General features: G+C 39.2%; 2 protein-coding genes and 1 long non-coding RNA gene across 9 annotated transcripts; 2 read left to right on the forward strand and 1 right to left on the reverse strand.

Moving 5' to 3' along the window:
* The first annotated feature begins 12,680 nt into the window (after positions 1–12,680).
* On the forward strand, positions 12,681–18,650 carry LOC128784423 (uncharacterized). The gene is made up of 3 exons (XR_008429479.1): positions 12,681–13,256; positions 16,874–16,990; positions 18,536–18,650. It is a non-coding gene; the product is annotated as an uncharacterized LOC128784423 (long non-coding RNA).
* On the reverse strand, positions 15,539–67,683 carry CRYL1 (crystallin lambda 1). Of its 2 annotated transcripts, XM_053936004.1 has the most exons (8): positions 67,508–67,683; positions 64,706–64,813; positions 56,951–57,077; positions 44,811–44,972; positions 40,638–40,832; positions 31,842–31,947; positions 19,553–19,659; positions 15,539–17,787 (listed from the first exon to the last, which is right to left on the reverse strand). In XM_053936004.1, the coding sequence occupies exons 1-8, from the start codon at positions 67,537–67,539 to the stop codon at positions 17,674–17,676; spliced, it is 951 nt and encodes a 316-aa protein (XP_053791979.1). In that variant the 5' UTR covers positions 67,540–67,683; the 3' UTR covers positions 15,539–17,673. The 2 variants fall into 2 exon arrangements, with proteins under 2 accessions (XP_053791979.1, XP_053791980.1); XM_053936005.1 differs by lacking the exon at positions 40,638–40,832.
* Positions 67,684–73,231: 5,548 nt separating this feature from the next.
* Positions 73,232–117,589, forward strand: IFT88 (intraflagellar transport 88). 6 transcript variants are annotated; one of them, XM_053935343.1, is made up of 26 exons: positions 73,232–73,567; positions 74,090–74,183; positions 75,153–75,215; positions 75,340–75,396; positions 76,241–76,294; positions 76,652–76,715; positions 76,792–76,861; positions 77,852–77,942; positions 79,012–79,116; positions 80,216–80,318; positions 80,975–81,089; positions 81,188–81,419; positions 82,957–83,027; positions 83,696–83,782; positions 87,035–87,134; positions 91,825–91,911; positions 92,508–92,694; positions 93,284–93,392; positions 94,823–94,973; positions 96,099–96,214; positions 99,064–99,116; positions 99,633–99,698; positions 101,408–101,514; positions 107,168–107,222; positions 115,841–115,936; positions 116,594–117,589. In XM_053935343.1, exons 2-26 carry the CDS (start codon positions 74,094–74,096, stop codon positions 116,713–116,715), a joined length of 2,451 nt encoding a protein of 816 aa, XP_053791318.1. In that variant the 5' UTR covers positions 73,232–73,567; positions 74,090–74,093; the 3' UTR covers positions 116,716–117,589. The 6 variants fall into 6 exon arrangements, with proteins under 6 accessions (XP_053791318.1, XP_053791322.1, XP_053791321.1 ...); XM_053935347.1 differs by lacking the exon at positions 116,594–117,589 and adding an exon at positions 110,205–110,267 and having other exon boundaries at positions 115,841–115,925; XM_053935346.1 differs by lacking the exons at positions 115,841–115,936; positions 116,594–117,589 and adding exons at positions 110,205–110,267; positions 110,846–111,211.
* The last annotated feature ends 4,981 nt before the right edge of the window (positions 117,590–122,570 follow it).

The raw sequence follows: 122,570 nt of genomic DNA on the forward strand, positions 1-122,570 counted from the left end.
AAGATCGGGATGCAGAAAACAAGCTCTTTTCTGGGCTGTTTCCCTGTGCCACAGGGCTGATGCATTGCTCTGAAGTGTTCAGGGTATGAGGGGGAAGCAGGGTGCCTATGAAGCCTTTTAACTCTTCACAAGCATAAACATTTCTGTTTACCTTCCAGAACCCCTCTTCCCTCAGGGGAAACTGCTGCTTGTTTCTCTTTTTCCATGTGAGAGCAGGCCTGTTATTACTGGCACTCCCTTCCCGTGGATGCATTTTTCTTGGTTTAAGAGATTCTGAATTTTTAAAAGGGAAACATGAGACTTTTTTGTTAAACCTTCTGTATTTTATGTGAGCAGAGGAGTTTTCTGCGTACATTTTATATCATCAGGGCCTTGAACATGAGTGACTTCTTCTTTACTCACTACTTCATATACAACTCTACTCTTTCTTCAGCCATGAAATAACCACACCAATGACAAAATAAAAGTCATTGCCTGCTATAAAACTAATAGTAAATTTGCAAAACCAGAGTACAAGGCAGAGCTAAATAGCTGCTCTTTCCTCATGAGAGATGAGTCTTGCACATAAAACCCACATCCCAACTGTAAGCAGGAAGGAGAGCTGCAATGCACAAACATCCAGAGGATTTGGGATTGTAAGGTGCTTCTGTGATGTTTCCCAGTGTGGCCCATACCCTACCAGGACAATCCTTATCCAGCAGCCCAAGACCTAGCTGCTGCAAGTGCTTGAGAGTCTCACCTCCAGGAGAGACTGCCTTCTTCTGGGGCGCAGAGCCATGGCTGACACAGGCAGTTGCTGGGTCAGCAAAAGAACTGAAATTTGTGTCTCCAAAACCTGTGCCATGGACCTTGCCACAAGCTACACAGGAGTAGAAAATACTTTCTCATCTTGATGCTTGTCAAATAGTGCCAAGACCCAGACTTTCCACTTCTGCTATTCCCTCAAGGAGCCTATTTTATTTTCCCTTTCTTCCATTAAATTAAAAAAAAAAAAAAAAAAAAAAAAAAAAAAAAAAGTCCTGAAAAAAGCCTTACTGAAGTGGATACAATCCAACTAAAGCCCAGGCTCTGAAACATCAGGATTTCCCCCTGTAGGAGGAGGGGTTGGGGAAGGCAGAGCTTCGTGCTGAGTGGCTACAAGCCCCCATGGTTCGGCATCCCCCCATCTTTGAGGGCATTCAGGTCCTCCTTATGCTAAGCACTGGGGCTCTGAGTCCATCTCATCAGCATGTAATAGAGCCCAGAGAGGGAATCGGACCAGCTTTTGTTTCACATGCCTCTGTGGCTTTGTTGTGACACAGATCACCTTCCATGTATTGAACCATTGGGAATGCAGGGGTCTTCCAAACCCTTTTGGGAAATCACACATCCACTTGGGCTTCCCTGCTCAGTTTCCCAGCCTAACCCCAGAGAACGAGTGTTTCCTGGGACTTTTCCTTGGGGGACCCTGTGGCATGAGGCAGGAAGGAGTTTTGAGAAAGAAAACTACATGAGCTACTAACGTGTGACCTTGATCTGTCCTCTTTCCCCTTTCCAAAGTCAGGGTGGTACTTCAACTTTGGCATTGGCTGGCTGGGGGCTAGTGGTGCCACTCAGCTTGTAGCTACAGGCTTCCAGACTGCTCCAGAGAACTCAGAGTTCTCATCCATAGTTCTTTTCCTGCAGGTCACAATCTACCAAGGTAAACCTTGGCACAGAGCAACCTGATCCCTGTGGGCCTGGTGGAAAGTTTGCACTAATTGAAAGAATAATGGCACACATCAGACATACACATAGTGAGGAGGGAGCAAAGGAACTTACTGAAGCAAACAAATCCTAACAAGTATGGGATACTAATTTTAAGTAGTAATTCACACATTACGTAGTGCTTAAGGGCAAAATTCATGCTGCCCAAGATACTTTCCTAAGTTTGCAATGCATGGCATTTGCAACAGAGTAAATTTTAACACATTTTAACACTTCATGTCCACAAAGATGTCTCTCTATCCCATACCACATCAGACATTCATAAGGCAACAGCATGATATGGGAATACATTTTAGTGTTGTAAAGAAGATTCCAGAGGAGATCCATTCCTCCTCTCCCTCCCAGAGGGGTCCAGGCTGCCATTAGAACCACATTGAGCAAGAAGCAGGTGGAGATGTCTATTAACCCCTTAATTAAGTGTTGAGATGGCAGTCACAAGTCAGGGTGTGTCCAGAACAGCCAGATGAACAACTGCAAAGAGCAGGAACCCCATTTGAACCCCACAGGGCTGTGGACGGTACCTGTGGTAACAGCACTGAGTTTAGATGCAGCTTTCCATTTCTGGAACTTAAAGAAGCTGATGGTGATTAACCAGCTAAATCTGCCATCAGGAGGCAGGAATTTCTGTTTTGGAGCATGGAGGAGTCAACCTGAATGCCCTGACATCAAGCAGCTGTCAGCACAGGACAAGGAGACAGACTAAGGGCACCTTTGCCACAAGACCACTCTGGTTTTATCACAATTCCTTTTCTTCGTTTCCCAGTTACAAGCAAAATGTAACTATAAATTCTGCCACTGTCTGTCCTGCCAGAGCTGTGTGCTGCAGGAGACCACAGTGGGTAGTAAACCCCACCTGATTTCCTTGCCAATGCTCACACGCAGAGATGGCAATAGATGGTGATGGTCAACGAAGCTGTTGTTTTTAGCATCTTCTCCATAGCCTCCCACCAGGACACCAGGGGACTGATGACATTGCCAGCCATCCCCAAAGAGTTTGGTAGAAGAACACAAGGTCACTGAGCTGCTCTGCCCAGTCATGGGCAGGAGTAGTCAAGGTTGCTCTCTCATACAAGGACTGAAGGGTTCCTTGGCCCAATGGGTTGCTTTGGCAGGTGAATGGTACTTGGGTTGCAGGTGCTGCAACAACACCTCAGCTCATCAATCTGTACCCAGATCTCAGCCATCCCCTGTTGATCATAGCCAAAACAGCATCCCATAAGAAGAAACTCTGGGGAAAAATTAATGGTGTACAGAAGAACAGTAGAAATGTAGAAACATTATCTAGAATGGGACTTTCAACATCTCTGGCTCATCACAATCCAAGTTTTCTTGAGATCCTCACCAACAACCTCTCTCAGCATTAGCAGGAGCTAAATGTGTGGGAAAGTATAAAGCAAAGTATCTCAAGAATCAAATTGCCATGCCAACTAGAAGGCAAAGAATATATGTCATGAGATAAATCTCCTTGCATAGAACAATGTGCAAAAGTGAAAACAATTCATTTTCTAACAAAATCAGTGCAAACTTCAAACAACACTGAGTTTTCACCTTTAGTTCTTTTCTCCTCCTTTTATTCTTTCTTTCCCATTTTCCCATCTTAATTTCATTTTGGTAAATATTTCTCCCTGTTGCTCAGATAACCGTATCTGATTGCAGAGACTTGAAGCGTAACCGATGATGAAAGATGACCTGAGGGATATCAGGGTGCACATACCACAGGGGTGTGGACATAAACTCCTGAAATATCCTGGCAGTATGACCAGAGTCGTTCTACCTGTAGGTTAAGTCAAGATAAGAACTTGCCTGATGGTTGCACACACAGGATTAGACAAAACCAATCCTTCATGCTTGTTAAAAATCCACCAGGACTGTTGGCTTGAGATGGAGCTGAGCCTGCAGATTGAGGAGCAAAGGGGAGTCTCATGTCTTTTGACTCAAAATTTGATGGTGACCCTCTATTCCAATGGTGCACTCCCAGCTGGGAGAGTGGGAACAGAGTGTTAGCCCTACCAGCCAGGACCAAGGGTTTTGCCCCAGGTGGGTCTTTCAACTCAGGGCTGGCACTGTTGTAGCAGGTCCTCCTGCACCGGGCTCATGGGCACCTCTGCCTCTTCATGGCAGGCTTCAGTGTCACCTGCAGCTCAAGGTCGCTGTTGGGCGCTGGTGGAGTGGGGGTGGTGGCTGCCCCCGGCAGCAGCCAGCCCTCTAGGGGGTTACATAAAGGCAGTGGAACACGACTGCTCCGCGCACAGGCAGTGAGGCATGCGGTGAGTGGATGACTAATTCCCCCACACTGGCCTACTTAGAGCCGGGACGGCTTTGCTACCTGCTGCTCTGGTGGGTCCCCACAGCACCAATGGGCAGGGGAGAAGGACGACCTCTTCCTGGAGTGGAGAGCAAGTAAAAAGGCCACCCCTTAGTCAAAGATGCTGAGCAGGATTTGCCCATTCATATGTGAGGAGGGCTTAGGTTTCACAAGAAAAAGATAATCATAAAATACTGTTGCAGCATGCAATCCAACACTTCTTGCACTTCTTCCTCAACACCTTCATACAGAACCTTCTTAGAAATTATTTACAAATACCAAGCAAAATTGAAGGCACAGCCATGCAATGCTGATCATCAGTTTGCAGGATTTTATGAGTGCTGACTGATGATAGATACCCTCTTTGAAAAGTCAAGACTGCTTGTGTCACCTGGTGAGTGCAAAGATCTCTTCAAACAGCAAAGGCAAGCAGAAGAGGTCAAATCAAAACCAGCTCCCACAGTGTACTATTAATCCTGCAGTTTGTGTATAGTGGAAATAAAGTCATCTTAAAGTAGCCAAATGCTCTAATATGAAGAACTAATTAAAAAACCCTCCCAAACTATTAACAACAAATAGAAAGTGTTCTTGACAATGAAAGCTTGCATGGTTTTACCCCAGACCTCTGAGTCGCAGATGCTGGCAGTACGGGAACAGTGCCAGGTGTGTGTACCTGCTTTTCCGTCACATGGCTCCTCCAGCCTAGCCCAGGCAGGGTATGTCCTGCCCCACCAGAGCTGGAGTGTGGACAGGCCCTGATGGAGAGCATCTCTGCATGGGTATCTTGTGAGTTTGAGAGGCTCAGGTGTCAAAGGAACTCTCAGTGGAAAGCTATGGCCATAGACATGCTATTTTTAATAGTTGAAGGCTATTTAATGTTTAACCCTCAATTCACCTCTCCCTTCAGGTCTGTATCTCTAGCATTAATGCAGCTATTGTTCAAGTGTTTAAACTTTCCTTATTATCAATCAGCTCAGGAACTGAAAACACTCACATTGTGGATCCATAATATCTCGCTCTCTATCAGGTGTTAAGATGTCCTGGAACAACTGCTGGATTTTTGCAGACTTTTGGACCCATTTTAATGCTGAAATTCTTTATGGTGAGGCCATTGATTGGGCTGTGCCGCAGGACAGCAGCAGGTATCTGCTGTCAGCAGTGACACAGAGGAGTGCAGGCCTCATCCATCAGAGCAAAGGGAAGGAAGTGCTGCTCTAAATGAGGCCATCTTTGTGCCACAGCAGCAGATATGCACAGGGAGGGAAGATTTTTTCCTTACAAGCATGGGGCCAGGGCCTTGGCGATAGCTTGCAGCTGTCAGGGAGCAAGCAACTCCTGGCTTAGGAGGAGAGCAGGGAATGGAGGATGACTCACAGCCCAGCCCAGTCCTTCCTCCCTGCCAGCCACAAGTGCTGGGCAGCAGATTTCAGAGAGGAAGAAAAGGACAAAGCCACTCATCATCCACTCCTGTTTCTCTGCTGATTCACTCTTTGCTCATCTAGACAGGGCTGAAAATAACAGCATGCAAAAGGAAGGGCAAGAGGTGCAGGCAGCCCAGGTGGGAGGTCTGAGCTGTGCCAGAGTTTGGCTGGGATCACCACTGAGCTTAGTGTGGGCTGCTCTGGCATAGCAGCAAATCAGTCTGAGGGCTGAGAAAAGACATGCATTATCTTCACTTCTCTTAAAACAGAAGTGAGCACTTCTTGATATGGTGTGATTTAATAGAGGCTAAAGATGTTTGCATGAATTAACTGGAGTGTGGGGTCCTGGTCTGGACACAGTACTTGCAGACCTGGACAAAGTGAGAAGCATTCAAGGAGCACAAGAATCAAGAGAATTATACACCAAGGAATTCAAAATGAAAAACATAGCTCCTTTAGTCAAGGAAAGAATATTAAGAACAGAGATGGAAACAATCCTCTAACACATACAGCTTTCTTGAGAAAATTATTGTTTTATATTACCTGTAGACAAAGACATGAAGAAATCAATTTTCCTTCTGCAACAAAGAGTCCTTTGACAACTCACTAGGGAACATTTCCAAGATGTACAAGGCGTGGAGTGTGGGGAGAGGCTGGAGAATCCCTTTCCAGAAAGATTTTTCAGGAGTCCTTAGACAAACCTGGGTGTGATGTTTTGCTGCACTGAGTGCCTGTGGCAGGGGTCCGGTGTCTCAATGCAGAGAGGGAACCCAGCAATCCTGCCAGGTCTCCTCCTGGTTTACATTTCATCGCCTCAAACGTGGCATTAAGTATTCTTGGCAAGAGCTGTGATTTGGCTTGAACAAGCATTTGATAAGATCCATAAAGCTAAACACAGATTACTGCTCCATAAGAAAGTGTTGAACAGCAAATATGCCCCACTTTCTATGATCTAAACCATGTTAATTCTCTAAGCACAATTCATAACACATCTGGAGCCAACTATTTCCATCTACTTATAGACAGTGTTAAGTGAGCTACTGTTTTAATTTTGCTGAGCCAGACAAAGATAATACCCCCAGGAAAGAGTTTAAGTCTGTAAAAAGTAAAAATGACAGTGTAGGTTGCTAAGTGATAATGATTTGCAAAACATAAATACTTACACAAAGGAATTGATTAATTCAGGACATTCTTTATCTATCACTACTATAATCTTTTCAGCTGCAGCCCATTATGTACCCTTATCTCACAGCATACTCACTTTGTTTTACAACCAGTCCTTTTAATCTGCCCATTTTTTTCAAATTTACATCTTTTATTTACCCAGCGTTTTGCCTGCTGTAGCCATCCTCACTCCATGGAATGACACCCATGGACCCATCACACACAGGATTGGATACATTTGCACTTGGACACCAAAGAGAGGTTCAAACAATGGTTCCAGTACCAGTGTACTGTCCAACATGGGTGGCTGAGCAAATCTCCATTTGTCATCATCCAAGGAGGAGTTAGTGGTGCAGAGTCCATCTGCAAACATAGCACCTGTTATTTATTAATTCCTGCACAACAACATTCTGCCCTTTGCCTTAGATGAAGACACTGGAGATGAGAGGCTGTATATCTAAGGTGAAAGGACTGACGTTTGCAGGACAATGGAGAGTTGTTGTCACTAATTTAAATATGTCTGCTATTTATACTGTCTTACAGGCACTGACCAAGGAATAGCATTCAGATCTTCCATGGGAATAGCTCTCCCAGCCCCTAAATGCCAAATTGCTGCTCATGGAAATGAGAAGCACAGGAGCTTCACAACTCTTTGGCCCCATTAGTACTTACAATGGCAATTGCCTGAAGGTTTGCTAATTCTTGAAAAACTGCAATCTTGTCGAAACCTTAATTTTGTTTTATGACAGTCTTGCCATTTTAGTGTCTGCATGATATTGTTTACCCTGTAAAATGCTGCCTTCTGAAGCAGATGCCTCCTGCAAGGAATGAGCATGACCAGCCCATGGCATCCCCTGCCCCATTGTTGAGGTTGACTGGCTTCTTCTTGCTCACTGCTGCCTTTAAAGTGATGTGAATCCACTGACAGCAACTTTTACCAAGGCTGCTTCCAATGCTGACTCCCATTGTATCTCTAAGGAAGCATTGAGGTGATCTTCCATAAAATCAGGGAAGGGCAGAAAAACCTACTAGTCGGTACCTATTTACACTTTCCTGGTTTTGCAGATTTTTTCTGATGTTTTAGCAGCTTTTCCCCACTGGTTTCACATCCATTTCCTGTTTCCCTCTTCAGTCTCTCATCTGTCATAGCCTCAGTGTTGACAGTGATTCGTCCTTCCCTGGTTATTTTAACATGTCTGTGTCTCCCTATTTCCTTCACAGCTTCCCCTTTCTAAAGGTTCTGAGTATCTGCTCTTGTGATTTCTTCATTAGTTTGTGCAATGGGGATGTCCCAGCAGCCCTGGCTTACTCATACCCTTCTGGAAATTATCATAGTATGTACTGTGTACATACTATGTACTAAAGATACTGTGTATCTTTTCCATGTATCTTGTGCATGTTTCCAAAATGCCCACCAACCACTCTGTCTTAGATTGCTTCCTTGAATATTTGTCTTGTTGTTTACAATAAGTTTGGGTTTGGATTTTCTTGCGTGTTTTTTTTTTTTTTTTTTTTTTTTTTTTTTTTTTTTTTTTTTTTTTTGCTTTGCACAATGACCTAAAATGTTCCCAAAATATCCCTTTGGAAACCACCTTCTCAGAGCTAGACTTTACTTATTGTGATCAAGTGTCATCCCACCTTTTTCTTCATCTTCCTCTTGGTCTCTTTAGATAAACTAATTTGTGGCTGCATGAGCATTGGGTGTATGCTTATATTAAGCGTTAGGCCATGTTGTATATTTTAATTGTTTCTAATTTGCATGTTAATAGGGATCAATGATCTTTGATTTGTACTAACGATATCTGCATAATCTCCAAGAGGTGCGTATCAATCCTTTCCTAAAAGAACTCAAAGACCTCTGCAACTGCTCTAAATAACTTGTTCAGTTGCTTAACTTACACTTAGGAAGACTTTTTAAAAAAATCTAAGCTGTGGATCAAACTCTCTTGATACTTGTATTTGCAGCTAAGACAAGCTTCATACAACCTTGTAAAACCTTGAAAATATTATTTAATCTATTTCATAAACAGTGAGCCCAAGAGTGCAGATAAGTATGTGAAGATGGTCTCCATGCCCACAAAAAGGAACAAATCTCAAGACCAAGCAAATGGTTAAAATAAGTGTCAGCCAAAATCATGGGCATCAGAAGGAGGAGATGTGGGAGGCTGAGCAGCAGGTGATAAACCTGCTTAGTCTTGGGCTGACAGGGGATCGGATCCCAGTCAAGATTTTTTAACCTGCCATGCTCAGGGCTGAGACCATGGCTTGAGTAAGTGACCTCTGCTGAAGTGCCACCCTCAGACCAGGCTCCTGTGTAGCTCTTGCAGCTATTGCTTCTGCCATCTCCAATCCTCTTCCCCTGGGAGGGTGCATGACCCAGAGCACTGCCGGCCTCCACCAAGGGAAAAATGGGAATATAATGATGCAGTTGGCAAAGTAGGAAACTGAAAAATGAGGGAGACTGTAAAGGACATCCCAACAGGCATGGATTAACAAAATTAGAAATATGGGGTAGTAGGGCAGGAACTGTATAAAGGTACAAATGCCAAAAAAAAAAAAAAAAAAAAAAAAAAAAAAGGCTGCTAGTAGAAGGCACAAAGCAAAAAGAAACTGAGTGGGCCAGGACCATTGCCTGTCTTCCTGGGCAGTGAAGGGAGATGCTGACACAGACCTAAGGATCCTGCAGTGCAGCCTCCCTCAGTCTGGGCTGTGCTCAGGGTGTGGTCTGTCGTGCTGTATATGAGATTATTGCCAGAGGTGAAAATATACTCTCATAAAATTCTCCCCTAATAAATTTCCCTTCATTAAGTCAGCTTGCATTTTAATTGTGGAGACTATACTTTCTCCACCCAGTTACTGCAGTTTTCCCAGGTATGTAAACCAGGGATTTTAGCCAAGGGTGGAATTGTGTGAACTGTAGCTGGCTCCATTCCAAACCTTCACAAAAGTTGAAGGAATCAGGTATTTCATCATTTCCTCAAAAAAGGAATAAAAAATAAAGGAAGAGCTGTCACAGATTTGCCATAAGAGCTTTCTCCAGGTAAAATTGTTGGATATACCACTAAAAAACACGTGAAAATAATAGTTCAAGTAACAAAAATAGAAAGGTCTCCTTGAGAAAACCACAACTAGAACAACAGTATTTGCCAAACAGCAAAAAATGGAAACAAGCAAAAATGTATCCCATTGCTGGGCAATAGAAAGAAAGAATATGAAGTGAGAGCTGGAGGAAATGAGGGCTCAGGAAAGCTACATCAATGAGCACTGGTACATCCAACACACATCACCTGTGTGGGGTCTCTGCTTCTCAGGGAGGATGCAAGGAGTTGAAAAAGCATCAGGCAGGAGCCAGGGATTGGGAGAGCTGCCCTGTGAGGCTAAAAAAGGAATATAATGTCTCATATTAAAGGGACTGTGCTGACCACAAGGGTCCTGCTTCTACTGCCCTGTGCCTTCCAAATCCAAACATAAAATCCCTGTGGTCTAAAAAGGCCTTCTGCCAGTAACTTTGTTTTAAGGCTTACAGAGCAGTTGATCACCAATGATCTCAGCAAGCATCAAGCTGACAGATAAATACTGAGTCAGACATAAAATAAGGAGCAGCTTCATCTTGGAACCTATCATGAGATTAAATTGGAGAAGTCAAACATTGCTGTCAACAGAGAGGATTAAGAAAAGGCTGCATTTGGCACTCCTGCACCTGCAGCACACAGCAGTGTCCTGGGAGGAATGTGAGTCAGAGGAGTTTCTGCCAATGGGCTGCTGGGCTGTGGCTGGGGAACTGCAATGGGAAGGACCAAAACACACTCTTAAGACACCAGCCATGATGAAACAGGGTACAGATGGCCAGATCCAGAGTTTGGATCCAATCTAATGAGTGAAAATAATCAGTATTCACCACAAAGAGTTTGCTTGTAGAGGCTGGAGTGGGAAGTTGGTACAACATCTGGGTAGCAGTTAATCCCCAATGTGTAGCTTTGAAATTAAAGATGATCCTCTCAGCAGCTGAGAAACATCAGTAATGAAGGGTCACCACAAGAAACTAATCTGGAAAGAGAGGTAGATGGTGAATGGACAATTCAAAGGAAAGCTTAAAAAAAGGAAAAAGAATAAATACAACAAAGTATAGAATATACTGATATGGCTACATGAGCTTTGAAATCATGCAAAGGATTTTTAAAGTTTTAAAAATGGATTTTTAAAAGAATTTTAAAAAAATGCTGCTAAATAAAAGGTTTTGCTTCCCTCAGAGAAACTCCTTGAGGAAATGCACACTAAAAGGATGAGAAGCAACCAGAATAACACTGTTTCAGTGCCACTATTGAAAACAAGCTTACTGAGTGTTGCCAAAAGTATGAGACAGCTGTGGTGTTAATGCTAAACAAACCAGTCTTCCCATGGTAGCTGGGTTTTATTCAGTTCTGGTCTCTGTGCTTTCCTGCTATAAACAAGGTGATTGTGTGTAGTTCTAGAAGTGTCTCAACATTGCTTTAATTAGGCAGCTTACAAATTATCTGGTTTTAAAATTACTCATAAATCACGAGCATGGTCATGTTAAAGCTCTCCTTTAACATGTGTAGTAACCCAAATCAGCGAAAATCAGAAAAGCTGCAGCAGGGATCACAGAAAAGAGCTTGGACCAGCACAGCACCAGGGCAGATGGATATCAGCTATCACAAGTAAACTATCTTGGAAGGAAAAAATTGATTTTATAGGTGAATAGTCCAAGTTTGTTAGCCTGGAAAATGGGGTAAATAAGGATGGATATAAGCTATCACAGGTAAACTATCTTGGAAGAAAAAAAATTATTTTATAGGTGAATAGTCCAAGTTTGTTAGCCTGGAAAGTGGATAAATGAGCATTGCCAGCTCTGCAACAGGCTGTGGCTGGCTTCCCAGGAGCTGGGCAGACTGGCCTATACAGGCAGTACAGCCAAAAGCCCTTTGCTACAGGAACAGGGCAGCAAGCCATGCTGGAGGCCAGCGCAGAGTGACCTGGCCTAAGAAACAGAACAAACCCCAGGACTGTGGGCAAGGCTGCCCATATCGCCTGGTTACTGACCTGCACCAGCATGGCCAGCAGCAGCGTGCCGGAGCAAAGTCCTTTTGGCGACAGACAAGAAACTCACCTGCAGCTCACAGGAGAGGTGGCAGCTGGAAGTTACACTTTGTTTTGCTCTTCATAGGCATGAGGACAGGACTGCCAACAGGGTAAACATGGTAGTAACTACCCGAGGCTACAGTCAGCGGCCACTGTCTGGACAGTTGTTACAGCACGTTTTATGGCAGCACACTCCAGAGAAGTCTAGACTGTAGTTTTTTAAGAAGAGACTTGAAACCAAAAGCTATATTCAGATGTAGTAAGCAATGTTTACATTGTGCAACAAATATGCACCTACCTCCTTTTTACTGATAATTAAATATGTTTGTATTAATCCCCACTTACTGGTTTTCCCTTATAATAAACTATTAGGACACTAAGATCAGATTAAATCTGATTTGTCATAATAAAAATAATACCTGCATCTTCCTAAGAAAAATTGTATTCTCTATTTTTCTCTGCAGTCATATCTTTAATAATTTTTTTTTTGTAAATAACACACTGGAGTAGTATGAGATGTCTCAGCAACGGAAGCTATATTCAGACTTCTGTAATCACCCTTTACTGATACAGATACTGATAGAGGGAAGATATGTTTGTAGTTAACTTTTCTTTCTAAAGAAGGAAAAGCAAAAGCAAATGGAAACATTTCTGGTTTGTAGAAGTACCAAATGTGACTTCATGCTACTCCATAAAATTCAGTACAACATGGACAATAGGCATGCTCATTTCATGAAATCACCTGGCTATGCAATTTGCTGTCTTCAGTAGTCTGTGTGTTTGAAATGGCAGAATTATATCTTTCCATTACTGCACTGAAATGGCATTGCTGAGTAATATCAGAAAATCTGGTTTTGTGGTTGCAAGGTGCTCTGGAATCTGGAATACTGTGACTGCTGCCTTTGTACCTGGCAATTCCAGAAATATGTTTTTAACTGCACAGAAATACTTTCTATATTACTACTAAGGACTTAGTATGCAGATTTCACCCCATTAAGTAGGGTTTGTAAAAAACACCAAACAACAAGCTCCACATCAACACAGCTTGAAGTAAAGCTGACTCAAAAACAACAACCTCATTTTTTCAGTAATATCAGAGTCACAGTGAGAATTTTCCAGCCTCATCACTTTCTTGTTGGGCTGCCAAAAAATGCCTTCATTGTATTCCTTAGGAGCATTACCTGTTTAAGCAACCAAAGAACAAGCAACTGTGGCTTGATGTGGAAAGTAGGTACCATTATGGTATTGGAAAAATTACTGCAAGACCTGATGTTAAAGTTTAAACAAATCGCAAATGGAAAGAAGGGTTTTCACAGTGCTTTAAATTACAGAGCCTTTTTAATGCTTTCTATTGGAAAACCTATCCATTGTGATGACACAGAGGTGTTGGACCCTTGTAGAGGCCTTGAGCAGTCTGTTAAAACTACAACAGTGTCATCACCTAGGCTTAAGCTAAACAGATCAACTGTTCAATTTAGGGCAAATTTACCGTTCTTATTGTATAGAATCTTCTAAAAAAAGTAAGTTCAGCATAAAGCTTTCCTGTATCCACATGAAACTATGGACTCTTAAGTTAACTTTTTCCATGTTAGACTATATTCCACCCATAGATAAAAGGAAACAAGTTTCTGAATTATTCTGCATCTTACACATCTCTGCTTCTTGTGAAAACAGGTGTGAAATGCAAGTAGCTGGAAGGAGTGTACCAAGCCACATGTTAAAATCTCCATTTCACACCCACATTCAAAAAGAAATCTCATGCACACTGAGTGTTCTTTTATTCCAAGCATCTCTCCATTTAAATGTCTGGTGAAGAGCAACCCATCCTTGCAACCCCATGGAGCATTTCTTTGAGTATGTTAAGAAAGTAAGTTGTGCTGCTCCATAGAAAACTAGAATACTGCCAGTTTCTTATGATCTCCCATTTATAACAGAACCAAGAGGTTTGTGTAGCCTTTCTAGAGAAGAAAAATGAAACTATAAACAAAAATGAACTATAACAGATACCAGTCCATAGGTAACTTCCTCTAAGTGATGTGTTCTAAGCTGCACCCCTGCTTAGCTCTGAATAGCATTCTGAAGGAAGGAACTCCTTTCTCTTTTTGAAATCACAGAAAAGAACAGAAATAAATCCTTGGCTGTTGGCTTGGTACATACAAGTCCTTACCAAATCGAATGTGAGTTTTCCCCTGGGGTCAGTTTTTGTCTTTCCACTCTGCAATAGCACCCATATGTGCATGTACACACACACATACTCACACTGAAGCTTGAGGGAACAGAGCAGATGAGCAGGCAGATAGAGCAAACATATTCATTTACACTTGTTTGCTCTAACTAGATCCAAATTAATTTGTGAAACACACCCTTTGGGCCTGGTAGGATGCTGAAAGTAGAAGACCATTTGGTTTTCCTCCCGATACTTCAAGTAATTGTAAGGTTCACATCTGCTGGGCTCTTCTTCTCATGGAGAGCTCCTGTCCTCCATATCTCCATCCCTGCAACGGCACCACAGTTACAGATTCTCAAACCCCTTTTTGTAACTCCATACTATGGCAATGCAATCCTGATATGGAACTATACAGGCACTGGCAGCAGATCTCATCTTTCAAGAAATTGAGACTGACAGTGATATCACTTTGTCTCAAAATTATTTTTTTCTGTTTTTATACAAGTACCACAAACACTTCTCCTGCTTCCCTAATGAAGTACAGTTCACTCTTTGCCTAAAAGATGGTATAGATAGGATAACACAGTTTAATACCATTCCAATTAGATAATGGTGCAATCAGAAAAATGGTCATATTTTAACTTTCAAACTTATCATGGCTTAACAGAAAAATAGGGATACAACTACAGGATAGGGAAAGTAAATTAATATAGTTGCTTTGCAAGCTACTCCATTACACTCAGAGATTTAGGAAACCAGAGGTATTGCAGACTTCCCTCAGTGAAGCAATTAGTTCCCTGCATCTGTCTTTTCTTCCTATCTCACACATCATAGATGGTTTCTTTTTAATGGCATTAAATCAAAGGCTTTGGTATGAACATATTGGACACTGCTTCCAATATGCAGCAGTAACTTACAGTAAAATAGATGCAATAAGGAAAACAATAAATATCAAATTGGTGAAACACAGAAAAACACAGTGCAACAAAGATGGCCTTAGAAAATTCTAGAGGTGTAACCTGAATTTAAAAAATACAGGATTTTAAAATATGCAATTGTGTAAAAAAGAAAACACAAGATAAATTATTCCAAAATATCTTATAGTTTACCATAAAATAGTTACTTGACCATTTAACTACTGCTCACTCTGTTAACAATCAAACAACACAAGTACTTCACTGGAGCAACATTTCTAATGCAAAATTATCCAGAATCAAATAAAACTTGAAATCAGGAAATGCAAACCAGGAGGAAGCTTAGGAAATCTCTGCTGTAACCTCCTGCTCACAGCAAGTCAGGTTTGAGGTCAGACCAGGCTGCTCAGGGCTTCATCCAGTCAGGACTTGAAAACCTGCAAGTTGGAAGACTATACCACCTCTGTGGACACCCTGTGCCCCTGCCTGACTAAGCCTCATGGGGTAAAAAAGTATATCCTGGAGGCTGGAACTCCTATGCAAATGTCAGTTAAAATACACTTTTTGTCAAGCACTTTCCCCTATCTCAACTTATACCTGTACACCTGTGTGGGAGCTGATGCTCCAAGGTGAGATCTGCTGCAACCCTGTGGAGCAGCTGCTCACTCTACGGAAGTGCTCTGTCTCTCAGGCACCAATCACACTGGAGCACACAGGTTAATACCTTCCTCATTAAAATATTTTATTAATAAGCAAATAATAAAGCCAGCAGCAAATATTTCATTACATGATCAAGTTTTTAAAAATCTCAGAGTAAACAGAAGCACTGCAAGCTAATTAGTTATGACAATGTCATATGCCCACAAGAAAAGCAGGTCAAATCTTGAAAGTAATCAGAACCATCTTCAGCCTTGTCTGAAATGGAAAACCATACACAAAATGAGGAAATCAACCTCATAATTAATTTACTATTGCTTAGTAAGGCCTCAGGAGTGAGGACTGACTTCTCAAATATCTAAATGCAGGTTGAGCCAGTCACTGTGGCAATAAAAAACAAGAGAAGAAACATTTTAAGTCTGTATTGGGATAAAGTAATAATTTGAGCTTACAAATTTCCTGTTGACTCCACTGATTATAAAGAAATACAGGACAACCTCTGCACTATGCCTCCCATCCTGTGTTTTACATCCAGAGATGTGTTCTTGGCCCACCACTTGTGTCCAGCAATACAAATTATCTTACGTCTCTTTTACTGTGTCCTAAACACAAATAAGTGGGTTTGGTATGTTCATGCAGTCATTTCTGCTAAGCATAAAACGGTAACTAGCAAAGTTACCTTTAATAAGAACAGCTTGTGTACTGCATCCTCTATAAAAAACACAGGAGAATTAGCAGAATGACAGGTTAAAGCTTCTGCATCTGTACTGTGAAGTTACATGACAAGCTAGCACAAATTCATAACTGCATAACTCAAGCAGAGCGGGTGCAATGCATTGTTTCAAGTTATTCCTGCTATCTGCATTAACAGTAATGCCCCAAGGTTCCATCTAAGATCAAAGTCCAACTATATTACAGAGTACAGATGTTCATAATAATACCTTGCAGTGGACCAAAACATGCCACTGCAGCACCTGAGGTTGATCCTACTTCCAGGTGTATGCTGTGTTTTTCTATGTGGAGATGTTGTACCTCCTGAGGAAAGGGCAGCAGTAAAGCATAAATGCTACATCTAAGCCACTGGATCTTTCCCTCTGCAGGGGACCAGAAGAGCAGATAATAGAATCATCAAATGGCTTGGGTTGGAAGGGACCTTAAAGATCATCTAGTTCCAACTCAGATATCTGGGTTCCCTCAGCTACAGCTGTTACATTCACTACAGCTGGGTCCTAAAGAAGCAGATCTTGCTTCAACCAATGTATAAAACAGATGTGGCAGCAGAGAGGTGAACTGGTTTCCCAAAATCATCTGGAAGGTCATGGAGAAAGCCCAGACAGATGCACTACACCACACTGTCTCCCAAACCAGCTACTAAATCCAGATCTCTTATTTCTTTCAGACAACTCATAAAATCAAGCACATACTTATGCAGCAATGCCAACAGCCAGCATCAAACATTGGCGAGCAAAGCCATGGGTTCTCAAGTGCACTGTCTTGAAGACAAAGTAGGTCTCTGGTAAGTCTTACAGAACCAAGGGGAAGGGATGAAGGGGGAATTCTGCGGTATTTACTCACATTTAGATCACCATACAGGTACAGAAGTGCCAAGAGGAGGGAAAGGAGGAGCAGTTCTTTTCCCTACATTGTGAAATAGTAATAGATACAAACTGAAGTGACCCTTAACTGCTGCTGAGGTCTCAGCTCACCGTCCAGTGAATCCACTTTGCTCAATACAACCTTCTCCTATCTGCAGTCACTGCTTTACAAATTAACCTCACTGTCACAGCGACTGGCAGGGGAGGGCTTATTTTCTCCAGTGACAAACAGCTGATGTTTGCCTGTTTCAGATCCATGCGTTAGCAAATATGGTTCAAGTGCTGAGTTCCTAAGCAAGTTGAAAAATGCATTATTTAAAATGTGATTGTGTTCCTGCATTGCACAATATTAATGTTGCTAAAGCTACTTAACACTTACACATCTAATGCATTTGCATAGCAATTTGATAAATTTTAACTGAACTTTGTAATAACTGTTTCTAGTCATTCATGAATTTGGCAAATTTGGACCAAATGTTTCATTGGTCTCCATGTGCATATATCATTGGTTGCCCATTCAGCCTCCTCTTCTGCATGACTAAAAATTTCTGCTTTTTTGAAGATCTGCTCTTCATTTGGTCTCTCCTGTTAGACAAGGTGCATCTCAGTCAGATTTCATTTGTGTTTTCAGTTTGGCAAGACCGGTGAGACATTCATCTCTCCACTTTCTCCTGGCATCCAGGACTTTTGGAACAACTGGAATTTTTTCAGACAGTGCCTGGAAGAGAAAATTTAAGATAACTAAATTTCACATTCTGAGTGAAAAGTTTTTCACCAGAATTTTTTTCCTGCTTTCCCCGTGTCAGACCAAGTCATCATCCACACAAATTATCATTTAGGTTATCACAAGAAATAGGTCACTAATTCTTTCCATGAGTGACTGGAAAGGAACCAAACTGTATGGGAATAAAAATGCTCTCTCTTGGATAAGGTTATCCTTAATGTGGCAATGTAGATGACTACAGAAACAACAAAGCATCAGCCTCTTCCCTTATTTTGCTCCACAGTCACTGTCTAGTCTCTTTGATGATAATCTTTTATTAAGTAGAAAGGAGACAACCTGGACATTTATGTTGCTGAAAATGTGTTCTGAACCAGATTCCTGTGAATGGTTCCCTATAAATGCAGTGAGAGATATCATGTTTATATAAACATTTTGTCTTAAGAATACCAGTCATTATAAAAATGACAGGGGAAGACAGGGAAAAAAATATTTCTGAGTGTACAGTCAAAGTTGTCTTAGAAGTGACAAGGAAAAAAAGTTGTTTTGAGAGTGCAGATAGAGACCATAGGTCATCTTTGCCAAACTAGGACCTGAGGTCTTAGGCTTAAAAGGCAAGCATTGAGAAACTGGGTAAAACGTGGACCTGCTACCAGTGACTAGCAAGCTGCAGTCACTCTAGGAAAAAATCAGAGGGAGGGACAGAGGAGAAAGGTAAGAAATGCTTAATGATTTTCTCTAACAGAGGATCCTTGCAAGCTCATCTTAAGACACAGAAGCAGATGTTGAAGTGGAATCCAGCCTTCTATAAAGAAAGCCAAACTGTTTCATACCAGTTAAAAGCTTCTGATTGTGAATGACTCCAAAATTATTATTGATTGTTACTATGTGCAGTCTATGTTATTTAAGCATAAAAGAATATCTTTCCTCAAAATTCATTAACATAAATAGGAACACAAAATACTATCTTCCAGACAGGTCGCCTCCATATTTGGAATTAATCTCTGACAGCTGATCATAAATTATTCAACCCCTACACATGTTCTTAGCGAATCATTAAAAAAGGTGCCTTTTGAAAAGGCAGAGTTAGGAAATGACAATACTTCAGCTGATTCCTATGGTTGTTCAAAATGACTACATAGTCACTATAAACACATTGTGGGCTTAGAAATGTTATTACATTTCTAATACAAACTAGATTCCAATCCAGAACAGCACTTAAACACATTTTATCTTTAAACATAAAAGTAACCTTACCAGACTGTTCACATGCTTCTCTTAAACATGTATTTGCACACATGACAAAATGGAACTCTGGTTTGTAAAGTATAAAAAGAACACCCAGAAGAAAAAAAGCTACAGGTTTATGCAGGAAGATAGAGTAGGAGGAAGACACAGGATGAATATTCATGTAGGAAAGGAGGCTGAGACTAATGTGATAAGAGGAGGGAAGTGGTAAGGAATGGCATGGAGGATTAAATGCCAATAACCCACAGCTATTAGCAGCTGACTCCTCTGTCTAGTAATAATGCTACTGGTAATAATGTGACTGCTAGGTCACTTTCCCATGATGTATTGTCCAAGTGCTTTCAAAAGGGACTCACATGCATGCTGTACTGATCTTTTCCCTTGAAGTACACATTCACACAATAAATACAGAGTACAGATACCTCCAGCAGTAAAGTGAAATAGCACAGATGTTAAAATAAAAACTAATGTTCTTTGTTCTGAATGTTGGTGTTTTTATCACCTCCATATTTACCTGATTGACTTTCTGCACAGTTTCACCTGAAAATTCTGGAACTGGCCCAAAGGTGTTCAGAACAAGTTTCATTCCTTCAGCATATCTTTCACAATAACTTGAAACACCTGAAAATAAGAGTGAAAAGTTGCATTTCAACAGAAATTCCTAGTTAAAGTCAGTAAGGCTGCCTGTGCATTTAAGCATTTTAAGCATTGTGTTAAATCAGAGACCCCAAAAATGGACTGCTCTTATGATTAAGACACCTAATTGTCATCTAGGAAAAATGGATTTTATCCACTGTATTTCCATTAAGGTTCATGGAAAAATTATTTAGGACACAGCTGCATTGCAAAACCAATGAATGTCACATACCAGCAGAAAATGCTGTGTGAGGGTGTAGTGCACAATCATGAATATACCTGTGCTTTGTTACTTGTGACCAGAAAACTTCCCTGACCAGGGACCATGAGGAGAGTGCTCTCACCTCTCCTCCTGGTCAGTGTGTGTCCTATCTTGAAGCATTCCTGTCATTACTTCTATTTATTAACCTGGACTGTATCAAGGACAACATGGCTCAGGGGGAAAGCGTCAAAGGCATGGAGACACAAGTGGCCTCCAGTGAAAGAAAAATGCTAAAGGAGGAACAGATGGATCTTGCAGATCAGAATCTTGCAACCCCTAACTGGGGTTAGAGACAGGGATTTGGCTTTTTTAACCCTCTCTGATGGTTGAGGACTTCTAGGGGGAGACAGGATTCACCTGACAAAGTGGAGAAAAGGCATATTTGCCAAAACCCTGGCCCATCTGGTGAGAAAAACCTTGTATCAGGGGCAACTGAGGTGTGTGGGGATGGCTCACACAACGGGAGAGATACACACTGCAGGAAAGACAAGGAGGGGGTGTGCTATCTCTGTAATGGAGCAGCTCAGATGTGTGGAGCTATTCCATGGGAAGGGTAACTGGCTGAGTGAGAGCCTGTGGACAGGCCAGTAAAGCACAGCATCCTCCAAGGGCAGGAACAATCCATCCTGATATTCAGGATGACAAGTACATGTATCAAGAGGCTTGCTTGGATGAGCTCCAGTGCAAAAAGGTGTCATACAGCAAGTGGAAGCAGGGACAGGCTGTAAAGAAGAAATTAAAAAACACCATCTACTCATATAGGAATGGTGTCAGGAAAGCCAAAGATCATCTCCAGCTGAAACTTGCAAGGATGTCAAGGGCAACAAGATGGACTTCTACTGTTAGTAATAGCCCGTATTGTTACTAGCATGCCCTTGCAAGTCTGCTTTCTACCATACTTTAAACATTAAGTCAGTCAATGCACCAATGTTATCATGAGATCTTCAGACGACTAAAGGCAAATATTGCACCCATCTTCAAAAAAGGTACAAAAAAAATCACAGGCCAATCAATCTCTCTTCTGTCCCTAAGAAAATCAAGGAGCAAGTCCTCTTGAAAGAAATTCCTGGACACAAGAATGAGAGTGTGATTGTGACAATCAGGATGTAGTCTCCAATGGTGTAAATCATGTCTAACTAACCTCGTTGCCTTCTGTGATTAAATAATTGTTTGTGAAAAATAGGAAAGTAGTGGGTATAATTTACCTCAACTTTAGAAAGGTGTTTGACATGGTCTTTCATTATATTCTTGTATCAAAGTTAGGACATTAGGGTCTGTCTGTTTGGACAACTAGATGAGCAAAAAATGGGTTGGACATGTAGGCTCAGAGGTAGTGGTCAATGGATTGCACTCCACCTGCAGGCCAGCAAAAATGGAGTATTGCAGGAACCTGTCCTGAGACCTGTACTGCTTAACAAAACATGCTCATAAGGTTTGTGAATAGTATCAAACTGGGTAGGAGTGAAGCTAGAGGGGTATGGACAAGCTGATACACTGAAGAGTAGGACAGCCCTTAGAAAGGCTGGAGGAATGAGCCAATATAAAACTTTAACAAGGACATATGCAAGATCCTGCACCTCAGAAGGAAGACCTCCTTGCAACAACACAGGCTTGTGAACTCCAAGAACTCCTGGTAGTGGCAGGTAGCAAGCTGCACAGGAACCAACAGCATGCCCTGGCAGTAAAGAGGGCCAACAGCCTGGGCTGTGTTAGCAGATTGAAGTTAATTAACAGTAGACTGAGGGAAGCGATTAACACCCTTTACTCAGCACTCATTAGACTGCATCCAGAATACTGCATTCAGTTTGGGACTCCCCAGTACAAAAAAAACAACACTGACAAAACAGAGCAACTTCAGCAGAAGCCACTAAAAAGGTGGGGCCTGGAGCACTTGTCCTGTGAGGAGAGGCTGGGGCATCTGGGTTTGTTCAGCCTGCAGGAGAGATGGCTTTAGGGGAACCTACCAGCAGCTTGCAATGCTGCAGCAGAGCCTGTGGGGAGGTCAGTGAGCACACAGAGCCAGGCTCTTTATGTTTGTTGTACAGCAGAAAGACAAGGGATGACAGGCACAATTTGATATGAGGGGTTTAGACTGGACACGCAAGCACTGGCACAGGCTGCACACAGAGGTTGTGCAGTCTCCATCTCTGGGGTTTTTCAATACTGTATGAAACCCTGAGAGTTTGGTCTGACCTCAGGACCTTCACACAGGATCTGTGAAGCTCTTAAAACACATGGTCAGAGAACTTGAGAACCAGCTAACTGGTCATAACAGATAAAATGGCAGCCAAGCAGACCTTGGCTGATTTACAGAAAGACCCAGCTTCCATCAGCTCCAGCAGGAATCTCTAAACAATTATTGTTGAGGCACTAGAGAGTACGAAATCATACATGCACCAAAAAGAGAAATCAGTCACTTAGCCAGACATACGTATCTAGTAGACTTTTTAGTGTTATTAACTACCCATGATCAAGAAAGGATAAGGATAAGCCTTTCCCAATCAGGATGTCAGGAACTGCATCACAACAGTAAATGAGCACTGCTTGTCTGGCAGTAAGCTAGCTGATACTGATGAAATCACAGAATCAACTAAGTTGGAAAAGACTTTGAGATCATTCACTCCAACCTACCACACCTATGTGGATTATCCTGATGATCAGATCACCCCAGATCTGAGAAGTTCTGGACATCTACTAAAGGCTTCTGAGAACCATAGAGACTGAAGACTTTGCATACTTAATTATATTTTAATTAGCTAGTTATAAACATGCAAAAGACAAAGGCAAGTAGTTACAGTTACCAACTCTTCCATGAAGACTCAGGACATTGTGCAGACTGAGAAGCATGAACAAAAACTGCTTATGGTCTTACCAAACCACAAAAAGCAGGAAATATAAGTGGCCAGGCCTCACTATCACACTAAAGAATGCAAATCAGGTCATAAATCATTAAGTGATCTCTTTCCTCAATGGTTCCCTGGAATACACTACTGTATGAAATCAATACTTTAGAAGTCACACTTGTCTAACCCTAAAATGGCTGAGGTTGGAATGAATGAATGGAAACCTCTGACTACTGCCAACTATGTATCATAAACTACACCACTTAGACTGCTCAACATGCCTGAAGTCGCTGAAGTACAGGGTTTCTGAAAGGCCTCTGAGGTCAGTAGGAGGATGGAGAACACTCTTTTTTCTGGGCCAAAAAAGAACTTTCAAAGGACAAAGCCTCAAGGAAGTACTAAATTTCCTTCAGCACTCTGAAGTCACGATGAGCATAAGCTAAACAACTGAAAGCACAAAACAGAAGAATATGTCCATTGCATAAGAGCAACATAGAGAGATTTGAGAGTATTCCACTCTTTTAAAAATGGACTAGAAACATTCTCCAGTATCTGAAGGAAGGAGAAGGCTCTGAGAAAAACCACAGCCTTGTTAAATAGCTTGAACCTATATTTGGTGCCAAGAGTGTGACAATCAGCATTCAGTTACTCTGATTCCTTGTGTTACCTACCCATGGAGCGTATGCATTCCTAGAATACAATCTGGCACGTTCCAGCTTTCCCCAACACAAGAAGGAATGCCAGCTAGTCATGCAGGTATATTGGTTTTCTACTTATACAGAAAATTTGTATTTTGCGCAATTTTCTTGATTGACACACAGCCAGAAACCTCCAGACTGCCTAGTGGGCTTCAAAACATCCCTGGCAGGAAGTAAGGTTCAGGAAGAGAAGCATTACTGTGGGATGTGGAACAGGCTGCGATATCATCCTATCTCTTCACTGGGGGAAGAAGCAGAGACCATCATCCACTTCCATCCACTGGTTATCAGGGTTTTCTGACCATACCCTGCCATTAACTTAAGTGTTTGCTTATTACATTTTAATAGCTGTGCTCACAGACTTCAGCATCTGAAGCCAACCCAGACTGACCTACCGGGGGTATGCTATCCACATGAGCAATCCTGGGAACCCAAAACAATGCTTTGCAAGACTCATGCACCAGCCACAAGACAAAGATAGTTACATGCAACTTGCTCATGTGAGCTTTGTCCTCTAACAGTGAGGAGTCTGAGCAAAAATGTTCCCACATCATGCAACATCACAGAATGTTCCCAGATGCAGAAGTAGAAATGACTGAGGCAGAAGAGTGTAGATTTATTCTGCCAGCAGCTGTTGCTAGCTGGACAATGACAAAATAAAGGCAACTCAGTTGAATACAGCAATTCAAGCTAATCTCCACGAGCAACTGGCAACAGAAGGAATGGTAAACTGAGTAGTGTCAGTTATTATGGTTATTAGCTATTATAGTGTCAGTCAGCAGTCATTGTGGTGTTTACCCAATTGACACAGGTCTATGACACTTGGACTGAATAGTTTAGATTTGGTACTTTTCCAAAAGTCAACGGGAACCTTCCAAACATCTGGTAAGCTTGTGCAATAATATTATAGACCTGAGTAGTTTTGATTGTGGTCGTAATTAGAAGGTAGACTAGAAGAATGTGCACCAGAAATCTTTTCCACAAGCCTAAAGTGCATTAGTATCTTGGGAAAGCTGAATGCTTGGATATGGCTGAACCATTTACCTGCTGAGTATGAATTCCTGAGGTGGACATGGCCTTTAAAGCTCACTCAGCCAGCTAGACCTGGAAATCAAGCACCTACTGGCAGTTCACCTACTGCTTGAATGAATCAGAACAATTTCTGGGTGGGTGTAGCTCATCAATGCAGCAGAGACGTGCCAAACGCAGGCTGGGTAGCACAATTCACCCACTGCATGTAATGTACAAATGAAAAGAAGCCTTACGCAACATCAGCAAAAGAGGAAAAAGTGAGAAAAAAAGTTAGGGGTCTAGAGAAGAGCAGCAGCATTAGTACAGCTGCTATCAACATTGTGGCTGGCATGGTAACATGCAGGCACATATGCTGCATGCCAAGCAGAAGGTGGGCACTGCAAAATCTTTCAAATCTCAAGTGAAGTCAGTAGACCGAAAGTTAGAATACACACACAATCTCACTCAAGGATTAAAAAAATCAGTAGTTCAAATTAATAACTCAAGATAGTTTTCCCAGCCTGAAATGGAACTTTAATTTGATTCCAGTAATCAGTATCAACTCATTGAATGCCTTCTTGAAGCTGGCACTTGAGCAATGAGGAATATTTCTGAAAAAAATCACTTTGCTTTTCAACTGCAAATTCATAGCAAATATTTGACTCCAGGCCTTTAGACTTAGGAGTCCTTTGGTTCAAGGGTCAGGGCTATTGCAAAGGTGGATAAGAAGAGCCCTTGGCTGGAGCATAGGAACAAGAAGGAGAACAAATATGACAGAATCTCTTTAATCCTTGTTGATACTACCCAGGGAGCAGCTTAAGCTGGAAGAATTAGCTTTGGCAAACAGTGTGAAACAGACAAAAGCACTTGGAAGATGGAAAAATAGCAAGATGGTAAATGGGGTTGATAAAAACAACCATCTCTCCTTGCGGGCCACTGCTGTGCCCATGCTGTGCCTCATTATCTCCAACTGGAGAACAAGAATGACACAAGATGCATCTGGGACAGAGGAAAAGGATGATAACTTCCTCTTGTCTGTGTGGTTTGCTGGCTCCCTATCTAAACCTTCCCCTTTCTTACATACGCTCACCTCGTCAATGTTGAAGGAAAGAGGCCATGGGAGGAGGCAGATGTTGCAGCAGGCAACTGAGAACTATGGACACAAAACAGAAACACCCCCAGGGAAGGTAGGAGTTTCCTGAATCTTCCTTCCACCACTTAGTCACAGCTATGGCAGGGGGTGAAAGAAGACGAATGAGTTACAAAAAGTTCTAAGGGGGCAGTATATGCAGGATTATAGAGATGGAAAGGGGAATACTCTATCTTCCTTGAAAATCCCAAACTCTCTCAGCATTTCTGACTTCTGCAATCTAGTTACAAGACTGTGTTACCACAAGGTAGACAAAGGCATTGATTCAAGGCTCTTCAGCTTCCCATATGTATCTAGGACACACAAGGCTCCAATAATGGAATAAGCTGCTGCTTATTCAGTTTCGATGAGAGTCCAGACAGTTTCCAAAATGGCTGATGAACTGTCCCACAAGAATTTGCTCTAATAACCACACTTAACATTTGCAGATCCTTACCTGAGAACTTGCACTGGTGTGGTGTAAATATGGTTACTGCCACAATGCCTCTAGTTGCATCACCAAGATGAACACAGTATTGATGAGGAAAAGGAACTCAGGACAGATATTTAGCTCAGAAACATGCATTAAGTGCTTCACTGCCCTGAGAGAAGACACAAGTGAAGTTCATAAAGAGGACAATGAGTGTAGCAGTAGGAAAAGAGAAGTGAAAACATAACTGTATAAAACGTAGTATATTCATGCATTATAGTTTGTAAGCACCTTAAAGTATCTGCTTCTTGTATGTTTTCTCATCCCTTTCTCTTCACAAGAAAGGCAACAGGCATGAGAGCTGAAGGATACAAGCAAGCAAACTTGGTAAACCAGCCTAGCAAGCACTGAGACACTTGTGAGAGAGAATGAGAGTCAGGAGCAAGTCTCACTGGCATGGACAGGGAACATGCCAAAGAGAGGGTGCTCCACCATACTGAGTATTAACTTGATGACTTTCAACCTGATGAGCAGCATATTAAGATACTGTAATGACTCAAAGAGAGGAGGCATGATGGTCAAGCCACTGATGCAATAGCATCAACAATTTGATAAGACTGGGGTGGGGTTGACTTTAGCACATAAAATCGAAGAAGAGGCTGCAGTGAAAGATGAGTATGGATGGTTACAGAAAAAAAGGCATATTTTAACAGAAAAAAGGGAACATAATGGAGGAATCTGACATGGCTATATTATGTTCAGAGAAACAAAAGTCCCAAACTTTTTTAATTATAGAGAGATTACATTTCTAAACATTACAGCTCCAAGGGCAACTTTCTAAATGTAATCCTATCTTCATCAAGGGTGTGTCTGAAAACAGATGCATGCTCTGAGTTAGGGTGTGAATTCACAGGACATTTTGTACACTACATTAATTGCCATATGAGTTCACTTATGGCTCTAGTCGCACAAATACTTGGACCTACACTAAAAATTGGTAGGACCAAAGAAAGTTTTATTCTCATTGTGCCAGTGTTAGCATCTCAACAACAATGCACAAGCATTTCTGCAGGCCTGTTGTGAGCTGGATCAAGGAATTAAACTGAGTCACTATGAACTGCTTATTTTCTTACATCAGTTTCAAACTTGGGATGAATTCCTCAGTCTGAGCCACTTGGTAATCTCTCACACTCTTTCATTAATGGATCAAGACACGTTCTTTGGGAGCCATCTATAATAACTTGAGGAATAAAGCAGAAAGAATTTCTGTGCAAAGTCATGTGTTCCTTTCAGAAAGCAGAGAGAACTACTTTACACCTAAGAGCCCATAGAAGGAAACTGGTGCACAGCAGCCAGTATCCTGAAAAATTCACATCTTGACTTACTGCATATAAACTCTTTCATACAGAAAAGCCCTGTAGCTCCACAGAGGCAAACAGCAGTTCTAGAAGGGCTACAAACTGCTTTCTTGAGCCTACTGGGAAGGGAATTGAATGCATGTAAACACGTATTAAATATATGGTGGGTTTATGAAAATTAAAATGGTTTGTATGATTATATACCACTGTGATACTCCATATCAGTAGTACCCTCTTACAAGTATCCTGAATTGGGTTGAGATATTTTATTATCCTAACACATAACACATATACTAAACAGAAAAGAAGGCAGTCTTCCTTTTCTTAGATGTTACTACCTTAGACATTCTCACACCTGCTTACCAGCTTGCAGTACAAAAGCTGCTGAACTGGGTTAAAGCTTGTTTTGCTCCCTGTACAGCAGCATTGAAGTAGTGGTCATAGCAATGGAAATAATCTCTGCTCTTGAACCAGCCAGCATATCTGTTTAGAACAATTCTTAGAAACCACACTTAGCTATGTCTTGCCCAAAAAAACAAGTAAAATTTCCTCCCTTTGAACTATGACTTATGATTCTCCACTCTTTCCTTTCCATATTTTGTGCTTTTCACACAGCACAATCATTCCACTCCTATCACCCAAAACCAATTCACCTGGCAGGTGCTTCTAAGATGAGCAAGTATTCCCACTTTCTGTAAAAGAAAGACAATTTTGATCATGAAGACTCATTTCTAGCTTACTGGATATTTGTACTTTCTTTATGGGCACTATACATCAGACCCAATTTCCACATAATTCCTGTAGCCACCTGTATGAATACCTCAGTGAGTGACAGGTAGAATATAATCCTGGAGTAGTGTCTATATAAATGCAGGAGAGAAAACAGCAACAAAGATTCTTCAACTTCCCCCAGTCCAGCTCTTCTGCTAATATTGGCAGTTTAGATCAAGTTCCAATTATAGCTCACTGAATAACCTACTAATACAATAACTGATCTAAGCCAATTGTGAAATACATATGAAGAGAACTTTTGTTGCAAACCTGTAAAACACTGGATATTATAGTCTAGCCTCTGCTTCTACAGATGATTGCTTGCAAGGGCTTAAAAAAAAAAAAGAGAGAAGAAGAACAAGAAGAAGAAACCAGATTTCTCAAGAAACAAGAGATTAGGAGATATAATCTCACTGAGGCTGGACCATCTTCACTATATTCACAGATTGCCCAGTACACGTACAGGTGGGATGTTGTGTCTGCTAACATAATCCCACAACAGTCAACAGGCAAACTGACTTTAGTGAAGTTTACTGATCTTCCTTGTAAAAGACTTAACAGCATTTGTTGTGATGCTGGCATGTGAAATCATAAGACGACAACTCAAAATCTGAAACAGATATCAACATTAATTTTATTTGATGCAATCAACAATCAACTTTATATTATTATGCAGTTTGGGTATGCTTTTTTCCTCCCCAAAGCAGTTTCCTTCCTGTCTGTTGCAATTCAGTCCTCAAACTGTTGTTGCTGTCCCTGCTTCTTTTAATGACTTGACGCTGTCAATTTATTCCATGTTCAAGGCTGTTGGCTCACTGCCATATAATCAGCATTCCTAATAGTCATGCATTGATTAAATGATAACCTAAAGTGGCCTAGATAATAGTTTTGATAGGATCATTTATGAATATGGAGGAAAGGATGTAAGAACTAACAGAGGCAAAAAGTGACATTAGCCCACAGGAAGTTCAGGGGAGGATCTTGATGTATGCATCCCACAGGGAAAGAAGAAACACTGATCTCAGAGAAAATAATTGGAATAAATTTATTCAAATCCAAACAACAATGTCACATCACCATAACAAAACAAAACAAAAAAAGAGGGACTCTCCCTCTACAAATAACACCGTTTTCTGTCACATGCTTCCTTCATCCTTCCTCATTGATTAACAGAGTTTAAGACTGTGGGCAACTAATATGTTATAGCTGTAAAAAAAGGCAACTGCTGTGAAGCTGGTGAAGCTGACAGGCTAATGAAAAGGATAGAGGCAGTTTCTTGTATCTACCTCCACTTCCTTCCACTAATAAAAAAAAGACAGCGTTAGTACAATGCGTCAGAGAAGGCTGTCCTAGAATCATAAAGTTGTTTAGGTTGGAAAAGGCTTCTAAGAACAAGTCCAACTGTTAACCCAGCACAGCCAAGTTCACCAGCAAACCATGACCCTGACTACCACATCTACATGTCTCTTCAATACCTCCAGGGATGGTGACACAACCACTTCCCTGGGCAGCCTGTTCCAATGCTTAACAACCCCTACCATGAAGAATTTTTCCCTAATATCCAATCTAAACCTTCCCTGATGCAACTTTAAGCCATTTCCTCTTGTCCTATCACTTGCTACCTGGAAGAACAGACTGATCTCCACCAGGCTGCACCCTCCTTTCAGGCAGTTGCAGAGAGTGATGAGGTCCCCCTGAGCCTCCTTTTCTCCAGGCTGAACAGCCCCAGCTCCCTCAGCTGCTCCTCACAGGACTTGTGCTCCAGACCCTTCCCAGCTCCGCTGCCCTTCTCTGGACACGCTCCAGCCCCTCAATGTCTTTCTTCCAGTGAGGGGCCCAGAACTGAACACAGGATTGGAGCTGTGGCCTCACCAGTGCTGAGTGCAGGGGGACGGTCACTGCCCTGCTCCTGCTGGCCACACCAGTGCTGATCCAGGCCAGGATGCCATCGGCCTTCTTGGCCACCTGGGCACACCCTGGCTCATGCTCAGCTGCTGTTGACCAGCACCCCCAGGTCCTTTTCCACCAGGCAGCTTTCCAGCCACTGCCCCCAGCCTGCAGCGCTGCCTGGGCTTGTTGTGACCCCAGTGCAGAACCTGGCACTTGGCCTTGTTGAACCTCATACAATTGGTTTTGACATCCAGCATGTCCAGATCACTTTGCAGGGCCTTCCTCCCATCCAGCAAATCAACACTCCAACCCAACTTGGTATAAATTTGTGCAAATTTACTAACAGCATACTAAGGGCACACTTGGTCCCTTCATCTAGATCATCAGTGAAGATATTAAACAGGAGTGGGCCCAGCACTGTACTCTGGGGAACACCACTTTGTGACCAGCCCCCAGTTGAATGTAATTCCATTCCTCATCACTCTCTAGGCCCAGCCCAGTCTTTTACCCAGTGAGCAGCCAGTTTCTCCAGGAGAATGCTGTGGAAAATGGTGTCATAGGCTTTACTAAAATCCAGATAGACAGTATCTTTCTCCTCATTCACTAAGCAGATCATCTTGCTTTAGAAGGAGATCAGATTAATCAAGCAAACCCTTGGCAATGAAGAGGAGGTCCATATTATTCCACATTATGTGAAGCAATAATGGGCAACCATAGAGAAGTTGGCACTGAATTATGAACATAAGCCATCACATATCCTGGCATCAGCAATTTTGATTTAAACTGATGAGAGCAAGAGCCTGAGTCACTCTGTGAGCACATAAACAGGAGCAGCTCTAGACTCAGAGACAATGTATCTGGAAGTGCAGGAGTGAAGCAATACTTCTCATAACCCAAGTTACTGAGCCAGCAGACAAGGTGCTGTTGTGGAAATGGTTCCGTGCACAAGTGTAGTGCAGCATTGCCTAGAAGATCCAGCAGCAGAGCAGGAGCCTACCATGTCAGGGACCATACAAAAGCAAAATAAAGACACAGCCCATAATATAAAGAGCTAGTATTTAGTTGATCTTAACTTTTTGAAGTTTTTGTGTTTTGTTAAAGTCTTTGATCAAACCCTTGTGATGCTGATCCATAATTTTTATTTCATTTTATGCAATTCACTTTTTATTTACCTGGGATTCACATATACTATTCAAAAAACATCTAAAAGTATTAATTATGCAAGACAGATGTCAAACTGTTACTTGACTGTTTTATCAAGTCAGCTTTGTATGCACAGGACTTCGCTGACAAAAGTAATTTTATTTCACTCAGGAAAAAAGCTTGAAGAACAGCAGCTCCAGGGATATTTACAAATTCAGCTTTGCTACAAATACAGCAGCAGGGGGGTATTCATCTATGGAAAGTCATTTTCTGTTGACACTGGATTATCAGCTAAACTTTTTCAATAATTTTTTTTACCTGACACTCAGACAGTTCTGAACTATGGCCACAGCAATGTTATCAAAGTATGATGGGATGAATCTTGGAAAAAAATTATTACACAGCTAGTGTTTTAATAGGTTGTCATCTTTCATCTGATCATTTGTAACAGGATAATCAATATCCATTTCCTTCCACTGACTTCACACTTTGAATAAGTCTTCTTTACCATTACATTAAAAAAAGAGACAAGTTATAGTTGCAGCAATCCTAACCTGGTTTGTTACATAACATTTCCAGTCTTGTGCAAAGCAAGCTTTCCCTTCATATTCATAACATTTTACACTACCTACCTTCTGCATTAAGATGCATAGTTTCCAGAGGTCCAATAAATGCGTATCGCATTCCCAATCCATCAGACATCACAAGGTCTAGATCAGTAGGAGATATTACTCCTTCCTAAGCAGCAAAAGTACAACAGGAAGGAAGACTGGTCAATGTTTGCTTTTAACACAAAGTTTCCCATTTTTTGTATATAATTAAAAAATTAGGGAAGTAATAAAAACTAAGGCTAGAAATAGCAGTTAAGATTTCAAAGAGAAAAACACAACTGTTTGCCAGAAATGTCCATCTACTATGCAAGCCTTCCTATGGTTCAGCATAAGCATTCATTCATATCTCTAGGACTGTACTTCGTAGTCCCAGAAACTGAGAATCGGAGAAGAAAGCAAGCATGACACTCTTAATAGCACATGGCCAAAAGAGTTTATATCAAATACAAGTACTATACCAACCCTTTTCAATACAGGAATTTTGGCTAAATGCTACACCTCCCTTCATATTCTCTTAGTTCTGGATTTTTGGGCAGAGTCCCAATTGTCAGAATGGTGGTGCACCAGTGGGTACTGCTCCTGAGGCCACCAGCAAAAAAGGCTGGGTCCAAACATGCAGGCAATGCAGTTGCCACTCCCTTCCACAAAATTCACCCAACATTCAATCTACTCAGCCTCAACCTGCCCAGGGTTCTCGAGTTCATTGACGGCCTCACATCTCAAGAGCTGGGAGGACATGGAGCAAGCAAAATGAAGCACTTCTCATGATAAAAGTTGAGCATTGCTATTCCACCCACATGCAGCACTTACAAGAAAACCAATGCCTCCAACAGGTTGGGGCAAGCACAGAAAGGCTTGTAAAAAGTGATTTACAGTTCTGTACCTGAACAGATTTACTTGAGAAGAATACTATTTATTATATGAGGTTGTTTTCCACCTACTAGAAAGTTATGATTTAATGAAGACTTGTTCTAACCACTTTCATCAGGTTTTGAGAACTTGTCCTCTTTTATTCCCAGAGACATGAAAACATTTTTATGTTTTCATAAAAACATAAAATTCCACCTTCCTTCTTGGTAGGAAGGTGGAAGAGATGCTGAATTGCTTCTAATTTATCTTTTTACCCTACTTTGAGGTGCTCAGCCTACTCAGTGCCTCTTCCTTAACGAGCCCCTTTAAGCTTCAGAATACTCATACTCATTTACTCATCTGCTTGGACAAAACCACATAATTTTTGGTTAAATTTCTCCTTTGCAAGGCCCTGTCTGAATGCCCCTTTGTATCACACAGTCATGGGCTAGAGTTACGGGCATGCAGGACAGCTCTTCTGATCTGTAGTAGACATTGACATCTGAGCTAGACATCTAGACTCTCTTTATAATCACCAGGGAGTAAAAGGAAATCAGCATCCTAAAGCAGGCATCTAGAGTAGGTAAGATGAGTTGTGTCCTAAAAGGCCCTAATTCTCCTCACCAACTGAAAGATGAGTAAGAAGCTTAGATATCACTGTCTACATTTTCAAGATCCCATCTTAAATGAGTTGAATCTCACCCACAGTGTCTTCCTGTGTCTGTGATTTACATAATCTACTGCTACTTTAAAAGAAACTTAAAAGCCACAAATCAACATAACTTCTATAGCTGGCCACAGACATCAAGTTTCATCATCTCAGGCTTAAACTGAGACTTCTTTAAGACAACCTCAAGACTCAACCTATTAGTAGGCATTGTTCCTATCAACCAAGCTGGTCTGAATCCCTGTTGCAGAACTCTACTTTGAAAAGGAAACACTGACGTAATTATTAAGATCTATGTACCATATATGGAACACACAGTTCTCCTAACAATTAGCCATAAAATGGCAAGGATAAGAAAGCATTATTTTCTTCAAATTAAAGGTAAGGTAAGACCATGTTTCATCGACATGGTAAGGTAACTCATCTAGAGGCAGATAGAAAGGTCTGCATAAAGACAAGACTAAACAAAAACCTCAGAGAGAATTCAGATTACAGACCAGCATCAGGGTAACTAACACAGGCACCATACATTCTGTGAAAGCTTTTTCCCCTGACATGGCAATGCAACTTCTCTGAACAACATCAGCAAAGTCAACAAAAGTGTTCTTCTGTTGGGAGTGCCTCATCCAAACAATGAGTTGTGCTGGTAAAGCTGTGCTTGATGAGTGGTTCCCCCCTGCCCCCCCTTCCCCGGCTGACATGGATTTGTGGACAAAAGACTAACCACAAATTCCAGACAAGCATTTGAACCACAGCAGCAGTTAAAAACTGTAAACATAATGTTAAAAGAGTTAACAGGCTCCTGAAGTACTTTGGAATCATTGCAAATTAATTTCCAAATGAATAACTTACTTTCTTTGGATACCATAGTCCTCATATATTTGAAGACCAGGTGTCCTCAGAATCATGAGTGCTTTGCTCTTGGCCTTTTGACTATAGCTGCAATTTGATGTTTGCAGCTGCTAAAAGGCACAAAAATTGTTGCTACCAGAAGGAAACCATGACAGTTCCCTTCAGTTGAGGCATACAGTGTTCCATAAAAATGAGCTCAGCTTCTTCTTGTCCAGAAGACCCTTCTTAAGAAAAGTTTTTTACTTTTCTTCATAAATTAAGAACATGTAAATGATAAACAAGTTAGACCTTCCTACCCTAGGCACTAACCCTACTCCCATTTATGGTAAGGAGATCATCAGTTGGTGGAATGATTCACCAGGCTGCAAGGTCAGCAAGGTGTCTTCCACAGGGATTGATGTTTATGCTAAGAACTATAAAAGAAAGAGTTCCTGTCCAGTTTCACTAAGTGTAGGTGGGAATTAATCTTTCCAAGGGGATTTTTCATCCTGGATTACCTTCTGGTAAGCCTCTGCCTCCAGCATTTGTCAGAGGGAAGAGGAAGTATAGTAGGAGTTCACTAGAAGCTCTTACAGCTACAGAATTAAGATTAAAATAAATTCCACCAAAATCCTCAGTGATCCCAATGGCCAGTCAAATTTCAAAATCTAGACTATCTCAGAATCCTCCACACTTCTTACAACAACATTTATATACCACAATCTCATTTTCCTAGAGATTCTAACCTCCGGTCATACCACAGGATTATCCTAATGAACCTTTGGTACTTTATTAGTGCTTCTTCCTATGCAGCGACACTTTTCACCTTTCCAGAAACCTGTGGTGGTTCTGCAGTCTCCAGCATTAGGCTCTGACCCAACCTGCTTGGTTTTAATCAGCAATCTTTCTTTTCATCTCTGAGTCACACCCACATCACAACTTCTGTCATGGACTTGGTTTGTAATCACACCAAATGTAATGGCCAAAAAACATCACAATCTTACTTTTTCTGATTCTACCAATTCATCATGTTCTCCTACTGACTCCAGGACTTCACTGCCTCCTGGACCACATACTTTCTGTTTCCAAATCTGCCACTTCATCCTCTCCATTTCCCAAATTCAGTATTCTTTTTTTTTTTCCTCTAATTGCCACTAATACATGCATTCTTTCTCAGCAGTACTTGTTACACCCTTCTCTTCACTATCACTTCAATCAAGTCCCTTCCTCCTCTCCCTGATGAGATCTTCTTCCAGTCCTGTCATTTTGAGCAGATGACTTTTCTCCTATATCCCTCTACATCTTTCCATTTCATAATGTTTAAGAAACTTGTTGTCCTATACACTTCACACCTCCTTGCTTTGCTGGCCTCTAGCTTCCTTCTTCCACAGCACCCTCACTCACCTCACCTCACCCTGTAAGAAACAGTATCAACACTATTTCTCTTCCTGTCCCTTTAAACTTCCTTTTTATGATATTCCCCTTTTATGAAGCACGGTAACTAAATGTTTAATCTTACACCTTATCTTCAATCTTTTGGAAAAAGTGTCTGAATAACACTGTAGTATAATTAATAGTAAGGAATTTGGACTTTGAAAGTCTTGCCAGCATTTAAAGTCTGCTAAGCTAGTCACTTGAGAAAAGAGAAGTACATAAATTAATGATTGAAGCCAATGCACCTGATTGCCACAAAAACAAACTAAAATGGACACATAGCCAAACCATGATTTTATTTTCCAAAAGATTAACAAAAATTGAACAGCTGCCCGCTCTTCTCATGTTTTACAATGACTGTAACATAAAAGAAAATCCACTTTAAAGAAAAAAAAATACATTAAGACAGTATTAAAATCTTATGCAGAGATAAGTAGAGTACTTATACAATCCATCCTGTAACAGTTTTAACACTTCCTAAAAGCAGCTGAAACTCCTAAATTATATCAAGGTTAAAAAACTGTCATGCTCCACCTGCTATCTCTGCTGCTGTATTTTATGACCTCCTTGCAAATTGCAGGTGATACTTAGGAAAATATTTCAAAATATTTCACTCAGTGATCCACAGTTAAATGACAATCATAGCTACTCACAGTAAGGCTTGAGACTCCTGAACTGAAGTGTTGGTGAAACTGGTTGTTATTTTCTGGATTATGCTAACCAAAATTTTACCTTCAGAACAAGATAAAGTCAAGCTATTTAATTAATAGCCCTTGCAACATAATCCTAAACTACTCTAAAATGTACTGGTAAAAGTACAAAAGTAACAATGTCTATAGTGCACAGTGTGCTTCCCAGGCAAATAAAGGCACTAAGCTTCTGCTCCAAGAGTTATGAACAAAATCAGACACACCAGTGACCACTGTCAATGGAGATGTGAGAAAGCAAATAAATGGTACCAGAGAATAACAGAGAAAGCAGTTTGAGGTATTTTTCCTGTTTCTGGCTAAAGATTATTCTAATGGTTCCAAACTGGTAATATAAAAATTTAGGGTTGATTAGAGAGGAATAAGGATCTTCAACCTCAACATCTCACAGAACTTCTTTTACTCTCCTCTTTATCAGCTTTGCAACATTTCTACCAGAGCCCTAACAACTGAATAGATGAATAAGAAACCTACATGAATGCCAGTCTCAGATACACTATGAGGTCCTACAAAAAGTTCTCAGATACATGACCTTAAAGAGACGGAAGGGAGTGCTCTCCCTATCTGCTTTATCATGGAATAAATGTGGAGCATGAGGAGACAGAGATAACTGATACAAGAATTTCCTGCCACAAACACCTACACTGCCCAAACGCTTGTGACTTGCAAGTCAAAGCAATCTTTGAAAAGATATCTTGTTACTAAAAGACTAACTCAGACTCAAAATGAAACATCTCTTTGTAGCACTCTTGCTTCAAAGAGAAGCACTTGTTTGAATTACATCTTCTAGACCCATAAATGAATCCATGGTCTTTGCTTCTAAGTTCTTATAAAGTCAAACTTCTGCATTCTGTAATCTACATTCCTAATTATCCACATAAACAAAGTTCTCAGCATTCAACAGTACATCTCCAAATGAGTTTTCTTTCTCTTACTTTCCAACAAATCGGATCTCAACTTTCAAGCCTATTAATTTTTTACCACCACACTTCCCAATCCCACATTCAGTCCAGTCCTATATTCAAAGCACTCGTTTTGTGCCCAGCTGTAAAATCCCAGACTCCCTGTGTGTACAGCTGGGAACCCCAGCACCTTCAGCAAAGACAAACTGCATCCCAATACTCAGGTTTCTCATTGCTACTTTAATCTGTTTGCCCTGAATTATGCTCCTCTCTGTGCTCCAGCATCCATGCAATTGCCACATGCAATTTGAACACCATGTGGAGTCTTGAGCCTGCACCCAGATTTCTATGCTGGCAGAGCCTTACCTCAGATTTCTGGCTGTGTTAAAAGTGTGCCCTACTCTTGGACCCACATGGCAGAAGTCAGTGAGTCCCACATAACATTCAGCAAGCAGATATCTTTACAGCATTTCTTTCTACACAGCCACATCTTTACTTCCATGCTCCATATCAGAGCCTTTCTCCCATAACATGATTCCTTGCCCATGTCTCATCCACCCCAACACAGCACTGCTAAAGAAAAGAGAAAGACTGGCAGGGTGTCAGTTTCCCAGACATATTTGGGAACCAAAACATATTCTGCAAGCTAATCAGCCTATTTATTATAACATTTTCAAGACAAATGTTTTAAGTACAGCTGTACTGCATGTCTGTCCTACCACCAATGACTTTAACAGGACATTAGTGGTTCTACTGGAGAAATTTCCACTAAGTTCAACTGACGCAAAAAAAACCAAAAAATACCCCAGCCTGTGGCAGCAGCTCTCTGGCCACAGAGAGCAGGCACAGACTTTCCCAAGCATTTTCCTGGGGAAGGCTGTGAGAAGATCAGAGAGAAGAATGAGAAACAATTCTTATCTCCACTTGTACCTGCTGTTGTACACATGTGGAATGTGTCACAGAGATTTGTTTACCAAAGGGTGATTTCTTAATTGGACACTGGATAGTGTTTAGATTGATGACCAATTAGGTCAAAGCTGTATTGGACGGATTGTAAAGGTTACTAAGTCTCTTAATAAGTATAGTATAATATAGTATAGGAAGATATAATAAAGCAATTGATCAGCCTTCTACAATCATGGAGTCAATGCTAATTATTACCTGGCTGAGGGCCTGCAGCAACACCAACCAACCAACAAAAAACCCCAACAAAACAACACAACAATCCCCCAGTGCTTCTCAGAGTAATGAAAACATTTGTTTGAGATGCAACCAATGTGAGTAAAACTTGATTTTTAGGAGTCTCTCAAAGACAGAGTTGGGGAGATTGATATTTTCAACAGTAAGAACTGGAAAGTGACTCCACAATCAGAAGTAAGAATTATGTTACCCCATTTGGAAAGTGGAATACACCAAAAGAATGTGACTTGCAATAAAAATTACAAAGTTGGCAGCACAACAGTAGAAACACACAAACTGGCCCAGGCCTGCAGTTCTCACCTATCTGTAGTGATTCTCCTCCCATCAAAGGCACTGTGCAGCCTGAAGTCACACAGCTGAAACTATACACCTTTGACAGCTGCTATTGTTCAGGCTTCTGGAATGGAAATACGACCACCAAAGTTGTTACTGTTTAAATGTGTATTTGGCTGAAACGCAATAAAATTATACAAGAACAGAACAACTCTGAAACTTTGATTTACAACAAAAGCAACCTTCTATATCTGTCAGTCCTTCAAGCACTATTTTATTACTATTCACATAACCACCACTGCCACAAAAGCATCCATACAACAAGTTCATACTAAAGGTTTGCCTCAACTCAGAACTTCCTTTCCAACGGCAGCTCACAAAGTGTTCTTAAATCCCTTCCACAGCAAGACCAAACAGAGAATTATACTTTCAGGGATTTGTACTGTACTGCTTCAGCTCCCAGCAGTCCAGTCTTTGAGATTTTGAAGCTGGAGGTTGCTTCTGCACAGTCCAACATGAATGTGTCTAAATGATCCCCGGATCCATTGAAATTTTTAGCATCCTAGGTTACTATCACAGTGGCTTCCACCATTGAGTTTATGCGCTCAGAGATGTGAAAGAATCCTGTTAGATTTTTGAGGCATTACCTGAATGCCAGTGTTGACAATGGGTGACTGGTCCACAACAGGCACAAACTATAAACTCAAAAATTACATCTGAATAGGAAGAAAAAAATTCTTTACTTTGAGGGTGACAGAGCACTGGAGCAGGATGCCCAATGAGAATGAATATTCTCCTCTGAAGTCATTCGAAATCCACCTAAGCATGATCCTGTGCAACCTGCTGTAGTTGGGGGGGTGGGACCAGATCTCCAGAGGTCTCTTCCAACCCAAACTATTCTGTGATTATACATTACTGTCTTTTCTATTCTATGTTTTCCAACATGACTACAGCTTTCTGAAAGTGTTTTTCTTACCATAAATTTGAGACTTTGTATTAAAAGTTTAACAACAGAATCCATTAAAAAATTTAAACAAACATCTCCAGTAGTAGATCAGTTCCTTCCTCACAACACTTACTGTTTTACTTACTGTTATTCACCACCTCCTTTATATTGTTGTATTATGTTGCTAGTGAAAGCCAGCTACAGGTAAGCAAAATCAGTTCAGCAACTATGTTTACACACTTCTTTGGAAAAAGAGTTGCTTTGTTTACAGTAATATTACCTTATTTTTAAGATCTTTACCTATATTTGTGTGCATGGTTGTTTTAAACAGCTTGAAAAATCTAAACATGCCACAACAAAAAAGTAAGTCTTATTAAAGCCCAGTTGAAACTCTTCTCAAGAGAATAGCAACAGACTCATAACTCAGCTCCTGCTGATGAAAGATCAGACTTTTCAGCATAGAACAGCTAACTGTGGGAAAAGCTGAAGGCACACAAACAAATGAGTCTCAGCTAGAAGTCTGAGTGGGCAGGAGGAGGAGAAATCTGTCTTTACCTAAAAGTATCAAGTAACAGTTAAACCTATGACTGCAGCTCCTGAAAGGCCAAAGAGAAAACCATTTAAAGTATTTTCATGACCACTGTCCAGTAGGCCAACAACACTAGAAAAAAAAAACACGAAATGATGGGACACCTACAAAAAGAAAAATTGGTATTTTGATTCCTGCTTTTAAAATAATTCTTTTGATTGCCCTGAAGAGTATTCTGAAAAAGGAAAGCAGGATAAACAATAATTTTTAGTATCACATATCTCCTCATTTTTGTCAGTCTTTGCTTTTTATAACTGACATCACTTCTTACTGGGCTTAATTTACATTTAAACATACATTTTATGTTCATAAGGGACAGCTGAACAAAGATGACACAAATTTAAAGGATGTTTAAATATACAATCTCAGTTATCACATCTACAGAACTGACCAAGAACTGAAAGAAAAGATATACATACACCCACAAGTCTCCAAGCTTCACTTATCACTGCATACTGTAGTCGATTCAGAACAAACCCCTCGATTTCTCTGTTTAGTTTGACAGGAGACTGACCAATCTTCTTCATCAGGGCATATGTTCTCTCTGTTGTAGAAGGGTCTGTTTCTGGATGAGGAACAATTTCAACCAAAGGCACAAAGTAAGGTGGATTTACCTCAAGAAGAAAGACAAAAGAAGAACATCAGCCACCAACAGAACAAGTTAATATAAAGTATCTTTATAGCTGGCACTAGCTTGGATCATTTCCAGTTAACACAGCAATCCTGACATTCAGACCTTGAAAGACTTCACCAATCCAATAAAAGCTGGTGTATTAATTCAAATTAAAATAAATAATTAAACTTGCACTAAATCAAACTGTTTAACCCCAGCAAAATCCATGGAGCTACACCAGAGATGACAGCACTCAAACAATACTAGAAGACTTTATTCTGACTTGAGGAACTGTTTGCTCAATATTCAGGCTGTTTATTGTTGTAAGACAAATAGTCACCACCTGTCTTTCCAAATTAAGCAAGGCATTTCCTTTTAGACAGTCAGGAACTTTATAACAAAAGTATTGCTAAACACCACCTGTAAGATGCAACACTTAACAAATAAGCAGCTACTGGCCCAAGCCTGTAAATATATGCTAAATATAGTAACAGATATCACACAAAACCTACTTTGAAAATGTTGCAGAACAGGTTACCTCCAAACACTGTACTTAGAAAAAAATAAATTATCTCTCCCTGACTCTTCCCAAATCTAACTTCACATCAAGTCAAGACCTTTGTGTTATGTATTTTTGAAGTAAAAAACAAAAAATCCTGAAGAACATCCTGGAAACAGCTAAAAGTTCTTCAGGTCATAGTGTTACAGAGAGTTAAGCTGCAACCATTCTCTTTCCAAAGTAGCAGTCCTTCAGCTGTACTCTTAAAGGTGTTAAATTCAGCTCTCCATCTGGTTCTGGGCAATAGAAGGGGCTAACATATTATAAATTACTACCAGGAATAACACTGACATTTGAAGGATGGTAATTAACTACTGATTCCTTCATCATGCTCCCTTACAGTCAACTACTCTTAACTGTGCTCCTGTAAATGCAAGTACAGGATTTAGCCACAGGAATGTGCAAGTAGCCTTTCCTCCCTGCATGTTCTTTCTTTTCAGTATTTACATAGTTTCCTTTCCCTCAGGGCCTGACATGTGCTCTAACTACTGATGTAACACACTTCATTCCTTTTAGAGGGCCTGGTGTTCCAACACAGCCACTCTCACATCAGTATCTTTGGCAGTGCCACCAGCAATGCTGAGAATGGTGTGGTGGATGGACACCATCCAGTGGTGCCAGGCAACTGAGCAAGACCCAAAACACTGCAAGCACCAAGACATTCTCTGAGGCTTTTCTAACCCTTAAGTATATCACAGGTTCCAGTCATAAAGAGGACAAGTTAATTGCTGAGAGAGACTAAGGCTATTAAAAATTTATTCGAAGATTACTGTTGACAGTGATCTTATTGAAGTATTCAATTTCATGAACTTGGCACAGGGAGCATATGGGTGTGTTCATGAGCACACTGAGGAGACACAGGAAGACAATTTTTTAGGAGTCGGATAATAGATATTGGTAAAAACTGAAAGTGGTAGAACATAGATGAAATAGGGAATGGTGGAAAGTTTCTAAAAATGAGAAGTATTTCAGGAAACACAAGGTCACCTTTGCATAACAAAGTCACAGCTAAGAAAGGAGATGATGAAGAAAACACCAAGAAGAATTACGTTACACAAAAGCTGCCAACAAACATAATTATTAATTTTAATGGACCAGTAATAAGATTGAAACAAAAATTAGAAGACACAAACAATTTCTAACAGGAGTAGTGGAGTTGAGAAAATAATCTTAGAGAGTTTAATGCAGTTTTAACGTTATTTGATTGCAGGGTTTCCTGTAGAACAGGGGACTTCACTCAGGGGCACAGTATCCTCTAGCCCCATATTTCTAGTTTTGTGATCTAGCAGGCATATACAGCATGTGAGAAGAGAACCACCCTGCAGCAGACCTCTATTGATCCACTGCCTGAAACTGCTTTCAGAGAAGAGCGGTACCTGTTTTGTACTGTAACGCAAGTATTGTGTGCATTTCTATCATACAGCTGTGCTGTGAGACTTTTTTTTTTCTCTAATTACTGAACCATGGTAAGCAAAAGGATGAGCTGCTTCTGCCCTTTGGGCACTTAATTTCATTTAATCTCAACACTCTCACCCATGCCATAGGCTCTACAACTTTAGATTTTAATTTTTCTGGTATATCAAATTCCACACTTGTTTTCAGTGTCTTGAAGAGCTGCTTGCTTCCTGCAGCCACCAAACCCTACTATTGTGTTCAAGATCTTAGTAAAAAATAAAACAAAACAAAAAAACCCACCCAAAGCCAAAAACTACTACAAAGCAGGCATGTTTCCTGATGCAGAAAGGCCTCTGGAAGAGTACACTAGTTTACAGCTTCTTTGGTACACTCATTACAGCTGAGTGAAGCTGGGATTACTAAAAAAACAGTCTCATTTGGACTGCAAAGCTATTTGGGAACAATTAGACATTTTAAGATACTCCAGAGTGTTCCCTTTGACAAAATACATATACTTGCAACAGAAACGTAGAAAACGTCTATGCAGAGATCACCTTTCCAGATCTGATAAAACCTGGTTTCAGGAGTGGCTCCTATCAAGACTGTAGTTCAGACTTAACAAAGTCAGCTGGTACAGATCAACTTGGGAAAACAGTAAGAAAGAGTACAGTAAAATCAAAGACTGACAAACAGTCACACAACCAGGAACTGGTTAAAAAAAATGGTATAGTTACTTAATACAGAAATGTTAAAGAGACATTATCTCTTCTCTTGCACTAGAGAAAATTACAACTCTGGAAATAAGAGATAAGGAGCTATTGAATTTTAGACTGGAGAAAGGCTAGATCTAGGCACAGATACGTACTTTGAAATTTGACTTTTTTAATAATTAAAAGGGATTGAAAACTTATACAGAAACAATCCAAACCAAGCCTTTTGTTCCCTTTGCCACCCAGGCACTCCAGGGCACAATGGTGGTGGTGGAGGGGTATCAGAAAGGCACTGACCAAATGCTTTGACACTACAGCATGAGGCTATAGGTAGCTGTAGAGACACTACAGTAAAGTAGTGGTTTATTTTTGTACTCTTGAGCATGCCCAGGGAATTGACATTTACTTTACACTCTGAGGGATACCCTGGAGAGACCAAACTGCAGAGACCAGGGCAGCATCTTTTGTCACGACAACAGTCCTTTTAACTGACCAGCTGACCACCCAACTAACATTGGGTTAACAAATTCATCAGCTTCTTGAATAGTGGAAAACAGAAGCAGTAGGAATACCAGTGATGATCAAGATAAAATGCTCTTCCATGCTGAAGAGAGATGTAATAAACTGTTGTCTGGCAGTTCCAAACAGACCTCTACAGAAGCTCTCAAGTGCCTTTGACCATTTTGAGGCCCTGCTACAACCTCTAGTCATTCCATTTTTCCATCACTGCCTTGTCCCAGTTGGTCATGAAGCATGCAAATTCAGCTCCAAGTCCAATTTGTTCCATTTCATCATTCCTTAATTCCTCTTTCAGGAATTAAGGAATACTGCTTCTGCATCACAAGTCTGAAGAAACTGGAATCTAAATTACCCATCTTTTATCAATACAGCCTGACAAGCACATTGCAGCTCAGTGTTTGGATTCTTACTGTTACCCAACAGAAGCTAAGAAAGGATACTAGAAAAGACTAACAATGACACAGGAAGAAAGTAGCCATGTTATGAACTTGTACCCAAAACATAGAATTCCTACATTTTGAAAGCCAGTAGTTTGAGAAACACACAACAATATGAGCACAACAGCTCACACAGACCATATCTTGATCCAACAGTATGCAACATGCTACGTCCTCTCAATTTTGTAGATTAGTACTGCTGCTCACAGGATAACCAAACTAAAGTTTTTTTTGAAAAGTTGGCCCTGCACACTAACAATGGCACACAAGAGCCCCATATGCCCTTCTGAATCTTTCAGACTGCAGGAAGAAGTTTGGGATACAGTTCATATAGAAAGGAAACACGCCATCCTACTTACAGGATGTGACACGATGCACTGCTTAACATGTTTAAGGCCAGTGAACAATTTGCTGGGTAAGAGACAAGAGGTCGAGCTGCTTAAGATAACACTGTCACCCACAGTAAGATCCAACTGACCAAAAATCTTCTTTTTCAGTTCCAGATTCTCTGGAGTACATTCCTGGAATAAAACCAAAAAACAGTATTAGAAGGCATGTAGTTCAATAGTATCTATGTATACCTCTCAGACTTCACTGATATCATCCTAGATTGACATCTGGGAATTCAGCACAAACCATCTGTTTTAATCAACCTAGATATACCAGTGAGCCAAAACCACAAAAATATATTCCCACAGTTAAAGAAATGGAAAGTCCAAGAGTTTATGTACAGCAGAAGATGGACCACCACACCCTACAGGAGATTTAATGCAAAAGAAAATATTCTGCTTTGTCTAAAATACAGATTTTAACTCACACAATACAGAGGAATAAGATAGGGGAGATAACACAATACAGAGGAATAAGACCTGGTCTCCCCTTTCTTTTTTAAGAGTATCTCACATGATAGAAGTCAGTACTCTCTCTAAGACAAGATGGAAATGAACAGGTGTATCTCAGAAGAAGATAGACTTACAATCTCCAGAACTACAGCAGAAGATTCCAAGGTACGTCTCCATAACCTGTGCTTAAACAATTCCCAGAGTTGAAATTAATGAAGATACTTATGCATTTTAAGTATGAGGGTGACTGAGAAAGACTTCTCAAGACCATCTGAAATAGAATGAATGCTATCCAAACTTCTACCAAAGCTTCTGAGTACAGTCAGCTCTACATCACTGTGTGAAATTTCACACACGTGAGCCAACAGCCACAACCTATAATCACTAGAATTCCAAAGTTATCTCCAGGAGATGCCTGAAGGAGAGCATGCAAAGATCCACTAGTCTGGGAGGAGAAGGACATGGGATAATAACTACAGTGGATCCCACAAGGAACAGAAAAGTCTTCAGCCTATGAAAAGAAAATGGAGGAAGAAGGCCAGCCTATTTTGAGGGGTTTTGGAAGAGTTTAAAAAAATCCAAACAAGATCCCAAAGCTGTAAAACCTCAGCCTTCCCCTTAAAACACACAGAAAATACCTGCTCTTTTCCAACTCTAACCTTCTCCCACCTGCCAGTACTTAATTTTGTCCTTTCTGTTATGTTGAACTACACAAGGCAAGGTTAGGGGAAAAGGCTATACATTTGATGTAATCCAAAATTTACATTTAACATCTGCTGCTTCAGACAGACTCTGTGGCAAGAATGCCCAGGACCAGAGTTTTTAAACCAAAAAATGGGTTAAAAGTAATTTGAAATCTTAAAAAATAAGTTGCATGGAACAGTACTAAAGGTTCCATGATGCAGAAGAGATAAACAGGGTCATTTAAGAACTCCAGATAGAGCCCAGAGTATTAGACAGCCTTATCAAAACAAAATGATACTCTCCTCATAGTTCCAGAATCCCTGCTTGTTGGTTAGGTTTAAATAGCTTCTTTTAGTGAAGCCAAAGATGATGAGAACTCTGCAGATACTGTTCAAGCTAATAAAAGAGCTGCTTTGAATAGGTTTGTGAACGTGAAACTCTAAGCCTGCTCTCACATCAGATGCTAATCAAAAAGGCAAACTCAAATCTGCTGGAAACTCAAACCTGCTATGGTTACATAAGGTTTCTGAATGGGCCATTTGCTTGGAGTTTCTTGTATAGTGTCACAATTGTATTCAGGTTGTTGGACCACTGCAATAAAGCTTCTGTTCTCAAGCATGCAATTATTTTCTCAGAGACACCAATTCCCTGAAGACCAGGGGGAAAATTAAGCTCTAAACAATCCATTAAACAGGAACCTCACTTGTTGGCAGTTATGGAGCCTGGAGAGGTCCGAAGCTATTCTGTTTACCTTGAGAAAGATCAAACAGAAAGCAGGTAAGATATGGGTTTAAAGCTACCACAGTTTCTCTCAAAGAATCAGTGCAAAAAGGTTTACATGCACCACTATGCATTTTAAGTGACACTGTATATTTCTGTGCCTTTTTCTTAGGAAAGATCATACTTCTCACTTGCAGAGAAGAGTAAACCTTTATTCCAAGGCCTGGTCACCTAAACAAGGTTGCTACAAATCTGGCTTCTAATTTAAACTTTATTAGACATCTCTTAAGAGTCTGATCAGAACATGACAGCTGTTAATTTTTAAAACCCATCTCCTGGAAGTGATGTATTGAACTAAAGGCTTATATGTAATAGGAATTACACTATTCAAATACATGTTCAGAGAACACACAGCAGCTGCTTGAACCAGTAAAGAACTACACAAAGATAAACACATGCTAGACTCCCTCCCTAGCTAACTGATACACTGCATGGTGATTGAGGTCCAGTTGCCTCTAATTAAGAAGCTGCACTCACATGACACAAACCCTGAAATGCCAGTACATGGAAAGACAATGAGTTTCATCTGTTTAAATCCAGTGCCTCTGTGTTTTTGTAGAGCCCTTTCTCATCATGCCATCCACCATGTGCGCTCCCACATTCATCCATGCTCATCTAAATGCATAACTTAATTTTCCTATATTTAAATGCTGGCCTCTGCCCAGTTTCTTCCCATCCATTCTCAAATAAGTCAAGGTAGCAACTTCTCTGTAACTTCTAGAAAAACACTCCCCAAAACACTATCTTGCAAAATACCTTTTCCTTATACTATCAATGAGAATTGCTGCTGAGCAATTTATTAGTACTGGGAAGCAAAAGAAACAAAATATGGCCTGAAGCAAAGCCCTGCAACACAGTAGTATGGACCTAAAATAAGTAGACTTCCTACACAAACAGTATAAGATGAAAGCCAGATATTTAAACTAGCATGCAGAAGGTTAAAGATTAGCAGCCACTCAGCAACAAGCAAGGCATTTTCTGTAAGATCATCTGGAGAAGGGATGCGGCATCAAGCCTTCCCAATAAGGAGTATGGACTCTGATGGTAGTCGCCAGCATTAGGAATTGCTGAATAAAGAAGTCTGAAAGCTGCACATTGAATTCCTACCTCCTGACTAGATGCTATCTGGTGCAAATTCAAAACATAAAGTCTTTCTTCCCTGGCAATCTTAATATGAAGGTTTATGATAATATATACATTTCTACAAGTGAAGATAGATCTGTCTTGAGCTCTCCTAGACCCACCTTCATTGCAGGAGTGTATCCCATACCATGGGACTCTTCGAAGTAGATTTTGGCCCAACAGGCCAAAGTTGTCCCTGCTGAAGTTTTTGTCTTGCTTTCTCCTCTCAAGGATCCTCAATTTCACCATCTCATGGCCACTATAGTCAAGACTTCCCCATGACCTTCACATCTCCAACCAGTTCTTCATTGTGAGGTCCAGCACAACATGTCCTCTCTTCTAGTCCCCAGCCACCTGTGTTAAAATTACCATTAATGCATTCCACAATCCTTCTGAATTCTTTGTGCTCTCCTGTGCTGTCCCTCCAACAGATATTGATGTGGTTGAAGCCCCACCATGAAGATATGGGCCTGTGAATGTGAGGCTTCTGAAGAAGGCCTTTTCTTCCTGATCAAGTGGTCCATAGCAGACACCTACCACAAAGTCTCCCATTCTGGTGGTCCTGCTAATACTGACGCAAAAGTTCTCAACTGGCTCCTCAATCAAACCAAGGGAGGCAAGAAACACACTATTCCCCTCCCACAGCTATCTCCCTCCTACAGCTATTCACCTTTGTCTTGTACCACCTAACCCCCAAGAGTTGCATTTCACTGCCATGCCACAGCTGCTACAGCAAGAGCACCCTGTGTCCTTCCCAAGTGAGGTAGAAAATTATTTTCTAGAGTTCTGCAACTTCCCCTTTCCCAGTAAACTCAGTAAGGTTTTAAGCAGCAGGTAAGTTGTTTAGAAGCCATGACCACTTTGACTGCAACAAGAATCCTCCTCATCTTCTGCACTTAAGTGAGGATCTCCAAATGTGCCACAAGCCCCTGCTCTGTTTACACACATTTAAAACTTACAGCATTTTAAGAAGCCTCAGCTTGTCAGTGCTGTGATTTAGCTGACATTTTTAAGGCACTCCTGTAGAACAGTTCCCAGAGTCAAGTGACAGCAATCCTCTCCTCTTACAGAATGAGGCCACAGCAGCAGCTTTCAAAGCACTGAACTATCCCACAAGCTGGACCCAGACTGTCAGCGCTCCTGCAACAGGAACCACATTATATCCAGCTTTTTGTGGGAATATAAAGAACGTCACAGGATTAAGAGACAAAGAGTGCTGCATGTCAGAAAAGGAGCTTTTCTGAAAGCTTGGTGCCTAATACATTTCTACAAATACTTCTATTATTTTCTATAGTTATAATCCACTAGAAAAAGAACTTTGCAGAAAAAACAGGCATAATTGTTTTACTTTCAATCTAACAAGTCACTTGAGAATGTTTTATTTCTAAAACAAATCCTGATTAATATAAACCTACAAAAAGCTTTGTCCTGTGGTTTTTTAATACACATAACCTGAATCCTGTTTAAGGCAGACATCAAAAATATCTGAAAAGGAGACCTGCAAATTTAATGAAATTAAATAGAGATTTCAAATTACTATCTATAGCAACTGTACAGGCAAATACAATTATTCCATATAATTTCACCATATCTAAATAATATAATAAAGGATCCTTGTAAAAGCCTCTTTGAAAAAAGTACATATGTTAAAATAAGCTATGTGCAAATTAAACCCTGCCATTTGATAACCAGTTCTGTTTCCTCCAACATCACTGGCGAAGTTGAGGTTACTGAAGTTACCAAAGCAAAATTCCATCTACTTGTTCCATCTTGCATATAGACTGCTGTGTTTCAGTCAGCAGTTTATTGAATCCACATCAAATTCTATTTTAAGCAAAAGAGTGTTTAAAACGTTCACTACTATCCTTAGTATTTCAGTCCTAATTATTATAATTTCTATTTAGGCTTTTGTGTTGATATTCTGGTTTGTTCTGTTCCTGCAGGGTTTAGGTGTGTATTTCCATTCTGGAAGAGTGAAGATGCACCTTCTATTAAGGAAACTTGAGTGCTTTTTCTATTGTATTCCATGTCAGACACTAAAGTGCACTGCAGTCAGTAAACAAGACACATGAAAACACACATGAACCTGGGGAGCTACACCACCTGCAATTAAAAAACTTCACATTTTGACTGCAGCGGCTGGGAGTTCAGCTATTGAAACAAGCAGAGACATAAAGCTGTATTTTTAATATCAGAACAAATTATTACATAGAAGTATCAATTTTACTTCTGATATTACTGTTAGTCAATAAAACTTAGCTCTATTATATATTTTTAATACATTGAATAGGTTTGGTAATTTCACAAAATTCAAAATCATTACGTATTTCAAATGGAAGTACTTGACTTCAAGTATTTTGGACTTTTTCATCACACTCCCCTCAAAAATAGTTTTAGATGCATATTTTGAGGCACTTTAGAGATGGATAGTATGTGCATCTAACAGTATACCAAGACATTATTAAGATAAGGTGACTAACAAAAATTCATTAATTCAAAGATGATAATGGGAAAGCATATTTACTTCAGTTTTCTTTTTGTAAAGTGCTGCTATCCTCCTTCAGGATAAAGGCAGGGCCTGCAGCTGGGTAGGAGGCACACACACTTTTGCATGGCTTTGGGATGAGACACACACACAGCTGTTGCTGAAGGCTGTTGCTGAAGCTGTTGCCCCAGGCTGTTGCACACCTTTCAGTGCAGTGTCAGGATTTTGATCAGTTAAAATGAGGTAGAAGGAGTAAAAAAAACCCCAAACAAACCACCACAAAAACCTTGAGACACTTGGATGTAAGGCAGAAACCCAACCCAGTGGGACAGACACAGAGGAACAGGAGCTCATCAGCCTGTCTGACCCTTTCCCACAGCAGATACTCATTCCACTAAGTGTGTACACAACTTCCTCAAAGATGGTTTCAAGCTCATGAACAAAAACCAAATAATTAACAAAAATATCATTTGCAACAAAAGCCTCCTTAGGTGTAAACCAACTCTAGTTAGTCCAAACCAAGCCACAACCTTGACAATCAAGACTTTTATTTTGAACCTGAACTATCTTACTAACTACTGCTATCCTGTAAGCCAAGGGTAAGAAGGCATCATAAGGGCAGCAGCTCCTTTAACTGAAAAACACACTGGCTGTTTGTTAGGGGGTTAGGGATAATGTGAGGGCCATATTATCGCCACGTGACACGATTATAAAAAATATGAATAAAGTACAAGTATGCGAGTTTCACATCCCAGAGCTTCAGTTACAGACTTCCTATGGGTTATGTATGCAGTGGAGCAAAATGCTGAACATGGGAGGAGAAGGAATCACACCACAAGCGCATTTTAAGAACAGGTTAATACATTTTTGACACACAGTTGTCTAGGTATGACTGATCCTGCCTGCCTTTGGTCTCATCACTAGATAAAGAAACTTATTGTAAAAGCAGTCATAAAAGATCAGGTAAAGGCACCAGCACTTTCAGGCTAACCTAATTTAAAATAATAATTTAGGGCTATAAATCACCTTAGATCTAGAGTGATAACTTCTTATTGGTCTTGAACATATGAGCTCATATGAGTGTGAAATCTGATGCTTCATGAATCACTACCTCTTGAGTGACACGAAAGACTGTTGACTGCAAGATACTGTGCAAGTAAACAACACTGAGGTGAAATCCAGCACTGGGATGGAAACATTCTGTACTTTCCTACTTTTCATAAACATACTCTGTCAAAGAATCTGACCAATAAAGATATTAAGTTACTGCCATTTTATACTCTTCAGAATAAATGACTGAATTACAAGTGTCCTTTCAACCTTTAGCAGAAAAAAATGGGATTTGTGAAGGTACTAGTTTTCAGAACTACCTTTTCTAAAATCAGACAAATTTGGAAAGGTTTGAGGGGTTTCTGTGAGAGGCTTTTTAGCTGTTTTTTTGTTTAAAGCAAATACAGCAAATGAAGACAAGTTTGCTTCTTCTCCTGTTAGTATCATGGCATGAAAAGATCCATCATTTTCCACAACGTTCACATGGCCAATGAAACTTTCAAAAGACGGACAAGTCGATCAGGCTGCTACAGATGAAGATCCTTTTTGTTCCCTCAGGAAAGGGCAATAAGATCTCAAACTAGTTGACTGACATCCATCCTCATCCCTACATCTTCTTTCAAAAGACTAAATTTTCTCTGGTTTTCCCTACCCTGATCTCATCCACCCTGAAAAATAGGGAAAGTGCTCTAGGAAAGGCAATGGAAACACACCACCACCCCAGAAAGGGACCAGGGAGCAAAGGAAGAGAACCTGAAGAGCAAGATTAGTTGTCTGGCAGGATGACAGTTTTGGCAAATGACAACCTCCTGAAACAAGGACCAAAACCATATTCAAGACTGTAATGGTAGATGACACCAGCTGTTATATGCACAGAATAGATGGGAAATAAATGTTAGAAAACTTGGAAGGACGTAAGTCCATTCAGCAGCAGCACCTGTTTACCTAAACATCATCTTTTAGTTCAACTCAGATGCTGATTTCATAAAATGTTTTACAGCAAGTCTTTAAGATCTGATCATTTAAATCTTTAAAATTAGAAAGAATTTTCTCAAAACTTCTACAAAGACAGCAAGTCAAGTCCCATGCCTAAAACCTGTTCCCTCAAAAGCCAAAACACAACTTCTGGTGCCTCAGGCCAGTGTTTAAGCTCTGTAGAGTAAAATCAGGGCTAAGGTTGTATTTGCCCAGCTGTGAGCAAACAGACACGTTTGTCCGTCCAGGGCTCAGTTCAGAAGAAGCCATGTTACTGCAATGCTTGCACACTCTGCCTGCCACCAGTTTTGTTTTTACAGAGGTCTGTGACTAACAGAGCCTCCAAAACAGTATGGTCTTCCAGCCTATGAGCTCAGGGCAGCTGAAGATATCTTCATCTACTCTCTGCAGACATTCCCTCATCCCCAAGAAGTAAAAGGGTTCTTGAAAGACGTCAGGAAAGCCAAACAAAAACTACAAGTAGAAACTGGTAACAGACAGTCAAAAACTAATTTTTAAGACCAGAGACACAAGACACCTGTTGTCAAAGCTCCAAAGTCAATGCTGATTTTGTACCCCGAAGGCACCACCAGACTTTTTGAAAGCTGTTAATACTGTTTTTTTAAAAATACGTTCAACTGGAAAAGATGAAAGAGCTAGCAAGATCTGAAAGATACCAGGTTGAAAATCTATTAATGTCGTTATCACCAGCTCAACAGTCTGTGCAGGTGTAATGGCGGGGAGGAGGAGAGGGGGCAGAACACCCTGTCTTTTTAAAGGGGTGGGCAGGAAATAAAGATACTGTTCTAAGGCTTTTAGGCAGAGTTTTTTTAAAAGTAAAAAAGAGAAATACTTCAAGAACACAAGGTGTAAGTTAAAAGCTTAACTTCATCCCCTTGCCCAGTCTGTTCTGTTCAATGCCACAGCACAACAGATGGGTTCAGAGGTCACCTTTCAGTGACCTTTTGTGTCCATCTTCAACCAGCCCAGCCAGCCCTCACAAGTCACCAAAAGACACAGCAGCTCAGGTGTCAAGAATAAGATCGTAGCAATAGTCAGCCATCTAATCTTCCTCTGATAACTAGCAAACTTTATTGTTCAGTTAGTAAATTGTTCAATTTAAAACCTTTGGTTTTGTTTTACTAGTGTTGTGGTAAGAGATCATACAAGTGCTGCACTTCTTTCAATTTATCTTATTTATGAACTAGACACATATCCACTAAAATCTGGTTTTAATACTCAAAGGAGATCGAAGATGTTCAGTACCCAATAGTCACATAAAGACAGATAAAAAAGTAATCATATTTATGCAGGAAAGCTAAGAGCACAAATGTAAGAAACATTTAACTCATCCATGATAGTCCCACGCCAGGAACATTATAGTACAAACATATCCATTAATTTATCTCCATGGAGTTTTCAGTTAATGGAAAAGTTATTTCAGAATTAAAGCTTTTAAATTATATAAAAACTTGCCATGTACATTCACCTACATGCTATAGGTTATGCACTTATTCCAAGTAGCATAGGAAAGTTCTGAGAAGTGAACTTGTGTGAATACTCAGGTTGAGAGCAAAACACGGACTGATTTCCTTCTAAAGTTGATGTAAAGTACACTAAGCAAGACAAGTTACTTCATGAAAATGCTCAGGAGAGAGAATATATAACCTTTTAAAATATTGAAGACATCACTGTTATAAATTTTCTTCTAAGTCCTTCTAATTATGTCTTGCATCTTTTTCCCAGTTGTATCTTCACTTATTTAACTTAGGAAGTTCCATTTTTTACTATTTTATCCCTTCTGTTTTAAGTTATGTCCTATGAAAACTACATAGAAGGCAATTGTCTGAAGACTCATGGAGGGCAAACATCAAGAAGTTTTTAAAGCTTTAAGTGGGCTTATTATACAAAGGTCAGATTTGAAAAGAAATTGAGATTTAACCAAGTGCATTCCAGGGTAAAGAAATTGAGTTCGCATGAAAATTCTGAAATAAGCTAATCAGTAGGTTATATCATTAAGCATGAAAATTGAGTCCTCTATATTCGACTAAGATTAATGCAACCAATATTTTATTTTTTAAGTAACTAAAAGTCAGAACACTAGCGCTCATAAGTTACAATTAGTACATTTTGTCGTTCCACATTCAAAGCTGCACTAAGCAGCATTTCTTAAATTTAATATGGTTCATAAAGTAGTCTGCTCACTGCTGAAATAAGGCTGTGAGCCTCAATTGTTTCATTCTATTCCACCGCCCTCCTTCAAGAGAAAATTAAAGTCTATTTCAAATAAGTTGCCTGCCCACTTCCATTGTGCATTTAACACTTTGAATCAAACTTTAATGCTATAGTTTGGAGAGCTGATACAAATAGTGCCAACCATGTTTCACACACATGACTTGTTATCCATGGGCATACTGCAGCTATTCCGTTTATTTTTATTGATATACTAAATAACTGCATGTTTAGAGACATCAAGAGGGCTAAGGGAACATAAAATAGTGCCAGAAAACTGCAGTTACCCCAGGTACACTGTTGCTGTTTGGAGACTACCAACACAACACCGCTGTCTTCAGCTACCTGAAAGGAACACACAGGTTCTCTGAGGTGCAGGCTGGTAGGACAGCAGGCAAGAGACTGAAGTTGCAAGAAGAGACTTCCAATTAGATATCAGGGAAAAGATGCAATGACAGTAATCAAACATTTTAACACGTTACCCAGAGAGACCAGAAGTGTTTACCCAAAACTCAACTGCACAAATTCTGTGCAAGTTGATGCAAGTTGGTCCTGCAATGGGTTGAGCCAGATGAGTTCCACAGGTTCCTTCTAACAGAAAATTACTTTGATTTTGCAACATTTGCCCAATGCCCATTTTGTAAATGAACTGATAGTGGTGGGACCTCGATTTAAACTGACATTGCATGCAAGACCTTGTTCAAAAATCTTAAGATTTTGCCAAAGACCCTCTTTCATGGGACCAATAGCATATCAAAACCCAACATCCCTGCCAGAGCAACAAGACCCAAGAACTCCATCACAGCTATGTTCAGCTTCAAAAGAAGATGATAAAATAGAAGTCAGAATGCTGAAGAGATAAAAAGTTTGTAGTAAGAAGGATCACATCTTTACAGGTAGCATATGGAGAAAGTAAGGACACCATATGGATATAGCAGGTAGTTAGTAATGCTTGAAACAGCAAAAGAAAACAAGAAGAACTATGAGAATACTGGAAACAAGAAGACAGCCTTCACAAGGAGAAGGTAAGAAGAATAGTCATTTCTTACTCACTGGAACAGGCTGGCCAGTGCTGTTTCACAGATAGCTGTGCCCTTAGTTACATCCATTCATAAATGACCTGAAAGTTCACTCATGAAATTTAAGTTGGCCATCATTATTACAACCACAAACATTTGCAGAAGGACTTTACAAGACTGAGTGATTAGACAATAAATTTGCAAATTAAACTCAGTACAGGTAGGCAATACATGCATGAACACAATACTATGAACTAACAAGTTCTGAGCTCATCAGTGATGAAAGAGTAAGATACTGGGGGTAAATATTTAGTTTCATGTACCACTGTAAAAAGCTAGAGCACATTCATGCCTTGACTTCTGTGTGAGGCTTTGCCCTGCCTCCCATTCTCTTCTCCTCACTTCACCAAATTGGGAGGAATAAAAAGTCTGGAAGTCTGTGCTCTTTTCAGTTCAGTTTGTTACTAGGGTTGTATTGCAGCTGATCAAACTGGGAATTTACAGCCTGAAACACTGTAAATTGGAAATGAGAGTGCAGCACAAATACATGTAGAGATAGCTAATGGTACAACACTGGAATAATACTAGGAAGCCATATAGGGTAGAAGATGCCAATCCCAACAAAAATGCACTCATACTTTACCCCAGAAATAATCCCAGATTAGCCTATTCTCTGCACTATGTCTAATCCAGCAAGCATATTAATAATTAAGCAGCCACAAACTATCAGTCCTAGCAGTTCAGTTTGTTCCCCATTCCAATTTTATTTAGCAGCACAGATTTCAAACCTGTGTATCAACCCTGGTTTTAATACTCTAGCACTCTGGGATAGCTGTGTTTGGCTACAGCACTCTCCCACAGTCAGAATAGTTACCCCGTATGTCATACTCCCTGCCTTCACTACGTACCTGGAGAGGAAAAAAAACACATTTTAGACCCAGTTCTAGAATGTGTGGTGTTCCCTAAGTGATAATCTGTCCCTCAAAAACCTCCTGCCAACCTTCACCTTACATTCATCTTTTTAACTGGCACAGTCATTATTATACATGGAGGTCAGCAATTCCCTCTCAGCTCAGCTCCCCCCCTTATTCTTTTAACTCAGAATAAACTTGCAAGGACTCTAGTGTAAGAAATTCTGCAAAGAGGCATGGTCTCCCTCGTCAGATACCAGGCTAGAAAGAACTTTAACAAGCATGACTATATCCTTATGGAGCCATGATGTTGAACTCTCCAGTGCCCACCTACTGCGTAGCACAGCTTTTAATCATCTTTTTGAACCATTTGATAGAAGTTGGCAAATCTTTGCTTACCTGAATGAAAGTAGCACCCTCTACTGCTGCCTTCAGGTCTGTACAAACGCTAATGAGAGCCAACTGCTGCTCCGCACTCAAAGCTCCTTTCAGGACTCCCAACTTCTCCATCTCTTTCATTTGTTTGCTGACAGAAACAACATAGGCACATTTAAACACTTGATCATTGTTCAGCCACCATCAGTTTTTAAAAAAACCTTCTTAACAAACCATGTACTACACTAATTGTCATGCCACTGCATACATCTCTATTCAAAAATATAAAAGGTTCATTTCAGTCATTTATCCTTCCTCCCCCATCTTATCAAAGGTTTTTCTTCTCTTCAAGCACAGACAGCTCCAAGATCTACACCTAGATGTAAGATGGTCACCACTTCAAATTTGTTTTAACTGGTGCACAATCAACAAGAGGTTTTTTTTTGCTCATATTTAATGGGAAGCAAGGTCCCTTTAATAAACTTCATCTAGTTTTACAAACAGCTCTTTTGCTACAACATCTCACTGTAGGAACACTTCTTTACTAGTATAGAGATAAATAAATACATTCAATGCAGGCAAGAGTCCTTCATAAAAACCATGCCACTATGTTTTGAGGGTTTTTTAATGACTACAGAACAAGTGTAGAAAAATTTAAATAGTTAGTAAACTTGAAATGAATGCTCAAGTACACACCCTGGCACGGACTGGACATGCCACTTCTTCAGAAAAGGTCTCTACAGTTTGAAGCCCTCAAACATCCAGAACAAGCAAGCCATTTTTCAAAACCATTATAAGCTGCTTAGAGGAACAATGGTCACAGAAATTAGGTGGGATTAAACTGGCTGATCACAATCAACCTAAAGCTCTTTGATGTAGTCTTTACCATGGTTAAACTGGTTCAGTTTTCATCAGTTTCATCGAGACAGGAGTCCTCTGAGCCTTTGGTTATTATTCAGCAAAAACTGCTCATCCTCATGAAGACATGAGGAAATTGACCTAATGAATAGCAGCAGGAAAAAAAAATCCTTTATTCTTCCTACCAATTTAATTAAGGACACAGCAAATGGATGATTGAAAAGCACAGACTTCTACTTGTTAAGCAATTTATGGCAAAGAATAGGAAACAGGGATCTTCAGCTCCCTTTCCCAAGGTCACAGGGAATATACAGTGTGATGGACAGAAACTTCATCCAACACTTAAGGCTTCTAGCACTAAAGGTGCCAATTTCTGGAAAGAAACAGGTGCCCTAAACTACAGAATCCAAACTTCTGGCTCCCTCACACTTGTGAGGCACGATGAATAATTAAAAAGGTTTTTACTATCCATTCATTAGAAGTTCATTTCCCAGGTGCTCTTGCCCAAATCCAGCATACTCTTGCTCACATGCTTAAAAAAACTTCAAATCAAACAAAAACACACACAAAAGTTACATTTGAAGAGATCATATCAGAATTCCTTCTTTGAAGAAGAGAGCGAAGTTCTTGTTCACTCTCATTGCAATACTATATTTGTCTCATCCTCCCAGGTTCTCCAAAATTACAGTACATGACTGGTGATTGAGAGATTCAAAAAAGCTAGAGTCTTAGACTAAGTGATCCAGCTTCTATTTTTCTTCCCCAAGCTTGCAGCACCCATCTTCTGTTTCATATCTTTCCTTCTGTGCCAGTGATAACCATTCTGCATTTCTGCTTTTCCATCAAAAACCACTAACAATACACTGTGCACTCAGAATACCATTTCTTAGTTAACCTTCAAAACTGCCATCTTCATCTTTGGAATTTGAGGCTGGACTGATTTTTTTTTTTTTATTCCTAAACAAAAAGCATTATTTTTAACATAACCAATCTTCATGATAGCCATGCATTTAAAACAGTTAAAACATGGAGTAGGAAATATGCATTACTTCAATTTTGGCTTTCCCTCCTGGGAAATTTTAATTTTTTGCACCCTTTGCCAATCTACTTATAGCCATTCTGGCTTTTTGTTCTACAAACAAATTTTAGTCTTTCAAGCACTAAACCATCTTTATATTCCCATGGGGTATTAGATTGCTGCAGAATTGTGGGTAACCACTATCTTCCGTGATACCATACATTAAGACACGAAGGTTTGTACCTCGAGCAGCGCGCCACTGACCTCTACTGGATGACTTTTTAATGACGACAGCCTAAATTTTTAGGGGATCATCCCTAGGATGACCCTAGACTGCGATCATTGCAGCCATATCCAGAGCTTCACTCTGCAGCTGTATTGTATGTGCAGCTCAGAGAGTTTCACTCAATACCTGTAAGATCTTTGAAGAATGAAGAATTCACATCGATAAGAAAATACTACTTCCTTTCTGAGCTTATGCTTCACCTACCTCCAGAGTTTTACTGTTGTACCTGTCTGCCCATGTCAGCACTATTCTGGGATCTATTTGCTTCAGGATAAGGCATCCAATCTACAGGAACACTCCCAATCACATAAAATGCCTGGGATGCTTCTGGTTACAAATCCTACTCTAAAAGTCTTTACGGAAGGACCCTGAAAGCAATGCTAACACTTAACTCATCTTGTTCACACCCCACTCGCCTCACCTTTATCCACAGCCAGGCAGGTCTATTCAGCACACATGGTTGCAACCAGCAAATACTTGTGGAAACCTAGGGCACTGGGAATATTTCTCTGTCTGCTCTGGGGTGTCCTGACCCCCAGGGGAGCACTGACTTTGACCCTCATTAATGGAGAAAACTTCCAAACCCTCAAGGTAAACTAGAAATCACAAAAATGTGAAATAGATTGTAGAGATTGTAGAGAGTAGTGTAGTATGTCACATGGGTGAGAAACTTAGGTTTTAGGATTTTTAGTATGTTATAGATGGGTTCAAGATGGAGGATATAGGGTGTTGTCTTGAGTTCTCTTCTTCTTTCTTCTTCTTCCTCTTTCTTCTTGGGTTTAGGTGGTAGCTTGTAATTGGGGAGAAAAATCCACATTGCAGGTCTTCAGGGGTCAGTTATTGGGTTAGAAAGGAAAATAATTTTGGTGTCACTTCTTAATTGGGTAGCTTAGTTTTTGATTAGACTTAAAAGGCCTTGTAACAAGAGATTGTTAGCCATTTTTGTGCTGTTTTTTTCATGCACACAGAGTCTGGTGCAGACAGTGTGCTGAAGTTTTGATAAGATAGCAATAAACAGAAGATGAAGACCGAAAAAGTCCAATGCGTCTCTCGTTCCTGACACAGAACTGCTCCAGGAGGGTCTCCCCTGCCAGGGGAGCCCCCAAGGAGTTGCCCAACTTGGGGCCCACAAACTCACAAATACTTACTAGAATTAACACTGCTTAATCACAACCATACTGCCCACACTAACAAGAAGTGAATGAAGAGAAGAAAACACCAGCCCTGTTCTTCATAAGTTCAGCCAGCTGCTGTTGCCCAAAGACTAGAACTATTCAACAGTCAAAGCACAACCATCTAGTGCTGTCTGATAAATGAGAGGGTAGTTGGCATGGTGAGAACAAACCAAAACATCACTCATATTTAGCCTGAGACAGAACAGACCAAGTAGGTTTTGTGTAGCCAAGCTTGAAAGCTTTCAGGAAAGGAGATTTCACTGACTCCTTGGACAACCTGTTACTCCGCATACCCGGCAAATATGAGCATCATAACTGTTCTCAAAACACAACTTTACTAATTACACAAATCACCCTTACTGAAATAATTTGCTCCAGTTGCCACGGGCACTGGCTACCACACAGGAATGACGTGAAAAGACAACATTTCCTTTTGGAGGTATTTTCAACTCAGTCAGACAGAACCTTTGTAAAGGTAGAATCTCTCCCCTGCCAAAGCTTATCACTATGTTCTCTAGTTAGTTCTGCAGGTGATGCAGTTTTGCCTAGCTAGTTAATTGCACTTTTGGGCATGGTGGGTGGGCAGAGATAAAATCAAAGGTAGAATCAAGCCTACAATTTAGCACAAGCTTGATGTGCCAGCATCAGGCACTCAATATCAAACTGTGTTCTGAAAAGAATCATCTAGTTAGAAGTTCTCCCCTCAAAGGAGATATGTGAAACTATCAAAGAAGACCTAAACCAAGCCAAGGCATTTTGCCCTTGATATATACAGTACCAATACAACAAAGCAATACATAAGACAGGCTGGAAGACTAAGCCAGTAAGCCTGGTAATCAATCAATCTTTATCAGCAGAATAATTATGTTTAGAACAATAGCAAGTAACTACTTGGAAAAGTTTATATATTACAAGAATCATAAATTTATTTTGGCAGAGGGGCATGCACTAAAGCATTTTTGCATCCTGTGTTTTAGGACTACTTTCAGGAAGAGATTACTACTTCTTTTTCTAATTCTCATTATTTCAAACTTTAGCAAACTTTCATTCAAACCAGAATCACACTGATGCAGGGAAAAAAAGCATGCTACATATGAAAAATTACATTTCCCAAGGCAGGCTACTAGAGCATGCATTCAGTAGGTGCAGTGTGGTATAAGGGTGTTCATTAGTTTGTTTCTTCATCAGAACAAAAGATTGTTTCATTAGAGCAGACCCTGAGATGTTCTGAATTTATATAAAAGGCAATGACTTCTGGGTCAACAGACTAAAAGGCAACAACATAAAATAATTAAATATAACTTCTGCCATCAAAGAAGTATCATCTCCTTTTAGAAGTAAAGTGAGTGTTGCTTACTACTCAAACCCCGTTTTATTTGGAAAAGGGAAACTACAAATAGTCATCTCTACACTTCAGTTTCTCCCCAAAAAGTCATACCTCCATACTAGAAGTTTGTGGACTACAGACTAGAGTGGAATAAATATGTTCCAAAATTAAAACAAACCACAAAACCTCTAAGCCTAAAAACTTCCCTAAAAGTATTTGCTATTTGGAGGGAAAAAGGAAAGCAAATTACATCAAGTTCAGAGAACCAGTCACCAGCTGGCTCTATCACACAGACATTCCCTTGCTGCTCTCCTGCCTGTTAGCACACATTACCTGCCCAAGTTCCAACTCTTACAGAAGTATTGTGTGCTATGAAATGAGTGCAAAGAAGTTTGACCATATCTTGATAGATACAATCATTAAACTAGTGGTTGAAGAAACTAGGCTTTTTAACTGGAGTGTAACAATAGCCAAAATACACAAGTTAATTATAAGTTAAGATCATCTTATGTAAAAGGCAAAACTTGCCTTGAACTCAATTGAACTTGTCTTGAACTTATCAATGACTTGGATGAAGGGGCAGGTGCCTCCTCAGCAAGTTCACTGATGACGCAAAGCTGGGAGGAGTGGCCAATACCCCAGAGGTCTGTGCAGCCCTTCAGAAGGTTGGAGAGATGAGCAGAGAGGAACTGTCTGGAATTCAACAAAGGCAAACGCAGAGTTCTGTGCTTGGGGAGGAATAACCCCAGGCACCAGCACAGGCTGGGAGTGACCTGCTGGAAAGCAGCTCTGTGGAGAAGGACCTGGGAGGCCTGGTGGACAACAAGGTGTCCATGAGCCAGCAGTGTCCTCATCGCCAAGAAGGCCAATGGGATCCCGGGATGCATTAGGAAGAGCACTCCCAGCAGCTCGAGGGAAGAGATCCCGCTCCTCTACTCTGCCCTGGTGAGGCACATCTGGAGTGCTGTGTCCAGTTCTGGGCTCCTTGGTACAAGAAAGACACAGAGCTCCCAGAGGGGGTCCAGCAGAGGGTTACAAAGATGATTATAGTGCCAGAGCATTTCTCCTACAAGGAAAGGCTAATGGAGTTGGGCCTGTTCAGCCTTGAGAAGAGACAACACAGTCTCTTCACTTCAACAGTGTCAACACTTCAACAGTGTCTATAAGCATCTGAAAGGAGGATGCCAAGAAATGGATCCAGGCTCTTCTCAGTGGTGCCAAGCAATAGGACAAGAGACAACAGGCAGAAACTGGAATACAGGAAGTTCCACCTGAACAAGAGGAAGAGCTTCTTTACTGTGAGGGTAACTAAACACTGGAACAGCTTGCCCAAAAAGATTGTAGGGTCTCTTTTCTGGAGCTTTTCAAAAGCTGTCTGGATACAAGGAGATTTAGAAAACCCTGCTTGACCAGGGAGGCTGGACTAGATGACCTTCAGTACTCCCTTCCAACATGAACTCCTACAGGAGAACACACACACAAGCACACGACAGTACAGACCCACTTAAATAGCACTCTATTCTATAACACGTGACATTCTATGCTTCATGTTTCCAAGCTGAAAACCTTGGAAGGCTAACATCTTCATGCTGCTATTAGAAAAAGAAAAAATATGGGGCAAGTACTGGCTTTAGTAATAAACACCACAAAGCTGCCACCTAATAATCCAGAATCTCATTATGGCTACCACTGTGACAGCAATTCCGAAAAAACCCAAAGTTTGTGTCACCTAGATGATGCAACAGAGATGTTTGGTCTAACATCTACCTGGAAAGAAAAAAATGAGGAGACAGATTTTCCCACTCTGTTATCAAGCCTTTTTTAGCAGATCTCACTAGACATCACATACTGTTTAACTTCTGAACTCTAACAACTGAACTGATCTACAAGGGGTTCCTGAAGTCACTCCTGTTTGCTTTAAGGCTTGTTACAGAAAGCAATTAGGATGCAACACATCACAACCCTTTTTCAGGTGCACTTTACACCCCATACAGCTGACACACAAACTGACATCATGTCACTCCAAGGCATCATGAAGGGAGAGCTGATGCATTTAGGTGGATGCTAATTGTGAAGTCATCTGAAGTTCAGCATTAAATGCTGATACAGCAACATTAGGTTGTGCACAGAACCACCTTATAAATGTACTTTCACCCTCTCTCATAGGCAAATAAAAACTGTATTTTCAGGCCTGGCAAGAAGAGAGTGCATAGGACCAAGCAGACATGTTCCTTCTAACACAAGAACTAGAGGTCAATCAAAGTAACTTAGGAGTCAGGTTCAAAACGAACACAAGGAAACGGCTCCTCATGCAGTGAGAAGTAAATCAACAGAACACAAAGTCCTTTGGTAAGGAGGCCACAAAAGGATTTATATCAGTTCAAGGGAAGGTTAGAGAAATACTTGGAAGCATTCCAGTTAAGAGTGACTGAATAGAAAATGAACTTGTTGGCATTGAAGGTTGGGGGAGGGGAGCAGACAGGCAAGATTTGAACTTGTACCTCTTGTACTACCAAAAGCACGAGGCTTTAGCCACAATGCCATGCGCAACAGAAGAGGGCTGGAGGCCTCCTGGACTCAACTGGTGCAAGTGATGTCACATTCACACCCTCAAACTGGCACTCCTTCTAAAGATGCTTCCTACTTCAACTGAGCAATGACACCAGCAACTTTTTCTTCTAGGACTCAAAAACACCAGTTTAACAATTTAAAAACTAGTTATAAAATGCTAATAATTGTAGCAGGGCTTCTCAGCAATTCATCTTAATCTACCTCCACTTTGAAAGGGTCTTTGTTGCCTTTCTGTGGAAAACCTCTTATGTTCATGTATTTTAAACCTAGCCTATAAATAACCTAATGGTGGTAAGCATTATTTAAAAAAATTGAATTCAAGTGTAAGATCTTGAATAACTTAAAAATTAAATTTCTCTTCAGAAGTGTCAGTGACACTTAGAAGCACAGATCTTCTGATCTTAACCTGTACTTCTAAGTTAAAGCCTTCTTCAAAGCCTAAAATCTATGCTCCCTGAAATAACAAGATATGGCTATTCGTTCATAACTACAAAAATCCCACCGTTTCATTCCAACCCCAGTTATTTCAAGTCAGGTTACCTACCTAATATTTTCCAGTGCAGTTGTTAGCTGCTCTTGTGCAATATCATAAAGTTTCACTTTGAAGCCTCCAGCAGCAAACACCATGGCCCAGCTGCGACCAATGAGTCCACTGGAAAAAAAAAATCCGCCAATTAATAAACCAGTATTTAATAGGGGGAAGGACATCTTTGAAAGCATTGCAAAAACCAAACCAGAGCTTGGACTCTTTGATATTTGATAAAAAGATCAGTTGCATACTGATGGGAACCAAATTTCTCTAAAAGAGAAATACCCTTTGCTGGCTGTGCATAGCAGCTTCTCCAAAAGCTGGAATAAAAATAATGGGCAAGAAGAAACCCAAAACAAAACAGAAAAAGGAGAGCAGAAGTCAAATAGGAGGAACCACTACTTTGTGATACTGGACTCAATCACCAACAGTTTTGTCAGCCACAGTCTTAACCCGGACTTGGTTAATGCATTTACAATAAAGAGCTTAAAAATAAATAAATAAATAAATAAATAAATTTGTTCAGCTCATAGGCTGAAGACAGGCAGCAGTCCACTGATCCCAGAGTGCAGGATCCTGCTTCAGAGGTGATCAGAAAACTCAAGACCCAGCTACTGAAGTCACAGGTCCTCAGCAATTCAGAAAGTACCACAAACACATGAAAAGGGAAAAAAAATCTCAACTGAGCATGGGTTTGATACTATTTTTCCACCTCTAGCACTACCTTTATTTTTAGATTAAGCACTTTATCATGCTGGATACACAGAGGAACAGTCTGCGTACGTCTTTCGGTGAATCATATTACTGAGCAATACATGGAGGTAAACTGTAGTAACTGACAATTTTATTATCTCTCTGAAAGCGATGCAAGTTCTAACTTCATTAGATGTGCAGCAGGCAGCAATCTTTTCAAATGGAAGCATGAAGGCACAGTGTCACAAGCTTAAGTAACCTGAAATCACAAAAAATTAGGAAAAAAAATCCATAACAGAGACAAGATCAGAACTCAATATCCTTGACTGTTACAGTGGGGGTTTTGATAATTACATGCATTTCTTCTCACTTCTAAGATCACTGTATTTGCAGTATTAAACTTTAGTGATGTCTGGCAATTGAAAAATTCAATGCCATTAGGGCATCAATAAAAGATTAAAAGGGGAGCAAAAGTCAGAGATAAAGTAATAGGGCAGATGAGAAAAGAAGGAAGGAAAAACAGGAACATGCTCAGCCTTTGGTTTAACTATATGCTTTTTAAAAGGACGAAAACAGGAAGTTTCAGGAAATAGCAGGAATCAGTGGAAATAACTGTGACAAAAAAAGGGAAATTTTGCATTTAGTGCTGTTAAGCAGAGAGTAAGGTCTCACTCAAAACCTACCATTTAAAAGTAAAAATAAACAACTTCTCTTTAGTAAGCCCAGAGTTCATCAATTCTGAGGCAAGCAACAGAACAAACTTACAGAATAGGCATGATCAAGGTCTGTTAGCTACTGCAGCCTCCTGGCTAATGAGTATTATAAAATAAAAGCATTTGAATCACTTCAACTTGACATAAGTATATCTGACCTACCAGTAGCTTTATAAAGTAGCATAACCTCTCTAAATCGCACTTTTAAATTAAGTTTCCCTAAACACACAAAAAAATTTCTTTAATATGGGCTTTTAGATTTGTGGGGTTTTTCTTTTGAACCACAGAAGACACAAAGTAAGTCGATGGTAGGTATCAGGCACACACCATTACTGCATCATACATGACAGCATCATCACAACCCGATGTTAGCATATTTCACCCCAAGACAGTGCTCTTTGACGCTTTAAGCACTGTCATTTTGGGCCCAGTGATAGATAAAGTATTAACAACCAGATCTGCTCACACAACTTCGGCAGGTGGTACCAAAACCTGCAGTAGTGCCACAGGAGGCTCAGCAGGCAAGAGCCCGAATCTCCTGACCCTTCAGACACACCTACAGTGAATAAAATTTCCCTGAGTACCAGCAGTTGGAGCCAGTTTGGTCAGTGTCACACAGCAGCACTCAAACTCCCATCCTGAGGCTTCAAGTGGTCTTGCTAATAAAGTTGGCTCCAGCCCACACTTGTAGCACCAAGGTACAGTGGTGCACAGGGGACTCTTACTATCCCACACCTATTTTCACTCCCCTCCAGACTCTTGTTCAAGTAAAGAATTTTAGGTTCAGCTCAATGAGAGGATGAAACAATGCATTCCCACACAAGCCAGAAATACTGCTGACTCCTGTGTCAAGTCAATATTACTTCAGGAGTGTCTAGGGCCAACTTAGGAGTTTCCTGACATAGCTGACAAATAGGACGTTAAGCTGTGCTTGGATTTCTCCACTCCTCTTGCATTTGCACACACACAAGGCATTGCAATGAAAAGGGACATCAGTCTTCCAGACCTAAAGGGTGACTTACTTCGGTAAAGATGTTTGTTTGCTGTTTGTTTTACAGTAGCACAGAGCCTTGTTAAGAGGCTTAAACAAAGGCACCCTAAGTAGAGGAAGGCAGGTGCATCCCCCCCACTTCCCGAGATCCAGCAGCAGCGCGCCCCCGCGGCTGGGCAAAACCACCGCCTGCCCCGAGCCAGCACCTCGCTGACACATCCGACGGCTGCAGCAGCGGGGACAGCTGAGGGAGGGCCGTACCCGACACTGAGTACCCAAACCCCCTCCCCGCAGGCCGGGCCGAGCGGGGAGACGGCGCCCAAACCCCTTCGCACGCCGCGGGCATCCGTCCTACAGGCGCCGCGCCGGAACCTCCTCCCTGGGGCGCTGCCGCCGCCCGCGGGCGACGAGAGGCTTTACCTGCCGATGATGGCAACCTGCGAGAGCTCCATGCCTGCGGCCGCCGCGACCGGGAGATGCGGGATGGGCAGCGGGATGAGCCACCTCTGCCCTGTGCGGGTCCGCCCCGCCCGCGGCTCCCTCCATGTCACGGCCGCCCATTGGCTCCGCGGCCGCCTCTGCCCGGGCCCGGGGCGGGCCCGGGGCGGGCCCGGAGCGGGGCCGGGGCGGGGCCGGGGCGGGGCCGGGGCGGGCCTGGGGCAGGCCCGGGGCCGAGGCCGAGCCCGAGCCTGCCCGGGCCCGGGGCGGGCCTGGGGCGGGCCCGGGGCCGGAGCCGAGGCCGAGCCCGAGCCCGAGCCTGCCCGGGCCCGGGGCCGAGGCGGGCCGGGGGCGGCTCCCACGGCCGCAGCCCCCGGGTCCCGCCCCTCCCGCTCCCCCTGCTCCCCGGGCACGGAGAGAAAACGTAACATTTTAATTGCTTAATTAATATCAAATATTATGTTAATGTACTCTTAATATAGCCACTAAATCCTTTTAAGTTTTCTTGTCTTTCTAAAAAAACCTAACAGTCGAAAAGTAATACATTCGAACCCAGAATAAAGGTTTGATAGTTACTGATGAAGTTCAGTGAACCTTTGTTTGGCTATCATTTGAAAGTTTGTTCAGTTTATCATTTCTTCTACTTTTCAAGAAAAATAAATAAGGCAAACATAATCATTTGGTACATCTGCCTGCTCACTGGCACTTTGCTAATTCCAATCACATTCAACAGCGAGATGGAGAAGTCAAAATTATATTTCCTAACGGCTTCATGAAGACTGCTCAACAGATAGCAGGTGGAAAACCAAAGTATTATCTCCTTGGCTTCCTGACCTTAACCCCACCCATGTAACCTGAGATACGCCAGTAGCTGGGAAGTGTTAGTGGAGCAAAGTGGCAGTAAACTTGGCCATGGGAAGATTTAAGGCCGTGGGACAGAAGAGTGTAGCATGCTGTGCAAGTTCTGCAGCTCAGGGCTTATGTAGGCTGGTGTAGAAAGCAGCGTTTTAAGGTTTTAGCAAGTACCAATTCTGCCCCTTTGAAGACTAATGCAAAATGGCATGACTTGGCACATGTTCTGAACACAAAGACCTTTGTATAGACAGAGCATAACTGAAGCAAACGATGTATACTTACTTTGTGAACTCAGGTTTTTACTTCAAAGAAAAAAATGGTAAGTTCCTAGAACAAAAAAGTAATGTTACCTGGGCTTGAGAAAAAATGGTCTTCAGAACAACTTTACCATCACTTCCATTTAGAAGTACTTATCAGTTATTTTAATACTCTTTGACCTCCTGAGATGTGTATTTATACCTTACTTGTCATCAGCAATAGACTAAGAGACAAAAGGCAATGCAGATCTACAAGTGGATTCAGAGAATTAAAAGCTCAGTTCGGTGTGTTGAGAGCTAATCACAGCTGTGATAAAATTACAGGGCCTTTCAGTTCTGGGGGTGAACAAAAAAAGTCTATGGCAATTAATCTGAACTATATTATTGTTGTTGTTGTTCTTATCCATATATTAGTGACAAAGCCCCATAGCTCTGCATTACTTAATCAAAATTAGGGTATGACTGCAGCCATATTCCCCAGCATCTCCAGTGATCAGACACACTGGTAAGTCCAAACTAGGTCCAAAGAGGAGAGAGAAGTTTGCAAGAAGAAAAGAAAATATAGATAATTAAATTCTCAGAAGTGTAAGTCAAGGGAAGAAAATATGACTTAAAAACAAAGTACAAGTTTAATTTTTGTGTAATAGCATAAGAGTTTTAGGCCCAATTCTTGCAGCCTCCACAAGTTAGGGACACTGATTCTCCTCTGTCTTCTGCAATTCACATGGAAAGGACAGAAGGTGCTGTAAGCCCAGAAACATCAAAAACCATAACCAACCAATAACATGGTGAAGGGACTTGGGCTCCATAAGGAAATGAAAAGTAGGGCTTGTACTGGCAGCAGAAGAGGCCCAAGTGGAGCAACTATGCACTCACCAGCTTATTTATTCTTTCTTCAAAGCCAAATAGGGGTAGAGGCAGATTTGACTTGTGTTGGGAGCTGCACAGTTGATCCCTCTATGTTTTTAGTCTCTTTCTATGGAGCGTGCTCCTCTGCTGCCCCATGGGCAGAGCTGAAATCTGCTACTGGCCACAGAGGGGTGGATTTATTGCAGGGGAGAAGCAGGATGGTATAAAAAGGTCATGTAAGAAGTTAGGGGAAATAACTCGCACTAATTCTGAGCCATGGGGACGTGGAATATGAAGGAGATGTGAATTCCCCCTTGGAGAAAATAAAGGAATGGTATGCTTTTAAAATACAGAGACTGCTAGCCTGAGCTTTTAGTGTGGAATAAAAACAGAGGCATAGTTCACATTTGTTAAGTATTAGATCTGTTTAATACATCACTTGTTCACCAGAACAACCAGCAAGTACATTTATTTGGTAATGGACTATGATCTGTTGCTACTACGTTCCTAATGGTTCGTGAAGTATAATGCCTTAAAAAGACAGCTTTAATTAATAACTTTATTGCTGTTCTGTAGAGTTTTAACTAACACGGTTTGCATACCGTGTTATAAGTAGTGGTTGTATTGAAATGATGTTAAAATTAAAACTATAATTTTAATTATTATTTGTAGTTCATGCTGTTAATTTGGGTGCTCTTTCAGAGTGCAGATGGCCTGAAGCAAATACTACCAATATTGTTAAATGCTGATTCTTAAAGAAGCAATCTAAAGGAATAAAAAAGTAAATAATAGTAAAGTAGATGCTACTAAAGCACAATTCATCAAAACTAGATAGAATTATATAGTTCAATAGTAAAAATACCTGTTAAGAAGATGATTTTCCTGTTGCAAATGCATTTTAAACCCAAGCTACAGCATATGGTACAACTAAGAAAGGCACATGCTGTGATCCTTGGGGCGTCCTGTGCAGGGCCAGGATCAATGATCCTTCAATGATCCTTGTGGGTCCCTTCCAATTCACGTATTCTACAGTTTTATATACATTGTTTGTAACATATGTATCATTCACAATGAGGTTTTTCCATTCATTTTGTTTTCAAATTGTATGCTGACTAGATGCATTAGTTCCCTGAGGAGCAGTTAAATGCAGCTTTACTGTTTGTGGCAGTCAAGCTACTTGAATGGTTTCTGCATGACAGCAGAGAATCCCAAAGACCTGGTCAGTCCAGAATTCAGTACTAGAAAATTACTTTTTTAAAGATTACAGTGGAAGAATTACATTTTCAATTCAGAAAAACACCAATCAGTTCTTGATCAGATGAGCAGTTCAACTGGCAGAGCAAGGGTAAGGTACACACTAACAGCGATTATAAAAGGTACACACTAACAGCAATTATCACAGGCAGACTGTGGCCAGTAACCCCTGAACCCAAATTAGTAGGTCCTGGAATAGCTTGTCTGAGCCCTTATTTGCAAAGTTACCACTGGAAAAAGACAGATACACCATGTATTGAAAGGCAAAGAAATTCCTATTTAAGAATATAGCTTCATGGTTTCTTTAATCTGTCTTAAATTTTCACTGAATTCACTGGATCAGGTACTTGATGTCTTGAATAGTGACTGAAGGAAAACCTCATCAGATTAGCAGTTTGCTTCAGCTGCACAAGTATGTAACTTGATGCCAGTCAGAGGACTGATGTGGGGCATTTAGTGACAGCTGTGGTTTAATCCAACCTAAAATGATCAGGACTTTAAAGCATACAGTGCTACTTGGACTAGAGTAGATACTAAATTTACTCTTTTGGGAGGTTTTTTTGGTTTTTTTTGTTGTTGTTTTTTTTTGTTTGTTTTGTTTTGTTTTGTTTTGTTTTTTGTTTTTGGGGGTTTTTTGGCAATTTCACTTTCTAGGTTGCCATCTGGATTTAGCCAATAAAGACTATTACATCATCTTACACCATTACAGGCTTTCTTACTGTAGCATCATCTTGTTAGATGATGTCTTATGATCATAACCCATGAGTGAAGCCCTGCATTGCCACAAAGGATGCTGAGACTTTGAGGGTTTGTGTGAAATCTTCATATGTAAAGATGTATTTATACTTCATAGCACCAGGAAAAAAAAAAAAAAAACCAAACCTGTCGATTGACACAGCTTTTCAAAACATGAACAAAGTAATTGAGACTCTCATATTCTCGTGAGTATGTCAAAAGTAGCAGCTGGAATGCAAGGTCTCAGGACCTGGGCCAGGGCATGTTCCCAGTATGGTCAGAGTCCATACAGGCCAGAGGCCACTTAAGTCTGAGTGTATACACCCAATATTGGAGGGTAAGGAAGTTTGACCATAGGAACATGGTCAGATTCCAGGGTTGCCTTGGCACCACCTCATTTACAAATTAGATGCACTGCCTCTTTGACACAGTGTCTTCTTTTCACTGCCCTACAAATTTGGGCTGAAACGTCAGAATAGTGCTGGGCACCAGTATGCCCAGGTCCCCAACATGGACAAGCTGGATAGCAGAGCTAAGTCTATTACCACACAATCTACCTATTGCTCAGGTACCTATTAATGCGTCTGGGGACAATGAGAAAAATCTAAAAATCATAGTTTCAATTATATATGAGGAGTCACAGGCCCCAGAAAAAGAGGGCATATAAATGTATATATTTTTCTTATGCTGAAGTTTATGGTTTGTGGCAAGTAATGCAGCTGCAAACTTTTCCCACCCTGCGTCTGTTATTCTGCAAACTACTTGTACTCCAGACAATTCAGGTAAAGATTCTCATGTCCAAAGGTCTCAAGTTTCTGTGTGAAAGTGGTTCATGCATGAAATGTGAACAGGTTAATGCAGGAAGTGATAATGTCTTAATAATTCTTTATGTTACCTTTGTTTCTCTTGTTGGGAGCCAGAGTAGAAAGACCTTTCACTTATGCATTTATCTTTTCAGAAAGGACTTTGAGGCTGAAAGGTGAGCAGCAGAAGACCCTGACATTGCATAATGTGCACAATCCCTGATGACTAAAGGATGCTCTGACATACTGTATATTGTCTTTGCAGCTTTCTTATGCTATTGGCATAAGGCAGCAGGGGTTACAATTGGCCTCATAAAATGTTTTCTCTCTCAAAAATACTATAGGCATGTTCAGAGATCCCTTCTCTATTCTGTTTACCATTTAGGCATAGGAAACTTTCTCCAGAGTATAATGATTTGCAAATCAAATGACCCTTGTCAAATCAAATGTGGGCAAATTAACTGACACTTGTCAGGGTTTCCAAAATACCAAGAGAATGTAGTAAGGACGGCAGGTAGAATCATCTTTTTATAAGACATTAGGGATTTTTAAAATTTCGTTTCAGATGCTATGGGATACAGGAAGCTTTAACAACTTTAGCAACTTCCTTTTTTTATATTATTTTTTAGCTTTTAATTGAGCCTTTCAGTTTTAAGAGCACGTTTCTTTCTCATTGGAAGAAACGTTTTGGACTGCGATTGGATTGGAAATGAAGCGCACGTTCAGGCGCTTGGCGGCGTTTTCCAGCTATTTACTTAGGCGGAGCGAGGCGAGGCGCCGCTCTCCCTCTCCCCGAGCGCCGAGGCCCAGCCCGCCCCTCACGGTAGCACCGCCCGCCCGGGGCAGCGGCTCCGGCAGCGCCCGGCCCCGCCCGCGGCTCGCCCCGCCCGGCCGCGGTGCATGCGGGGAGCGCCGCCGTGTCCCGGGCAACGCCGCCCGGCCCCGAGCGCCGAGCGGGCCGCGGGCGAGCGGAGGGCGAGTCCCGCCGTGCCCTGAGCCGCCCCCGCTGCGGGGCTCATCGCCGGCTCCCCGCTGCAGGAACCCGCGCCGGGAGCGGCTCGGCCGCGGGGCACCGCGCACGGCGGGGAAGCGACGGGGAACATCCTCCTCATCCTGCCGCTGCCGAGGAACCGTGCGCTTCGTCCTGGCTGAGGCTTGCTTGCTGGAGGGCACGTACTTCATGGTGTCGATGAAAGCAAACGTTGCCTTCTTGAGGTTTTTATGAAAACAGGTAGCCAGGCAAAGTGAGACACCTTAGTGTCTGCCCTCTGTGAGGGAAAGGCCACCAGGCAAACACACCGTATTAGACAGGGAAATATTGGTGGAGAAAGACTTTGGAACCCGGGCTTCTTTAATGCTGGCTTTTAAAACCCGTTTTAATTGAAATGGCTTCATAACTGTAGCAATGTTGATCTTAGAATGCAGGAAGGAAAGAAGGGAAGGGAAGGCTCGAGCAAGATTAAATACCTATCATTAGACTTACTACTATGGTTTGACCTGTAAAGACTTACTTTTGAATATGAGTTGTCTCAAACATGAGTTAGCTGACAGTGGAAAGACACCATGCTAGAAGTAGTATTGTGATTGCTTGTTACTGTAATTTAGTTTTAATGATAAATGCCTTAAAAACAATTTTCATAACTGGTATAAGTATAAAAATATATAAATCTGTGATATGGTGCTGTTTAATACTGTTTATAGGTGAATCCTTGTTTTTATGACTAATCAAACTACTACTGTCTATATTTTGCATTTTTAAATATTTGTATAAAACCGCCAATATAACAGTTGGCATGTTAAATATTTCACAGAAAAATGATGCAAAATGTGCATCTGGCTCCTGAGAATAATGAAGATGATCTCTATTCTGGCTACAATGATTATAATCCCATGTTCGACACTGAGGTAAAGTATTTGCTGTTTCCCAGCTTTCCCATACATAGAATTTTAACTTAGAAGTATAAGATAAGAATTTATGGATACAATAATGTACAAGTTTGCAACTGCTTTGAAGTGAAATTTACTTTATTTAGCAAGAAACATCTGAAGTTTCTCAGGGATCTTCTTGATTAGTTAATTCTTTGGTAGCTTTTTATTCCAATTAAACACTTGTGCAGATCTCAACAGATCTAATATGCTGTAATGGTTAGCATTTTTGAAGTATAAAATCATAATTATTTGTAGGCATATTCAATGTGGTGTGTCCCAGGCTGTGTGCAAATTTTCTGACAAAAGAGGCTCCTGAGAGGTCAGTAGTTCATTGATTTCCTACTGTGCTGCTGCTGGAGGAGCTCACAGTAGAATGGAATCCTGCAGGTCTCTGTGCAATTGGGTAGAGTATCTGGGATGTCTTAAAGTAGCCCTGCAGACCACTTTTGGATAACTGCTGGTGTGGTGGAGTTGGGACAACAGTGATGACATTTGGTCCAAACCCACTAGCAAGACTTGGCATCTTGTGTGAAATCCCAGTACCCAGTTCATAAGGGCTGCTGCAGGACCTGAGAGACATGACATGTTTTAATGCCTCACATTGCAGTTGTTAATGTCAAAATTCAGAAAGAGTATAAGTATTTGATATGAGCATTTGGATGGAAAAAGAAGTTCATGTTATATGTTATGACTTCAGCTCTCTTCCCTCTGTGTTTTTAGAAAATAATGAGTTTTTACATTTCCTAATCTAAAATACCAAAAAAGATAGACAAATAATATAATTGTAATTTATTGTCAGTAAACCCTGTTGTTCAGTTATCTTCAAGTATGTTGTGAAGAACTTTTGATTTTTCTTACCAATCTGCTTTCAGTAGTCTGAAGGTTGTGCAATTGTGAGTTTGGGTGTTGTGGTTTTAAAGGGGTTAATGTTTTTATCTTTTCTAGGATTTAGAAAATGATGTAGCTTTTCAACAGGCAGCAAGAACAAGTCATGGAAGAAGACCCTCTGTAAGTACCTTTTATAGCACTTAGCATTAATGTAGATCTTACTATGTAGAAATACTAATAATTGACACATACAGGTTTTAATTGGTGGGGTTTTTTGTTTGGTTCTTTTTTTTTTTCCACCCAGGTGACTGCCAAAATTCCTGGTACATCAAGTCCAAGACCTCTAGCTACTGGATTTGGGGCAGGTTTTTGTTCTGTTGTATCCTTAATGAAAATGTCATTTACAAAATATAAATGTACCATTTAATTCCATGCACAAAGCGAGCCCTTCTAAATTAAGAATTTCACACCAGTGAACTGCATCTTTTCATTGGTTTTAAATCACAACTTTGCACTTGGTCAAGGCATGGTTACTGGTTGTTTTTCTTTTCTCCTGAACCATGCTGCAAATCTTTTGTACTGCATAAGGCATTAGAGTCCAAGGTATTAATTGGGTTCACTTGCAGGGGGAACTGAATAGGTTGTTATTTGGGCTTGGGAAAGTTTTCTGGAAGTTAAGGTGAAATCAAGTCTTGACAAATACAGGCTCTGAAACATCTCCAGTTGAATCAGAAAAAGTTGGTTGTGTTCTTTGGTATGCTTGGATGTATTGATAAAATAAATCTGCATGAAAATGTAACTTAAGATATTAATACAGTGACAGATTTTATCAGCTCTACACAGAATTTTACTGAAGTATTTTGTGTAAATTACTTGTTCAATTTCAAGCTAGCAAATTCAATAATTTAATAATGGAAAGTACGCTGCCTCAGGTAATTTTCTATTTACTTCTTTTTAAAAGAGCTGATGGAAGTATCCAAATGCATAAAAAACTTTTGTTGTGAATTTGTGCTAACGGAAGTATTCAACATCTTTAAGTCTGCCAGAAATTGGCAGTATATTGCATATGAGTAACATAAATGGGAACTTTGCTATGAACTTATGTGAGAGTTAGCTCAACTTTTAAAATGTAGTGTTGAGAAGACTGTACGTAGGCTTCTTATGCTTTGTGAATGACAATTGCAAACAATTACTTATTTTTGTAGTCAAAGGCAACTTTAACTTCATCTATGGGAAGACCTATGACAGGAACTATACAGGTAAAAGTTCCAATATTTTCATTTTATATTCATTTGGAACAATGAATTTTTCTGATAAGTGTTAGATACAAGTATTTAGAAGTTCATTGAATCAATACAAATTACTACACTTTTAATTTTTCCTTTTTTGAATATAGTACTGTCAGAAAGCATGAGTGTATTGATGTGTGTTTTATTTGAACACAGATGTGGAAGCAATAACAATGTAGTAGTTTCTAACACTTACTAACATGAAATTTGTCATTAAAATAATATATATAGAATATATAAAAATTATATATAAAATATATAATTATGTCTGTATTGTCTACAACATAATTTTAGTGAGATTATTTTAATATATCTTCTTTATTTGAGGATGGGGTTTCTCGACCAATGACAGCAGTGCAAGCTGCAGGTTACACTAAAGCAGCTGTGAGAGGTATGTTTTGTAGAAATCACCAGCTGCCACAGGGAGATGTTATTTTACAGTTTTCAGTACTCTGTTAATGTTTCAGGTTCTTCATTTGATCCACTTGGCCAAGCAAGAGGTCCTGCTTCACCTCTGGAAAAGAAAACTTCAGACAGGTTTGTTCAGTTCTGCATTACATTCTTTCAAAGCATTAATAGCAACAGAAAACCAGCTGTGTGTAGAGTTTAAAAACATCCAGGCAGTTAAAAAAACCTTGAAGGGCCAAACTCTGAACTTGGTGGAATAATGCCACAAACGTTTGTTGGTATGCCAGCCAACATGTAGTTGGTTGACTTTCAGGAACATCTGATTTCAGTGATTTCTGGTTCTGACTTGCTCAGCAGCCTGGGTGTAGCTGTTGCCACACAAATGCTGTGATACTTACACATAGTTGTGCAGGACCACAAAAGTGTGTGTGACAGGCAAGGAACACCATGATTCTTGCAGCTCTTTGGGAAGAACTTGGGGGCAGTTGCCTGCTCTTTCTTCCTGTTCACTCTGAGATTGGCACTTGAACTGAAATTTGCAGGCTGGTGCCAATGTTGGGGAATTTGCTCAGAAAATCGTTGAACTTTCCAGTACCAAAGTTCTGTACCCCAAATGTAGCTATACAGGAATAGGGAATCCTCTGAAATGTTTGGTTATTTAGCAGTGGAAAAAGTCTAGAAGAACCACACCTTTTTGTTACAATCTGCATTTGCAAGCAGTGCTTTAGAATTATGTATGCAAATAAAGGTTCAATTAATTGCTTTTAATGTGATATTTCATTTCATTAGTGTTTGATATGAAAGCTCATCTGTTGTTTTCTAGTTACTTCTCCTGAACAAATTTGATTTGTGAAATCTGCCTGTATATACTGTTCTTGTGAGAGGATTTATGTTTTCTTAGGTCTCTGTTCTCAAATTAAGGTGTGAATGTGATCTTTGGACTGTCTTCTCTAGGCATAGCTTCACACAATACTTTCTTTGATGAGAAAACCAGTTAGTTGTGACATGTGATATGTCATTGTGTTGTTTTATTGAGAATATAATGTGTAAAAGCTTAGTGTTTGCAGTTACATTACTTTAACTTTAGTGTTAATTCTTTTGTTGTTATTTTTATTTTAGTTTAGAAGAGAAGATGAGGCAGTTGGAAAAAAAAGTGAATGAACTGGTTGAAGAAAGCTGTGTTGCCAATAGCTGTGGAGACTTGAAATTGGTAGTTTTCTGAATTTCACTTCATTTCTGCTGTAATTTGTATAGATAGATGTTTCAAAATGACTTGCAGTCAAATGTTTAAAATCATTAAAATAATTTTAGTTCTAAATTTATTATGACTCTTCTAGTCTAGTGATACCTTGCTTTGCTGGAAAAAAAAGGTAGGGGCTGTATTTCTGGCACATATATATTTGTTAAGATTTCAATGTTACAAAAATTCCCTTCTGTTTGTGTCCATGGATCTCTTCAGATGGGTCTGATGGATTCGTTGTACTGGCACAGTTCTGGCCTAGGCTAGCTAGCATTTGATGGTTCCTATGTATGAACAAAGGTTACCATGGAGAAGGAACTGTTTCCAACAGACTGTTTGAATGTATTTGTTCTGTTATAGAGGATACTAGAGCATTGTTGTGCCACTGAGTAGTGGCTAATTAACCAATCTATTTTTTTAGTTTTTCCTGATCTACCTGCATGTATGGTCAAGAATGCTCTTGATGTCAAAGGGTTGTTTCTTTGTGAAACCAGATGACTTCAAGGGTCCTATAGGATATTTGTTTCTGACAAGTCCAGCAGAATATCCATTTTCCTGCAAAAGTCATCAAAGTTGTGAACCCATTATCTGTGAAATAGCCAAGTTGGATTTGCTTCCTATCATAAGGACTAGGAATCAAACTATATCTTGAAGTACTTCTTCCACCACTGGCTTCCAAATAGGCACCTTGAGTAGTAACCATTACTTTCTTAATCATTGTATGCTTGTGGAGGCACACAGGACTGCTAATGGCTCTTGCTACACCCAAAGTGTTACTTGTACAAAGGATTCTGACACCAATCTGCAGAGAATTATAATCGGGTACATAATTACACAACTAAGCAGAGTTAAATTACTGTTTGCTTAGTGCTGATTAAAACCTCTTGGTGAGTTATAGTGCTTTTTTCAGGCATTTGGTGCAGTCTGTAAACCAAAGAAAATAGACATGAGTGTATTCCCTTCATACTTGTTTTGAATTATTTTCATCATCTTGAGTCAGTAAGATTCAAGGCACTTTAATTCTAGTATTTTGTTTAAGGCTCTGGAGAAAGCAAAAGAAGCTGGAAGACAGGAAAGAGAATTGTTGAGGCAACGTGAACAAATCACTCCTCCAGAAAGTATCAACTTAGACCTCACTTACACAGTAAGTGCTTAGAAATCTTCAGTGACTAGAATGTTGCTAAAAAACCTCCTGAGCAGAAATGTCAGTGTTTCCTGAAGAGCGTGTGTGTCTGTGTTGTAATGCTTCTGGCAGTGTACAGCGGGGATCCATTGATATTATCAAGTCCATTCCCATGCAATCTCAAATGCCAAAGAAACCACGTAATCTATGTTAAGTGGAGAAGAATTTCCATGAATATATATTCCAGATATTTAATCACATGTAAAACCTGCATATCAAAATACAGCAGATGCAGACCCTGTATTTCAGAAATAAATAGACTAGAGAGTGTAATATGCCAAGAGGAGAAAACAGAACAGAAAAGATAAGATGCTGCCTTTAAATTGAACCATAAAGTGACTGAGAATGTGTTACATTAAATAGGGTATAATAATATTTCTGAATCTTAAAGCAGGTATTTAGATTTACATTCTGGTTTTCAAATAGTAAACTTTTTTTTTTAAGTGTACCACATGCATAAAATGCTTGAGAGATATTTAAATTCATACTCCAAGTAGTGCTGTAGAGACAATTATTAACAATTAATATATTGAATTAGGCAGACCTGGAAATTTATTTTACCATGAAGGGCAGAGTAAAGCTGTGGAAAAAAATGCAGAGCTATTTTACCTGACACCAACAGAACTTCTGTTGTGAAACAGCAGTTTGGAAAAATTCTCCCCTTCTAAACTGAGTGACCACAGGCATTAGGATGATTTTCCACATGTTGGGACTCATAAATTACACACAGTCCCTGAGAATTATCTTGTATGAATATTTTTTTAATAACTTTGCATTGTAGCACTGTGTTTACTTAGGTCTAAGGCCCACGTAGCATAACTTTGAATGCTAGTAATTTATGTACAAAAATAAAATAATTACCTAGAATAAATAGCTTTTAAACTTGTTTCCTCTATATCAATGTGCAAGAACAAAGGAACATTAAAGATGGAAAGCTTACAAGTGGTAAAGACAATAGTTCCAAGGTAAAATTATCTTGAAATTATCTACTATGAATTTAAGTTTATTACTGTTGAGAGGACAATATATTTTCTTGTTCCTGTAATTCCATTTTTTATAGGTTCTTCTCAATCTGGCCAGTCAGTATGTTGCTAATGAAATGTATGCTGAAGCGCTGACTACTTACCAAGTTATAGTGAAGAATAAGATGTTTAGCAATGGAGGTAGGTTGTATCCCAAAGTGGACTAAAACTGGTAGTTAGGCATTCAAAGTGAGGAGTGCATCTGCATGGTGCTGATACTTAGAGAACACAGCCCTCGTGGCTGGCTGTCAGGTTGGGTGACAGATATTCGTAATCTCTGACTCAGAGAGCCAAACCACATTAAATTATACTGACTCATGAAGTCTTTTCTTTCCATAAACTAAGCTAAACATAAAGACAAATACATATTTTTCTCATGCCACATATGCTATGTGGTCTTCTCTAGTACTAATTTTTTCTCTTTTGACTTGAACTTCCCCTCCTGAAAGCTTCTTTTAGTATTTTGCATATCTCTGAGACTCCTACAGTGGGTTTTTTTTTCAGAGATGCTTATTTGCAGCTTCTTTCTGGAGAGCACTATAAATAATCTCCACTTCATCCCTCAGTTCAAAATCAGAATACATCTTACATGATAGTTCTATTCTAGGTTTCATCACTAGGTTTCGTCTTCTCTCTCATTTTCTCTTGAGTTAAACTCACAGAAGGCATTTCTGTTCAATGCAGCTTTAAAGGGACATTGCTATCCTATAATGAAGACAAATTTATTAAGATAGTGTTCTACTCTGTCACTCTGAAACACTTTTAAAATGTTGTAACTCATTGACTCCTTTTGATAGGTATACTGAAGGTAAATATTGGAAATATATATTTAAAACAACGGAACTATTCCAAAGCTATCAAATTCTACCGTATGGCTCTAGACCAGATTACTAGTTCCCACAAACAGATGAGGTGAGTTTCTTCTAGAAGGCATGGTTATGAAATACAAATTTTGGATACAGTATGATTTTGTAGTTAAAAATATAACCTAAACCTGGTTCCTTACTTAGGATAAAAATAATGGAAAATATTGGAGTTGCTTTTATTAAAACTGGCCAGTATGTTGATGCCATTTCTTCATTTGAAGAAATAATGAGCATATCCCCAAACCTGAAGGCAGGCTTCAACCTGATCCTATGTTACTTTGCTATTGGAAATGGTGAACAGATGAAGAAAGCCTTCAAAAACCTCATTGAAGTTCCCTTGGAAGTGGATTATGAAGACAAATACATTTCATTAAATGTAAGTTTGAAAAAAATAAACTGTGTCTTTATACAGTAAATCAGGAGAAAGAGAGAGAGATACTGAATGCTTGGACTGTACTGAATATGGAAATTGATGTGTATTTGAATACCTGAAATAACTTTCTTACCAGCATGCATTTAGTGTGGCAGTACTGCTTAGATATGTAAAATAATGAAGAACATCTCAATCTCTTTATCCTTAAAAGAGATGTTGTACATAAAACCCACAACACAAGATTGTCCTTGTAATGATTTTGTTGAAACTCATTTGGGCGTACTTACATAGCTCACTTACTGTTTTACCATCTTCATTTATATAAAATTTTAATAAAATATAAGGTAAAATAAAGGGAACTAAACAATGAGTGGGTTAATGCAAGTTTCCTCAAGTGAGTGCTAATAAAACTTGTAATATTGTAGTGTTATTTTGCATAAGAAAACTATAGTGACATTTACAGATGCTTAGTTTAGTTTATTAGACTTTGTTGGAAACTGGACTTCCTTTGACTTTCCATGATGCTAAAGAGAGGAAAAAATAGTTAATAGGTTTAGGGTCACTCTTAGAAAAGTCCTCTATCGAAAGATCAAGGCTTTTATCTTCTAGCAGTCTTTTTTTCAGTGATGCAAATCTTTCAGTCCTAAATATCAAATATATAACTGATCTTCAAACTGTTTGCAGCTTAAGAGTAGCTGTTGTTTCCTATTGTCATAGCATAAGGAAGTAAAATTTAACATATGAAGCATACAGATATATTTATTGATATATATGTATATATTTTAATACATTTTATATAATTTCTTATATTAGAAATTATATAAGAGTAAGGATCATTAAGCCTTTGAATTAATTGAGGACTATGTAAGATCATTCATTGGAAAAAGCCTTGAGACTGCAGAAGTTATTTCTAAGGGTAGGCAAGCTATGCTTTAAACAGACATTCCAAGTTCTCTGGTTTTTTATTAAGAGATCAGAGAAAAGATCACCGTTTCCTTCTGGTCTTTATTTTTCATAAATCTATGATTTGTCCCCAGTAAACAAGGAAGGGGTGGCTACCTAACATACCCTGCATAAATTCTTTTAGAGCTAACAGAGATGTGTGATAGAAACCATAAGATGATCATGCAAGTTATTTTAATGAGGAGGTAGCACAAGTCCTCATCTGCTGAATACCACAGCGGTTCAGCAAATGCTTATTTTTAAGCATGAGAATATTCTCACTGTGATCTTCCTGTGATCAGACCAGCCTTCCTGATCTGATACATGTGACAGGAACTACATCTGTTAACAACCTTCATGTGAGCTATGACAACATGCATGAGCAGAAAAACAGTATTGAAGTAGTTGTAATGCCAAATTTCAGAGTACATGGTTAGGAAACTACTTTGAACTGAAGCTAACTTTTTCAAATGTGGAAAGGAAGTGACATTATAGACCATTTATTTTACATCAATTTGTGTTTGCAGTCACATTGCCTATAAAATAAATAAAATGTTTGTATGCTGGTATAATTTGCAGTTGTTTTGTCCCCCTCCAGGATGATCTACATACGAATCTACTGATTGAAGCCATTAAAACTGACAGTTTAAGTCAAATACAACGTGACAGGTAATGGTGGACTCTGTTTTTTCTTGACTGTGGTGCCTTGAATTTTAGCTCCAGGATTATCAGTCTTGTCACCTGTCCACAGCTCTTGTTAGTAAAGTGTTTCTTAGGAAAGAACTTGCTCAGAAGAACCAGTTAATCACTCAGTTCAGTGTGCTACCCTAAAGTAGACTATCTGTCCCAAATGTTACACAGGGTACACTGCTTAAAACTTACAGCGTTTGAGATTTTTAAAAAATACAACTAGTGTGCAGTGAAAGGAAAACAGAAAAAACTAAGAGCTTAATCAAGATACAGGGGGATAATGGTAACAGGGAACTGGTTACATTGACTTCTGAGATTTGTACTGAGTGCAGGAAGAAGCCAGAACATGTTTTGTTTTGTTTTGGTTTTTTTCTATACAGGTTTTTGAAATGGTGACATAGAATTGTATGCAAGTATAGAATGGTTTGGGTTGGAAGGGACTTCAGAGATGATCTGGTTCCAGCCCCCCTGCCATGGGCAGGGACACCTCCCACTAGACCAGATTGCTCAGAGCCCCATCCAACCTGGCCTTGAACACTTCTAGGAATGGGACATCCACAGCTTCTCTGGGCAGCCTGTTCCAGTGCCTCACCACCCTGACAGTGAAGAATTTCTTTCATGTTTGTGTGGGTTTTTTTTTCCTTTAGGAAGTCCTTGGCAGAGGAATACATCATGACAGCTGCTAAACTCATTGCACCGGCAATCGAGACATCTTTTGCAGTAGGCTATGACTGGTAAAAGTCAAGTGGGGCTTCTTTTTGTCTAAACTGTGTCAATTCTTGTGTTGGTTATGAAACCAGTTCAGAGATGGAAGCAGACTGGGAAACATGGTTCTCTGTGCAACCAGGCTATTTTCAGTTTGCCTCCTAACAAAACAAAGCACTGGAGTGTGTTCTGTCTTAAAAAGTAATTTATCATCGAAAGTCAGCTCTTAATTATACATTTTGTAGTGCTCTGAATTCACACAAAAAGTTCAAGTGAATTTGAAAATTCCATTTCAAAATTGAAAAGCTTTCAAGAGTCTCAGCAGACAAATGCTATATGGAAGGCAGTGATTGCTAGTCTTTAAGGTTGAAGATGGCATAATGAAGACTTGGGGTGCTTAAGAAGTTTTAATCACTCCATAGAGTTATTATATAAAATACTGGAATCTAAATTTTAAGAAAGGTTTGTTTGAATTTCATTTATGAACTTAAAGTTTATAAATTTAATCTGCCATTTCCTAAAACACTTACACAAGTGTACTCAGTGATAGACTGCTGACAGAGTTCATCACTTGGACTTTAATTTTCAATGTATAGCTTAGCTTTTGTTTTCTGAGGTATTTTCTAGAGCAGAATATTCTTCTCTTTAAAACAAATTCAGTTAGACACAGTTCCTATAACGACAGTATAAAAATTAATAGCATAAGTTTTTCAAAATTTATTTTTAGTTTTTTATTATAAGGGCTTTGATATTTTTTTGTATTTTAGTAGCATTGCAGAATAGTATGCATGCAAATGAATGCTGTGTACTGCAGGCACAATATTACTGACATATATGTTAGTGTTTGGGCAATGAATAATGTTTGATGGGAAAAGAGGACTGTCCTTGACCTGGGGTTTATGGCCTGTTAGGATTATTCTCAAATTTTGCAGGTTCTATAATTATAATTCACTAGGAAAGCTGTTTATTCTAACAGGAAACAATCTCTCACACAGACATGTATTGTCTGCTAGAGTCCACAAGGTGGTGTTTTGTCGGAACCCAAGGTGTCCCTCAGACACTCTTGGATGTTCCGGGCCCAGGGCAGAAGCCTCTGAGACCCTGGCAGGCAGCCAGGAACCCCTGTGGCTTTGAATCTGATCCATGGAACAATTTACCAACCTTGCAGGAAGAACAAGAAATCACAAAAGTTTAGATATTATAATAGAAGTAGTCACAAAGTGAAAGGTAGGATTTTTGAGTGCTGTACAGGGGAGTTTTAAGCCTTGTACAGAGGGGTCTGAGTTTTGTACATGGGGGTCAGAGGTTCTAAGATGGAGGGATTTGGGTGTGCCCTGTCCTCCTTTCTTCTTCCTATTCCCCATGTTCTTAGTGGTGTTGGCACTCACAGATTGGTTTAGAGTAGAAAGTCACTGTTTAACATAGGTAATAGGCATTGGGGAAAAACTATAAACATCTAATACGTAATGTATGATATAAAAGATGGCACCAGCCCCTCGAGAGACGGAGACAGGGACAGAAACAGAGACAGAGAAGAAGACAAAGAGAAACGCAGAGAGAGACGCAGAGAGAGAAGGAGTCAGGGACAATGTCAGGGAGTCTGTGTGCCTTGAGATAACATGCAATAAACTGCCTTGAGACCAGACGACTGAAGACTACTGACTCTTTCTTTGAAGGCACAGGTTAGAGAAGAGACTTTACCACCACCCAGAGTCACCCCAATCTGGGGGAAGGCTCCGGCAGTGTTTGATGTTTTAATAATAATTATAATCTTAAGATTTCCCTACTTCTGCCATTCTGAATTATCAGGACTTAAATAATACGTCTTGTGAAAAAATAGGTTGTTGTTTTCTAATTTGTTAGCATGAGCAAGTCAGATTTGTTTGCCCTGTGTCTTGTTTTTTGTTCAGAAAAACCAGAAAAGGTTGTCAGATACTCAATTTTCTTAGTGCTATCCACAGAATACTTGTCATAGTGTAACACACTCTCAAATATGTTCTGGCTAATTGAACAGTTTTTGCTGAGATCTGTGGGATTGTTTTTTGAGTATCAGGACAGATTTGCTCTTTGTTAATTTAAGCTGAGGTATTCAAGCCCAGTGAAGAAGTTTAACCAGCAGCTTGAGCTTAGTTTTTCTGATTATTAACTTTATTATGGGTCCTCTGAGTATTAAATGTACTTTCAATCAAATTCATTTTATTTAGAGAAATAAAATGGGGACAAATATTCTTCAGAGTTCCTAATTCCTTACTTAAAATGTGACATAATATTGGGACTATTCTGTCATACTTAATAAAGAACAATTGGATAGTTAGATCTCATTGCATTTTATGGTTAAAAGATGTTTAAACTGGCAGTTGAAAATGCTTTTTTGATGTTGCAGACATCTGTAATAAAAGAAGAAATTACCAATATTTATTACAACTTTTCTTCTAACATAAAAGACATTTGTCTAAAGACTCTCCATGTGCCAAACCAATTATAACAGCAGGCAGTTTGTTGAATTAAACTTCTATTGGCAAAATAGCCAACTCTTAAAAGGAAAGAAGGTGGCTTTCCACCAGTTAAAAAAATAGTGGAAGGTGTTAAGGAAGCATCCCACAAGATGTTAATTTACTGTGCCTGTTTTCCAAATGTATGAGAGAACAGGATATGCATGCAATAAATAAAGGTCTTACATAAATGATCAGGCAGCTGAAAGTAGTTCACACCAAACTGTGGAAGATTGTGGCTGTGAGTGAACGTCCGAACTGTCTGCTGCCTTCTGTTCTGCACTCATTTTGCGGAAGACCCTAAGCCACAAATTACTGGGAAGTGACTAGAAAGAGACCTGTTATTAATGACTGAATTAGTATTATGTTGTAGCTCAGGGACACAGTTTGTAGTCTCTGGCTTTGTTCACTAATATTTTTTATAAGTTAGGTAATATATGCATCTGGATATGAAATTTGAAAAACCACATTATAGAATGTAGCCAAAGAAAATGGCTTGAAAAATTATTTTAGTCAGTTTTTGACAACAAGTATTGCTCAGTGATAGAAAATAAAGTGATATTTAGGCAACTGACTTAAACAAGAGTCAGCAGAGATACTGTAATTAGGGTAGGTTATAGGACTGAAATATTCTTACAAATATTTTTAATCAGAGTGCTCTTTGCCAATGTGAAGAAAGATGAGCTAAGAAAATTCAGTTTGGAAAGCAAATTAGCTGAAAAAAATGTAACTTGGAGGCATTTGCATAGATGCATTTTGTTTGTCTTCATGGCTTGCTTTCTGTTGCAGGTGTGTTGATGCGGTGAAAGCTTCCCACTATGTAGAATTAGCCAATGATCTGGAAATAAATAAAGCCACTACTTACTTGAGGCAACAGAATTTTAACCAGGTATAGTAACTTCTCACATTAGTACTTTTCAATGCTGTATTTGCAAATATACCATTATTAGCCACAGCATATTTTTTGGCTCGGGAAAGTATGATTTATGCAAATAATAATTATTTTGACACTGATCAGTAAAATAACTTCATAAAAACAATGGCAAGAGACAAGTTTTATCTAGGTGAAACTTCTGCTATGGGAGTTAGAGTGAATACAGTGCATTTCAAAATCAAAACACCTAAGCGTAGTTTTCTTCACTGGGTGTCCCAGCTGTCATTGCAGTTAATGGAACTCGTGTCAGTACAGTCAATAGAGCCTAGAAAGCCTGTTGCTAACCAGCCTGGGTGTGTTTTCATTAATATGAGCTGAATCTTTCTCTGTTAGGTTGACTATAGTACAGAAATACATGCAGCTGCACCTGCTATGTATAGTTACTGTTTATGCTCTGGTATTCTTGCCATTCCCCATGTACTACAGCATTCCCTAAAATACTATAAATTGTCCTTATATTTTAGTTAGCTCTTTTGTCATTCCATTACATACAAGGCTTGGTTTGGAATATGAGTAGTTAGAAAAAAGTTTCATCTGAACAAAAACAAACTCAAATATCTGACAGGATTTGACGTTTTTTCTTCTAACATGCACTGCACACTAGTTGTATTTTTTAAAAATCTCAAACGCTGTAAGTTTTAAGTAGTGTACCCTGTGTAACATTTGGGGTAGATAGTCTACTTTAGGGTAGCACACTGAACTGAGTGATCCAACTGGTTCTTCTGAGCAAGTTCTTTCCTAAGAAACACTTTACTAACAAGAGCTGTGGACAGGTGACAAGACTGATAATCCTGGAGCTAAAATTCAAGGCACCACAGTCAAGAAAAAACAGAGTCCACCATTACCTGTCACGTTGTATTTGACTTAAACTGTCAGTTTTAATGGCTTCAATCAGTAGATTTGTATGTAGATCATCCTGGAGGGGGACAAAACAACTGCAAATTATACAGCATACAAACATTTTATTTATTTTATAGGCAATGTGACTGCAAACACAAATTGATGTAAAATAAATGGTCTATAATGTCACTTCCTTTCCACATTCAGTGATAGGAATGCTTCATAAATAAGAAGGAATAGAGCAATCCCCAGCTGCATGAATGGCAAGAATTACAGTAGATCATATACAGCAAAATTAGAGCTGAAACTGTGGATACCTGTCATCTTCTAAGGTCATTCATATTCCCTCATCTTGGAGGGATGCACACAGGGCCACATGCTTAACTTCAGCCTGCTTTTACTTCTCATATTTAAGCTTTTCCAGTTTTCTGAGCAGCTCTTGCTCTTCCTGTCTGTCTTGTCCTCTTCTCCTTCCCTGTAGATACAGCAAGAGATTTATCCTATATTATTCTGCATGTCTGACTGTTGTGATTTAACCCCAGCTGGCAACTAAGCCCTACACAACCACTCACTCCATGCCCTGCTGGCATGGGGGATAGAATCAGAAGAGTAAAGGGGAGAAAACTCATGGTCTAAGATAAAGACAGTGTGATAGGTAAAGCAAAAGCTGTGCACACAAGCAAAACCAAGGAATTCATTCACCACTTCCTATGGGCAGGCAGGTGTGTTCAGCCATCCCCAGGAGAGCAGCGCTCCACCGTGCATAATGGTGGCTTGGGGAGACAAGCAGCATCGCTCAAAAAATCCCCTCTTCCTCCTTCTTCCCCAGCTTTATATGCTGGGTATGACACCTCACGGTCTAGAACCTCCCTTTGATCAGCTGGGGCCAGCTGTCATGGCTGTGTCCTGTCCTCATTCCGTGTGCACCCCCAGTCCACTTGCTGGTGGAGTGGGGTGAGGGGCAGAAAAGGCCTTGGCTTTGTGGGAGCTCTGCTTAGCTGAACCTTTGTTATCAGCAGTTTCCAGCACAAATCCAAAACAGAGCCCCATACAAGTTTCTAGAAAAAGAATTAACTATCCCAGACAAAACCAGCACATTGAAACCTTTTCTGAGATCAGTAAGCAGTTTGAGAGTTTGCAAAGTTTTGGGCAAATCTGGTAGTTTTACTGATGATAGCTTTTGAAGGGAGAATGTTGCAGGTAGGTAAAAAGTCTTACGATCTCAATAATTTATTGTTTCAATGGTAATTTTTTTGTGATTTCCAGTTAGTGTTCAGAATAGGTTAAAAAAAGTAAAATCAGTTCTCAGAGGTAAAATGAGATACAGAGATTGTTGGTGATTTTTTCTGGAGTACTTCAATGGAGGGAAAGGGAAGTGTGTTGGAAGTTAGACGTAAGGGGGGAAGAATCTTTTTACTTGGATTATGTGACAGAAGACCTTTAACCTGCACTGGAACCACTTAACAGTAGAGTGGGACTGCAAAATGGTGATTGCAGAGCATCTTTGTATTTGTTTTGTTCTAATAAAACTGCAGCTGACATTTACATTCATCCTGCCTGTCTGTTGTTCATAAACTTCCTAACTCACCAACTGCTCAACACACCTTTGGCTGAATAACTGGAATGGAAACTTTCTGAAATACTCAGTTACAAGGCTGAAGGTTTATTGCATCTTTTTTTTTTTAAAAAAAAACCAAACTGAAATAGATTTCTCCTGTTAAAACAATGGGGTTAAGTATGGGTTCATCATAATGAGTATATTATTTTAAAATAGTCCTTGCATATAAAATATAAAATAAAATTAAAAGGAAAATTACCGTGTTATGTTTAGTTGTGTGTGTAAAGTATTTTGAAATTTTTTTAATATCAAAGAAAAACTTTGAAATTTCATTTAAAAACAAAATTCTACAAGTTAACCATGCATCTTCTTAAGATCTCTGGCACACCCTGCTAGAGTCAGACAAACTGCTTTGAAGTTTAACCTCTATAAGCAAATAATTTAGATACACTAGAAGCAAGTCACAAAAAATATTTTGGATAGTCTGTTTTGATTGTTAGACCTAAGTAATTCTTATTGTTGGGATTAAAAAATTAGAAGTTCTTTAGAAATCATTAAATGTAACTGTTGATGCAGTGCTACTTTACAAGGACAAAAGGAATATTGCCTATGGATTTTCATCCTAGGGCTCATAATTGCTGAAATGGTTTAAGAGACCCACAACGTAATTTACCAGTAAATGAATTGAGTTCATAATAATGTGGACTTTTTGTTATACATGAAAAAGGCATTTCTGTCTGGTCTTTATCATCCAAGGTGCCATTTAGCAGTAAAAGCAAAGGAAAATAAATCAGATACAACTGGAAATGGCTTTTCAGAAAGTAACTTTGAACTGTAAAGCTCTAAATTCACCAAAAGTTAATTCCATGAGGAAGCAAATCTTTGCAGAAGAGTAAAGTACCTCAGATGTAGTAGTAACATCTGGAAATATTTGGGATCATTCCCTTCTTAGAGAAAGTCACAAATATATATACATTAAAAAAGTTTTAAAGTATAGTAGTTACAACTTTTACATTTCTGAGGCCACAAAATCTAGAGCCTAACTTTTGAAATGCTTTTCTTGAATGAAATTGGTGTATTTTAAAAGAATTTTCTATTAGAAGAATATTAGGATCATTAATAGTTCATAGTTCTTGGGTAGAATGTAGTTGACTAAATCTATGAACTACATTTAGCTATATATATTTTGTCATTTTGCACATCATTAATACAGTTGTGGTTTTTGTGTAGAGTAACTGTGAAAACTATGTATGACAGACAATTAAAACTTCTCTTTATATTTGTTTTGGCATTTGACATATAGTATCATGCCTTTGCTTTGATATGTAAACAGCAGCTTGAAGATTTCATGCAATGGAGGAAGGAAACTTTTGAATTGCTAATGTTGATGGTTAAATTGTGGTTGCCACATCTGTGTTGTAATAGATGATGGAACTGGGCTCACTGTGATAGTCTAACAGTTTGTGTTGTTAATATAAATATTTAGCATAAGGGAGACAGGTTTATTTAATAATTTAGTCTGCAGTTACAAATGTATTCCATAGTCAATGAAAAGAAAAAGCTGCCTTTTATATCAGAGGGATTTTTGTAGTTTGTTATAAATATGCTCTTTTTTTTTTTTGTCTATAAACATCTTTATTTTGAAGTTTATGAAATTTAGTTTTCATGTTGAAGTTTTTAAAAAATTCTTCTGGCCTCAAGCTTCACATTTGAGTACTTTCTAAACTTAGACAATTGTCATTGTCTTATGACACAAAACAAAGGCACATTTGAAATGCAGTCCTACACTATGGTGTGTATCTTTTTATATAGTGTGTTCTTTTTCAGCTTTTTAATAAAGGTTTTATGTCAATTCATTTGTGTTCACTTAAAGAACTAGAAAAATAGGCATGAGAATTTTCATTAGTTGACTAGATTAAAAGCAAATCATCTAAGACTGCATTTTGTACGTACAGAATTGTCAGATACCTGTAGTTCACAGTAGCCTTATCGAATCTAAATTTTGGATAGATAATAAATAGCCAATATTATTGAAATTTTGTGATGAAAATTAATATTGTATAAATACAGATACAATTTTGTACATGCTCAGAAGTATGTTACAAGCTCTAGTAATTATCATGTATGTGAGCATATGAGTTGATAATTTCAGCGGTTTGTTACTGTGAAGTTTATCGATACTTTCTGAAAGGATTTTGGAATAAGTTCACTTCAGTGTGAAGTAAGTTGTTTTCAAATTATTTCTAGGCACTGGAGACTTTGAAAATGTTTGAAAAAAAGGATAGCAGAGTAAAGAGTGCAGCTGCAACAAACCTTTCATTCCTTTATTATTTGGTAAGTGCTTCAACGAAATCAGGTAAGAACTGCAGTTTATGTAGCAACCTCTGTATTTTTATAGCAATTTTTGTGTCTGCCTAAATAATCTCTGTAAACAAGAAGAAACTTCGCCTTAGAGTAGTTATTCTGGAACACCAGTTGGAATTTGGATCAGGTCCCTTTGTATAGTATTGATGGAAGAAGAGTGAGATTGAGCCCCAGGCCACAGAAACATGCTTGCAGTTGGATTTATGCAGAAGCTCAGTGGCTGGAGTTAAAACATTGGCCCTGGGAAGCCTGGCTGAACTTCAGGTACACGTGAAATAGGTAGCTTAGGCAGATGTGTTTGTGTGTGAAGTTTGTAGGGTATGGATTTTTAATTTTTTTTTTAATAAATGCTACTTTATTGCAATAAAGAAAGCTTGCAGACTGAATGGGACAGACTGGCAACTTGAAAGAAATTATCTACCTTACGCAAATACGTAAGAAGTATTTTAGGACTGAGTAATGGGGTTGTTTTTCATCCTCAATTCCCTGAAATTCCTGGAAGAAGCCACAGCTGCAAGAAAATTAGCTGACAAATGACTAATATAATGTTTGTTTTGTTCATGTAGGGGAATGAATTGGAACAAGCAACTAACTATGCAGATTTAGCAGTAAATTCTGATAGGTACAATCCAGCAGCTCTAACTAACAAAGGAAATACTGTTTTTGCAAATGGAGACTGTGAAAAAGCAGCTGAATTTTATAAGGAAGCTCTCAGGAATGATTCCTTATGCACTGAAGCACTTTATAATCTTGGTAAGTCACAGGTGCTATTGTGATTTAGTTTTGACTGAAGGTAACACTAGTGTTTCTGAGAATCTATCTTTGAAAGTTTTCTTATAGAAATGTGTGTGAATTATTATTACTTCACTGAGTAATTTATGTTATGGCAACATATTAACTTATACTACCTGTCTGTTCTGCAAAAAAAATTCCCAGTATTAACAACATCAATTAGTAACTGCAGATTAATAAGTTACTTTGAAGATTAAGAAATTCATACTACCTACTGAAAGGATACCAGTTTCAGCATAATTAAACTATCAGTCATTCTCCTTTAAAAGCCTTGCCTTTCCCTCATTCATCTTGTTCAAAAGATGAGATTACATAAGTTCTTGGTCTTTGATTGGGTTCACGTTCCTTGTGTTCATCAGTTTGGTAGGTCATGCTGGCTGGTAACAGTTCTGTGCATGGCTCTCACAAACAGAGAGTCCTTTAAAGTCAAGGCAGGTATGCTGCCTCCAAATACTGTGTTCCTATTTTGCTTTTTCTGGTTATCCTTTCAGTTAATATATTGAAGTAATCTGTTTCTCATTATATTAATACTGTAACCTTTATTTTTTAGGTTTAGCTTACAAGAAGTTAAACAGGATAGATGAAGCTTTGGATTGTTTTCTGAAACTCCATGCAATCCTTCCAAATAGTGCCCAAGTCCTTTACCAGCTAGCAAGCATGTATCTTTTTCTGGGTTATTATAAGGAATGGTGGTTTTAGTAAACTCATTTAATCCGAAATATGTGTTTCAGTTGTGTCAAGGTGATTTAGAAATTTACTATGGTGTCCATTATAGTAAAAATGATTTATTATCTGATGTTTGTGAGAAAAATGAGACCAGAACTTAACCTTTATTGAATATTTCCAGTGAAGCAAGTGAAGAACATTAAGACTGCTTACATTGCAGGGATTAGATTTACAGTCAGTATTAAATTGTGTCATGGAATATTTAAAATGCTGCTGGTTTGCTATGAAAATAATGTGGCAGATGTAAGCACAAGTAAAATAAGAAAAAAAGTATATAGCTAATAAATGTGAAGTTCTGTTCTGAAAGCTGTTTTCAGATTAGTTAGTATGTGTAAGAAAATAATTGTCTCCCATCACAGCAAAAGCTTCAACAGATTGAAAAGCTGAGGGAAGAGATTGGCTTTGCATGTCACCAGTGATACCCTAAACTGTGAACTTCTTTAACAATGCTTCTGAGGATGTCCAAACTCTAATAAAATCCTCCCAAAGGCAGAACAGATTCCAGCTGATGTACTACACTTTTAAGAATAGTATAGGTAATAAAAATATATTCTAGCCAGTAAAGTAAGTAACCTCCAAATATACTAAAGGGCTCTGATCTCTATTCCATGTATAGCCCCTTTACAGCAGCACAAATGGCCCAACAGCTCTGAGTGTCCATCTAGGGAAGAGCTTCTCTGCTCCCCTGCTATGTAAAACTGATTTCCACCAGTTCTCAGAAGCTTCTTCAGTATCAGGTAGAATGGAGCAGAAAAAAACAGGTTGGGCAGTTAGCTCCAGCTGACACTGCTGTAGAGCTCTGAGGCATTGTGCCATTCCGGAGAGAAGAGCACATTGCAGGCTGAGTTACAGCTAAAACTGCTGTTCTCTGGACCAGAATAGTCTGGGCTGTGCTCCTTAGACATACAGCAGAAAACCGCCCTGCTGGCAAAAGGCTGTTCTTGGGAATAGCAGTTTTACCTAATCACTTCAGAACAAAATGCTGCCAGTACAGAAACTAGTCAGGTTGTAAAGGCTGCAAATAAATGGTCTGGCTCTCACACTTCATTCTTATAAAGGAGGGAGTCGAAGTAAGATTAGTGTCAAAGAGAGAGAGAGGACAACTGAGCCTAAAGTTCTGTTGAGTCCAGTGTGGTTCTAAGGTGAAAGAGTAGTCAAAGTCTCTGAATACTTTTCTTCTTCTAGTATAACAAAAATACTTTCTGATACAAATGAAATTATGAATACAGTGTAGGGGGAAAAAAAGTCATTGTATCTCCACACTACAGTGACTGGTGTAGTGTTCAGCATATGGATTGCATTAGATAAAGTAGTAGTAAATCAAGCTACCATTGGCATCAGTCCTTGACTGAGGAAAACTCAGATACCAGATCATGGAAGATCCCAATCAAGCCATAGAGTGGCTGCTGCAGTTGATCAGTGTAGTACCAACTGATCCACATGTACTTTCAAAGCTAGGGAATTTATATGATATTGAAGGTGATAAATCCCAAGCTTTTCATTATTACTGTGAGGTAATTTTGCTTTTTCAATGCACTTTGTCCTAAATAAAGAAAATTTTGCCATAGGTTCCAATATCAAATTAATAATTGATTAATTTAAACCTTACAAAGTGTCATCCAAAAAGAGGATAAGAAAGAGATACTGGGGGAGAGTTAACAAAATCTGATTTTTGTAGTCAGATCCTAAGGCTATGTTTCCACATGGATATTGGCCTCAGACTTTCCATTTTCTTTTATGTAGTCATTGTTTACACTGATCTGTAATAATGTTAATTCAAAATACAGCCTGGGACAAAATAAAATCAGGATATAATAGAAGTAATTTTAGAGGTGCGTAATGTGACTGAGGTGATTGGAAACTGTGTATAATATGGAGATACTAAGAGATTGTGTTTGGTTTGTGTTTGGAAGTTTTTATATATGTTTTAACAGTATAGCTATACATTATGTATACACAGTTGCCTAAAGATAGGCAGCTTTAATTTCAAACCAGCTGTTCTACTGTCCATAGTTTGTAGAGTTTCTTCTGTGTTAGAAACGAGAATAAGACAGGAAATGTCTGGTGCAGTCTGAGAGTTCTCTTTCTTTATCTGTGCAAAGTGAAGATCACCGAAGGCTGTGTTGCAGTCTGAATTGAGTTGTGCTTGATGATATTTTGCTGCCTATTTTAGAGGGAATTTTTAAAAAGCTGAAAATGCTATTCATGTAGTTATGTACAGAAAGGAATGCTTTGGGGTGAGTTTTCAGCAAACTGATGTGAACATCAGTTCACACTTATTAGTTGGCATTGTTAAATGTTTTAGTTAAGTTATTCGTACATAGATGTGATTTAAGTAAATGTTTTTGCTGTTGCAAGCTATTTAAAATAGTATTTCAAATAAGGCCAGATGGAAGATGTTACAGGCTCATCTTGGGTAACTTCTAAAAAGCATTCTGCAATTAGAAAACCTGACATGCTTTTTTTTTCCCCCCACCAGGATCACTTAGTGTAGCACACTACTTCCATTCATTTATATTACATGTTTTGGGCATCTGGAGAATTAAACACTTGAGTAAGATATTCCAGAAGCAACATAAAGATGTTGTTTATCACTAAAATAAAAGTTGTGTGGTTTTTCACCTTTCCTATTTTGTCAGTCGTACCGGTATTTCCCTTCCAACATTGAGGTCATTGAGTGGCTTGGAGCATATTACATTGACACCCAGTTCTGTGAAAAAGCCATTGAGTACTTTGAAAGGGCAGCACTTATTCTGTAAGTAGTTATTATTCTATGCCTACTCAGATTTCTGGTTAGACATCCATCAGAATACCTAGAGATAAAGCAGCTGGATAACTTTAATACTATAAATAAACAGCAGGATTAAGAATATTTGTGATATTTTTTAATTTTCTCAACTTTCTATTCATTTACAGCGTGTTTTTGCTCTTACTGTGCATTTTCAGTGTTAAATAAAATCCTCCATTGGGCCCAAAAGAGTGTTAGCTATTAGAACCTATTTTTCTCTATTATCTGCCATTAAACACAACTATGTGGAGTGGAAGTGGAGAACAGTTCTCCAAAGCCACCAAGATCTGTTTCTCTGTGGCTTCATGTGAAATATTTCCTTTCTGTTGTTTAATTACACAGTGAGGATTTGTTGGTTTAGATATGTACATGTTTTAGCTGATCTTACTGCATTTCCTCTTTTTCACGTGACTTCTACTTCCATCAAATAAGGCATATAAGTAAGCAAAAATGTGCAGTGCTGTACTACCAGTAATCAGTGAAAATAAATTGACAGGCTAAACTGATCCTGATAAAGATATTTGAATTATACTGCATTTAGTTCAACAACTTAATTGCTGAAATTGTTCTTTAGCAGAATATGATGCACTTAAGTACATAGGCCAAATACGGTATTTTAGTTCAGAAAGGGACCTTACTAGAGAATGGTTTATAAATAAAATTTGGTCAAATTTAAATTTGTAACCCAGATTTCAAAGAGAATTCTAAAAAATACACACACACAGTCTTTTTATGTGGAAACAAATACATGTCTATAGGTTCATGAAGAATTTTGTGTTAATAGATGAACTAAAATTCACTCCCAATAAGTGTGAATTTATTTTGTGTTCTAGGAAAACTATGAAAAATTATGCAAAACTCTGTTATTGCTTCTCTTGTGATGATCTAAAATTTGGCATTCTTTTTGTTCTTGAATCTGAATGACATATATGTATAAAACAGCATGTGAACAAAAAATTCGTACAGTATAATTCAAGGAAAATTGATTCTGCATAGGTTGTAAGAAGTTCAGTAAAAAATCCTAATTCTGGCTTTGACATGCTTGGGTTAGAGTAGACATTAATTACAGATGAGAAAACCTAAGGTTTAATTAAGGATTAAAAATTTAAAAAAAATAGAGAAAAATAGACTTCACTCAAATGGTGGTGTATTTATAAAGAAATAGAGAAGTTGATTAGACAAAAAATGCACAGGAGAGCTGACAGAAATCACAGTTCACACATTTGCCAGTATTCTTTTCCCTACAAATACTGGCCTCCTTAAAAAATCATTTTAGTCAAGCCATGAAATTTCATATGCTGGCATTCATGACCTTCTTAGAAAATTTGGAAAGAAGCAGCTGAGAATAAGAGGAATTATTTCATAATCTTGTTTTGGCAAAGATTTAAATATTTTGTGCTTCATGTTGCAATCAGTCCATGTATGAAGTATGTGGATTGTAAAGTACTTATGAAGAATTGGCATATTAAATTCTTCAGTATTACTTGTAATCTATCTGTAATGCAGAATTTTTTTTTCTCTGTGGGAGGAGATTTTTAATAGTAGATAACAGAGGATAAATATTTTGCTGTTTATTTGGTATTAAAAATAGAGAGTAGATATGCTAATTGGCAAATATGAATGTAAATATAAATTGCTACTAACTTTAAATAAAGTTGCATTTTAAAATTATATCCTTATTTTAACTGTCAACAGCATTTTTTAATTTAATTGTTTAGTGTATTCAGTGTTTTAATCACAATAACTACTTTTTAAATTGCATTATAAGATAACACGTTAGGCAATGAATTGGGAAACAGTTTTCCACTATTTTATTTTTCCTAGCATGCTGAAATCTATCCTTAATAAAAGGACTTAGTGCAGTTAGTACTTGCTGCTGACAGTTCATTCTCTCTGGAATTTTCATACTGAACTGAGTAACAAATTCTGTTATGGTGTGTGTTTGGCTGCCTTTGTTTGCAGGAAACACATTCAGCTGAAAATAAAAAGGTGCAACATTTGTATTTCATGAACTTGCTTGGCAGCTACCAGGTGAACACATTGCTTAGAGTTAAAAATGGCCTGTGCTATGATTAGAGCGGAAAACTGAAGAGGATAAGTACAAAATTATTCTGAAAATGTTAACTTACAGTATCTTTTGGATATTATGCTATTCAATTGTAAGCCACATGTGCAAAGTGCTTTGGCTTACAGAGGATGCTTACACTGTTAACATGAACATTTCCTAATTTTCATGTTGTCTTGGTAAAAATGATGAAAGAGTCAAACAGTTTTACTGTACATGCTCAAGCATCTCAAATATTTTCTCTGACCATACTGTCACCATTATGTGCTAAAAAGAAGACAGGCAGCAGCTAGGACATCAAGGTGATAGCACAGAGGAGGAGCCAGAGTTCAAAGCTCTAAGTAGGGACTGTGCTTCCTGGCAGAAATCCCTTGGGCATGCGTGGGACCCTAGTGATGGGACCTCTTCAGAAGACAATTTAGCATTTTGTTCCTCCCCCATTGCATGGTTCTGTATCTCTCACAAAGATTAGTGGCTCACATGTCAGGTCTACTAATTATGTCTGGGCACAGAATCATGAGCCTGAGAAGAACTCTAACATGGGACTGAACATGAGTGACATGGAGTCCTGGAAACAGGTGTGTGATGTAGTGGTGTGTGAGCTGAGCAGGATACATTCTTTCTAGGAAGGTAACATGCTAGGTGAAAAATTGATTAGTAGGTAAATAGTAGGTCTTTACCAGTGCTATGCAGATTATTTTGCTCATTCATTGTTTGGCAGTGTACATGATTTTGTTTTATTTATTTGCAGGCCAACACAAGTGAAGTGGCAGCTGATGGTTGCCAGTTGCTACAGAAGAAGCGGTAAGTTCTGTAACTTTTTTGTTATTGCTTTCAGGTTTGTAACATTTTTTTGTAATTCATTGAGGTTGTTCAGCTGGGAGAGTAATGAGAGGGTTTCATAGGAAGGATGGAGACAGACTGGGGTCTACAGTTCCAGGTCATGGAGCAGCAGTTTTAAACTGAATAAGAGTAGACTTACACTAGGCATAAGGGAGAAATTCTTTATTGTGAGCATGGTGAGACACTGGAACAATGGTGTCATATAGGAAGGTCAAAAAAAAAAAAAAAAAAACAAAAATCAGGAACCTCCTCCTCATAAATTCTGTTATTTACAGAGTAATTTGGATTGTTTTCAGATGCTCTTAATTTTTACTATCCATTAATAAAGAATGTTAAGTTTGGTGTTATCAAATTTGGTCCTACAGCATTAAATCATTAACTGTAAAGATGAATTGATGTTAAGGTGTTCCAATTTCTCATCAGATATTCTTTTTTATGTTTGAATGTGTGGATAGGAGATGTTTGTTTTGTTTGCAGGCAACTACCAGAAAGCTCTGGAGAAATACAAAGTCATTCACAGAAAATTCCCAGAGAATGTTGAATGTAAGTTGTTTCATTCTGTAGTGTAACTATCAAAGGAAACTTTGTTACATTGAATAGGTGTGTTAGTAATCATGTGACATATTTTTCGTATTAAAATACTGCCATTAACTAATATTTATGCTAATGATAATATAATATTCATTCTAATGCTGCATGGTTTTTGTGACAACACTGATGGGTGATTTAAGAAATATGAGGGTAATGCTGAAGAAGAGCAATGAAAATAAACTTTACCTGAGTTGCATTCTCATACATATGTCCTAGATTTTATACCTATGTTACTTATTTAATCTTTCTTATGAAAAATATATGTATTTGTACTTCTAGTTCCTGCTAGTTGAAATTCCTGCTGTAAATTTCTAGATACAAGAAAATCTTATTGCTAAGTTTTATCAAAGTCAGGGTTTCCGAAAAAAAAACATTGAGGGTGAGATTTTGTTGCTGGGTTTTTAACTGTAGCTGGTCACCCAGTCTCTGGAAAATCCATAGAGGCTTTCAAACTAAACTGCAGGAAACACAACTTTGAAGAGTAAGACACTTTGCAAAATCAGTCACACCTGTACTCTAAATAAAAAAGCCCTGTAGAAAATAAGGGTTGTCAGTGGTTGTGTAAACATTCTCTTCCATCCCACACTGTGCCTCACAAATTCCAAAATACAAGGTTGTCGCCAACAAGTCTGTGCTTTCAGATGCAATGTGGGAAGAACATTCATTGTATTTTATTTTAAAATCGTATCGTTCTGCTTTAACAAATTTATTGCTTTTTTAAAGAGGAATCATAGCTCTCTTGTACAAGTGAAATTCAGTACTGTAGCTCCTCAAAGTTATAAGCAAAATATCATGTTTGTGTTGGTCACACATATTTCAGAGGAGCATTCAGTAAATCTTTTAGAGTGCAAATATGTTTCTGAACATAGTTTCTACAAATTTCACAAATGGAGGGAGGAGTTAGGCAAGACAATTTAACTGATTTAAGTTTTTTACTGCTGAAACAATGGTTCTCCCCTCATCCCTCTGTGATCATGGGCTTCCGAAACCAGCAGAAAACTGATTTATCACAAAGTGAAAGAACATGTTCGTGAAAGCAGTCTGGAGAGAATGGATCATGTCCTGCTTGTTTCTGCTTCAGTTCTTTGAAAGGAATGTTGACAAACACGTAGGAATACCAACAGTGTTTTCAGAGTTTGGTAGTGTCTCAGGAGAATGTTTTTTAGGGATTCTTTTAATTCAGTCATACAGTTTCATTTGATTTTCATGTCAGCTTTGTTGGGGTTTCTTAATTCTATAAATATTACTCATTAAAAATCAACCACAGAGGAAAAAAACATTTTGATTCACTTGACATTTGCAAAATTGTTTTCAACAAAATTCTCTTGATAGCAGCTCCTTAGTAATATTGTAGTATCATTTCTATGCTTTCCAGCTTCCAAAACATTTTGCAAATGTCAAGAGTTCTGAGCCAAAATAGTTAGTGTGCCTTTTGCCTTCCACATATACCCATGGTATTTGTACTGTTCATGGATACAGACACAGAAAATACTGAATTACTTGCAAAATATCACAACTTGTATAGTGATACTGGAATGGAGTTGCCTTGTTTGCAGTTATTTGCACTGTTTGCCATTCTGCATGTCCAGTTCTGTCAGGGTGCACTTGTAGTTTGACCTGCTTGTACGTCTTTTTCTAACAATGCTTTGCTTTCCAATTAGGCCTCCGATTTTTAGTTCGTCTCTGCACAGACATGGGGCTGAAAGAAGTCCAGGAATATATAACAAAACTCAAGAAAGCAGAAAAATTAAAAGAAATCAGAGAGCAGGTAAGTTTGTTTCTCTGTATATCATACAGTATTGCTACAGATGTAGATGAAGCTAAAGTATTGTTTATGATACTTCGAGACAAAATGCGTTGTTAACTTCCTGGTTTACAGAAGCTTACTTATATTTTGGGGGTTTGGGAGGCTTAGTTTTAAATTACTGATCAATCTTACATCTGTCTGCATAGTTTCTGAGCACCAGATTTTCTGTGATTTTTAAATAGTAGTGAAAGATGGACTATGTGGACATGAGGGAATGCCAGAGCCACTCGCATAATTCAATGTCTGTGGAATGTCGTCTTTCCTACTTACGTGCCAGATTTTTTTTAATACTTCAGTGTATTTATGAGCCAAGTAATAATGCAGCTATAGGGAGAGATGGGAAGCCTAAGAATTTGTTCATATAGAAGAACTCCTTTTTTGTTATATACAAAACTGCAGCATTGACATATTATATAGGTAGAAATAAACTATTCATATGAGTGCCAATTTTTAAACAAAAAAAAAATAGAATTCCATGGAAAAGTAACAGGCTGTGAAAGGTATGAGATCATAACTTGTGTTCTGTTCAGAAGAGTGAGCTCACGTTTGTGTGTGTGTGCGCGCTCGTGCATTGTTTTCTTGCTGTTCTGGTGATAAAATAAGATTTTAAAATTAAAAACAGCTGCTTGTTTGAAAAGCATTATCCATGCTGTTGAGCTGCAAAGTATTCAAGCTTGCTTTGCCTATCCAGAGAACTGCCTCAAAGCTACATATTCACATTAGAATACATTGTCTTAACTAATTTACTCTGCTCTTAGTAACACTTATTGGTCCCTTTTGATGCCAAATTACGTGCACATGCGTCCATAGCTACTTCTGCTTAAGTTCCAGGGAGCCTGAGTATGCACGTGAACACAAGGACACTTTAAAAATGTAACTCACAAGGGGAAACACTGAAGGATTGCAGCTTCATGCTACAACCACACTTTGAGGGGCTAGCTGAAGTGTACTGACTAGGTTTTTCAGAACTGTAAAATTCAAAGCACTTGGGAAAATGGACAAAAGAAAGCAGTCCACAGCTGTAGTGGGATTGATATTCCTCCATGTCTCCCCATAATTGTATTAGTAAGCAAAATAGATGACCAGATATAATGTTCCTATTCTGCAGAACTCATAATTAAGGGATTCACTGAAGTGTGTTAAACAGCCTTTGCTTGATTTCTAATCACTTCAGTGTCAGTGATATACATAGTTCATTGCAGTAACTTTCAATACCTCAGTGTTTACTTGAGAAAGTTCACCAACAAAACCGGTTAAAATTGGATTATTTTATAGTTGATTAGAGAGGGAGGTCGCAGAGAAGGAAAGGCTATTTCCTTGCATGTAATTCTGGCCTTTTTTTTTTTTTAACTGAAAGCATTAATTATAGATGGGAAAACATCAAGGACTTTAAAGAAAACACCTTTTTTTCTTTAAGAAAGTTGATATTTGAATACAATTTTAAAAAAACCTAAAAATTGTCTTATCTCTTTCTGTGTATTTCATATGGGAAGCAAGAGATTTCCCAAACACATTTCTTTACTTTCTGGTCAGGAAAAAGCTACTGATAAAACATTTAAAAGTTTTAATCATCTAAGTAACTTAAGGTTTTAGTAACAGAAAAATTCTATTTAAATTACGGAATTTTTTTTTCATTCTCACTTCATTGTGTTAAGGGAATTCAATAAGTCATACCTGAAGGACAGAAGTCAGTGGGATCCAACACAGACTTGTGGTTGCACAAGTTATTGCAACTTGGTTTAGCCTGTTCAGGCTTTAACAGTGATCATAATTCAGCCATGATGTGGGAAGCTCCCTCTGTGTCTTGCATTTCAGTATTCCTGTTTAGAGTGTGTTGACTCTATCTTGTCACAACACTAACCTTACAAAGCAGCATCACAGAATGGTTTAAGTTGAAAGGAATATTTAAAGATTATCTAGTTTCAACCCCCTGCTGTGGGCAGGGACACCTTCCGCTATGAGGTTGCTCAGAGCCCCATCAAATCTGACTTTGAACATTTCCAGGGGTGGTCATCCACAGCTTCTCTGGGCAACCTGTTCCAGTGTCCCACCATCCTCAACGTATTTTTCTCTCCTTCTCTACTTTCTCAGTTTAAAGCCGTTACTCCTTGTCCTGTCACCACAAGCCTTAGTAAAAAAGTCTGTCCACATCTTTCTTTTAAGACCCTTTTAAGTATTGAAAGGCCACAACAACATTTCCCCAGAATCTTTTCTTCTCCAGGCTGAACAACTTCAGCCCTCTCAGCCTGTCTTCACTGGAGAAGTGCTTCAGCTCTCTTTTCATCTTCATGGCTCTCCTTTGGTCCCTCTCCAACAGATCCACGTCCTTACACTGGATGCCCCAGAACTGGACACACAACTCTGGGGTCTCAGGAGGACAGAGTAGAACAGATAAGGTGTCTATGATGGCACTTTAAATTAGTCAAAGCTTTAAGGTGTAGATCTGCTTAAATATTTCCTCTAGTGTGTTAACCCAGAAAAGAAAAAGAAAATTAATTCCGCCTTTTGAATAAGCCTGATTGTATTGTAATTTAAACTGAACCAATTTTCATTTAAGCAGATGAAATGACATGCAGTAAGTTTAAAAAACCCAAACAAACCCCAGACAAACACACCTCTTGCCTTTGTGCCCCCTATAAACCACAGCCAATAATAAAAATAAAACAGGTTTCTTGTCAGTTCTGTCAACTTCATTCCTGCAGATAGGTCAGTGTTTCCAGCCTGATTAAGCTCTGAATGGGAACAAAATTCTGCTCCTGTGTTTCCAAGTACACTCTCTTCAGAACCTCTGAAGTCTGGTGAGTTGCTTTCTGTTCCTTCTTGCTGCTCCTTGTCTTGATGGGACATGCTCCCATCTCCTTTTTCTGGCTTTCTTCTCTGCCACACTCTGAAAACTTTCCAAGTTCCTTCCAAAGGAAAGGAACAACTTCTTCTGCTCCCAAGGAACCCACTGACACAGTTTTCTTAAAAATTAACATCATTGTAGTTGGTAGAGGAGCAAAAACTCTAAGGAAACATGTTTCAGATCTAATGCAGCTGTCCTGCATTAGTAGTGGAGTATCTTTCTGTGGCAGTCTCTACATCAGTGCTGTCTTGCAAACAATAGCCCTGCAGTTCCTTCTTTTGCTATTGATGTTACATCTGGGTTCCCATCCTCTGGTTTTGGGTTTGGGAAGGTTTTTTTTGTTTGTTTGTTGATTGGGGGTGGGTGTGATCTTTAGTCTTCTCTCTGCCATCTGGCTTTGGAAATTACTAGGGTTTTTTTCCTAAGTTCCTTCTGTCATCAATGACCATACAGTCATAAAGCATACTTTCTAGTTCTAAAATTACCAAATTTGAATATTTCACCACCTAAGTTTCCAGTAGGAATAATGGTTTCAGTTAGCAGTACCAGATACAGTTCAATTCCTGCTCCCAATTTTAGACTGACCCTTGACTTCTCAGTTGAACCCAGTAAAGACAAAATAGGTAAAAGGCTACAGTAGTATGCCTGCGTTTCACAGTCTGCACACAGACTTTGTCTTCCTGTAGAAATTTATCAAAATTTTCTATTTTGGCATTGTTTTTTCCAGAATAAGTATATCCACATGGAGTTTATACCAAAATAAATATTCTGGAGTACTTATTTCCCTCAGTTCTCAAATATGGACAAGTTGTTAAATACTTCCAGCCAAGAATTTGGGAACATCTGTGGAGTTCATTCCCTGTAGAAATTTTTCTCCCTGCTTCTCACAGCATTTAATTTTTACTGCAACCTTCATATGTTGGAACATGTGGGGGGTGGTGGGGGTAGGAGGAGAGCTGGGTTTTTTTTGTTTTGTTTGTTTGATTAGATTTTTTTACTGTATTAGTCTTCCTTTTTCATGTTTCACTCTAAAAAAGACAGGTAATAGTGTAAAAGTTCACAGAGCCTGCTTGGCACTGCTGTGTACACACATTACTATTTATTTCCGTTAAGTGAGCTTAATGACTGAGAACGGGGCTGATGGGGTGTGGTGAGAAGCAGTGATGAGAGGTGCAAATGCTGGAGGAGCCTTACTGCCTTTGCCTTCAGGCATCCACATCTGGGCTAACCATCCTAAATGCCTTTTGCAGTCATGGGAGAAATAGGCATTTTTAGGGTGGAAACCTATTTTGAATGTCTGCTTTTAGTGTGGGATTACTTACAAACTGCTCACTTGGAATTTTACAGAAGTTAATCATATGTTAAGCTGTAGTTCTTATGTTATATTTTGGGAGGAAGGTCCTAGGATGTAAATGCCAAGAGGGCACTATCACACAGGGACTGCTTCCCTTGGGTAGACAAGCTGAGCTGCTGTCAGACTTGCTGTCAGTCATTCAACAGTCAGGAGAGTCTGGACAGGCTTCCTGAGGGATTGATATATGCTACTTCACTGGGCTGTGAAAAGGATATTTAATCCAAAATTCAGAGAACATATTTTAGGCTTGAGGATTTCCCAAAGCAAACAAAAAAGTGTGAGAAATTCTGGTCCCAGACTGAATTGCTCCAAGACCAGTCCTGGTTTCACACTAAGCTCAATGCTTTCCTGTCTGACTCCTGTGGGTTTTGATTTAAGAGTTCTTCCTTTTTCTGTTGGCATAAATCTTGAAAGTTCTTCCACTTCTTTGGTATCATTCCAACCTTGCCAGACTTCATGATATTTTTCTGGTGAAAAATGAGTGAAGAATTTATAGTAATTGACCTGAAGACATGATGTGTGTTTTAATCAGATCCTGAATTCATATTTTGAAGTAAGATGCAGAGATACTTTATTAATAGCTGAGTGCTTTAAACATCAAGTTTTTGTACATATCTATGAAAAAGTCCCTCACTAAGGTGTCCCATCTTATAATTGACAAGATGTATGCATAAGAAATTTTGTGTTTTGCCAGAAGATCTAAGTCTGCCATGTCATAGAAAGGTATTGCTTTGATAAACTGTTAAAATTTTCAAATAACACTCAAAAAAACACAGCTGGGAGATGTTTATGATACCTTCCCCTATGCAAGAGAGCTGGCTTTTTAAACACAGCTTTTAAAGTATTTACCTTCACCTTTATCTTGCATTTAACACTCAACAGCAAATGAAATTTTGCTGTGAAATAGAGTTCTGTGCCAAAAATTCAAAATCCAAGATCCATAGGGTGAATAGTTCTTTTTATAGATTCTCCCACTTCTCCCTTTTGAGTCTTTACAATAATAAAATGCTTGTGGGATTTACAAGATGTTAATAGGCAAAGGCTACTTTGAATTCATGTAAGGAGGGCTGTGTTGCCTGTTTTTTCAGCTGTGCTTTACAAAGGAACATCTGAACTATTTTTATGCACATTCCTTGTATAAATTTTATCTGAAGAAAAATAATTTATTGAGATATTCTATTTGAATGTCACAGAACTCTTGTTTTATATAAACATTTGATTTAACCCTGATTTTAAGGACAATTTTGTGTGTTGAAAAACAAGCTTTCGTAGTTACAGTGTAGTAAGTCTAGTTTAACATTCTTCTACTGTTTTATTAACAAGCTGAGTTTAATTTTCAGTAATTTTCTCTAATGTTTATTACTAAATGGGTTTTTTTCTTCTGTTCTTTTTAAACCTTTTCCACTGTTGTGCAGCGCATTAAATCTGGCAGAGAGGGCAGTGCACGTAGCCGCAAAGAGGGAAGTGGTGGTAAGTAGTCAAGGCCTCTGCTTAAATATCAGTTTTGACAGGATCCTGAAGAAAACAGATTTTCTGAAAGTGTTTGTAAATCTTCCTTTCATCTTGAAATGCACACAAATATGCACTGAGTAATATGTAAGCACTTCGGGAAATTTGTTTCACACTTTTTGATTTTCTTATTGCTGTATGAAATCGCAACTGGTACAGTAGCATGGATTTGGTCCAACATTTGTGTTTTATATACAGATATTAGTGTATTCCTTAAGCTAAATTTCTGATTGTTTTCAGTACTGTAGACTTGAATGTTTTTATCCTATTAACTTGGTATTTGAACATTTTTAACTTTGGCATATTTACTAAAAGGCATCATTTATTATAACAAAACAGAACTCATAAGCCACAAAAAATAGGAATCCATTTTTTCTTTATTTAACATGAAGGAAAGGGAATTTTGTGGCCACTGTGTAATCTGCTATGATAAGTGTTTGTTATAAGTTCAGCAGATTGTTCTGTCTAGCCAACTCTGTAATAAGGATAACACACACTTTTACTATCTTTGAGCTCATCCTTCCCCTTATCTCTGTGTAGCAGAACTGAAGTTCTGGAGTCTTCCCTAGAAGAAAGCTTCCTCTCTGGCCACTCAGTCTCCACCCTGCTTCTATAGATTTTCAATCCTGATTTCCATTAATATAAAACTCTTGCAATGTAAGTCAGGAAACTACCCTTTTTTTTCTGCACTAGGTAGCCTGCATATTGCAGGGCTAATAATTTTCCCCTCCAATTATTAAATCCGTGAAATTAGTAATGTAAACCTAACAGTCCCCCACTGCGGCTCTAAGGAAAGCAGTAGACTTCAGGCTACTTCAGCCACCTGCAAAAAAAAAACCAACCAAAAAAACCCACAAAACAACCCCAAAAAACAACCCCAAAAAACCAAAACAAAATGAAAAAAAAAACCAACAAAAAAAACCCAAAACATAATTTGACCCAAAAAGGCAGTGGTTTCTTTGTATCCTGCATTTGATTTATCTTGATATCAATGGGTTTCATTAGAAGATATCCCCTATAAATTCTTGCCTCTCTTCCCTTCCTTTTACAGAGAAAAAATTTGTGATGTTTTTTTCTTATTTGGTAATTTTTTTCTCCACCTACATAGCATTTCTCCACCTAGATAGCATTTCTCCACCAACTTACCAAATTCTGTAGGGTCAGGAAAAGTCATGGCAATTACTAATGTAATCTGAAGATGACCTTAGAATGCTGTTACATTTATGAAGACTGCTTCCCTGGATTTTCTGAGGGTTAAAAGTGAGTGTTAGGTGCTTGAGAAAGATCTCATTCCTTTTTCAGCTCAGTAGTTTCACTAGAGAAGCTTTTAAATAATTTCTTGATGTGTGGAAAAAAAAACCGTTCACCTAGGACTGAATTTTACCTGTTCTGGGCCTCAGGCCAAAGTAATTCTTTATTTAAGTAACAGAGTGGGGTGGAAGAGGATGGAGAGTTTCTGGGTTCTCCTTTGTTACATAAACCCTGTGATCAGGCAGCCAGCTGGAGGTGCCAACAAAACAGCACTGTGAGACAGGATTGGTCCCTGTTCTCTGTCATAAAGTGGAATCCACTTCAGCATACAGCAAGTAGAAATGAAGAGCAGCGTTGGCAGCAGGCAAGGGTGTTTACAGCTGTGCAAAACTTTGCATCAGGTGTGTAGAGAAATGGCAAAAGGGTCTCTTTTCTTCCAGCTCTATTTTGTAGTTATCCCCACCCTCATTAATGAAAAAGGGGTATGTTTCAGGAGGGAGAGAGTGATTTAGCAAAAGAAGATACACCCAGGGCTCATGCTGGAAGGATGCTAAGACAACATAAATCCCACAAACTACCAGTTTGTCAGTACTTCTTTTAAAGACAAAAGTATCTATGGAAAGTTGTCTTCTTTCATCTTTTTTTTCTTTTTCTTTTTTTTTTTATTTTAAAACAATAAGAAAGAGGATGAGAGTTAAGAAGGAGAAGTGTTGACCTAGAATTTGCCCTATCAGTAATTCTTAGATAGTTGAGTTTAAGACATTATTCAAATATATGAAAGAGTAGAAAAAAAACATAGTTTGGGAACAAGTCTGTGTAAGAGCATGTTTGGGAAGTCTTCATTATACAAATTCAGTGCCAGAGATCCAGCCCTTTCTGGAAATGACTTGGCAAACAAGAAAAGGTACAAAGAAGGTCCTATACTGAGCCGAGAGTTAACTTCCTGCTGGGATTCTTAATTAAAGGTTGTGGTGAGCTGTACTACTTATATGTATTTTTAGAATGAGTCAAAGGCACTGGGCACATTTTAACTGGTAATGTTGGTTCCGGGGAGCCTTATCAGTGAAGAACCTGGACACTCACAGCATCAGATGTTAAGCATTGTGTTGTATTTTGTCCATATTGTACTGAGGATGACTAATAGAAACCTGAACACCCAAACATTTTATTTTGTCCAATGCTTGGCTTTGTTCACCTGGGTTATGAGCTGTAATTTGCAGTTTCATAAATTTCTGTGCATGGCCTGTGTGAAGGCATGTATGAAATATAAACATGGGTTATTTTATTTCATAATATTAGTATGCTTTTGATAAATTAATGACTTCAAAAGGAGAGGGAAAAAAATATTTGTATACAGTTTAAGGTTAGTCTTTTCCAGTCATGTTGCCAAGACCAAAAGGGGTAATTTTCCTACACTGTATGAGGGATTTGCCATCATTATTGAACCCAGTGAAGCATAGAATCCTCCTTAGTTTAGTACTTACTAGCTAGATGAAAGTACTTACTAGCTAACTGAAGTCTTATGCATTCCAAATATTTTAGGTATGATGCCTGTTTTCTTTCTTTCCTCTTACCAGTTCACTGTCCCCATACTTGTGAGCATTCCTATGAGATTTTTTCCCTCAAGTATTTTGTCCCCCATATAGTTATTTATATTAAAGAGTATTAAGAATTCAGGTTTCCTTGTTTTAGGAAATATGATCTAAAATTGCTTTTAAAGAGGAAGCTAAGAAGAAAGAGAACTAAGCCAGCAAGGTTTGTACTTCATAGGGCATCCAGTACTTCACCAATATAAATTAAAACAGAGAGGTGTGAGAGATACACCACAGCACAGTTTCAGCAATGTGATTCGTGTGTGCATGAATGGTAGACAGCATGGAACCAGAGAGACCAGAAAAGTGACATCTGTATCAATGTCAGTTAAAGTCTGCTCTTGTCTTGAGAGAAAGATAAGCATTAAATCTAAAAATTGAAGAAAATTTGTCACTCATCCAAAAGTGAACTCACACTACCAAAATTGAACACATTTGTCACTCACTATAAAAAGGGAAATTTTCTTCTCCCCACAATTATCATATTTATGGTTTTCAATCTTACTTGGGTTATGTTGGAAGCAAATGACATTGATACATGTCAAAATTATTAAAATTTAAAATTAATAAAATTATTAAAATTATTATTTTTAATTTTAAAAAGCGGGGGAAAAAACCAAAACCACAATGCCATGAAACCTTGAAGGCAGCTAACAGTACATCTGAGTTTAGGCAGTTCTCAAAGATTTTTTCTCCAATAATCTTTTCTTATTTTCATACTCACCTTTTTGTGTTTTGCAGATACATGATTGTTACACCCAGAATTTAGCAGTTGGTGCACTGTGGTTTTTACTGCCATAAGGGATTTTACCTGTTTGATAGCATAATGCCTTTATATGTGTAGATAATGCAAAGTATGACATTAAGGAGTTCCATTCCTGTGGCAGTGTTTACTTGGTCTCTGCATTTGCCCAGCTCTCTGAATGGGGAGTTTTGTGCTGGATGAGAGGAGCCATGCAGTCTCGGACAGGAGCCCAAAGAAGCAGTGTTGAATTCAGAAGATGAAAGGCTGAGTACTTTGCATTCTGCTTGTTACCTAGGCCTATCAGGATGAATTTGGAAAATAAACCACATGGGAAAAATTTAGGTGTCTTTTCCCTTTTTCATTTCACTGGTAAGTGTGTCAGTTTGTCCATTCCCAAAGATTTCCATATTCAAATACCTTTACCATCCCAGAGGGATCTCCTTATATATCATGGAAGTATGTTTTAGGTGTTAGAGCTGTAGGCATCCCAGATAATCCTAACTGTGATAAAGACAAGAGATTTTCTTGTTACCCTGCAGCCAGGACATGACAATCATTTATGTTTGCTAGGCTTTGTGTGCCTGTTGATGCCTCATTAATTACAAGTGATTTTGGGAGGGTTCCACAGTCCATTTTGACTGTGTGTGCAAAATAGAAAAAGTTTTCTTAATTAAAGGAGAAGGGAAAATCTGTTGAAATCAAGAAAATATCTTAATCTGTTTTCTGCTCTGAACTCACCTAAGGAGTTAGCTGAACTGACACACCACAAACAATTTTCATTCAAAATGAACAGCCGCAAAGTTATAAATTGCATCTACTTCCCATGCTGTTTCACAGTTTTAATACATTATTCTGCCTTCTGCACTGAATTTAGCTCTTCTCTTTGGTCAAACCAATGCCCATTCTTCTCCAAAGATGGTGTCTTCATCCCAAATATGAAAGATACACAGAGCTGCACTTAAAACACATTCTGAATTTAGTGGAGGGTTAGCCCACTGTGCTCTTTGTTACATAAACATTTTACAGAGGAGGTAGATTACCAAACAATCTTACCCTTTGATGTCTTTTCTTGATGAGTAAAATAGTACTAAAAATTCTAATTTATGTCCTTTGTGGTACTGGAGGAATTTCCAATGCAATAGTGTCATCACGGTAATTACAACTAGTTAGATTCCTCTAAAAAATAAATACAAATACAGTGGATTTTTTGGTTTGAAGTACACACAGGTATCATGTGATACAGGAAGTACAGAAACATAAAAAGATTGAGAATCTTTTTTGCTAGGTATCACTACTTAAAATAGGACTATTACAAAATAGGATTACTTTTGCAGTATGTTGCATTATTCATTGTTCTGCCATATGAAATTCATCATTTTTTAAAATTAGGTTTTATATTTTGATTCTTTTTTATTCCCGTCCAATTTCTATGTGAAGGAATTTGTTCAAATCAGTTTTTGTAAAACACTGAACAAATCTAAATGAATGAAACAACTCTATTATAATAATTTAACTATCCTAAATATAGTAATATGGTCATGACTTTTAAACAGACAAGAGGAAGGAATGCACTGTAAAAGATACCAGCATGAAGAGTGTATTATTTATGTCTTTGTATGCATAGTCCTCAGCTAAGGCTATTTAACACAGACTGTGAGGGGAAGGTAATGTCAGCGTGGCAATCCAAATCTCAAGTATAATGATTTCACAGAGTAAATGTATTTATAAATCAAATTTTAAAAATAAATTGACCAGCTCTGCTTAATTGGTTCCTGTTGCTTTTTCAGCTGAAATCTGGAGCTGTGTTCCTGCAGTCAGTTAATGTGTAGATGTCCACATTGTCACCCCAAAATGAGTACAGTGGGGATGGCCTCCACATAAACTACAGTAATACCTTACTTAATAAAAGCCCAATAAGTTGATAAATAAGGACTGGGTATTCGTTGCAGTGATGCTTTTCTTAGATACAGAGAGTGATTTAGTTAAGCAGTGGTCTTCCATTATTCAAAAGCTACTTTGAATTAGGAGCAGGTGTTTGTATAGTTAATACAGTAATAGAGAGAAAATTAATTTGCAGTTTCAGAAATATCTACCTGTAGTTCTCTGATTGTAGGTACAATCAGACAGATGTTAACACTCAAAGCTGTGCTCTTAGTAGAGAAAAAACTACAAATAAAGCTTTTCATGCAGAGTCACACTGATACCTTTGTTTTCGTCTGTGTATTACTTTAGTGAAAGTTAATTTCATTACCATAATTCAAAATGTATATAAATGTATATAAAATCTTTTTCCTATATGGGGTGAGAGCAGCAGGGAATAATGAGTAAAAATTGTAAAACTTGCTTCCCAAAAGTATGCATGTCTGTGAAAAAATGCTTCAAAAACAACTTCCCTGAAGTTTTCTTCACTGTAGGATACCAAAATCCTGAAGTCTACATTGCAAGCTTATATTCCTTAATACTGCCAAATTATGTTTGAATGTATACTAAATAAAAACATGTAGATGATTCTCCAAACAGAACTACAAAAAGTAACTTTGAGATTATATTTAGACTTCTGCTAGATCATGTTATATGGTCGACAGAATTTTTAATTCAGCCAAATCCTGTACCCCATGGCAAGAGTGTCAAGAAAAGCTTACCCCAAATGGCTCAACAGCTAGGACATTCCTTGTGAAAGCTGGAGCTGTGGGTTTGAACTCCCTCAGGTGAAAGAAGGCATTGAGCCAGATGTCTCGCTTCCTGAGATGCTGTCTGACATCTCCATGTAATGCAGATGGTGTCAAGCACCTCTTACTTTCTTCTGGGTGCACTTTAAAATGAAAGGTGCTCCTCTTCCTCATCTTCAGGTACGCTCAGAGCATACTGCAGTCCACTGAGACTTGATACGGTTTTGCATATCAGCCTAATTTAAACTAAATGTGAAGAACTAGCCAGCAGGATTGTTAACCTTCCCTTCACTCTTGCTGGATATAATGCTCATACAGAAGTAAGGTGAGCACTGTTACTTTGCTGATCTACCTGAGAAAAGGTTTTCATTAGGCTACTTTTAGATGTACCCAGTAAAACTTAAGGATCCTAGAACATCTAAAGAAGCCTCTGTTTTCAGTTGTATTTTTTTAGGGCAGTAAGATGTGCAGGTAACAGTGGGTACTCGGTTAATCCCACACAGTTTGGGTTGTCTATCATCTTTTTCTTCCTTCTTTCACTTTTATAAAGTCTTTCACCTTCTTCTGGTAGTATCACTAGCACCCATGTGTTTTCCTCCTTCACAGCTGCAAACATTTGTTATGCCATTTTCCTCCTCTTTTATTTTCATTACATGCAGTTCTCCCTTTCTGGGACCAACCAATTAAACCTATGGAGTTTCTTCAACTACTTCAGTCTTCCCCTAGTGTAGTCTGCTGTATTGTTCCTGTCTTTGCATCTCTTTACTGCTCCTTACACTTTATTTATCATCTTAAAAATTACTTGTTTTCCATTATGCAAGACTGCGCCTACTTCTATCCTACTCTTTTTCTCATTGATTATTTGTATTTTCCTCCAAACATTTTCATCCACACCATCTCTGAAGGTCAGCTCTCGCCTCCTTGTTGCACAGCCTGTCCGGAGCCCACTGAAATCAAGGGGAGATCCTTTTGTAATTTCACAGCCCTTTAGTTGAGTTTCTCTCCAGGCAAACCCATTGTTTTCTCTCCGTTTCTTCAAATTCTTTAACTATTACTTCTTTCATGAAACCTGTCAGTGAGAATTCGTCCAAGGGAAGTGGATGTGCATTAAAATACATATTCCTTGCTTTGAAATTTCAACTGTAATCTGTGTCTTGTGAACTTATTAACTGTTTGACATGTGACTATATGTATTAGATCTTTCTTGAAGCAGAGATGTCTTCCAATTTAGGGCTGAGCAAAAGAAGTCTATGGTAGTATTTATAGAAAGATAAATGTTTGTCATCTTTGTAGATGTTGGAGTGGGTTGGGTTTTTTTTTCTTTTAATTATAACAATATCTATTAAAATAACATTTGTAGTAAATAAGACAATGGAAATCTGTTGCCAAGTCCAGACTTTATAATTAATGTTTGCTGAATGAAACCCATTTTTCCTCCTTACAAATGGAAGACTTTTAATACCCACATTGTTTGGTGTTGTAAATGAACATGTCTCTTATTTGGCTGCACATCCTGCCTTGTAAATATACCAAGTCAAACTCAAAATGTTTTCTCCCAGGAGAAAAAATATTGCATAAAAATCTGTTGTAGCAGATGAGATTGAAAGCTTGTCATAAATGTGAAAAAGAGATTCAGAGGTGAACAGAATATTTAAAGTGTCTGGAATACTGCTGTGGCAGGAGAATGTTAATCTGATGTTGTCCGGGCAGGAGGCAGCCCTTGGAGCCGACACATTCCTTGGGGCCCTGCTGCAAACCGAGCTGCCAGCACAGTGTTTACAGCGAGCTGCAGGGCCAGCATGGTCTGTACACATGAACTGAGCCTGCCTGCCACGCAGACAGCACATGGCAAATATGCTCTTCTAATTAAAAGCAAACTTAAGTGTTGCATTTAACCTTGACAGTACTGAGCAGGTGGATCACGCTGATGTATTAGTAAGCACACAAACATAGGAAATGTCCAGTGTACATTGTGACAGTGTTTATATTTATCATGCTTATTTTAACTCCAAAATGTGACAGTAATTTATAAGCTACTGAAATGTCAGCATTCGAAGCAGAAATATTTTAATGTGTTTATTCCAAAATCATAAGGCTGTGTATATATTTTTAAAAAACGTTAACAGACGCATGTGTGGACACAGTGTCCACTGTGTTTTAAAGACCACTATTACAAATGAGTACTGTGTCTGTCATGAAAAGATGGTTTCATCCAAGTCCAGTTTGACAGATAGTGGTAGCTGAATTGAAGTTATTCTTGTATCGTGGTTTCACAGAACATAACATCATGTTGTCTTTTCTTTTTTTTTTTCTGTTCCCCAGATAGTGGTGGTACCAAAGGGGAAAGACTGAGTGCCAAACTAAAAGCTCTACCTGGAACAAGTGAACCCTATGAAAGTAGCAGCAGTAAAGAAATAGGCAAGTGGACATCTTAGACCTTTTTTAATTTCATGGTACTCAGGGAGAGGAGAAATAAGGGAAAAATATAAGTTGTTGGAAGAGTATGTAAATTAGGTAATTGGGGAAACATTTTTCCATGAAAATTAGGCTTTCGCCTCATTGTTCAGAGCTCACTATAAAGTAATTGTAAATATCAAGAAATGTGGCCCATGTTAATATTATTTTCAATATCTGTCTCCTGTGTCCTTTAAGTCAGTTCTTGCCATTCTGCAGTCATAGGTTCTTCAATAAGACTGAATTTTCAGAGGGGTTTTAAAACCCAAATTCATGTGAATGTGATACTTCCTAAAAAGCCATCCCTCAAACAAGTCGTCAGTCTTGCTGTTCCTTGCACATTTCCAAAGTTTTTTTCTCACTGTAGTATAATAAGAGAAATTTATTAGAAAAAACATCAAGAGGTTTCCATCAGTAGAACTCTGGAACTTTGCCTCAGTTCCTGAATGCAGTGTTTTGTTCTCCTTCAGCGTTCATATGCTCTTTCTGGTCTGCAATTCAAAGACACAGATGTGTAGTGCTAAATCCTAATCTCGTATTTGATTTTGTATGTTTAAAACCAGCTAAAGTCAAAGCTAAAATAGTTTGTAACTGTTTCACATGTATTTATTTAAACCCTAGATGCCTCCTACGCAGATCCACTTGGCCCACAACCAGAAAGACCAAAAACAGCAGCAAGGAAAAGAACAGAGGAAGATGATTTTGCTGACGAAGAACTAGGAGAGGATCTGCTTCCAGAATAGCATATGGGCCACTCATCATTTTTTTAATCCTTGTAAAAGTTATAGCTGAAAAACTTTTCATTCATAATGGTTTTGTAGTCGACTTTTTATAAACTATTTGTTAAATACTTTGAATATGTGGTACCTTATGTTAAAAACATGGATTTGTAATTGCAGTGTCTTCTGTAATTGATCAAAAAAAAATAATAGGGTATTTTACTCATGCATAAGATCTACACAAGTACTCACACACTTTGCAAGCTGCATCAAATGTGTAAAGCTTTTGCTTTCAGAGATAAATATGATGATAATATGAAACAGAGAAGCCTCTAAAATTTCATCTTTAAATGCAAATTACCTCAAAGCAATGCTTGTAAGGTTGAAAATCCTGTATCCTTCATCCAAAGGCAGAATTTAAGTCCTGTGAACTGACCTGAAAATGCTGGGTATGACCTTTGCTCTTCCTTAAGGTCACAATTCAGCAAATCACTTTGCACCGATACCAAAGAAAGCATCTTAATTTTAGCCTAAGCTTAGATGAACTAGGACCATATTGCAGTCTCTCAGTAAAATGTCCTTATTTTTGTTTTTTTTTATTTTGAGTGGTCAGAGTTGTCAGGATTTCAGCCTAGTTTGTCCAGAACTGCTCATTAGATTGCAGCTTTTGAGTCTTATGTTGGAGACTGGCACTGACCACACAGTGGTAGTTTTCTACAGCCTAAGCTGAGTATGGGCAAAGAAGTTAGTTACAGAAATCACCATTTTGCTTATGAACTGAACAAGTTTGATCTGAAGTTACTGAGACATGTTAAATTCCTGTAGTAGGAATCACTTTGGGGAGATGAAAAATATTAGTCAGGTGTTCAGAATTTCCTAATAAATACTTGCAAAACTATGACTTGTTTTTGGAACCCTGGCATGAGTTTGGTTTAATAGTTAGACTTTGGTTATTGCACTTGGAAATGCAAGAATTCAATCCTCTAAAATTTTCAGTGTTCCCTTCTCATTGTTGGTGCTCAGACTGTATCCCAGTGACAGTGGATAAGTCTCTTCCTATCTTCATGAAATGCTTTTTCATGTTTTAAAAACACTGCCCAGTTTCATAGGATGTCTGCAGGTGGTCAGAAGTGTCCTGTGGGATATGAGCTGCTTTGTGTGTTTGCACGTTTCCCATCGGACTGGAGCAGTATTTCATCTGGGATTGCACCGCTTCCGCCTGATGGTACGAGCAGAGCGTGTTCAGTGCTGTTTATGGAACACCCCAAGGGGCTCACCAAAGAAGAAAGACAAGGTAAGCTCTGGGGCCTGATCCTTCTAAGCAGGGGAAAAGAGCATGAGAAGGAAGTGGATGGCAGGTGCCTTATTTCTGCAAGTCTCTCTTGATTGTTCCTCAGTCCTGCTGTATCTACTGCTCTGGTTGTAGAATGACAGATTCCTGGATGTCATCGTAGTTATTTCTGTCAGGCTTAGTCTTGGAAGACCTAGACCACCAGGATCCAGTGTGCCATGCAGGAGGGAGCATTTTCAGCTACAGACTGCAGTGGCATGAGGTATCGGAGTTAATTACAGTAAGAGAAAATAAATGGGATCATGGCAGGGAGTGTAGATAAACCTGTGAAACAGTGCAGAAGAGAAGGCAGGCGAGGTGCTGCCATGGTCTTCTAACACAAAGACAATTGAGTAGACTCCACTGGGTTGACCCTGGCTGGATGCCTGGCACCCACTGAAGCCTCTCACTCCCCTCTGCAGCTGGGCAGGGGAGAGAAAATATAACAGAGGGTTCATGGGTTGAGATAAGGACCAAGACATCACTCACCAAAGACCATCACAGGCAAAACCAGATTTGAATCAGAGATACTAATTGAGTTTATTGTTAACAAAATCAGAACAGGATAATGAACAGTTTGAAAACACCTTCCCCCAACCCCTCCCCTCTTCCCAGCTCTACTTCCTCTCACAGTGAGGCTCAGGGAGGCAGGGAATGAGGGTCATGATCGGTTCCGTGGCTTCTCCTGCTGCTCAGGGAGAGGAGTTGTTCCCCTGCTGCACCACGGGGTCCCTCCCATGGGAGAGAGTTCTCAATGAACTTGTCCAATGTGAGTCCATCTCATGAGCAGCAGGCCCTCTCAAACTGCTGCAGCGTGGGTCACTCTTCCCCGGGGTGCAGCCCTTCAAGGACAGGCTGCTCCAGCATGGGCTCCTCTCTCCAGGGGCCTCCCACGGGGTCACTGCCTCCTCTCAGGCATCACCTGCTCCAACATGGGCTCCTCCACGGGCTCCAGGTGGATCTCTGCATCCCTGTGGATCTCCATGGGCTGCAGGGGCACAACTACTCACCACGGTCTGCACCAAGGGCTGGAGGGGAATCTCAGCTCGATGCCTGGAGCACCTCCTGCCCCTCCTTCTGCACTGACCTTGGTGTCTGCAGGGCTGTTCCTCTCACATGTTCTCACCTGGCTCTTCTCTGGCCGCAACTACATCTGTGCAGTAACTTTTTACAAAATTCTTAAATACATTATCTCAGAGGCGTCACCACTATTTCTAATAGGTCCAGCCTTAATCAGCAGCATGTCCATTTTGGAGCCAGCTGGCATTGGCTCCAATGGACATTGGGGAAGCTTCTGGCAGCTTCTCACAAAAGCCATCCCTGTAGACCCCCCACTACCAAAGTTTGGCCATGCAAATCCAATACAGCATCTAATCAAACATTGCAATCACATAGGCATGTCCATGATAAAGTGGCATGAAGTACCAATAACTTGGGATTCAGTTCACAACGTAGTCTGTAGAAACACTCCTGCTGACATCAGAGAGATTTTCATCAGCAGCAGTTTCTCGATTCAGTTTGCCCAGATGCATAACTGTACATTGGGTAAAATTCTGTGGATTACAAACAATTGCACTTTTGTTCCAGCCCTGCACAAACTCACAGGCAGTTCTGGAACATGTTGTTTCCTATGTACAGACTCCCAGGGACTCCTGGAACATGCTGTTTCCTATAGCATGAGGATCTGATTATATAATGCTTTGGGCTATGATGAATTTTCATGTTATTTTGCAAGCACAGTTGAGCTTGTTGTGAACTGACAGAAAGCCATGTGATCCAGCTCCAACACCGGAATAATGAGTCCTGCTGACAGTCAAAATGATGTAGCCCAGGTTTGTCCACTTCAAAGCCATGTTCATTATGGCTGCATCTCTACTAGGATTGCAACATTGCCAGGGCAAGCCCAGAGCAGAGGAGGGGATGTGTACCCAGCTGTTCTGTAAGACCAGTAGCACAGCAGTGCACAGTAGCACAGTTTTGGGCCATGACAATTCATCTCCCAGACAACTGCCTTGCATGATCCAAAGGTAAGCCTGGGTCAGGAGCCATTCTTTGGAAGCAGCTTCAGCGCATCATCCTTCTTCTTTGGTGTAAGATGTTCTGTATGAGGGAACACAAGACTCAAGGACTGGACTCAAGGCCAAAGAGTGATCCCTGATGGCGATTAATACAACTGAATCTGTTGAGAAAGAAGCTACAGGCACATCTCCGAAGTGCTGAGTCACCATGTTAGAATGCCTCAGGCTGTCACACAGGTGAGCACGCCTGTGTGATTCAGGCAGCTCAGCTCTCCAAGGAAATGTGGCCAGGCCAGTGGAGTGCTCGTTTCAAATAATTACCTGGGTTATATGGGATTATTGGGCTATGTTGATGTGATGTCCTTGACCCTGTCCTTGGTTGGCATTTAGCTCGGGTACAGTGAGTTGTGTTCCCTGCTGCCGTAGGATGTCCTTGGTCCTGCAATAGGTCTTAGAAACCACAGGAGTGGAACCCTGAATGAGCTAAATAACTCTATTTTCATCCACAAAATTCAAGCAGAAACATTTTTCAGGCTTGGTTGCACAAAACAGGCTACATCTCTGCAGGTACATGCTTCCAGCAGCATTTAAACACCCGTCTCACGTTTATCATTCTGGAATTAGTAAATTAATAATTTAAGATTCCTGCTATTATATTAATTTATTATTTTATGTTAGAAGAGCAGCAACATTAAACCTAAGTAAATGCTGACCCCCTTGAGAAACTGACTCATGAGGTATTTTAGCTTCTATTGTCATGAAAAGATCTATTATACAATATTAAACAATCCTCAGCTGACCTCTTAGATTTGAGATCTTCCTCAGGATAGGAACTTTACATACCAAGTTACCTTTCTCTTTACCTGTATGAAAAACATCTCTTTGTACAGTAGCCAAATATAAATGACTATTTGAGTAGTATTTATTTCTGAACATGCCTAGCTCTACAGCATCAAAACATTCTTAATCACATTTTTCATGTTTTTCTCTGAACATCCTTTGTCAGATTACATGACTTCTTACTTCTAAAACAAAGCTATTCCAGAGTAAAATAGGAACTGAAATTGGTACAAAGATATAGTTCATAGAATCATAGAATAGTTTGGGTTGGAAGAGACCTTAATGATCATCCAGTTCCAACCCCCCCCTGTTGTGGCAGGGACACCTTCCACTAGACCAGGTTGCTTCAAGCCCCATCCAAACTGGCCTTGAACACTCCCAAGGATGGGGCATCCAAAATTGCCAGTAAATAGTTTTATGATAAAATTTCATTATAAAGGACTGTTTCTCTTGGTTCCTTTGCAAGAGCAGTGTGAGATCATAAGAAATTAATCTAATTTGCTATGTTTTATTTATTCTTGATGTCAAGGACACAGATTATCAACTTTATTGTAAAAAGGCTATTTTTAACCTGTTTGCTCCTCAGTTTCCCCCTTGGCAAAATGAAGTCTTTGGAAGAGTCTGCACTTCTTCAGAATTCACTTTTGCAGAGTTAAATTGCATAAAAACTGTAAAATATGCTGAGATGCTGCTGCAGAAGATGCCATGCCATGGACACTGCAAAGTGGTATCACAACTGCGGGGAAGATGAATGGGAACAGAAGAGTTTGGGTGACAGGTTATCTGCAAACAGAATGTGAGGCAGAAGGACATCTTCTGGGAGTACTTTAATTCTCTCTCTGAAGATTTATACCTGCTGGGGATGCCAGCTGGATGTTTTGTTCTACCCAACAACTTGAGTTGTTCAACTTGAGGTCTGTATGATGATTTTTAAAATTTTTTTCACATCATCATTTCAGATAGAGATAGGATCTCATTAATGCTGTAGCAGTTTGGGAATAAGCAGTTGGAATATGCCAGTGTAGGGCAATTCTGCCATTTTTGTGACAAGCATATTACTGTGGTATCATTAATAATGTTTGTCACAATAATGTGTTTTATTTATGTGTGAACCATAGTATCTGAAACCAGCTGTCATGTGCCAGAGCAGCTATGGAAGACAACAACCTCAAGCAGAAAACTGACAACACTGCTCCTTGGGGATTAATGTGTCTGGAAAGGGCTACATCCTTAAATTTACTATCAGGCTTTCACCATCATTCCAATGGTTCTGAAACAATTTTCCAAATTATAATAATGGTCTGATTATAACATATTTGAAAAGGATTTTTTTCTCCTGCTATGACACATTTTTCTCCAGCTGTTGGTAACAATGTAAGGCTGAAGACACAAACCTAGTGTGTCCTTTATTAAACACGTTTAACATGGCTCTCTGGTGAAATCAGGTGCAGAAAATGTTTCTTCTTATTTATATGAACTCACTAAAAATGTCTGTCTTATTCTTGCTGAGCTTAGTTTTCTTTGGAACATCCTGACTTTCTCATAGCAGGAATCTGTGGAACTGAACTTATTATCTGACACTGATCACTGTGGTGATAATCTCAGGAGGTAGACACCACTCCCAAATATAAATATTGAATGACAATCTCCAGAAAGAACATTTAGAATGTTACGTAAAAGTGAAAGACATA

This window comes from Vidua chalybeata, chromosome 2, assembly GCF_026979565.1.
Source record: "Vidua chalybeata isolate OUT-0048 chromosome 2, bVidCha1 merged haplotype, whole genome shotgun sequence".
Classification (NCBI taxonomy): Eukaryota; Metazoa; Chordata; class Aves; order Passeriformes; family Viduidae; genus Vidua; species Vidua chalybeata.

What these genes read in the sequence shown, in the direction of transcription:
- CRYL1 (XM_053936004.1), bottom strand. Translation starts at nt 67,539, where the DNA reads ATGGAGCTCTCGCAGGTTGCCATCATCGGCAG. An exon ending in CAGGTTGCCATCATCGGCAG is followed by an intron (nt 64,814 to 67,507) that starts GTAAAGCCTCTC and finishes TTTTTTTTCCAG; the next exon opens with TGGACTCATTGGTCGCAGCT. An exon ending in AGTGCATCGTGTCACATCCT is followed by an intron (nt 40,833 to 44,810) that starts GTAAGTAGGATG and finishes TTTCTTCTTGAG; the next exon opens with GTAAATCCACCTTACTTTGT.
- IFT88 (XM_053935343.1), top strand. Translation starts at nt 74,094, where the DNA reads ATGATGCAAAATGTGCATCTGGCTCCTGAGAATAATGAAGATGATCTC. An exon ending in TTTGCAGTAGGCTATGACTG is followed by an intron (nt 83,783 to 87,034) that starts GTAAAAGTCAAG and finishes TTTCTGTTGCAG; the next exon opens with GTGTGTTGATGCGGTGAAAG. An exon ending in TAAAAGAAATCAGAGAGCAG is followed by an intron (nt 101,515 to 107,167) that starts GTAAGTTTGTTT and finishes ACTGTTGTGCAG; the next exon opens with CGCATTAAATCTGGCAGAGA.